General features: G+C 47.5%; 2 protein-coding genes across 3 annotated transcripts; one reads left to right on the top strand and one right to left on the bottom strand.

Moving 5' to 3' along the window:
• The first annotated feature begins 62,486 nt into the window (after positions 1 to 62,486).
• Positions 62,487 to 87,736, top strand: EGFL7 (EGF like domain multiple 7). Of its 2 annotated transcripts, XM_066580243.1 has the most exons (10): positions 62,487 to 62,707; positions 65,567 to 65,625; positions 72,401 to 72,531; positions 75,633 to 75,755; positions 77,145 to 77,251; positions 78,176 to 78,271; positions 79,852 to 80,028; positions 81,318 to 81,382; positions 83,245 to 83,404; positions 87,038 to 87,736. In XM_066580243.1, the coding sequence occupies exons 3-10, from the start codon at positions 72,452 to 72,454 to the stop codon at positions 87,058 to 87,060; spliced, it is 831 nt and encodes a 276-aa protein (XP_066436340.1). In that variant the 5' UTR covers positions 62,487 to 62,707; positions 65,567 to 65,625; positions 72,401 to 72,451; the 3' UTR covers positions 87,061 to 87,736. The 2 variants fall into 2 exon arrangements, with proteins under 2 accessions (XP_066436340.1, XP_066436341.1); XM_066580244.1 differs by lacking the exons at positions 62,487 to 62,707; positions 65,567 to 65,625 and adding an exon at positions 68,607 to 68,751.
• Positions 87,737 to 88,613: 877 nt separating this feature from the next.
• Positions 88,614 to 121,698, bottom strand: AGPAT2 (1-acylglycerol-3-phosphate O-acyltransferase 2). Its single transcript, XM_066580246.1, has 6 exons — positions 121,138 to 121,698; positions 102,473 to 102,606; positions 94,606 to 94,781; positions 94,325 to 94,420; positions 93,401 to 93,473; positions 88,614 to 92,021 (listed from the first exon to the last, which is right to left on the bottom strand). Exons 1-6 carry the CDS (start codon positions 121,323 to 121,325, stop codon positions 91,858 to 91,860), a joined length of 831 nt encoding a protein of 276 aa, XP_066436343.1. The 5' UTR covers positions 121,326 to 121,698; the 3' UTR covers positions 88,614 to 91,857.
• Between the last annotated feature and the right edge of the window lie 22,481 nt (positions 121,699 to 144,179).

Raw genomic sequence — 144,179 nt, 5'->3', positions numbered from 1 at the left:
TGTGCAGTATATATATATATATATATATATATATATATACACACACACACATACACAGAACAGGAGGAGGAGTACTGTGCAGTGTGTATTCTCAAATATATAACAGGAGAAGTGGTACTGTACAGTGTGTGTATATATATATATATAATATTATATATATATATATACTGCACAGTACCACTTCTCCTGTTATATATTTGAGAATACACACTGCACAGTACTCCTCCTCCTGTTCTGTGTATGTGTGTGTGTATATATATATATATATATATATATATATATATACTGCACAGTACCACTTCTCCTGATATATATATATATATATATATATACATACACATACTGCACAGTACCACTTCTCATTATATATATATAAACTGCACAGCACCACTTCTCCTGTTATATATATGAGAATGCACACTGCACAGTACCACTTCTCCTGTTATATATATGAGAATGCACACTGCACAGTAGCACTTGTATAGCTTGGTTCCCCTACCCCCTGTGTTTTTTTCTGTAGCCTGTACCATTTACAAAGGTTTTGATGGCAGTGTCCAAGCGCTTTGTTGAGATGTAATCTTAAGAATTTCTATTCTGTATCCTAATTGAGCCTCTTTTGACTGTAACTGTACAAGAGATAAATTAGTAATACTGTCTGCAGACTAGTTCGCAATACAGAGGTTACACTGCCCCCTACTGGGTGATCTCTGTAGTAACAGTTGCTGTTGATGCTTGAGTATTCCAGAAAGTTGTCTTTACAAAATAAATTGTCATCAAATGACCTAAAAGAACACAAAGCTCTGCGCTGATTTATTTGTAATACTGCATTTGTTTCTAAATACTGAATTATGCAACTTTCTAAGTAAGGTCATTAACATTTGCTTGTTATATTTAGAGATGAGCGAGCACGCTCGTTTAAGGCTGATGCTCGAGAGAGCATCGGTCTTTTCGAGTAACTGCTTACTCGTTTGAGCACCATGCAGGGGGGGGGGGGGGGGGTGGCAGGGGAAGGGGGGGCCGCGGGGAGCAGAGGGGGGGGGGAGAGCACATGGTCTGAACTGGTGTCTATGTTCTGTCCAATGCGTGTTGCGCCCAAGATTCACTGATACAATTGGCATATGACGATCTGATTGAGGCCTTAGAGATACCTGCAGAGACGGAATAATGTTGTACAGGGCAGATCATAGAGGGGGAAGCATCCAAGTGTTCAGGGAGGGCAGATCACATAAGCTGCAGATAGGGAGCCATTCTGCAGGGGGACAGATCACACAGGTTAAAGGCCCATTTACGCGCAAGGATTATCGCTTAAACAGACGACCGACTGAATGAATTGACAACTTTTTTGCATAAAATCATCTCTATTTCCCTCATTAGCTAAAGTAAACTTTAGTAGAAGTAGAACTAGTTGTTTGCTCAGGTGGGCTAGTGTTTATGTAAGAGATTATCTGGCCGACAGGATGCCATTTGTCTACCTCCAGCAGAGTAAGCAATGCAAGGCATACACAATGAGTATATTGTTTATTCCCCTCAAGTCGTCAAGCTTCTCAAAAGATTGAACGATTTCCATTCAAACAGAACCAATTTTGTACTGCCTGATGACTAGTTTTATGTCGGCTAAAAACCAGCGCTAAACGAGAAGTGCTCGAATAGTTCACGATGCCCGCGTTTACATGTAACCATTATCGTGAATTTTGAGCAGAATTGGTTGCATGTAAATGGGCCTTAAGACCAAGGGCTGTCAGAGTCCACAACTAACTGGACTCGGGCAGCCTGTGGACCCATAGTAGTCAGTGTGCCAAAACACAACTATCTTTCCACACGGACACACGTGTCATGTGAAAAATAGCATGGCACCCACTATTCTAATGCAGTTTGTGGATTAGACTCGCCTATTCAAGAAGAGCAAACAATAAACGTAAATATGCTTAACCCTTTGCAATCCAATTTTGGATTCAGGGTTTCCTACGGGACTTTCTGTTTCTGCCATTATACAATGGCGCCATCTGCTGGCTAGAATCAGTACTGTGGTATGTGACATGTTGGAGAGGTCCCCCGACAACAGAGCGGCCAGTAATCTACAGTAAGAATACCCTGCCGGATGTCTTCCTACATCGGAGCTGTACAGCCTTCAATCAGAATGTTTTCAGACGTCAGACAGTGGATTGGAAAGGGTTAATATTAGACAATGTGTAAGACCATAAAGTAAATAACTAGCAGATAACTCTACAGAAAATTAGTTTCTTTACATTTTGTACAGTCATCTGCACTGGGAGGGTTACATATGAAGTAATGGCCTGGCCAAGGGCAAAGTGTAACTGGTAGGAAAGGGAAAGTAAGGGTAAGGGAACCTTCTCTTGTGGAGGTGAAAACTAAGGTGCTATAGTTGTGTCTGAAGAACTTTTAAGGTTAATTTCTCGTTGATTAAATACCAATGTATCCGTCTCTTTACGTTTGAAGTGTAAGAAAGCCTTCCGCCACGATTGGGGGATGGTTTGTTTAGTTGCTAGGAAGTGATTTCCGTGAATCTGAGGAAATATCCGCAATGCGTTTATTCTAAGGGGCTTCCCATTAGTTTTTGTGCATGTTGCAACCAGTTACAGAATAGATCTGTCATCTTTTAACTTGAGGGCAGGACCAACAGATATGGATCATATCAGCAATGGATGGACATCCAAGAAAGCAAAAAGGATTTCCAAACACCGCATGAGCGATTGGAACTAAATATCAGCGCAACAGGACTTTAAAAGAGGTCACTAGCATTAGTGTCTTATGGGCACCTTTACTGGTCGATTCCCAGATCTGAGGCCAATCCTCATCAACAAGGATGTTTCCTAGGTCTGCCTCACGGTGAGAGATATGAGGGGCTGCTGATAAGACTTTGGCTTTGTGTTCTTTTTTGTTTCTATGGTAACGAATGTTACATCACATGAAAGCTTTATGTGTCTAATATATGTTTTCAAAATTTTGTGTTTGTAGCTTATGGCAACAGTGATCTCGGCACGCGGGAAAACAAATGGCGGAGTCTAAGGCGATATTCACAGCAAATGAGAGCAGAGAAGTGATAAAATTATTGTTTCTGCAAGAAAAATCCACAAAGGATATTCATGGTGATATGTGGCAGACATTGGGGGATCAATGCCCTTCATAGTGTACAGTTTAAGAACTGGGTCGCCAAATTTAAAATGGGCCACTTCAGCACCAATGATGAGGAACGTCCTGGACGACCGAGAGAGGTGGTTGTTCCGGAGATCGCCGATGCTGCGCACAACCTCATACTGGGGAATCGGCCAATTTCAGCTGCAGGAATAGCAGACATCATGGGGATTTCTGGTGAACGTGTTTGTGTCATTATCCATGAAGAAGCTATCTGCAAAGTGGGTCCCCAAATGTCTGACAACAGATCAGAAAAGCATCAAGTGAAAACTTCCCGGTCAGTTTGTCAGCATTTCCGGACTGATGAGAACTTCCTGGATGGACTGGTCACTACGGATGAGACCTGGATTTATTTGTATGACCCTGAAACCAAGGAGCAGTCAGAAGAGTGGAGGCACAGTGGTTCTCAGCCACTAAGGTGATGGCGTCTGTGTTCTGGGATAAGGAGGGCGTGCTGCTAGTGGACGACCTTCACAATGGTTCCACCATCAATGCAAGGTATTACATTGAACTTTTGGACCAGTTGAAAGCAGCTCTGAAGGCCAAAAGGCGCGGCAAGCTGTCCAAAGGAATCTTGTTCCTGCAAGACAACGCCTCCGCTCAGACTGCACAAGTGGCCATGGCAAAACTGGTGGAGCTAGGCCTCCAGCTGGTTGACCGCCCATCTTATTCACCAGATCTAGCTCCCTCTGACTATCATCTGTTTCCAAACCTGATGAAACACCTCAAGGGGACCAAATTTCACACCATTTCTGATGCCATGGCTGCTACGGATGACTGGTTTGAGGCACAACCGAAATCCTTCTTTTTGCAAGGCTTACAGAACTTGGAATCCCGATGTAAGAAGTGTGTTAGCATCAGTGGGGAGGATGTGGAATAAATGGAAAGTTTCATCTTCCTATCTCGTTTCTTTCTGGGTAAAGCCAAAGACTTATCAGCAGCCCCTCGTATATGTCAGTTGTACATGTTAGGAGGAGTGGAGAAGTCCGGAATATACTTGTTAGATAGGGCCTCTAGCGTGTGGCTATTTGAAGCAGAAGGTTTCAGAGAGTGTTCGAGTCAATGGAGAGTTGGTGTGCTTAAGAAGACAAGATGTAAAAAGTGTTTGAGTTGTTAATATCGAAAAAAGCTCAGAGGAAGGTTAATCATAGATTTTCTGAAGGGTGGGGAAGGAGGTGGTATATTTTGGTGAGACCTCTGTCTAAGCTTGGAAGGTTTGGCAGAGTCATTGCCAGGGAAAACCAAGGATTTCACTGGAGGTACAAATGAAGAGTGATTAGGCCACCTAAATATTTGAGTCCCAGACATTGAGAGTGTCTCGTCATAGGGTTAGTAATAAGGGGTCTGTATATCGGAGGGGTCTGCAAGATGGAGTCAATAGCGAGAGGATAGACCTTAGGGGCCTCAAAAGAGAGATTTTAAATGAAGAAGGGCCAGTTCAGCTATCTGGGCTGTTTGGTAATATTTTTAAAAAATTGAAACGCCCAGACCTCCTTCCAGTCTGCATAGGGTAGAGAGTGAGACCCTTCGAATAAAGTCCTTCCAGATGAAGCAATGGGACATTTGTCGAAATGTTTTCAGGATGTTTCCTGGGATCTGAACTGGAAGAGCTCTAAAAAAAGTTTTGAAATTTGGGAAGAAATGTCATTTTTTTTAATGAGTTCACACTTTCTTTCCATGAAATTTGGTAGGGACTCCAACTCTCCAGGAGTAGCTTGGACTTGCACAGGAGAGGAGGGTAATTCTGAGAATATAGTCATATATAACAATGAAACAAACACCTAGGTAATCTAATGATCTGGATAATCACCGAAAAGGGAAATTCAATTGAAACTGAGAGATGTGAGATTAAAGGCTCTTGACTTGGCATTGTTAATTGTTGGACCTGAGAGCAATCCAGATCTGTACTGTTCTGCCAGTAAATTGGGAATAGAGGCGTGATGAGAGGACATCAATAGTAGAATATCATCTGCAAACATACAGTTCTTATCTGATTTTGTGTTCAATAGTGTCAGTAAGAGAGACTGCTTGGAAATTAGTCACTGATGGATGTGCTTTAGCCGTCGCCTCTAACTATGAAACTTTCCTTTCAAGTTCTGTCGTGCTGCACGTTCCCTTTTATGTCAAGCTGCTAGTTGAATAAAGAAGCCCCGGAGCACCACCTTGTGGGCTTCCCACGAAGATATAGGGGAAGAAACTGAAGGCCATTTATTGCAAAATAGTCATCTATTTGTGTTTTCAAAGACGATAAAACCTCAGGGATTGCAGGAAGGGAATCATAGAATGGTAGAGTTGGGAGAGACCTCCAGGGTCATCGGGTCCAACCCCCTGCTCAATGCAGGATTTACTAAATCATCCCAGACAGATATTTGTCCAGTGCTTGTTTGAAGACTTCCATTGAAGGAGAACTCACCACCTCCTGTGGCAACCTGTTCCACTCATTAATCACCATTGTGCAAATGAGAATAGGGATGATCCCTCTGCACTGTGACAGCCCTTCAGATATTTGTAGACTGCGATTAAGTCTCCTCTCAGCCTTCTCTTCTGCAAGCTAAACATTCCTAGATCTTTTAACCATTCCTCATAGGACATGATTTGCAGACTGCTCACCATCTTGGTAACTCTTCCCTAAATTTGCTCCAGTTTGTCATTGTTTTTTTAAATTGAAATGCAAAAAACTGGATACAGTATTCCAGATGAGGTCTGACTAAGGAAGAGTAGAGGGGGATAATGACCTCATGTGATCTGGACTCTATGCGTCTCTTAATACATCCCAGAATTGTGTTTGCCTTTTTTTGCTGCTGCATCACATTGTTGACTCATGTTCAGTCTATGATCTATTAGTATACCCAAGTCTTTTTCACATGTTCTGATGCTCAGCCCAATTCCTCGCATTCTGTATGTGCTTTTTTTTATTTTTGTTGCCCCGATGTAGGACTTTGCATTTCTCCTTGTTACATACCATTCTGTTAGTCGCCGCCCACTGTTAAAGCTTTTCTAGATCTTTTTGCATCCTCTCTCTCTTCCCTGGTGTTAGTTATCCCTCCTAGCTTTGTGTCAACTGCAAATTTGATCAGTTTGCCTTCAATTCCCTCCTCTAGATCATTTATAAAAATGTTGTACGACATTTATGTCGGCCCAGAGCCTTGTGGTACCTGACTTGCCACATTTCTCCAATTGGATGTGCAGCCATTTATGACCACTCTTTGAGTACGATCACTCAGCCAGTTGTGAATTCACCTAACAGTTGCTTTGTCAATCCCATATTTGGTAATTTTTTTCAATACGTATGGTATGATATACTTTGTCAAATGCTTTACTAAAATCAAGATACACTATTCTGTCATAGAAGCAAATTAGATTTGTCTGGCATGACTTGTTTATTACAAACCCATGACGGCTCTGGTGAATTATTCCATTCTCATCAAAGTACTTGCATACATGTTGTTTAATAAATTGTTCAAAGATCTTTCCAGTATAGAAGTCAGGCTCACAGGCCTGTAGTTTCCTGTGTCCGCCCTCTTCCCTTTTTTAAGGTTAGGACAACATTTGCCCTTTTCCAGTCTTCTGGGTCTTCTCCTGTTCTTTCAAAGATTATAGTGAGTGGTTCAGCAATTACCTCTGCTGCTTCCTTTAGTATCCTAGATTCTAATTAATCTGGACCTGGAGACTTCAATTCATTTTTCCCTCACCATCTCTCTACTTATAGCCTGAATTTGTTTATTGTTCCAATAACACAGGTAGGATCAATTGATGTTACATCTACTTTCTGAAAGAAAACGGATACAAATGGGAAATGAAAAGTTCGGCCTTCTCAACATCATTTTTAACCAATTGACCATTTTCATGCTGTAAACATCCTATAGCATCTTTGACTTTTCGTTTGCTTTTGAGATACCCCCGAAATCCTTTTAAGTGCTTTTAGCCTCTGTTACAAGCCTCAATTTATATTTAGCTTTAGCTAATCTTTGATTGAAGGCATCATATACGGAGGTTACCTGTGGGAGAGCTGTTTTCTGCATCCTCCAATTTATTGTGAAGAAACTTCATTTCTTCATTGAGTCGCTCTATCTCTTTCAAGTGGGACTCTAAAAAGGTAGTAGCATTGTCCATGCGCTCTTCCAGAGCCAGTGTTTGTTGGTCAGGTCCCGGAATGTGTTAGTCGATAATATCAGCTGAGGTTTTAGATCATTTTCTTTGTCGTAGCATTTGTTTTTAGATAGAAATGTTTCCAAGTGGGGGGCAGTTGTACTTTCTAGTGGGTTAGGGCTCCCTGGTGTTGGTCTAAGATGGGGGGATGATCCAGAGGATACGAATGTGAAGAGTCGTCCAAAAAGACTGGTGTAGGCAGCATTTTAGGTGATCCTTTAGCTGTGAACCTTGGCTGTGTTTTTCCAATTTAACCCCTTAGTGACCATCCCTTAGTGTTTTTTTATATCCTGGCTTGCTGGACTTTAATCCTCGGGGACGTAAATACATGTTCCCTATGGGGATTAAAACCCTGTGGACGTGACCGCTTCATGCTGCCAGCTCCCAGAGGTAGCCGACAACCTGGAGCTGTCATTTACGGAATGCCAGCGATCGTATGAAACTCAATGAAAGGTAAATAAAAGTTAAAGATTCAGCTGCCCTGATGGATCGGATAAAACTAGCTGTTATATCGTGTCCAACCACTAGATGGTAGCAGAGTGTGAGTGCTGCCAAATTATACTTTTACATGCAAAGTCACCTCTCCGAAAAAATTAGGGCACAAGTCCCTTATTGTGTATATTATGTAACAGTTCAAGTATTCAAGTGATTTATTCTCTGGGACAGTAAGAATTAAAGCACAATTTATAGTGGAGAACAATTGGGCTATTACTGATGGGGTGGGCAGGTAAGTATTCTTTAAGCTGGCATTCGCCGGATTCTGATTGGGCCAAGGAAAGACAACTGGGGGTCCCTTTTTATAGGTGTTCTTGGTGTTAGTAAAAATGAGCGCACTCCTTAACTACAGCGCTCTCCCTTCTTTGTATTGTTTGTTATTTACGCTGCTCAGTGGTGTTTTTTGTATTTGTAGGGCCCGAATGCCGCAGCGTGCGAGGGGTCTGCGAATCCTCCACTGCCCACCCTTGCAGGAACACCTCCCGATAAGGGCTAACTCCCGAACTGTGAAGGGAGCAGGTTTCCCAATCAGCTTGAGCTTCCCTCGGCTGCTTTCTGACAGGGCAGGCTGGCCCTGATGTCAGGGATATCAAGGCGGGAAGTGGTCTCTGGCAGAAGCAGTGGACCGCTACATCCAGTGGCACAGCGGGCTGGGTGCAGCCACAATGAAAGTGGGCTGGGTGTCGTTCCACCACTGGGGGACCCCACACAGTCCAGCTAGTACCACGGCCTACGCAGTCGGTGGCACCACACGTGTGTTCCTGGGCTGTGGGCTGCAGCTAGGCCTCAGGCCCCGTGGAGGATCCAGAGGCTGTGTGATTAAACACAGTGAACATCCATATCCATAGATGACATGCTGTTCGATTTCCAGTCCGCCCTGCAAGTGATTTCCATGCTGGAAGATTCTGCAGTGTGTGGATGGGATTTGTTCTGTAATCTGCTGTAAATATTCTGTTCCCAAATCCACACGGAAAAATTGCAGCATTTCCGGTCTTTGTGGAAACTTTATGGCGCCTCAAGTGACCCAATAACAGAATGGATTTGCTTTGTATGCAGGTTGCAGTCTCGTTTTTTATGTATAAATGCTGCCACCTTCTGGCCACCCTTGGTATAGTTAATAACGGATCGATCATGCTTTATGTGGGGTTGAAGGGAACCTGTCCGGTGCTGTGAGACCCATAACCTCAGGTTATAGACTTATAGCACAAGGGCTGCTGAGTCCAAAGATGTGGCTGTCATATGCGCCTGCCTCTACGCTGTCCACCCAGGACATCGCTGCTCAGTGCATGCATTGGACACCTTTCGTCATCTGTGCATGCACTCACACTGTCCTATGCGTATGCACAGATCCATAGATGAGTCCAATGCAGCTTCCGGGGCGGACAGAGAGAGAAAGGGAGACAACTTAGCATCATTCCTGGACTTAGCGGCCCCTAAAGTTTTGGGGCTCATAGACCCGACAGGTTCCCTTTAACACTTTTCTGTATAAAAGTCTTCTGTTGCCAGATGGATACCATCGGTAAGTTACTGTTGACAGATCTCGTTCTCCTCATGCCTCTCTCCAATAGTACATGCACATGATGACCTCTGAATGTGACTGGCCGATGTGTCCTACCTGCTAGGGGTCTACATCTTTTTTGGTTCCCTGCGAACAGTAAAAAGAACTGAAAGTAACGGAATACATCAAAGTAATGTTACTGCGACTTTTGCTACCCAAGGAGTCAATGTCCGTGTCAGTCAGACAGTGCTGGAGTGCCACATGTGACATTGGAGTGACTATTCACACCACTGCATTCATTCATCTATAACTCCATATTTTAGTGGATTTCTCATTATGCCTCTCATTTCATCTGGGGATTTTCCGAGGACAGATGATCATTTTAAAGGGGCCCCTGCAGTGAAAACACATTTTTCCAATCCTGCCCCCCTCACCTGATTGGCTGTCACACTCGGGAGTTCTCCTCTGTGCACTGCAGCCACTTCCCTGCAGTGCAGCCTCCTGTCTGATACTTATGAGACACCATCTTGATGCTGAGATTTTTTTTTTTGAAGGACCATTTATTGAAAAAGCAGGAAACCTAAGAATCCACATCTGAAGATAGATGCTACACTGAAACAACATTGCACAAATAAATGGTTACTTGTAGAGATGAGCGAGTATACTCGCTAAAGGCAATTGCTGGAGCGAGCATTGCCTTTAGCGAGTATCTCCCCCGCTCGAGACTGAAGCTTCGGGTGCCGGAGCGGGGGTCCGGTGAGTAGCAGCAGTCAGGTGGAGGGAGCAGGGGGAGAGAGGGAGAGAGAGATCTCCCCTCCGTTCCGCCTCGCTCTCCCCCGCAGCTCCGTGCCCACTGCCGGCACCTGAACCTTCCGACTCGAGTGGGGAGATACTCACTAAAGGCAATGCTCACTCGAGCAATTGCCTTTAGCGAGTATACTCGCTCATCTATAGTTACTTGTCATACAACATACCCGTTTCCATTTTGTTTTATTACAAACTGCAAAACCAGGGAAAGAAGATTCCCAACCAGGATAAACAAGGGCAAAAACATAGTCAAATGGAAATAAACAGTGCAACTAAAAAAAGTAGGATTGATATGAACCCACAAAGCAGTATCTCACTCACCAAGTAAGCAGACGTCTCTTCCACCATTGCCGGTAAATCCGCCCACCATCCCCATACTTCATCGAACTTATCAGGATAACCCAAAGTCAAGTCTGTAAGTTTTATACGAGGGCACCGCGCTATTGACCACCCGCAGCCAGGCAGCTGTATTCGTCCACTTAGGATGTCTCTAATTTTAGCAAAATTATTTATTTTTAGCATAAAAAACAGGTTTGTACAAGGTGCGGGTGGCCACATTCCCTGGTATAGCCCTGGTCGCCGCTCCCCCTGAGGACACCGTAAGGCGAAACATGTCAGGGTGGCTATAAGTTAGACTTTTAATAGGCTTCTGGTGGTGCTGACCTACTCATTTCTACATAGGCTTCTGGGAGTTGGCCATCTATGTTTGTATGCAGAGGCGTAACTATAGAGGATGCAGGGGATGCGGTTGCACCCGGGCCCAGGAGCCTTAGGGGGCCCATAAGGCCTCTCTTCTCCATATAGGGATCCCAGTACTATGAATAAAGCATTATAGTTGGGGACCCTGTTACAGGTTTTGCATTGGGGCCCGGGAGCTTCAAGTTACGCCTCTGTTTGTATGTATATGCACAATCACACATACAATACTGATTGATGACTGTTGGTCCCACTATATCGCTACCATCATCCGCCCCTTTATTTTATAATATATTTTTGGATGTTGTCCCGGTCTATCTTTGAATAATTAAGCATTTACATTTTAGGGGATATTACCTCCGGGTAAGTTTTACCTTTGGGAATTAGAATTATGTTTATATAACCCGGAGTATTCCTGGGGCAATCTTATAATATAATCCCTGGGATATCACTCACCAGTCCGAAGAGGCAGACCTGTATGATTCTTGGAGCCCCTAAATGAGACTCCATGAATTTAAGTATGTCTCTCCAGTAGTCTTATAAAACATCATTCTCCCCAAACAGATGTATGTCTGTGCGCAGTGGTCAAGCATGGAGGGCAGTTCACTGAGGAGGTAGACCCATAGAGTATAAACAGGAAGGGGTATAATACATTCTATGGATAGCTTTGACTTGAACTAATGTATTTTAGGCACTGACCAGAGGGAGCCAGAGCCATTAACATGTCCCCACCCTCCTCGGAGCCCAGATATGGAATATCTGGCATCCATTTCTTTGGGGGTTTTCTCCCATAATGGGGCAAAGGGTCATGTTAAGTGGCTGTAGACCCAGAGAGCGGCTTCATTAAATGGTACATCTGGCCAAGACCTTCCAGAAGAGTTAGAGAGGGGCGATCAGGCCACACGACTGGGTCCTGACAGCATGGCGCAGCTGGTAATAGCTAAAATACAAGTTTACCGGTATGTTAAAGCCTAGCTGCGAAATGTACAGAAGATACCCTCATAATATTTGGAAGAGTAGTAACGCCATGAAGTCTCCTGAATGCTGATTCTGTAAAGTGCTGAGGTTGGGCAAGTGCGGATTACACCATAAGAGAATATTTGGAGACCATTTAGCCTCTTCCGCAGGAAACCGATGGGGAGCGGTGGACAATACCTTAAGAGTCACTATCATAGGTGCAGATGGGAGAATTGTGGAAGTAGGACCACTCAACAGTAGCCCCCTCTAACTCTGCGCTCCAAGCCAGTCGCTGGGTCATTGTCACTCAAAGTTAACCAACTGCCAGCTTACACCAGCTGGTTGGCTAAGTAGCAGTAGTAGAAATGAAGATGGGCAAGCTCCCCCCCCCCCCTCCCACCCTTCATTTAATGAGGAGGCAGATCGTTTCAGTTTTAAGTCTCGGAAGGAGGCTTCTGAAAATATGAAGCACTGTCCTACGAAGGGCAAGGGACTAGAGATGAGCGAACGTATTTGGATAAGCACTACTCGTCCGAGTAATGTGCTTTATCCGAGTATCGTTGTGCTCGTCTTGAAAGATTCAGGGAGCGCCGCGGAGCGGGGAGCTGCAGGGGAGAGCCGGGAGGAACGGAGGGGAGATCTTTCTCTCCTTCTCTCCCGCCCGCTCTCCCCTGCTCCCCGCCGCAACTCACCTGTCAGCAGCGGCGCTCCCCGAATCTTTCAAGACGAGCGGCGAGATACTCGGATAAAGCACATTACTTGGACGAGTAATGCTTATCCGAGTACGTTCGCTCATCTCTACAAAGGGACCCAAATCAGAGAGTTATAAAAAGCATACAGGAATTTAGGCATTAGTTTCATTTTCAATAAATTAACCCGGCTTACCAGAGATTTAAAAAAAAAGGAGACCGAGCGCACTGCTAACGCCGCAGCCCACTCTAAGAGGGCAGCAAAGTTAAGGTTGTAAAAAGCGGAAATCTGCCTGGTTACCCATGTACCCAAATAGGTTGTCATCCTCACTCAGTGCTCCATCGAGATAAGCCATACTACTCTGGGATGGCGTTGGAAAAGAAATATCATCCAGGTAGGTAGGAGGAAAAATAGAAATACTGCAGAACGTTGAAGTCCCCTGTAATTAAACAGAGGTTGGCACCGTGAAGCTACTGATATTCATAGTAGGCAGATATATATGAAACATTAATCAGAAAGCCATCATTAGAGGGGCAGCTCCCTCAGAAGCACCTCAGGACGGGATAAAGGCCACCCAAGAGGCCCATTGAGGAGCGTCACATAAATATTGCAGTAGCCAAATTAGAAATTAATGCTGTTTGGCCAGGTAATCGCCTCCTCCGCTTCTCAAAGAACTAAGAACAGTTGTCTTTGAGGATAAAGCACAGCATAAGTGAAGTTTCTATGAAACGTAGCAATCTTTTTGCTACTGCAAATGTCCAGTGAGAAGTCTGGGAATATCAGACTTTCCGCCGCTCAGCTTTCAGAGGCCATTATATTCAAGGACTTTATCTCTATCTTGGTAATTCAGCCATTTGGCAATAAATGTACATGGAGGAACTCCCGGTGGTGCGGCTCAAGCTGGAATGTGGTGGGCCCGCTGGACACATGGGAGGCGAGGAGGAGACAGAACCATAGGAAGCTGTTACGATCGTGTGGGCAGGCAAAGCACGGGACCAACATGATCGTGACCAAAGGGGACGCACACGGGTATCACCAGGGTCACACGAGACTCACACCGGTTTCAGGCAACTGACCCTGTGCTACAAGGAGGAATGAGAGTGGCCCTACCTGAGCGGGGACATTGCCCCAATAAGGGCAGCCCAGCGGTCTTCGGATCTGGGCCCTAGCTGATCCTAGGAGCCACGGCCCAGAACAGGATGCATTCACATGCCACATGACAGACCCAGAATACACTGCATACAACATGCAACCACTAGTAACAGATTGGAAGCTGAATATAAATACCAGGTATTAGTTGACATTTTGTACAAGATGTTGAAAGCTAGCAGGCCACTTCACGGCTCCTGGTTATACTGCTAGTCCTTACACTAACCAGGAGTCCAGCAGAACCGGACAGAGTTCACACAGAACGCTGCAACAGGACAGGACACAGATTGCAGGACACACAGCAAGCTGACACAAAACTGACAGAATTTAAACATGCAAACGGACATGAACCAAGTCACACTGCAAACCTTACGAGACAAGCATTCATGACTACACACCTTAGTGGCCATACAGACTGACCAGGAGCTGGGTTTATATGTGAGCACAGATCCAGGGGATTGGCTAGCAGAAAGTACCACACCCAGCCAGCTCAATCATTAACCCTGAGAGTGCTGTGCTGCTGGAATCACAATAGTACAACATGTCTCAGCAGCACACATAACAGAAGCGATTCCAATAAATTTCAGGGGTTTTCCCCCTCCTCCATCTCCAGCGGGTCTGTAAGAATACTGAGATTGTTTTCCCGCTGGATGCAGAAAGGTGAGCAATTTATTACCCCATGTAAGAGCGCCCGTACTCTTTAGCTTGACTCTTACCGAGACATGATATCACAGTGCCTCATCCAACTGCCTCTACATCATAGCCACCAATTGCAAGGGTCCACAGTCTCCTCTTGCCGGGTCTCCCCCTGCCAGTACGTGAGATGTTACAATCGTGCATCGTAACTCTCCTAAACTGTGCATTTAAACCTACAATGTGGAATTACACGGCAGTACATAACCGATCATTTTATTATTTGGGATGTGCTTTCATAGTTTAGCCACTAGATGTCAGTAAAACCCCTTCTGCATCAGGTAAGAAATTCTGCAACTGTGAAGATGGAGCAATGCCTCTGCAGCACCACCTACTGGAAGGCAGCATTCCTGCAAGTCAACATCAGACCTTTTAACAACCCTTGTAACAATGACTGGGAATTATGAGCCAAAGCCAACTATGCATATACAAGACTATTTTGGGGCGATTGTCCCTCATGTGTGCAGTCGGTTGCTGGATTGGCTAGGGAGATGTCTATAGACGTGGTTCAGGAAGGGGTATCGTTCTCCTCAAGGAGAGCACCTAGCAGGTGTAAGGAGACTTATAAGGCCATCATGGATTACAGACTGGATAGAAACATTTCTCAAAGCATTTCTCACCTACCTCCAGTTGACTCAAATGGTGAGTGATGCATCCATTGTGGTAGGCACTGCAGACCCGTCCTCTAGATCTGTGGGGGTTCCACTGGTTTATGCCCATGAATCAGATGTTTTTGCCATAAATTGCTTCCTATTTCAGATTTAATGGAGTGTTTCCATCTTAGCCAAACATGGTTGATATGGGTGTGCCGCTCAATACAAGGTGGCTGAGTAATCAGATGCTTGAGCTAATGGAATTAGCCGAGCTCGGCTAAACTACACTGTATCCGTAATCCCATAGAAGTCAATGGAGGTTACACAAACAGTGTAGTGTAGTTAGGTATGGTGTTGCCAAAACTCGGAAGCCAGTGAAACAATGAAGCTTGCAGTGCGAGGCTGTTGGCGTAATTGGAATTGATGGGGATAAATGTTTGCGCAGATCCACATAACGATCCATGACAGTATTCCGACTCTTGGCCTCCAATTTCTGCTGCGGATTATGTGGCAGATCGGAAAAATCTGAAGAGGATCTGCCAGTTTGATTGCTTTGTGGATGAGGCCCTTACAGCGGCACCCCGGCCTGGTAATGCGTCTCCAGGTTTGCACCAGCCCTGTCTGCAGGCATTACGTTGCTGTCAGAGACGTGATACGGTAGCGATTAGCCCCTGGGACGTTATCGTGTTTGACATGGCCTGGACCAAGGGCGTAACTATAGAGGGTGCAGGGGATGCGGTTGCACCCGGGCCCAGGAGTGTTAGGGGGCCCATAAGGCCTCTCTTCTCCATGTAGGGAACCCAGTACTATGAATAAAGCATTATAGTTGGGGGCCACATTCCAGGTTTTGCATTGGGGCCCAGGAGCTTCAAGTTACGCCTCTGGCCTGGACAGAAATGGAAGGTAAGTCGATTACAAATGGTTTACAATTTCATAACATTAACCCTTTAATGACAATTTATATAACCTTGAGATAAAACACTTAATTTGATCATTAAAACAAAAAAAAAACCTTTTTGGTTGGAGGGAAAAAATAGTCTGTAGATGATCATGTAGTACAAACCTCAAACAGTAGGGGGAGCAGCATTAACACGAGGTCAGTGCATGAATCTGCACATCTCTCGGCTGTCGCAGAATTGGCAGTCTTGTTTCCACTGATTATTTTTAGTGGCGGTCCACCGGGAATCCGCAGTTACAGTTTAATATTAGATTTGTGTAGAAATAAAGGGTTTCCAAGAGCCGGAGATTAACATCTTCTGCTACAATTGATTTTCCCTGAGAGATGGAAAACTGTCTGAATATAAAATGCGCAATAATTACCACCGTCAGATCAGACAAGATGAAGATTTATGTGGCGGTCTGTGTGCTGAGCGTACGGAAACTGGGGAGAGGAAGCAGTCTTCACCGACACACGCGTGTTCTGAGGGGGGATCTGTATGTAGAGGAACACGGGGGAAGTAAGGCCGTGTTCAGATGGGTGAGCCCGAGTTGCATCGGAGGTTGTTCTATACTCGTGGGCAGTGGACATTGCATTCTGGTTGATTCCGTGATTGTGGCTAGAACTGGACAATCTGTGATATATCAGCCCGTGTGAACAAAAAACGTTCATGTGAAGAGCCTTATTGGCTATAATGTTTGTGAATCCTGGTATGTAGTAGTTAGTATCTACCAAAAGTAGTCCAAGGGAGGACAACTGGTGACCTGCAAATGGGTCACAGGCACCAAAGGCTCATTGGCAGTGGTCACACGGGGCGGAAAATCTCGGGATGGCACGAAAATACCGCAAGATTTCCACGGCAGAAATGCCGCTTCAAAACTTGTACAGTCCCGCGTGGGTTTGAATCGGCTTCGACGCCTGCATTCCGCTGCGGCCATCTTTCTCCATAGAAAGAAGAAAGGCCTCAGTGGAGACGGTGATAAAATTGACATGCCGCGGCTTTGAATTCCGCGCAGCATGTCCGTTTCATCGCGGCTTTGATACAAACAGCTGCCTAACAGCAGCGCCCTCAGCAGGATAATGTGCTGCACTGCAGGAACTGCTCAGGGACAGGACAAAGAGATGACGGTGGTGACTTCTCCTTCCAGATCACATCCGATCGAGAGAAACAATCGGATCCACAGAGACCGCACCGAGCGACTGCCAGGATCTGCTGCAGACCCTTCTGGGCCCCGAGGGGCCAGAGGAGGCCTTATGCTAGGTGGTGGTTATACTGTTCCAGCTGATCGGTGTATAGATATAGATGAGGTGGCTGCAGGCTCGGGGGGGGATTATATTAGGCGTTCCTCTGCGGTGCGTTATAACGGATGATCCGCTCTTCATTAGAGACTGGCGAGTGTTTGCGATAAGAGATTCTCATTTCTTTCCCGGCTGCGCTGACATTCTGCAGAGCGGCGACCGGTTGCTGATAAGACATGTCATCTCTTCTGTTTAATGAGTGGGCTCTGTGCCGTATGAATAGAGAGACGTACAATCCTCCATGTCTTCCAGCCGTTGTATACATAGCGTCTAGTGATCGCTATCAATGGCCTGTGGTGTCTTGTAGAAACCATGCGGCGGCGCTACTCTCCGGTCTGGTTTGCAGTTTTTTAAAATTATAGAAAAGCGGTGTCGGCTGCGCTATTCTCACCCACGCAAGTGGTGGAAACGAGAGGAAATCTACTTAAATTGAGATTTTATTGCTCCCCATGTGAGCAGAAGAAGCCGATGGTTCCACCCAAATCCTATGGATCAGATTTCAGACGTAAGTCCGGGACATAGTAAAAGATGCAATGTGGACACCCCCAGTATGGAAACTGAGAGACCGAATGGCATGCAATGAAATATGTCACATGTTACGGATTTATTCTCCCCTGGTGATATAGGGAATACTTAAATGGGGTTTCTGTGACTTAAAAAAAAGACAAAAACCGAATACTCCCCTATCCCAGCCACTCCTGTCCAGCGTGGCAGCCCCGATGCCCACTGGACAGAACCCTTACGAATCGGCGGGCGGTCATGTGCCGTTCATTGTGCATGTGATCACTATGGCCATAGAAGAATCATTGCTGAAGCCTGTGAGCGGCTGAGCGGTCATTGCACAATGAACGGCATGTGACCGCCCGCTGCTTCTTTCGGGTTCTGTGCGGTGGGCATCAAGGTTGCAGCGCTGGCTGAGATAGGCAACTATTCAATTTTTGGCTAAAAAAAAAAGTTAAAATGGCTTAAAGCCCTGAAAACTCCTTAATGGCCATTCCTTCTGGTTCTTCTGACCAATCACAGGTGATAACCTTTCTCTAAGTGTCGTCTTTTGTCTGAGGCCGAGACGTTCCCTTTGAGTCCCTTAGAGGCACGTGAAGTCCTGCTCCTGCAGAGTAAACGCAGACAATATGCCGCATAATGAAGAAATTAAACTCTCACTATTAGCGCTTTTCATCAAAGCAAATGCGGGTTAATTAAATAGAACACTTGTCGCCTTTCAATTAGCGGCTTATTAATGGCGAGTAATCAGATTCTTTCAATATCCAGCCAATGCCTCACAAAGGAAGAGCGATGCGCACAATAGAGATGAGAGGGACGTTGCTGCCCCCGCAGCCTCCGAGGCTTTATCCCCCCCAGGGTAACCCATGAGTGTCTGGCACAATCCATGCAATCTGACTGCAGACATGCAAAGCTTAATTTACCTGAGATGGACCTCATTGCATATGTACAGCATTTATTACGCCCCCATAGAGAACAATAGGGTTCTATTACACATAATACGAGGTAAAATACAACATGCTGCTTTTTTTCTGCATATTTGTGCACCAAAGGGGGTGGCGCAGACGCACGCGCAATACACAAGGAGATGTGTGACGCACCGCATAATCCCGCAGGAAAGAGAACACTTCTGGAACCAGTTGGCCATTTCAATCTTTGTTTGCCGTGGGCTAGTGAACACGCCTTGCGGGCGCAAAACCTACAGTAAAATATGCTGACGCACGTGCAAAAAAAAGCATTGTTCATTTCTCAAAAACACAGCACTGAGGCGTGTGCACATACATTTATGTGAAGCCAGCATTAAAACGTAATAGAATTTCTGGACTGCCATTGTCCACACCCCTCCCGCTAAACTCCACCCACTTTTTTTAAAGTTGCGAGAGTTAAGGAAAGTCACAAATTATAGTACTAATATGGCGTGTGCCGAACCTACGACTCTTCTGCTTGATGATTCCCATATGCTCCAGGATTGCTGCACCTTCCACGCCGTTACAGGAGGGTCTTCGGCCCCCTGTACTCCCCGTGTATATACCACTGCTGTATACCTCAAGCCCTTATTATGGCTCCATGCAAGCCCAGAGGTGCGCAAAGCTCTAGGAGCGTGTTGGCCATCTGGTACCACCATGGGCCTCTGATATCACATAAACACTTTTTGGCTGCAGCAGGCCAATGTATAGTCGCCAGGCTCCTGCCCTCGGGGTCTGTTACACCAAACGATTAGCGTTTGAACTAGCGAATGACGTCCGAGTTCGCTCGTTTAGACCGGCACATACATCGCTGGCTCGTTCAAACAAGAAATGGTTTAGTCATTCATATTCGCTGTATAAGTGAATGAGAACGGCTGAACGATCGGTATTTAAACCGGACGATAAGCGAATGAGCCGACGATGATTGTTCTGCCTGCAGAGAATGAACAAAAAACACCGATTTATCGTCAGCGTGCGTTTAGACCGAATGACTTGTTTATTTTCGTACTTTTGAAGGATAATCGTTCCATCCGAAAGGCCTTCAGGGGCGCCGGAGCCTTCACCGCCTTCATCTACTGTGCAGGGCAGAGAGATTCTAGAACTCTTCTAGTCTGTTACATTGTGACTCCGGGCGGATCGATGCTCCTCCACCTCCTCGCTCCTCCACCTCCTCCGCTCCGTGTTCGCACTTTGTACAATGATTTCGTTTTGTCCTTGCAGCCTGATTTGCATAATTGACGCTGAGATCTGCTGACACAAAGTGGATATAACGCAACAAGCGCGAATGAGACCTCGTGCATCTTGTAACCGCGTGGTATACCTGCTGCAGGCCGGCGGCAGGAACCGATATTTATCCGATAAAGGGATTCGCTGGCTGATTGACGAGCTCCGATCACAGGGGTCAGGATTAAGGTTCGGAGCCTCCCGGCGCAGACCCCACAAGTAATGGCCTACTGCACACTTCAGCCCTGGAAGATTTCTCTCCACATGCGGGAAGCTGGACAGAACCCACAATAGTCAACAGGGTCGGACCGGCACCATCCTGGTTTGATATTTGCTGGATCCAGTGCTTCAGGTTGCTCAGTTCCGAGGACAGAAGCGAAAGACGCGACCCAATGATGGCGGCGCGGACCCAGATTGTTTTATGGAAAATTGTAGATTTTGTTTAACACTTTTCCATGTGGAATAAAAGGACTGACTGGGTCGCCGTCTTCTGCCAAGTTGTCAAATCCATTCTGTCCATCCATTTCCAGCTTATACCTGTGGGAAGGCCGGGTGCCCATATTTCTTACCCTACGGCTTCCATAGGGGTTGTTATACATTTTTCTTCAGCTGAGTGACATTTGTAGTAGTTTGGGTGATGAAGGAAAGGGATCCCTGTATAGCTGGGCAGACAGCTGATGGTGAACGCCACGTAGCTGGGTGACAACTCGCTGGTCATATAGTCGTGCTCACATTGGTAGTCACTCAGCTTTCCTAGTCACACATTTAATAAACAGCATTGGTAGCAGCGTGATGGACGACCACAGCGGCTGAGCAGAGGTTCCCTGTGATTAGTGGATTTCTCTGTACAATAGCCGCTTCAGATCCAGGGATGTCTTACAGGAAGGAGAGGATGTCTGGAAGTAATCACTTTTATCTCTGGGTCTCGGGTTAATGTCTCCCGCACTCCGGGATCACTTAGTGCACCTCACATTAGAACATAACAGCCAGATCAGACCTGGTGTCCATCACTTCTGGTGACAACCACAGCCTATTACAGCTGTAATACTCTAGCATCCCTGATATACAGTGCAATTCGAAAGTCTTTAGACCCTTTCACTTTTTTACATTTTGTTATGTTGTAGCCTCGCGTAATTAAAAAAAAAATGTTTCCTCCATCATTCTGCACTCAATACCCCCCATAACGATGAAGTGACAACTTGTGAGAAACCTTTTTACATTTTTTAAAAAAACTAAAAACTGACGTTTGGCATTGACATAAGTATTCACACCCCGTACTCAGTACTTAGTTGAAGCACCTGGTGATTCCAGCCTCCAGTCTTCTTGGTATGATGCCACAAGGTTTGCACTCCTGGATTTGGGGATTTTCTGCCATTCTTCTCTGCAGATCCTCTCAAGCTGTCAGGTTGGATGGGGGCCGTCTGTGGACGGCCATTTTCAGGTCTCTCCAGAGATGTTCAATTAGATTCATGTCAGGGCTCTGGCTAGGCCACTCAAGGACATTCACGGAGTTGGCCAAAGTCCCTTCTGCGTTGTCTTGGCTTAGGGCCATTATCTTGTTGGAAGGTGACCCTTCTGCCCGGTCCGAGGGTCCTTATGCTGTGGATCAGGTTTTCATTATTTCTCTGCTTTGGTCGATTCAGCTTTCCATCAACCGTGACCGGTCTCCCCATCCCCAAGCATGATGCTGCCACCACCTCGGATGGTATTGGGCAGGTGATGAGCGGTGCCTGGTTTCCTCCAGACAGAATGTGTAGAATTGAGGCCAAAAAGTTCAGTTTTGGATTCATCGAACCAGACAATCTTGTTTCTCACAGCCAAAGAGCCTTTAGCTGTTTTTATTTTGCAAATTTCATGTGTCTTTTACTGAGGAGGCTTCTTTCTGGCCGCTCCGCCATAAAGCCCAGATTGGTGGAGGCTGCAGTGATGGTTGACCTTCTAGAAGTATCTGTACACAGGATCTTCGGAGCTCAGCCAGAGTAACCATTGGGTTCTTGGTCACCTCTCTTACCAAGGCCCTTCTTCGCCGATGACTTAGGGCTCACTCCCACGGGCTTATGTCACCTATGTGTTACATGGTACTAATAGCCCATTGATTTCTATTAGGCCACTCACACGTGTGAAAAAAAATGCCTCATGTCCTATTTTGGTTCACATAACTGATGTCAATGCAAAATGTTAGTTTCTTATTTTCAAAAAATGTATAAAGATTTCTACCATTCTGTTGTCACGTCGTCATTATAGGGTGCTGAGTGCAGAATGATGCGGGAAAACTTGATTTTTTTTTTTAATTTGCAGAAAGTCACAATGTAACAAAATGTAAAAAAAAGTGAAAGGGTCTGAAGACTTTCTGAATGCACTGTTATTATATTGTGAACAGACATCTGCACGCCTTATACTACTGTAGCGTAACGCAGCAAGCCGCCCAGGAACATTTGATACCTTGGCGAGTAAGGAGACGTGTTATGAATACAGGTTTGGGGCTAGCAGTAAGAGAAAAACCCTGACATGCTCAAGGAAGAAAAACATATTACTCTGTTTTCCCCAAAATAAGACCTATCACAAAAATAAGCCCTACCCTGATATTTCAGGATTTTTAAGGAGGCTTAAAATGTAAGCCCTATCCCAAAAATAAGGCCTAGCTGCATTACATAAAAAAAAAAAAGATAACATTACCTAGCAGGCTCGGTCCTGGTCCCTCCCGCTACTCTCTGGAGCTCCAACATTCTTCCTGCAGTCCTCCGCTGCCCACAGGGATGCATTAAAAGAGGTATAGGGGCGAAGGACGAGAACATTATCCTTCCATTATATAAGGCACTTGTCAGGCCTAACATGGAATACTGCGTACAATTCTGGACACCAGTGCTCAGGAAAGATGTTACGGTATTGGAGGGGGTTCAAAGAAGGGAAACTAAACTAATACATGGAATGATTGGACTGGAATACCCAGAGAGGCACCAAAATTGGGATTATTTACTCTAGAAAAAAGATGGTTAAGAGGCGACCAAATAACTCTGTATAAGTACATGAGGGGACGATACAAGGATCTCTCAGGATCTGTTTACACCCAGGACTGCGACGGTAACAAGAGGGCATCCACTACGTTTAGAGGAAAGCAGGTTTCATCACCAACATAGAAAGGGGTTCTTTACTGTAAGAGCAGTTAGACTGTGGAACTCTCTGCCTCAGGAGGTGCTGATGGCAAAATCCATAGAGGAGTTTAAAAAGGGACTTGATGTCTTTCAGGAGAGGAAGGATATTATAGGCTATAAATCTAAGGTTATTTGTTAATCCGGGTATACAGGCAGGTAGGAACTATTAGGGATTGATCCAGGGAACACTCTGATTGCCATTAGGGAGTCGGGAAGGAATTTTTTCCCAAAAGGGCTAATTGGCTTCTGCTCTTAGGGTTTTTTGCCTTCCTCTGGATCAACAAAACAGGAGGCTAGACAGGCTGGACTAGATGGACATTGTCTTCATTCAGCCTTACGAACTATGTTACTATGTTACTTCCTGGTTACCTGATTTATAAATCCCGCCTCCAGGAAGCGATGGCTCTGATTGGTTCTCGAGTACTGCTCAGCCAATCAATGCTCAATGAACCAATGCGATGGCTGTGATTGGTTCTCAAGCACTGCTCAGCTAATTAATGCAGCACTGGATGAACCAATCACAGCCCTCGCTTTGTGGAGGCAGGATATATAAATTGGCCAATCAATGCCACGGCTCAGGGACGTGGACCGAGCCTGCTAGGCAAGTATAATAAGACGTCCCCTGAAAATAAGACCTAGTACCTCTTTTGGGACAAAAATAATATGACAGGATCTTATTTTTAGGGAAACACAGTATTAACAAGAACCAGGTACAGATTACAGCCTGTTGAAACTCCTTACTGACTGCAATCCTCCTCGCAGTCTATGCAGATAGTAACTGCTATTTCTCAAATAAACTCTTTGTTAACAATGAATATCAGATTTTCAGGATTCTATGTCACGCGGTAAATGCAAAATCACACAAGTTTCCCAAAATGTCTTAGTACCCTTCGGACGCCTTTCGAATAGTTCCCACATGATTAGATCAAACCATATGAACTTGCATTATTCACAATTCTGCTGCTCTTCGTGTAGTATGCGTGCACACAACAATCGCCGGAGACCGTTCTCTCTTAGCTCCAGAAGATGGTACCATTGGCAGAGGGAAATTTGTGTTAATCCTCTGTAAGCTCAAGCTGGTTGGGGAGCTCAACCCATTCCCCACCTTTCAGGGTGGTCACCAAAAGCTCCCAGAATCATGAAGGCAGCTTCCCTTGTGTAGTGGCACCAGTTCTCAGACATGGTACCTGAGCAGGTAATACTCCACAGCAATGCCAGGAAGTCCAAGAACAGTACTTCACCTTGTCCTACATGAGCAGTGAGAATGGTCCAGAACCACAACCAGCCTCCTTTTATATTTTCCCAGATAGTCTACTTGAACCTTCCAGCAGATTTCATTTGGTGCATAGATTAAGTCTGCGTCTTTACTTTTATTGAAGGAAGTCACTATTTTTATGTTGAAGCATCAGTGTCAGATGTAAAAGATGGCATTTGTTGGCATGTTGTAGCGATGAAAGCGGACTCGCTGAATTTGGTGGTGAAAACGTGGTTTTGCTAATGGAGAGTAGTAGTGGTGTTGAACATTAGTGATTTGCATAGCAACAGTGCCACCTATTGTTGACTTTTTTACCCCAAAATTTATTTTCCCGTAAATAGCTAGAACATCATCTGAGGTGGCCATTGTCGGAATTTCATCTCACCTGGAGCAGCAGAGCATCTTCCAGAGGCCTCTGAGTTGGGGAAGTTTCGCTAGCCCTGTATATCTTGTTTGTGGTTGTCACAGCCCCGTCCCCTGTTACTTACATCACTGAGAGAATATATAAGTTTGTTTAATTATATATGATAAATCATGTTTAAGTTTTCCCTTCGTGGCTCCGCTTTACACGGGGTCTGCATTCTGTTTTTGGCGGTCACGGTTTCGTTGTATGTGCGATGCGTACATATCTCTCCACATTTCTTTGTTGCTGCTTGTGCGTTGATGTCTAAGTTAATAATAATAATAATAATAATCTTTATTTGTATAGCGCCAACATATTCCGCAGCGCTTACATAGACAGGGGGAATACAGAAATACAAACATTACAGAACCACGGTTACATATAGTAATCAGTTGATGGAAACAATAGGGGTGAGGGTCCTGCTCCAACGAGCTCACATACTACAAGTAATGGGGTGATACAGAGGGTAAAGGGGCTGGAGATGTGCACGGTATGGCGAGGTGGAGATGTGCACGGTATGGCGAAGTGTGAGGGATGCTATACACATAGACAATGGTCAGACATTTAGCCGTGTGACGGCTGAAACAGTATGATTGAAGGAGCGGTTTATGATGGCTAGCAGTGATTGCAGTCAGTAGGTCAGGGAGCATGTTATCAGGCGGAGTACAGAGAGGTTTGTTTAGGGAATGCGGTATGCCTCCCTGAAGAGGTGCGTTTTTAGAGCACGCCTGAAGTTCTGCGAGTCCTGGATTGCTCGGGTAGCCTTTGGTAGTGCGTTCCAGAGGACCGGTGCTGCTCTGGAGAAGTCTTGGAGGCGGGAATGAGAAGTTCGAATTAAAGGGGCGCTCAGTCTGGTTTCATTAGCAGAGCGGAGAGCCCGGGCAGGGTGATGGATTGAGATAAGGGAGGCGATATAGGGGGGCGCTGCACTGTGGAGGGCTTTGTGGATGAAGGTAGCGAGTTTGAATTGAATTCTGTATTTAATGGGCAGCCAGTGCAGTAACTGGCACAGGGCAGAGGCGTCCGAGTAGCGGCTGGACAGGAAGATGAGCCTGGCTGCCGCATTCAGGATGGACTGGAGAGGGTAGAGTCTGGTGCAGGGGAGGCCGATCAGCAACGAGTTGCAGTAATCAAGCCGGGAGTGGATGAGGGCGACAATAAGCGTTTTTAACGTCTCCACAGTGAGAAAAGAGCGGATTCTTGCGGTTTCCTTAATGTATCTATGAGGCGGTTGAGGGTCGTACCGGGCGAGTGGTATTGATGTCTATAAAGTGAGAGGTTAAGTGGTGCACAGTTCATGGATTTCTATAATCGTTAATGAGGCTGCAGGTTCCTCTCTTCTGTAAATGATCCCCCTTAATTATACGAGGCTGGTGATTTGTGATGAGCCCCCTCTAGACAAGTTGCTGCCCCCTTGCCCATTTGTCATTGTCCATAGGTCTTACTCCACATTCCAGGGCTCCAGGGTTAAGAGAGCAGCCCCTTACACGCATTACTTCCATCTTTTTACCTAATTTAAACCATTCGCCCCTCAGCTGCCATCCTGTCGCAATTCCCTGTAAGGTCCCTTGTTGTTGAGGTTTGCAGTTGAGCATCACAAAACTGCAATGAATTGTTACACTGAGGGTCAATGTATGCGATTTCATTACTCCGTGTTCTCCATGTACTTTGATGGTGAAGTGCAGAAACACCTCAACTTTTGAGCTGTGCATCCTCAAGAATAAGGCAGTTTGAAAGTTCATCTCTCCTGTGAACACAAGGAGTATTCCGCGGAATTAAGAGCAAAGACACTGTGTGCATATATGACATTGCTTATCCTGTACTGATCCTGAGTTACATGCTGTATTATATTCCAGAGCTGCACTCACTATTCTGCTGGTGGAGTCACTGTGTACATACATTACTTATCCTGTACTGATCCTGAGTTACAGCCTGTATTATACTCCAGAGCTGCACTCACTATTCTGCTGGTGGAGTCACTATGTACATACATTACTTATCCTGTACTGATCCTGAGTTCCATCCTGTATTATACCCCAGAGCTGCACTCACTATTCTGCTGGTGGAGTCACTGTGTACATACATTACTTATCCTGTACTGATCCTGAGTTCCATCCTGTATTATACCCCAGAGCTGCACTCACTATTCTGCTGGTGGAGTCACAGTGTACATACATTACTTATCCTGTACTGATCCTGAGTTACATCCTGTATTATACTCCAGAGCTGCACTCACTATTCTGCTGGTGGAGTCACTGTGTACATACATTACTTATCCTGTACTGATCCTGAGTTCCATCCTGTATTATACTCCAGAGCTGCACTCACTATTCTGCTGGTGGAGTCACTGTGTACATACATTACTTATCCTGTACTGCTCCTGAGTTCCATCCTGTATTATACTCCAGAGCTGCACTCACTATTCTTCTATGTGCTTTGTACTTTTACACTGGCCAGTAATTCCTTTGAACATTTGGATTGCTGGCTGTGGGGTCCTTAAAAGAAAATAATCTGTGTATCTTTCAAATTTCCATTAACTGCATGTCACAACTACTCTCTACTAATGCCCAGTGTCAGTCCTCACTATTGTCCTTGCATTCTTTTCATGGCTCAGAGCTGTAGGTTTTGCAGTTCCAAAGCATTTCGGCAGTACAAAGAAAGGCAACTACAAATGAATCCATGATAAATCCTTCCTCCTGTGATGGTCATTTGTAATGATGTTCTGACGTACGGGGGATATTTAATCATCTGTCAGTGAAATCCTTCTTGTGCGGGAAGTGAGATGATTTCTCGGAAGTGTGAGGTAATGTATAATGTATCCGGTGTGTGAGCTTCACCATCTATTGTGTTATGATTTCAAGTAGTGCTTCTTCTAGTTGTTTGAAGAACCCCTTCCCACCCCCCTCCCTTCTCCCCAATCATGAGATCTCCAGGAAGTTGCAAGAGATCTTGAGTCATCTTCGAGTATCAAACGTTATGCTCTGCCATTCTTTTTACGGTCCTTTAACACGGGCCGTTTATCGGGCGCAAACGTTGCTATGATGATTGGTGCTCGTTACATCTGTCCGAGTATTTGGCCTGTGCAAAGGGACTGTTAGTTCTATGTTGTTTTGGTAAAACTGGATGATAACCAATATGGCCGCCATTAATGCATTGCACACTAGTTGTCCTTTTGGGTGTGTTATTACTCTGCTGACTGATGATCTAGGAGAACTACTACCTGGATATCATCCATCCTTGTAATGCACCATCCTGTGCTATCCAACTGAGAGACAGGATGAGATCTCATCGCCACTGAATTACCTCTGGCAAAACATTTTTGTGGTCAGAGATACAGCATAGAGCAGATGAGTTATCATACTGAAGGGTAATTTCAAGTTGCAGCGTCCCAGAAGAATGGACTGAACCTCAGCCCAGGGTTCTTGCATAAGTGGAAAATATGAAAGGTCTGAAGGATGTTAAGAGAGATGTTCTCTTCCCAATAATTGTATTTATTTATTTTAAACTTCATAAAAATTCAGAACTTGACTTGTCATAATGTTGCCATCCTATAGGTGGTGCTGCATCGCCTTCCATGTGCAGGTTGAAGGAGAGATAAAACACATCATAAACCTGTCATATTCCTGAGCTCAGTGGACTGATTAAGTACAGTAGAACCTCAACTAACGTCATAAATGCGTCCGGAAGCAGTGGACTTTAGTAGAAATCAATGTTAGTTGAGGACATTATTTCCATAGGAATTAATGTAAATCCAATTAATTGGTTCTAGACGTTCCAAAAAAACACACCAAACCCCATTTCATAGAGAATAACTCTGGTCTTTAATACCAAAAACAATATTAATACTGAATGCATATAAAACACAACTAAAGAATAAATTAACATTGCAGGGACATCATTATAGCAGTACGTATCACTGTGTTATCTGCAGCGTGGAGATGGGTAGTGCAAGCGGCACCCTGTACGTCTGCAGCATGGAGATGGGTAGTGTAAGCGGCACCCTGTACGTCTGCAGCGTGGAGATGGGTAGTGTAAGCGGCACCCTGTACGTCTGCAGCGTGGAGATGGGTAGTGTAAGCGGCACCCTGTACGTCTGCAGCGTGGAGACGGGTACTGTAAGCGGCACCCTGTACGCCTGCAGCGTGGAGACGGGTACTGTAAGTGGCACCCTGTACGCCTGCAGCGTGGAGACGGGTACTGTAAGCGGCACCCCGTAGATTTGCAGCGTGGAGACGGGTACTAAAAGCGGCACCCTGTAGATCTGCAGCGTGGAGATGGGTAGTGTAAGCGGCATCCTGTACGTCTGCAGTGTGGAGACGGGTACTGTAAGCGGCACCCCGTAGATCTGCAGCGTGGAGACGGGTACTAAAAGCGGCACCCTGTAGATCTGCAGCATGGAGATGGGTACTGTAAGCTGCACCCTATAGATCATAGCGTGGAGACGGGTACTGTAAGCAGCACCCTGTAGATCTGCAGCGTGGAGACGGGTACTGTAAGCGGCACCCTGTAGACCTGCAGCGTGGAGACTGGTACTGTAAGCGGCACCCTGTAGATCTGCAGCGTGGAGACGGGTACCGTAAGCGGCACCCTGTAGATCTGCAGCGTGGAGACGGGTACCGTAAGCGGCACCCTGTAGATCTGCAGCGTGGAGACGGGTACTGTAAGCGGCACCCTGTAGATCTGCAGCGTGGAGACGGGTACTGTAAGCGGCACCCTGTAGATCTGCAGCGTGGAGACGGGTACCGTAAGCGGCACCCTGTAGATCTGCAGCGTGGAGACGGGTACAGTAAGCGGCACCCTGTAGATCTGCAGCGTGGAGACGGGTACAGTAAGCGGCACCCTGTAGATCTGCAGCGTGGAGACGGGTACTGTAAGCGGCACCCTGTACATCTGCAGCGTGGAGACGGGTACTGTAAGCGGCACCCTGTACATCTGCAGCGTGGAGACGGGTACTGTAAGTTTTCATACAGGGCTCCCCTAGTTATTAGTTATTTAGTAGCAGCAATATTTAAGAATCTATCCCTGTGTCTGATCAGCCGCTGTTACTTCTACCCCCCCTCCATCCCCATAGGACTGACAAGTCCTTGTAATAAAGCGTCTGCTTTACATCAGGCCATTGCAGTAAGCGCCAAAAACAACCACTTCTTACCAATCCATCACTGCTTACTAACAGGGGAGAGCATCGATGACATGTGTAACACAGACCCGATTTCATCACCCACCTCAATTACCAGACAAAATGGTTGAAGACCTGCAGACGCTGCACAAATACGACTTATTAAAAGCTGGATGATATCCAATATGGCCGCCTCAGTTCTCGTACGACCCCAGTATTTCCCATAGCAGGCAGGTTTTCACGTAGACAGTTGCTTGTAAGCAAAACACATCCCACAAAAAACCCCCTCTGGACTGATGGCCGCTGCTAAGTGTTCACACGCATTGTACGTCGTCGGAATGGCGCTGACCTATGTGCGCCTCCTGTGTCATACTAACTGCAAGGCTCTGCCATGTGCATGGTCCTTTATACTAATGCATTATAACAAACCCTCATCTGTGTGAACAAGACTCGGTCAGGAAGGGTTTTCAGCCTCGGGGTGTCGAGGAGGAATGAATACAGAGTGCTTCATAGTTGCAGAACCGTCTATTATGTATCGATGCGTCATTTACATAAGACGAGAAACTGTTACATTTCTGTTCAGTTGTAGCCATAGCCGTATTCCCATTTATCACACAGATGTGGCGCCCCCGTTTGGCCAGATTGACTGCACCCCCCGCACTGCCGGTCTTTGCTACCCGCTAGACAAGCGGAACTCATTAAGTGTTCCACATGTGCGTGATTTGTCACTCTGCGTTCGCTCACATCTCATATTTGCTTTCCCTTCCATCATAATTAACCTTTTTAGTCACAACAAGCTGCTTACATTAAAGTGAAGCTTTCCGGATCTGCGGGGGATTCCCCTGGGGGGACACCGTATTTCATTCCACGGCTCCGCTGTACGTGAAAGCTGTTGATTGTTTGTCGAACACCATAAGCTTCTGTAAAACAACATTCTGTAAGCAGCAGTGACTGGGTCTGTGCTGCGGGGGACGCTGCGGCGCCTTGTAGAACACAGCTTCAGAGATCGGTGGCTGTCTAGGGCTGTGGAGGGGGATCCGATCCGTATTCATCGTGTTTGTTAAACATTAGCGTTAGCTGTAATATAAAGTAGGTGGCCATTCTTATCAACCACAGGATGCCTGCAGCAGGGAACTGCTAAATTACACTCACATTAGGGGCTGTTAGTGAGGGCAAGGCAGTGATAAACGGATATGCTGCAAATGGTCCAGCTGGCCGCACGTGACCTGGGCATGCCAACCCACGACAGCCAATGACTGCACAGTTCTGCCAGTTAATTGTACTGCCATTGGCTGCTGTGGGTTGGCATGGCCTGGATTGACTGGCCAAGTGCTCACTGGAGTTTCAACAAACTTGTGTACTAGCGAGCAAAAGTGCAAATTGCTCTAGTGACCCCAAAAGTCTTTTTTTAATTTTTTTTAGAACTTACTTCATTGTAGAAGCTGATCAAAATGATCATGTCAGACGAATCTGATCAGCTTCTACGATGAAGTAAGCTCTAGGCTGGACCTGGGAGAGTCTATTGATCTCGTATATCTGGACTTCTCTAAAGCATTTGACACCGTGCCGCATAATAGGCTAATATATATATAACATGAGGCAGCTCGGATTGGGTGAAAACGTGTGTATCTGGGTGAGCAACTGGCTCAGAGATAGAAAGCAGAGGGTGGTAATGAATGGTTCATACTCTGATTGGGCCACCGTCGCTAGCGGGGGGCCACGGGGTTCAGTATTGGGCCCCATTCTGTTCAATATATTTATCAACGACCTGATAGAGGGGCTGCACAGTAATATATCAATATTTGCAGATGATATGAAATTCTACAAGGCAATTAATACAACGGAGGACAATGTGCGGCTACAAAAGGACCGAGATAAGCTGGGGGCTTGGGTTGAAAAATGGCAAATTAAGTTCAATGTTGATAAATGTAAGGTTATGCACATTGGCAGGAGAAACCGATGTCACCAATATACACTAAATGGGGTACTGCTAGGGAAAGTGATATGGAAAAAGACCTGGGGGTACTAGTGGACTGTAGACTTAACTTGAGCAATCAATGCCAGTCAGCTGCTGCAAAAGCTAATAAAGTCTTGGGGTGCATTAAAAGAAGCCTGTACCTGTTTTATAAGGATGGAATAAAGGAGTGCTTTTACACCAAGACAAGTCTGCTGCGGATCTTCTTTATGTTTTGGTTAAAAGAAGCATAGGGGCGAGGGACGAGGACATTATCCTTCCACTATATAAGGCACTTGTCAGGCCTCACATGGAATACTGCGTACAGTTCTGGACACCGGTGCTCAGGAAAGATGTTACAGTGCTGGAGGGGGTTCAAAGAAGGACAACTAAACTAATACATGGAATGACGGGAGTGGAATACCCAGAGAGGCCTCAAAACTGGGATTATTTACTCTGAAAAAAGACGGCTAAGGGGCGACCAAATAACTCTGTATAAATACATGAGGGGACAATACAAGGATCTCTGCCATGATCTGTTTATACCCAGGACTATGACAATAACAAGAGGGCATCCGCTACGTCTAGAGGAAAGCAGGTTTCATCACTAACATAGAAAGGGATTCTTTACTGTAAGAGCAGTGAGACTGTGGAACTCTCTGCCTGAGGACGTGGTGATGGCAAAATCCATAGAGGAGTTTAAGAGGGACTAGATGTCTTTCTAGAGTGCTGTGATATTACAGGATATAGACATTAGGTGACCAGCGGGTTGTTGATCCGGGTCTTGGAGTTAGGTAGAACTTAAACATTGATCCAGAGATTATTCAGACTGCTATTATGGAGTCAACTGAGCTAAATTGGCTTCTGCCTTGTTGGTTTTTTTTTTGCCTTCCTCTCTTTCCACAAGGAAGGGGGTAGAAACAGGCTGAATTAGATGGACATGGTCTTCATTCAGCCTAACATACTGTGTTGTGCTGAAAAATCCCTTTAAAGTGTTGGCCACTAGGGGTCTCCCTTCTTTATCAGTGGCTCTCCACTGCCTGTTGTTAAATGAAGTCCCTCTTGCGTAACAGGGCTAACATGACAAGAAGTGGAGGGGGTGACTCATGCTGCCCATAGAAGTCTATGGAGAGAAAAAAGGGAAGAGAAGTAAAGACTCATGTAACTGTCTCCCTCAGGAAGGGTTTGACTTTTGACCTAGCATATGGGAGAATGCTAGTGTGTGTTTGTACATTACACATACATATAGTAGGTTTACTAAACATTTAGTCAGAATGCCTCATCATCAGAGGGGCGGGCATTCAGGTACTGCGTTCCTGCAGTTTGAATGAGAGACTGTGCAATGCAGCATTGGATGTAAGGCCAAGGAAGTCAGGGCAGTGAACTACTGGCAGAATGCTAGACTTGCTACAGGTGGATTGCAAACAGCAGAACAGAAAAAAGGGGAAGACCACCTGAAAATAAGAACTTAGTCATGAAACAGGGTGCAAACAGCAGCAAATGAGCGGGTAAGGAGAACCTGGGGTATGGTAGAAAACTTGTTGAAAACTCAGGTACGCTTTAATCCTTCATTGGACAAAAAGGAGATGTTGTAGTCAAGATGAACCATTTGTATTTTATGACTTTCTAAAAAGTGAAAAATAAAATGAAAATAAAAGCGACAACTTTTATCATATAAACCCCGCACACGATAGGATGACTCTGTGTTCAGAGGGCTCAAAAATGGACGATCAGGATTATTACGGGAATTCTAGGGTCAATCAGGAACATACTTCTTCACAGTAATCTTCGCCCTCCTGACTGTCCACCTCACGGCCAGAAGACGCTGCGATCGTTGAGAGAGAATATGGCCGAAAATATCTGTCTCCATCCACCTGTCATTAGGTGAGAGGTCTCGGAGCCCTTCACTAGGAGCTGTCAACTAGAGCTTACTGACAGGGTTAAAAAGCTTCATCTGCTGTCGGCTGCACAACAAGGACAGAAATGTTATATAGTTCCATTTGACATCTGAGCGGGAGATCATCTGTGTAATGCAGAGACTGTTAATGTGAGGTCAAAATGATTCCAAGATAATGCTTAACTAGGAAAGAGAGTCACTGTATGATAGGCTGCACTCTCAGTGATGTCACTGCTGCTCTCTAGTGAAGGAATAGGCTGTATTCTCAGTGATGTCACTGCTGCTCTCTAGTGAATGGATAGGCTGCATTCTTATTGATGTCATTGCTGCTCTCTAGTGAATGCATAGGCGGCATTCTCAGTGATGTCATTGCTGCTCTCTAGTGAATGCATAGGTGTCATTCTCAGTGATGTCACCGCTGCTCTCTAGTGAAGGAATAGGCTGCATTCTTAGTTATGTCATTGCTGCTCTCTAGTGAATGGATAGGCGGCATTCTCAGTGATGTCACCACCGCTCTCTAGTGAATGTATAGGTGGCATTCTCAGTGATGTCACCACTGCTTTTTAGTGAAGGGATAGGCTGCATTCTTAGTGGTGTCACTGCTGCTCTCTAGTGAATGTATAGGCAGCATTCTCAGTGATGTCACCGTTGCTCTCTAGTAAGTGGATAGGCTGCATTCTTAGTGATGTCACCGCCGCTCTCTAGTGAATGTATAGGTGGCATTCTCAGTGATGTCACCACTGCTTTTTAGTGAAGGGATAGGCTGCATTCTTAGTGATGTCACTGCTGCTCTCTAGTGAGTGGATAGGCTGCATTCTTAGTGATGTCACTGCTGCTCTCTAGTGAATGTATAGGCCGAATTCTCAGTGATGTCACCGCTGCTCTCTAGTGAATGGATAGGCTGCATTCTTAGTGATGTCACTGCTGCTCTCTAGTGAATGTATAGGCGATATTCTCAGTGATGTCACCGCTGTTCTCTAATGAAGAGACAGGCTGCATTTTAAGCCATTTTGCTTCAGGTTACAGACGTCATATTTTCCTCTCGTGCTGATCAGTTCCATGAATCATCAGTAGAAATAATATTCTGGACACCATGTGTATGAGACCCCGCAGTAACTCTTCCTGTCAATCCCCCCTGCAGTGACCGGGCTCTTGTTTGGTTTCCATTTACTGTTTCTACCCACTTATTGGAACATTTCACCTGTAGAGATGAGCGAGCGTACTCGGAAAAGCACTACTCGCTCGAGTAATTTGCTTTATCCGAGTATCGCTGTGCTCGTCCCTGAAGATTCGGGTGCCGGTACGGAGCGGGGAGCTGCAGGGGAGAGCGGGGAGGAACGGAGGGGAGATCTTTCTCTCCCTCTCTCCCGCCCGCTCTCCCCTGCTCCCCGCTGCGACTCACCTGTCAGCCGCAGCGGCACCCGAATCTTCAGGGACGAGCACAGCGATACTCGGATAAAGCAAATTACTCGAGCGAGTAGTGCTTTTCCGAGTACGCTTGCTCATCTCTATTCACCTGCTATCAGAGCTTGGCGGCCCTCAGGAGAGGAATGTTCTAGAAGAAGCCAACAGATATGTTTGTCAGGTAAACCTCTGTAAGCGCTCGGTGGATCATCCTCCGGAATATACCGATCACTACATTTCTCTGTACATTGTGGTGATAGGAACCCTTGCACTGGTTGCTTGAGCGCCCCCATAGGGACATGCGGGGAAAGATTGCTGCCACTAGTAGTTGTACTTTTACTGTCTTGTTGGAGTGGTTGGATGTCAGCCACTCTGAATGCTCCTCTTGCAGTCTCGGTTGTGCAGTCTACTATGAGCGCCAGACAGTCAAGCCATTGGAGGGAATGTGCTGCCGCTGATTACGCTGTGGCTGCTCTGGGTTACTACACAACGGTACTGGTGTATCTTGTCTCCACCGGAAGAATTGGTGGGGACATGGGTTGGCCTGGTTGAGTTGTAGGGGAGGGCTTGTGGATGCTGCTATCTCCCCTGCCGAAGACACTGCTGTCAGTGCCTCGCCTCCCATCTGCCATGTTGACCCCACATCACCCCGCTGCTGTTGTGAGTCTCCCATGTCAAACCCGCTGCTGTGCTCCCTGGGCTGCTGTGACTGTCAGCAGCTATCGCGTGTCTATCGGCTCTGCCCTGGCCCTGTCACTCTGCTACCCCCCCCTTTCCACCGCCATCCTCCGCATACAGCCCCACTGTCACTGTGTCCCCCACACCATGCCGTGTGACGGAGCCGTGCTCCCTCACTCTCCCCCGCTGTTCTCTTCCCCTCCGTGCTTCCGGCTGCGCTGTCAGCCTCCTCTTCAGGTGCCCACGCTCCCCTCTCAATCTTCCCTGGCGCTCTTGGCTCTCAGATGCCCCCGCTGTCAGTCTCCCCTCCGGCAACTGCGCTAAGACAGAGAGCAGGGCCGCCTTCTGGGGCACGGGGACGGCATGCAATATTGCCGGGAGGCCGGCAGCAACACAATTACAGCTGGGCCCATTGCAGAGAGGCCGGCGGGGAAGCTGCTTGAAGCTGAAACAGGAGGGTATCGCACAGACCAGCCAATCAGTAGCTGTGGGCATACCCTGTACCTCCCAAAGCACAATCCCAGGTCTCCACCCATTTTTGTGGTGGAGATAAGATACCCCAGTACCCTACACAAATGGTTTCTGCTCCTGTAGTCAGTTACAGTCCTTATATTGTGGACCAGATATGATTTTGCTGCACCGCCAGCAGCCGCGGTTGTAAGGCGGTATTGATGTGGTGTTATTGTACACGCTGCTGATAACCGCGCTGAGACGGAATCCCCGGATGGAAACTCGCAGGGCCATTCACTCCTATTGTGATACGGTCACCTCTTTGGCATCTGTTTTACGAGGTCACCCTTTGTTTCCATTATATTTGCAGTACAGAATGGCGCTGTGACATATTGTGTACAGTAATGCTCCGTGAAGGCTCCCTAACCCCGGAGGCGCAGCTCCTGCCCTCGCTGATGGTATTATCTACGTCCTGCCGTGCCCCTTGAGTGTGCCGCTGACATTACCCAAGCTCCCGCTGCTGCCGGCTCGGATTATGTCGTATTTCGGATCCGCTGCTGTTTTCTGTGTAATGAGGACCTCATTACCCCGGAGTCTGATAAAAGAGATGTCGGCCTGAGAAGTGATTCCCCGGCAGGGAGGACCTGATCCTCGGGGTCTGTGGTGGTCCACTGGGTCTTACGTGGAGTTAAATGGCTTCAGCGGATAATTAGGGCTTTTAGCTTTTCTAATGGTAAATCCCAGATATTAATCTATATCGCCCTTTGTAATTACCGCCGTGTTGAAGTGAGCTGCAGAGTTGTCTGGATGTTACAGGGAGGGGATTACCCGCTCCTCGTTATCTAAGAAGGGTTTACAGAGTGCTGCTGTATCTAAGCCTATCTTGTGTGATACTGTCTGCCAAGCCGCTGTATCTAATCATACCGTGTGATACTGTCTGCCGAGTTGATGTATCTAATCCTATCGTGTGATACTGTCTGCCGAGCTGCTGTATCCAATCCTATTGTGTATGATACTGATTTGAGGATTAGGTACACAATTTAGTAGACCGTATCACACATGAAAGGATTAAATACAATTGTGTGATACTGTCTGCTGAGCCGCTGTATCTAATCCTGTCATGTGTGATACCATCTGCTGAGCTGCTGTATCGAATCCTCTCATGTCTGATACTGTCTGCTGAGCTGTGTATCTAATCCTATCATGTGTGATACTGTCTGCTGAGCCGCTGTATCTAATCCTATCCTCTGTGATACTGTCTGCTGAGCCGCTGTATCTAATCCTCTCATGTGTAATACTGTCTGCTGAGCTCTGTATCTAATCCTCTCATGTGTAATACTGCCTGTTGAGCCGCTGTATCTAATCCCATCATGTGTGATACTGTCTGCTGAGCTGCAGTATCTAATCCTATCCTGTGTGATACTGTCTGCTGAGCCGCTGTATCTAATCCTCTCATGTGTAATACTGTCTGCTGAGCCGCTGTATCTAATCCTCTCATGTGTAATACTGTCTGCTGAGCCGCTGTATCTAATCCCATCATGTGTGATACTGTCTGCTGAGCTCTGTATCTAATCCTCTCATGTGTAATACTGCCTGTTGAGCCGCTGTATCTAATCCCATCATGTGTGATACTGTCTGCTGAGCTGCTGTATCTAATCCTGTCATGTGATACTGTCTGCTGAGCTGCGTATCTAATCCTATCATGTGTAATACTGTCTACTGAGCTGCTGTATCTCATCCTGTTTTGTGTGATACTGTCTGCTGAGCTGCTGTATCTAATCCCATCCTGTGTGATACTGTCTGCTGAGCTGTGTATCTAATCCTATCCTGTTTGATACTCTCTACTGAGCTATGTATCTAATCCTATCATGTGTTATACTGTCTGCTGAGCCCCTGTATCTAATCTTATCATGTGTGATACTGTCTGCTGAGCCACTGTATCTAATCCTATCATGTGTGATACTGTCTGCTGAGCCGCTGTATCTAATCCTATCATGTGTGATACTGTCTGCTGAGCCGCTGTATCTAATCCTATCATGTGTGATACTGTCTGCTGAGCCGCTGTATCTAATCCTGTCATGTGTGATACTGTCTGCTGAGCCCCTGTATCTAATCCTATCATGTGTGATACTGTCTGCTGAGCCGCTGTATCTAATTCTATCGTGTGATACTGTCTGCTGAGCCCCTGTATCTAATCCTATCATGTGTGATACTGTCTGCTGAGCCGCTGTATCTATTCCTGTGATGTGTGATACTGTCTGCTGAGCCGCTGTATCTAATCTTATCATGTGTGATACTATTATGTGTGATACTGTCTGCTGAGCCCCTGTATCTAATCCTATCATGTGTGATACTGTCTGCTGAGCCCCTGTATCTAATCCTATCCTGTGTGATACTGTCTGCTGAGCCCCTGTATCTAATCCTATCCTGTGTGATACCGTCTGCTGAGCTGCTGTATCTAATCCTATTCTTGTGATACTGTCTGCTGAGGTGCTGTATCTAATGCTGTCATGTGTGATACTGTCTGCTGAGGCGCTGTATCTAATGCTGTCATGCAGAACCTCATTATAAAGCTGTATGTCCATGCCGGTGTGATCCGGTCCGGCTGGCGTCTTTCCATCTCCGACTCGTCATCTGAGAGAAGAATCCCCTCTATACTATAACCCATTGAAGACGATGCGTTCTTTTCACGTATGATTTCCCAGCATCTCGCAACGCACAGAAATATCCCTCCTGAACCTCACCAGTGGCGGACGCGCTACACACGGATTTGCACTTTTCCTCCTCTTGCTGTTATCGGGGTGACCACGTTTGGGGCCGTTGCTGGCGCTGATTACTATTGGGGACGCTCCTAACGGTCGGTACGATGGAATCGCTGTTCTCCGTCTTGTACTCTCCATAAAGCTCCGGTGTTGGCAGGAGTCGCAGACAGTATTGATGCCGTATCCCGCAGCGCACATCTCCAGTAATGCTGGGATACATCGGGGTGATGGTCGCGTATAGAGATCATATATTCCACTCAGTTTTTGGTACCTACAGAAAGTCTAGAGGTCTGCACTGGTAGTGCAGGGGTTAACTCCCCCTGATCCTGGAATGTTCTTTATTGTAACCAGCAGGAAATGAGATCTTTCCTATTGTTTGCAGCAGAGAGCATTATGGCCTGATCATAGGTAGTGGCCGCTGGTGATGTTAGGAGTGACCATGCCTGATGAGACTTGTAGTGCTACACCAGCCGAGCACTAACTGTTCCCTAAATCCTAGAAGGTGCCAAGTTGATCTGCTGATTAATGCCGGTGCCAAGTGCCCAGCGAGAGCCGCCATCTCTTCTCAGGCCTCGCATTGTGCCCTACCTTCAGGTCATCCATCCACTGGGTGTCGGACAATCATGATCTGTGGTCACACCGGCCCACCAGGAGGATTACGCACCTGTCAGCTCACCCACTTTTACCAGCAGTCACCCCATTTCATCCTCCTGTATAGTTGCTGGATAGGGGGTGCATCCACATAAGAATGATCCATTATCTAGCAGATTACCCCTTAGTGACTGCCAATATGCCTTTTGATGGCCCATCTAGGCGGTCTATGTATGAAAACAGATCGTGGGTGATATCCCTTAATACAACGCGGGCGCCAGCTGTTTTTTACAGATGACACCCAGCGGCAACAGCGGCTGATCGGAGCTGTTACCCCTTTAAATGCCCTGAACAATGTCCCAAATTGTTGTCCTCTCTGGGGCCTAGAAAAAAGGGTAAAGATAAGAACAATAAAGTTTTACTAACTGTAACTATTTAAAAAAAACAAAAAAAAAACAAAACCTTTTGCCATATTTGTAATAAAAGAATCTAAATAAGAAAGCAAAAATACATATTTGGTATCGCTGCGTCCGTAAAAGTACAATCTATCAAAGTAACACATTATCTACCTCGCACGACTAATGCTGTCAGAAAAAAAAAAATAACACCAGAAATGCATTTTTTTTGATCACCCTGTCTCCAACAAAAAAAACGCAATAAAAAGCGATCAAAAAATCATATGTGTTCCAAAATGATACCAACACAAACTACAGGACGTCCCGCAAAAAACGAGCCCTCGCGCAACTGTGATGACAAAAAAATAAAAAAGCTATTCCGCGTAGAAGATGGCGGCAGAAAATAATTAAAAAAATTAAACAGGTCTGAAAAAAATTCAAGTAGTACAGCAAAAAAAAAAAAAACTTTATATGTTTGTTATTGTAGCAATCGTACGGACCATTTTTGTTGCAGTTTGTGCGCCGTAGAAACAAGATGCACCGAAAGATAGCAACATTGAAAACTACAACTTGTCCTGCAAAAAACAAGCCCTCATACAGCATCGTGGATAAATAAAGGAGTTATGATTTTTTTTTAAACGGGGGAGGAAAAAATGAGAATGGAAAAAAAATAGCAAAAAGCTTGGTCACTAAGGCCCTCTGTTCATGAGAATAGGTCATCAATAGTAAATGTCTGGAATACACCTTGAATATATTTAGCAACACTCTACAAGTCACAACCCTTGAAAAGACCTCTCTATGTGTCTCCCATGATTTGCTGCTTGTGCATCTCCTTGTTAAGAGCTCTCTTAGGATACACCTCTGAATTGAAGTACTGCCTGATGGTTGCCCTGCCGTGGAGTATAGCTGGTTGGGCATATGATATCTAGGTAAACAAGATATAGCAGACTATGCAGGTATTATCAGTCTTTATGTGTATGGGGACAGTCCAAGTGCCTGGGCAGTCTTCAGGGAACCCAAGAATTGGATGGTTGGGTTTATAAGTATCTTGATTTTGAGAGATGAGCAGCACCAGCGTGATCCTCAGACAAGACTACTGTAAGGCCTTCAGCATGGTGGGTCACGACATGGTAGCAGACAGCAGTGCGGAGGGATGTAGTCGCCTTGGAACGACTCCCAGCAAGACGTAATATCTGTGTGTCATTCTCTTAGGACGAGCCGCCCACCTCTGCTCTGACACATGACTGCTATTACAGGGGGCTCCATCCAGATCTTCTGGACCCCCGCTATTACCAGATAGCTGTGCAGACTCCTCACAGAAGATGCTGACTCCAAGTCCTGTAATCACTGGGGGGTTCAGGGTGAAATGCTTAGTTCCTTCTACCTACATCTTGAGTTTCTCGTCTCCTTCACCAGGCGTTCTTTTTAGAACATGCGCTGAAGATGGACATTTTGTGGATTTCTCAGCTTTTTCTGCAGTTCTGTCGTCGTAACCCCTGACACCAAGCTGCCATCACCACCGTTCTACACACTAATCCCCGGGATACACATCCTCACCTTCTCCATAGTATTACAGCAGCCGAGACTCATCACATCCAAGACTTACACTTTGCAGACAAGCAGCTCACATATAAGTCATGTGCATGGAGTTAATACAGATACCTGTAAGAAAGCCCTGGTCTAATGATGAACGTGTAGGCGGCTTTATTATCTGCAGCTTTTAGCTTAAAAAACTTCATATTCCTACTTTCTTTTTTAAAAATGTCTGAACATCTTACAGATACACAGCCGTGTCACTGTGTACATACATTACCGTTACATTGTCTATTATACTCCAGAGCTGCACTCACTATTCTGCTGGTGGAGTCACTGTGTACATACATTACTTATCCTGTACTGACCCTGAGTTACATCCTGTATTATACTCCAGAGCTGCACTCAATATTCTGCTGGTGGAGTCACTGTATACATACATTACTTATCCTGTACTGATCCTGAGTTACATCCTGTATTATACCCCAGAGCTGCACTCACTATTCTGCTGGTGGAGTCACTGTGTACATACATTACTTATCCTGTACTGATCCTGAGTTCCATCCTGTATTATACCCCAGAGCTGCACTCACTATTCTGCTGGTGGAGTCACTGTGTACATACATTACCTATCCTGTACTGACCCGCAGTTACAGCCTGTATTATACTCCAGAGCTGCACTCACTATTCTGCTGGTGTAGTCACTGTGTACATACATTACTTATCCTGTACTGATCCTGAGTTACATCCTGTATTATACCCCAGAGCTGCACTCACTATTCTGCTGGTGGAGTCACTGTGTACATAGATTACTTATCCTGTACTGATCCTGAGTTACATCCTGTATTATACCCCAGAGCTGCACTCACTATTCTGCTGGTGGAGTCACTGTGTACATAGATTACTTATCCTGTACTGATCCTGAGTTACATCCTGTATTATACTCCAGAGCTGCACTCACTATTCTGCTGGTGGAGTCACTGTGTACATACATTACTTATCCTGTACTGATCCTGAGTTACATCCTGTATTATACTCCAGAGCTGCACTCACTATTCTGCTGGTGGAGTCACTGTGTAAATACATTACTTATCCTGTACTGATCCTGAGTTCCATCCTGTATTATACCCCAGAGCTGCGCTCACTATTCTGCTGGTGGAGTCACTGTGTACATAAATTACTTATCCTGTACTGATCCCGAGTTACATGCTGTATTATACTCCAGAGCTGCGCTCACTATTCTGCTGGTGGAGTCACTGTGTACATAGATTACTTATCCTGTACTGATCCCAAGTTACATGCTGTATTATACTCCAGAGCTGCACTCACTATTCTGCTGGTGGAGTCACTGTGTACATACATTACTTATCCTGTACTGTTCCTCAGTTACATCCTGTATTATACTCCAGAGCTGCACTCACTGTTCTGCAGTCACTGTGTAGATACATTACTTATCCTTTATTATACTTTAGAGCTGCGCTCACTATGCTGCTGCTGCAGTCACTGTATATGTACATTACTAATCCTCTACTGATCCTGAGTTACATCTTGTATTGTACTCCAGAGCTGCGCTCACTATTCTGCTGCTGCAGTCACTGTATACATACTACTAGGGGAAATCTCTGCTCTAGTGTCTAGCTGGATCTTCCCAGTCCGGTCACTAGTTGGGAGAACAAGGTTTTCTGTGGCTGGCGAGGATTTCCAGAGGACTTTCTGTGGAGCTGCAGACGCTGAACGAGGACGTTTCAAAGTGAAGAACAATTCGGTTCGTCTTGCAAGAAGCTGGCGGAAGTTTCTGGAGTTTCCCTACTGTGGCTTCCTTCGTCTTACATTTCAGCGCTGCTTCCCATGTAGCGTCTCTTGTACCTGCCTGCCTATTACATATGGGTTTCAGGTCGTTCGGGCCGGACATTGCTATCTTGTGTAATCTGTGATATTGTATCTTGCAGCAGGTGAATGTAGCTGCAGTGTGGAAGGCTGTATGACTACATGGGTAGTGTCCGCCGGGGTACCCACAGTCTGGAAGGCTATATCACTAGATGTGTAGTGTCCGCAGGGTATCCGCAGTGTAAAAGACTGTATGACTACATGTGTAGTGTCTGCGGTGTGGAAGGCTGTATGACTACATGTGTAGTGTCCGCGGTGTGGAAGGCTGTATGACTACATGTGTAGTGTCCGCAGGGTATCCGCAGTGTGGAAGGCTGTATGACTACATGTGTAGTGTCCGCAGGGTATCCGCAGTGTGGAAGGCTGTATGACTAGATGTGTAATGTCCGCGGTGTGGAAGGCTGTATGACTACATGTGTAGTGTCCGTAGGGTATCCGCGGTGTGGAAGGCTGTATGACTACATGTGTAGTGTCGGTAGGGCGTCCTCATCACACCATGGGGGGAGCAGCTCGCATGTAAACGCTCTGCTAGGGAGTTGCTGGTTGAGAAGTTTCCAAGGCTTACAAGACAGATACACTGACTGCAGGGAAGATGTGCGATTACCTTGTTCACCAGTAGGGGGCTCTAGTGTTCACGTTTCATTATCAGATATATGGACTGTGTCTATTACCTGTATATGGAGAACCATAGGGATGCAATATATAACCTACTGTCCTCAGAGCCGTGAGCTGGAGGATCAGATCTGCTTCCCTGGTGCAGCGATGGCTTAGTATAATGTTACATTTACTCGTGACGACACCGCTGGCTGCTGGCGCTCGTGCAAAGCGTTTGGAAAGACAGATCACCGCTTCACATTCTGTGAGCCGGGACCTTTTACACGCAGCGAGAAATAAGCGATCATTTTATGCTGGTTTAAAGCGAGCAACAAACGAAGAGTTAACGATGTTTTGCATTTAAATGTAACAATTATCGCGCATTTTTGTTCGTTTAAACACATTTTGCGCGATTATCGTCCCGTGTAAATGGCCCTTCAGTGTGCGGTTTATGTACCTGCAGTCTCATGTAACACCACACATAACGCGGTCATTACGAGGTGCGGAGCGCCGTTTGCACTAGCGTTTATTCGACGGATCCTGGAAGTAAAATGGATTGCTCTCTTCTTTTTAGTCCGTCATTGACTTCAGTAGAACAGAAACGGGACGCGACGGTCGCCATAAACAGAAACGGGACGCGACGGTCGCCATAAACAGAAACGGGACGCGACTGTCGCCATAAGCAGAAACGGGACTCGACGGTCGCCATAAACAGAAACGGGACGCGACGGTCGCCATAAACAGAAACGGGACGCGACGGTCGCCATAAACAGAAACGGGACGCGACGGTCGCCATAAACCTCCAACCTGTTGGATTTCGGGCTGCAAGTCACACCCGACTTTGTCATCGCAGACACAACGCATGCCGCACACGACCGACTCGCCTGCGAGCTACAACCATGGCGCTACAGCAGGTCACAAAAATGATTTGGTCACATAACTTTTCTGAGATTTGAAGGCGTGTGACCAAAGTCGCTGGGGCTTTGGCCTAAATGAAATAACGCGGCGCAGTCACAGATGTAGCAGTGCTCAACTAGTCTCTGAACCAGGGCCGTAACTAAAGGCTCAGGGGCCGTGATGCAAAAGGTGAGCTGGGGCCCCCCCTCTATCTGTTTCTGTACCCGTACCCATACCTAAACCATGCTGCACAGAGGTATAACTTGAAGCTCCTGGGCCCCAATGCAAAACTTGTAACAGGGCCCCCAACTATAATGCTTTATTGATAGTACTGGGCTCCCTATATAGAGAGGAGAGGCCTTATGGGGCCCCTAAGGCTCCTGGGCCCGGGTGCAACCGCATCCCTGCATCCTCTATAGTTACGTCCCTGCTCTGAACTGTTTCTTTTCAGCTCTTAATGGAAATCTATACACAAGATCTCATGCTGAGTGACGCAGTGACCTCTGCCTGTGTGATGTGTCCTGAAGACCCCTGTTGGGTCCATGCGCTGAGCCCCCCGTATCAGTCTGCCCTTCAGGTTTGTCGCACCGCCGCGCCAAGTCCTCTCCGCTGCTGGCAAGAGACATTACTCTATGTTGCAGATTGCTCCAATAAACGTATCTTTTGCCTTTCTGGCACTTCCTTTTCCATCTCCTCATCCTCCGTCTTGTCCGTGTATTTCAGCAGGAGTTCAGTGATTTCTGGGTGAAGACTTCGCACCGACAGATTCCTCCTTCCTCTTAGTGACAGGAACTGACCATTTATTACTGGTGTGAGGCAGGAATCTGTCATTGGGGTGCCGCGTCCGGAAATCTGTTCCTCTAGATTATCCCAGCTTCCTCCCGCAGTCCTTGTAGCGGTCGGAGCTGCGGTGCGGAGGGACATCCTGAGGTGATGAGTCTCCTGCCATTAATACATCAATATAGCCGTCTCCGGCACCCAGAGGGGGCTCGCATTATTAGGAAATGACTGCAGTCCCCTAATATGCAGTATGGCGATATCTGATAATAGAGCAGGATGGTGGAGGAAAATTTACATATTATGTGATTGCCGCTCATGCGATTTTTATACTGCAGTGACGCTTCCATTATTGGACTTCTAGTTGGTAGACGACATTGGGGGATTTAAATGGAAATCCCATAATATTTTGTAATTACCAACTTACACTGATTGGCCACTTTACTAGAGACCCCCAGCTAGTAGCGCATTGGACCCTCAGAAACGCAGCAGTTCGTCGTGGCATCCATCCACACTTATTAGAGGATCCAAGATGCATCAAGAAAACATTCCCAACACTATTACACCACCAACCTGACAGGCCGGGTCATTAATTCTTGCTACTTGCGCCAAATTCTGCCCCTTCCAGTAGCACAGTGCAACAGAAATCTGGAGTCATCTAATCGGGGGATGTTTTTCCGCTGCTCAGTGATACAATTTTTACGTTCTTTTTACCCCTGGAGTCTCGTCTTTCTGTTTCTCTTAGACATAATGGCTCTGGAACTGATAGTCGGCTGTTATAGTCCATCTGTACTAAAGGAACGGCGAGTTGTGTGTTCAGACACGTTGGTTGGAGCACTAGCCTTATACTTGGCTGCTGCTGACTATGTAGCACCTGTTGGTCAGAACGATTCCTGACATTCTCCTCTGACCCCTATTGGTCATGAGTTATTTCTATACACAGGATCCACTTTTGTTGGATGTTTTTCCTCAATCACACCATTCTCGGTATACTCTCTTACAGGAGAAAACCCTATGCGGCTGTCAGTGAAATCCTGGCCTTGGCGAGTCTAGCACCGATGACCCTCGTTGGAGGTCACGCAGATCGCTAGATTTTCCCATCTGATGTGGATTCACACTGAAACTGATCCACGGAAAACTTATCCCGTGATTTTAGGCTTCACTCCGGGGTCACGGGGAGAATTTCCATACAGGGAAGCTCCAATCGTGAGATGGCTGGTGTCTCCAATAGAGTAGCGATGGTCTCCTGTATAGAAATGTGCAATCTTTTGGGCTTTCCTATATAGATAGAAAAAGGTATACTGATGGAGGCCAGGACAACGTCTTTGCCCCCCCTCGGGTGAATGGAGTCCTATGAATACGGTAATCCTAGGAGCTGATCCTGGCGCATGCATTGAACGTAGGGCCTGGTGCGGTCTGCACAGAGCCATAGGGTGGCCTCATACTGCATTCTGCAGCGTCTGGTTACTGTCACACTTATCTATAGGTCCCCATTCACCCCGCAGAGGCCAAAAAAGCCTCTGTCAGGTTGGTATATGTTCTCTAACTATAGGGAATAGTAATGTCTGCTGCCTTACTCCATACAGAGAAATCCAGTAAAAAAAAAGTATCGTTTTTACAAGTTTGGCGTAACGGGCGACGGACTGCTGCACGAAAGCCTCCTGGCAGGAGAGACATTCTTCCCTGCACTCCTGCTACAAATGCCCCAATTCTATATAAATAGTGGTGACCTCACATGTCCGCAGCCGCTCGCCGTTTCTCGTATTTCCACTTGTGAATCAGTTATTTTCTGCTGATACTCAGGCGGTCGGGGCCTTTTTGTCATTTGGGGGTTAATAGTTTTATTTGTGCCATGAAACCGACAATTCCTTTCCAGCAGAAGCCAGGCTGCTCAGGAAGGCCCCCTCGTACTCGGTGACAAAGGGCGGAAGTGTGGCCTGTGATAGCGCCATTATCTCTGCTCCGCACTCGCAGCTTTCTGATGACGGCTCCTTTTTTCTCTCTGTGCCGGGCAGGAAACACTCATCTCCGTTTTTCTTTTTCTCTTCCTGAGGGATCCCAATTAGTAACAGGCTGTATATAGAGCCTGCGGAGTGGGATACATGTATGAGGGGTCCTGCGCTATCACGCGTGGAAAAGGTTTGTACAGGGCGCTTGCAGGAGCCCTATAAATGTGCACTTTTGGCCATAAAGGTGTAAAGCTCACAGCAACATGAGCCGACAAATACTGCCCCCCTCTACCAACCAGCATGGTTGTGGTATTGCACAGAACCCCCAAAATGAAACCCCATTAAAATCTGCATCCAAGTACAAAACACTGCAAGATTATATAATGTGGAGGATCTCACACTCGGCATATCCTATAGATTATATACTGTGGAGAATCTAACACTCAGTGTACCCCTATAGATTATATACTGTGGAGGATCTCACACTCAGCACACCCTATAGATTATATACTGTGGAGGATCTCACTCACTGCATGCGGTATAGATTGTATACTGTGGGGGATCTCACACTCGTTACACCCTATAGATTATACAATGTGGAGGATCTCACACTCGGTACACCCTATAGATTATATACTGGGGAGGATCTCACTGCAGACCCTATAGATTATATACTTTGGAGGATCTCACACTCCGTACAACCTATAGATTATATACTGTTGAGGATCTCACACTCGGTACACACTATAGGTTATATAATTTGGAGAATCTCACACTTGGTACACCCTATAGATTATATAATGTGGAGAATCTCACACTCGGTGCACCCTAAAGATTATATACTGTGGGGGATCTCACACTCGGTGCACCCTATAGATTATATACTGTGGGGGATCTCACACTTGGTACACCCTATAGATTATATACTGTACAGAATCTCACACTCGGTACACTATATAGATTATATACTGTGGGGGATCTCACACTCGGTACACTGTATATATTATATACTGTGGGGATCTCACACTCGGTACACTGTATAGATTATATACTGTGGGGATCTCACACTCGGTACACCCTATAGATTATATACTGTGGGGGATCTCACACTTGGTACACACTATAGGTTATATAATGTGGAGAATCTCACACTCGGTACACCCTAAAAATTATATACTGTGGAAGATCTCACACTCGGTACACCCTATAGATTATATAATGTGGAGAATCTCACACTCGGTACACACTATAGGTTATATAATTTGGAGAATCTCACACTTGGTACACCCTAAAAATTATATACTGTGGAAGATCTCACACTCGGTACACCCTATAGATTATATAATGTGGAGAATCTCACACTCGGTGCACCCTAAAGATTATATACTGTGGGGGATCTCACACTCGGTGCACCCTATAGATTATATACTGTAGGGTATCTCACACTTGGTACACCCTATAGATTATATACTTTGGGGGATCTCACACTCGGTGCACCCTATAGATTATATACTGTGGAGAATCTCACACTCAGTACATCCTATAGATTTCAGGCATTTATCCATGCCTGAAAGAGCTGCGGAATAAGTTGGCGCTATACAAATAAAGATTATTATTATACTATATTATATACTATGGGGGATCTCACACTCAGTACACCCTATAGATTATATAATGTGGAGAATCTCACACTCGGTACACCATATAGATTATATAATGTGGAGAATCTCGCACTCGGTACACCCTATAGATTATATACTTTGGGGGATTTCACACTCGGTACACCCCATAGATTATATACTGTGGAGGATCTCACACTCGGTACACACTATAGGTTATATAATTTGGAGAATCTCACACTCGGTGCACCCTAAAGATTATATACTGTGGGGGATGTCACACTCGGTGCACCCTATAGATTATATACTGTGGGGGATCTCACACTCGGTACACCCTATAGATTATATACTGTAGGGGATCTCACACTCGGTACACTGTATAGATTATATACTGTGGGGGATCTCACACTCGGTACACTGTATAGATTATATACTGTGGGGGATCTCACACTCGGTACACTGTATAGATTATATACTGTGGGGGATCTCACACTCGGTACACCCTATAGGTTATATAATGTGGAGAATCTCACACTCGGAACACCCTATAGATTATATACTGTGGGGAATCTCACATTCGGTACACCCTATAGATTATATACTTTTGGGGATCTCACACTCGGTGCACCCTATAGATTATATGCTGTGGGGGATTTCACACTCGGAAAACCCTATAGATTATATACTTTGGGGGGATTTCACACTCTGTACACCCTATAGATTATATACTGTGGAGGATCTCACACTCGGTACACACTATAGGTTATATAATTTGGAGAATCTCACACTTGGTACGCCCTAAAAATTATATACTGTGGAAGATCTCACACTCGGTACACCCTATAGATTATATAATGTGGAGAATCTCACACTCGGTGCACCCTATAGATTATATAATGTGGAGAATCTCACACTCGGTGCACCCTAAAGATTATATACTGTGGGGGATCTCACACTCGGTGCACCCTATAGATTATATACTGTAGGGGATCTCACACTCGGTACACCCTATAGATTATATACTTTGGGGGATCTCACACTCGGTACACCCTATAGATTATATACTTTGGGGGATCTCACACTCTGTGCACCCTATAGATTATATGCTGTGGGGATTTCACACTCGGTACACCCTATAGATTATAAACTGTGGAGGATTTCACACACTGCATGCGGTATAGATTATATACTGTGGAGAATCTCACACTCAGTACATCCTATAGATTTCAGGCATTTATCCATGCCTGAAAGAGCTGCGGAATAAGTTGGCGCTATGCAAATAAAGATTATTATTATACTATATTATATACTGTGGGGGATCTCACACTCAGTACACCATATAGATTATATAATGTGGAGAATCTCACACTCGGTACACCCCATAGATTATATAATGTGGAGGATCTCACACTCGGTACACCCTATAGATTATATACTGTGGAGAATCTCGCACACTGCATGCGGTATAGATTATATACTGTGAAGAATCTCACACTCAGTACATCCTATAGATTATATACTTTGGGGGATTTCACACTCGGTACACCCTATAGATTATATACTGTGGAGGAGCTCACACTCGGTACACCCTATAGATTATATACTGTGGAGAATCTCACACTCAGTACATCCTATAGATTATATACTGTGGGGGATCTCACACTCGGTACACCCTAGAGGTTATATACTAAACGCTGCGCAATAAGTTGGCGCTATACAAATAAAGATTATTATTATTATTACTATGGAGGATCTCACACTCGGTACACCCTATAGATTATATACTGTGGAGGAGCTCACACTCTGTACACCCTATAGATTATATACTGTGGAGGATCTCACACTCGGTACACCTTATAGATTACATACTGTGGGGGATCTCACACTCGGTACACGCTATAGATTATATACTGTGGGGGATCTCATACTTGGCACACCCTATAGATTATATATGGTGGGGGAGCTCACACTCGGTACACCCCTATAGATTACATACTGTGGAGGATATCACACTAGGTGCACCCTATAGATTATATACCGTGGGGTACCTCACACTTGGTACACCCTATAGATTATATGCTGTGGAGGATCTCACACTCTGTGCACCCTATAGATTATATATTGGGGGGGATCTCACACTCGGCGCACCCTATAGATTATATACTGTGGAGGATCTTACAGCACACCCTATAAGATTAAACACTGCGGAGAATCTCACACTCAGTACACCCTATAGGTTATATACTGTGTAGGATCTCACTGCACACCCTATAGATTATATACTGTGGAGGATCTTACTGCACACCCTATAAGATTAAACACTGCGGAGAATCTCGCACTCGGTACACCCTATAGGTTATATACTGTGTAGGATCTCACTGCACACCATATAGATTATATACTTTGGAGGATCTCACACTCAGTACAACCTTTAGGATGTGGGGATCACTTCAGCCACAAATCTGTGCTAAAATCTGCTTGTGTTATGTGTGGAATTGCATCAGATTTCACCTCATTAATTGCATAGGGTGAAGTCCAGCCTTTCTGCACAAAGAGGAGAGCGCTGCGGATATTTTCGGCTACATATGGTTGAGATTTTGAAAAACCGGTTCAGGCAGTATTCTTATGTGAGTTCCGACCGCTTGCGATATGGACAGGAACTCGCACAGGATAAGAACCCATTCATTTGCAGGGGTTCAGGTATGCAAGCGATTCTTCACTTGGACTGATTGGCCGAGCTTGAAAAAAATCGCAGAATGTCCCATTTTTGTGCTAGTCTCTTATAAGGACAGGGCTTGCAATGTGCGGTGTCCTGTACACGGACGGGGTGTCCATGCGATGTGAGCTGCACCAGAGAATGTTCCTCTTAACCATGTAATATGGCTCGGCTTCAGACTTGATACCACATATCCGCCACATCTGGACACCTTGTTGGGGCTTCCCCAGATACACGCAGATCATGCTGGAGCCGCCTGTTACTGATTTACTACTCTTTTCTTACCACTCTGTATATAAAACATATAGAATCAGTAGTGTGAGTGGTAAAAAAAAGTGGTAACGTTTCAGGACACTCATAGTATCGGGCAGGTTTCCCCCAAAATTAACCATTATCGGCTATTCACAAGATAGGTGACAAGTGTCTGATCAGAACGGCGGTCCTGTGTGGAGCGATGCTTGAGCCTACATCGTGCCGCTTAATTCACAGTTTATGGGACTGACTGTGACTACACTGGGAATAAGGGGTTCTGGATGCAGCCATTGTAGTGAGACATCTGATAAGCGATGACTCCCAGCGGACCCCGAGCCCCCCCATACTGCGTGTTCCCCACTCACCACCTCACTGACATCCTCTGGAACTTCCTCCCTTACAAGTGTCAGATATCAAAGAGCTTCATCGCCCGTCTTAAGATTTCACATCAGGAAAGTCCAAAAAATACGGGGATGTGTTCATATAATACAAACCACACGGTTTATAGGGAGCAACGCCTTCACCTCAGAGAACATGAAACAAAGTGGCGGAGAATAGTAGATCTAGAGCAGTCCTTTCTGTTACAGTGTGGCGCCCATGTAATAATGCCATTCTGTAACCATGCGCCATATAATATCTGTATCTGCTCTCACAATGAGTTTGTTGTTGTTTTCGGTTACTTTTCAGTTCTTACTATGGTAGTAACATTCGGTTTCCATACGATACTATACTTTCCATACAGAAGAGATGGGGCCACATAGCAAAAACTGAAATGGGCCCCACATTATGGTGCATGGTTTTGCCACTTAGAAGATTTGTTCACATTCCATGTCCTTTAACCTCTTGGTGACACCTGAAGTACATGGTACATTGGATGTGCATAGGTTTTCTATGGAGTAGGGTTGAGAACAGAGCCCGCTGCATATGTGGGGAGTGTTGGCTGTCTTTGACAAATGACACCCGGCCAGAACAGCTGGGATTGGAAATAACTCCAGTCCTGGCCATTAATGTCCGTTAGGACTACGGCATTTAAATGGCTTGGCAGAGGGAGATGACGCCCTCCATCTCTCAAATGGCCCCCCAATGAGACCATGGGATACCATTTTGGTGTTATAGAAGCCCGAGTCCTTGTGAAGCTGCCATGGAGGTTTGCCTATTAAGTCCTGCAAAAATACAATATACAAATACTGATATATTGCAGAATATTGGATTATAGATCAGACGATCGCGAGTTTAAAAACCCTATGGGGGCTTAAAACAATTAAAAATAAGATGCGTTTTTTGTTTCCATCTGGCTGCTTAGTTGTGGAAAGCTAAGCTTAAAGAAAATGGAAGAAAACGGATAACTTTCCTTTCTTTCTTAACTTTCTTCATTGACAGCAATGTTAAAAAAACGGATCCTTTTTGGTTGCAGTTTCTGAACGGAAATCCAAAGCACAGCAGTCTGCAAAAAATGGAATGGCATCGGAAAACTGATAAGCACATTGAAACTGAAGGTGTTCGGGTTCATTGCATGTCTGTGGGCACAAAAACAGAAGCATTTTCTTTACTTTCAGCTGTTCCCCTAACGAGACAGCTAGAACGACACAAAAAAACACTAATGTGAACATAGTCTAATAAAGTTTTTTCTTTTTTATTATTATTACAAAAGAATTACATGTTTGGTAAAAAATCCTTTCGGGATCGGTCATCAGTGGCGCAGGACCTCCGGCAATCATCTGTTCATCGGGCCGATGCACTCATGCATCGAGCCGTTTTCTGCAGGAAGCAGACAGCTCTATTCTCACTGCAGTTTCTAGACTTGATATTGCAGGCACATTTTCCATTGAAATGAATGGGAACTTGGCCTGTAATACCTAGTCTGACCACTGCAGTGGGAACGGAGCTGTCTGCTTTCTGCAGAAAACAGCTCACTGCCTGAGCACACAAGCCAGGCGAACAGCTGACCGGATGCCCTAGGGAGGTAGACCGTCACTAATCTACTGTTAATAGCCTATCCCGAAGAGAGCCCATCAGTAGGTTTCAACTGGACAACCGCTTTATGTAGCTATACAACTTTTCATGGTACGATATGATTGTGCTTCATCCATTTAAGATGATAGAACCCGTGCACGAGAACCCCCCCATCAGAATTCTCCAGGATTTGACACCTCGGGTGCAGCTGCCGTCTTTGGATGTAACGACCTGAGCATCTTCCAACCACTTTTAACCACATACTAATGAGATGTTATATACCCATATATGATGCCACGTTACCTCTGCCTAGACTCAGCTCACTTGACTGGCAGAGCATGTGAGGGTAATAATGGCGCAATACTTGGACATGTATTACCACATTTCTCTGGCGCTGTGAGGTGACCCCTGAGCTTCGGATGGACGCTGGTTTCTTTGGCCGGGTCCTTTCTTCTCACCTTATCCCATTATTTTTCTTCAGCTTTGTTGAGGAGATGTCACAGGTTGTGGTTACTGACAGGAAGCGTAAAGTCGAGAAGTCGTCAGGAAATCTGCAACGCAAGGCCGGGTCAAAGGTCATGAGAAGACTGGAGTAGTGAACAGGAAACAATCGCAGATCTCTGGAATACGAATCTTGTGACTGTATGAAGAACATCCGGACCGCGCAGTCATGCAGATATTCGGTTCCTGCTGGCAGACTGAAAACCCAACCTGATGACATCCTGCTGAAAGAGCTGCAGGACTGGTTCAGTGTATCAGAGCTCTGTCTAGTAACAAACCTACTGATGGTTGAGTTTAGGACTAGAGATGAGCGAGCATACTCGCTAAGGACAATTACTCGATCGAGCATTGTCCTTAGCGAGTATCTCCCCGCTCGGAAGAAAAGGTTCGGCTGCCGGCGCAGGTGACAGGTGAGTTGCGGCAGTCAGCAGGGGGGAGAGAGGGAGAGAGAGATCTCCCCTCCATTCCTCCCCACTCTCCCCCGCCGCTCCCTGCCCGCCGCCGGCAGCCGAATCTTTTCTTCCGAGCGGGCAGGTACTCGCTAAGGGCAATATTCGATCGACTAATTGTCCTTAGCGAGTATGCTCGCTCATCTCTATTTAGGACCAGACCATACAAATATCTATGGCACTATGCAATCCCTTTAAGCAGCAGTTCAATCCCCACCATACCGCCGCTATAAGTACACTATCAATTCAAAAGCATTTGGACCCCCTATCAGTAGAATGAATCGGATTGTATCAGGTCACAAGTCCTCAGCCATGCTGCCTAAGATGTAGACCCTTGGAGGTGTCGGCCATAGTTTGGGATGGGAACTGCAGGCTGTTGGATACACGGGTTATGCTGCCGCTCACAGGTTGTCCATCATGAAGCACAATGCATCGGACCGTCTACAGTGGTGCAGGGAGCGTCGTCATGGGGCAGTTGAGCAACGCAAGAATGTTCTCTGGGGTGATGAATCACACAACTTTATCCTCAAATCAGATGGACGTACCTGGTGTGGATAATAGAATAATAATCTTTACTTGTATAGCGCCAACTTATTCCGCAGCGCTTAAGAAGCCTGGGGAATACCTCTCCCCTGAGTGTGTTGTGGCAACAGTTTATGGTGGAGGTTCTGTTATGGTCGGGGAATGTTGTACGTGGCATGGTCCTGGTATGTTCGTTGTAGTAGTAAGACTCATGAACACGGAGGTGGACCTTGATATCCTAGACAATAATAAGCTGCCAACAATGTGGCAATGCTCTAGGAAAGGTCGGCCATACTTCCAACAAGACAACGCATCTTGTCACAAATTCAACGCTGTTTTAGGATGTGGATGTTGGTCTTGCTGCACAGAGTCCCAACCTGAACCCCACTGAACATCTTTGGGACTAACTGGAACGTCAGGTCAAGAAATATAAACAGTGCCCATCTTCTTTGAGAGAACTCGCCAGACATTTGCTGGATGAATGGAGGGAAACACTAGCTAAAGGGCTCATGGCCGTATGCGTAAAATGCTGCTGGTCTCCCACGACGTTTTACACATACATCACCCATATGCTTTGCCGCCAGAGACAGAGTATGGCACTGGCATGCCCGGGAATCTGACATCACGGACGTGCACAGTGTGATTTTTTATTTTTAAATTCCCTGCTCTCTTCAGAGCGGGCATGTGTATCGAAGTGCTGCCCGCACGCAATGTATTGAGTATGGACAGCGTAGCATACGCAGTCCATAGTAGGGCTGCATATCATACGCATAGAAATATACCATGCTGCAACCTATTTCTCTTGCGTATGGATACACTGTGTCCACATGCTGGTGTGCATGGAACAATCCTTGGACTTTCATTGCCTCCATTAACCACATATAATGCGTGCGTACAACGCATGTGTAATACATGGTGAAAAACCGCCTGTGGGCATGAGCCCAAAGTGTATCAGAAGTTCATAGAAATTACGCCACAGAGAGTATCCAGTGTCATTAGGGCCAAAGGAGCCCCACTAGGTATTAACATATGGAAATATATACTTATGATTCCTACTCAGGGGTTCAATTACTTTTGGTTCGAAGCACTGGCATAACTATAGGGGATGCAGGGGATGTGGTTGCACCCGGGCCCAGGGTGCCTTAGGGGGCCCATAAGGCCTCTCTTCTCCATATAGAGAGCCTAGTACTATGAATAAAGCATTATAGTTGGGGGCCCTGTTACAGGTTTTGCACTGGGGCCCAGGTGCTTCAAGTTACACCTCTGGTTCGAAGAGTGTATTCTGTTAGGCCGCCTGCAGACGGGCGGAAATCCCGCGGCGGGATTTCCGCCACTAAAAGCCTGCATAGGAGTGCATTACAATACGCACTCCTATGCAGACGGCCGCGCACAGAAACGTCACTCACCCGGCCGGCGGCTCCGGTCCGCGCATGCGCCGGCTGCTGGCACATGAAAGAGCCGAGGCCGCCGGGCGCGGGTGAGTACGCGCTCCTGCCTGCAGGTGCTGCGGTCGGGTCCCGCGGCGAGAATTCTCGCCGCCGGATCCGACCCGCCCGTCTGCAGGCGGCCTTACTCAAAGGGGTTTTGTAATTTAGATTTTTTTATCCCCTAGCATATGACCACTAGGGGTCTAGCTGCTGGGTCCCATCCCAAAAAGGACACCCCCTGCCCTAATGTCCAATGCAAATGGGTCAGTGCTGCACATGCTCAACGACCGTTCTACTCACTTCTATGAAACAGTTGGAGACCAACACGGCCTATCCTATAGAAGTGAATGTAGCGGCAGTTGAATATTCACACTGCCGCGCCATTTATATGGGGCATTCGGGTGTGCCAGTCTCAGGATTGCTGGGGGCCCCAGCGGTCGTCCCCTCAGGGATCAGACATTTATCCCCCATAGCCATTATATATGTGAGGGCTCCTGTGAAGGCAGAGGCTGCGGCACCATTGTGACCAGAGCCTTCCTCTCCGGTTATTAGAGGGGGCTATAGCCAGTATCACTCAGCTCTGCAGGGCATTGATCACGGGGCACCTGCAGATGGCGCCCGCTCAACCGTCTGTGAATTGTTCTCTCTCGTGCCATTCCATCCTCGTCGCCCGTGGCAATGCTAGGTCGTCCCTTCACACTGACCTTGCTCCGCTCACATGTATGATATATAATGTATCGTACACTCCACCCCAGGCTCCAGTATTGGGCGAGGGGGTGATAGCGTGAGTCGCCCCACGTGACTCCTGAACCCGCGTTCTGTATTCTAACACAATGGCCGCCGCCCCATTCAAGCTCCATTAGGAATTTGTATTCTTTAAGGAATTCTAAGTAAAAGGTCATTCTCTCATCCCTTCCAAAAATGTGCGTTTCCGTTTGACGCACGTCCGTTTTCCTGCCAGAAAGAGATTTTCATTGTTCTGCGAAGCGCCGACCAACATCTTTCTGCTGCACTCACTTCCTGTTTCCTGTCCGAGAGGAAGTACAGATTTGTGACCCATGTGAACCTCAGAGGGAGCTGGAGGCTCTGCAGAGTGCGACGATCTGCAGGGTTATCCTGAATCTGCAGCGTTGGTTCCTCGAAGACTTGTGAATGTCGCTGATGGGGATTGTTGAGGGTTTATCAGGGACAATGGGGGAGCAGACACTATTTTGGGTCGAGGCTTCTAATAAACAAAGGCTTTCCCTTTCCGTTTCCTGAAACGTTACACAAAAAGGAGTCGGTTGGGAATGCGGCAGCGGGATCTCGGAGGGAGCCATGTTCATTTATCAGGAGGGGGGGGGGGGGATCTATCAGCAGGAAATTAAAATGTTCCAAGTAAATACGGAGAAACGTTCCCCGAGATTCCGTGACTCCCCGATACGGTGTATCTGTCCTCGTACGGCGCTGGATATGGTTTCCCATCACAAATGCATATTGTAAGCAGATTTTGGAGGGCGTTTGGTGCAGAATCTGCACCAAAATACGTGCTGAAATCCGCCATGTGAAGATGCCTTAATTAAAAACCCTTTTTAATGGGGGAGTCCGCACGCAGAATCCTTGACGCAGAAACGGGGCTTCATCCATGTCCAGAAGTGAAGGGGCAGGTCACTCCGTTTATATCTGTGCTGCACATTCCCATTGGACGTGGAATTGGCGCAGATCCTGTATCATATCCGCTGTAAAAACCCACCGTGTGCTAGTATGATGCGGAGCTGCTGTATCTACGGCCACTCTCACACAAACATATGTAAAAACGCGGCATTGTTTTCTGCATCGTTTTACGGTGTACAGAGCTGCGTTTGTGTTTTTTGCGTGCGTCCGCCTACGTATTTTGCGCAGTAACAATGCAGTCAAAGCAAGCTGATGGTGCCAGCACGTTTTTTCCCCCTCCCTATGGGCTCATTCACACGAGCGCATGCGTAAACCGCTGTCTAAACTTTGCAGCATTTACGTATTGTTCAATTTTCCCTGCGTATGATGGCGTATATGTGTTCTTTTGCACGCGTGTACATGTGTATGAACTGCTTATGTTACGCGCAAAAAAAAAGAGAAAAAGAAAGAAAAAAACTGAAGCAGAGAAAACCGCCTAGAATGATGGTCTTCCTGGTTTTGTTTAACTTCATTATATATTTTTTTTCTATCAACATGCGTGAAAAACGCACCTGCTCCGCCTGTACTTCGTATGAATCGCACATTGTACGCACCCATAGAGAACAACAGGGCTCTTATGTGCGTAATACGTGATAAAATAGAGCATGCTGCCATTTTCCTTACACACGTGACATACGCAATGACTATACGCAAGTGTGAATGGATCAATGCAAATCCATTTACTTTCATTGAATCTATTCGCTGCGTATTACACGCCCTATATGTGCGGACGTGATACGCTGTAAATATCCGCTATGGCATAGCAATCTGCATGAAAAGCGCAGTATTACCACATACGATCGCGCAGTTACTCATGCTGCGGTTTTTCATTGAACGTAAATGGATTTTCATTGATCCATTCACACTTGTGTTTAGTCGTTGCGTATGTTACGCGCATCAGGAAAATTGAAGCATGCTCTATTACTGCGTTTTTTTATGCACCCCATCCGTTTCAGTGGGTGATGTACTGCGTGAAATATGTGCCGCAGCGCCATAAATAGAACACGCGGCGTGTTATTTTGTATGCGTTAAATACGCTAAGCAAAAACGCTAGGCTCCACTGAAATAAATGGTGGTTTAGTGCTGCGTATTTCACGTGCGTGTAAGGGCTCATTCACACGCGTGTAAGGGCTCATTCACACGGGCATATGCGTAAAATGCTGCGGAAACATTGCAGTGTTTAAACTGCGTATTGTTCAATTTTCCTTGTGTATGAACACGCATGTAGTTTTTTTTCGCACGTATGTTACGCCCCCCCAAAAAAATACAAAACACAAGCCGGGAAAACAGCCTAGAATGAAGTACTGACGGTTTATTTTTTTTTATTTGCTTGCAAGGTTCCAACAACATGCGTAAAAAAAAAACGCAACTGCTGCGCTAGTACTTACGTATGCATTGCGTATTATATAGAGAGAACAATAGGACTCTTACGTGCATAATACGCGATAGAATAGAGCATGCCATGATTTTTCTTACGCACGTGATATACCCAAGTGTGAATGGATCAGTGCAAATCCATTTACTCTCACTGACTCGATTCACCATGTATTACATGTGCGCAATATGCAACGTAAAAAAGTCCGTGTGAATGAGTCCTAAATATACACTTGTGTGATACGCCCGGAGTCTACTATGTGGTTTCATGTGTGATACTGTCTGCTGATGTGTATCTAATCCTAGCCTATATGATACAGTCTCCGGTATCCACACATCATGTGTGTTATATCTCATCACATGATATTGTAGCACCTGGCAGCTGCTCTGTATCCTCATATAATGGAGGCCGGTGAGGACAGGCGAGCGCTGAGGGTACCATCAATCATCTGTGAATGCGGCTGGCCATAGTCAGTCGGTGGTTCTTTGGAGTAGTAACAGACACATTGGGGGCCGCGTACTGGGGGGATCAAAGGGTTTAATAGAAGCAAGCCGATATACGTAATGTATTGCGAGTATCATTAATGGCTTTCGTGTCTGTAGCATGGATTATATATATATATATATATATATATATATATATACACTCAGACGCCTCCAGAAACACTGAGTATAGGGAAGGAAGTCCTAAGACAGATTGCATATTGCACTACTCCTTGGACCCGGCCGCCGGTTAGATGGCGTCTTGCGCAGAAATCCTTTAAGCGCCCCGTCTTCTGCACAACCGCTATAGAAGGAGAGAAGTTCCAGCCAACGCCGCCGGCACACGAGGTTTATTCATTGTGCATTAAAGATGAAAAATGTATTGATGTACAAATAGTTTTCCCATTTATATATATCGCTCTTCTACAGACCTGCCCATCTTGCCCCAATATCCTCTCTCCCCGCCCTCCAGCATATCTTTCCTCTCCTATATTATTTCTTCCCTCCAATCATCTGCTCCCCTCCAGTATGGTATCTATTCCTCTCCTGTATCATCTCTCCTCCACCTCTAATATCGCCAGTATCATCCACCCCCTGCATTATCTCTCCCCCTCAGTGTAGACTCACACCACCATATATATCTCCCCTCCATAGTATATATATAAGTCTCCCCTTAGGCTGGTTTCACATGACTTAGAAACTCGCCCCAGATTTAAGTGTTGCGAGACGCACAAATCTCACACGAATACGAAACAAATATTTTTCTGGCATCGCACCACGATGCAATACGGGAGGCAGATGGCATCATGCCCTATCTTTAGGCATGCCCTTGCATTGCCCATTGTTCTCACTGGGGCTGGCGGCAGCGACGCACCGTGTGCTTGGTGCACGCGAGGCGATGCAAGGTCTCCCCATTGAAAATGATCGCTACTTCCCCGAAGTGATACGAGAGGTGTTTGATACAAAACATCCGTGGGGGAAAAAAAAAAAAAAAAAAAAATCACACTCATCCGTGTGAAATTAGCCCTAGGCCGCTTTCACGCGGCTGAGAATCTTGCGCAAATATGAACCCCATTCCTTTAAATGGAGCCATATACACGAGCGATGTGGCATGTCCTATTTCTTCGTGTTCCTCGGAACAGATCGCCCATTGATTTCAGTTGCACCCTGAATTCATCACATAGCTCTCGCTGGTCATGTGACCTGCCTGTGACTACCATGCAAGGTTTCCCACTGAAGTCAATGGGAAACCCTTCCGATCCTCTGGTGCGTGGGGATCAGAATTTCACAGATGCGATGCCAGGCGTTTTTGCTTGAAAATTGACTTTCATCTGCGGGTAAATTGCACGTTCACGAGTGCAATTTGGGGAGAGCTTCTCAGCCCGCTATCACGCTCGGCCATATATAGGTAGCCTAAGAATGGTTTCCTGTATCTGGTTTCATCAAGGTCCCGCAAGGGCTGTCACTCAGCTTTACAGAACCCCTGAATGACAAACCAGCCCTCTATGGGACGTGCCAGTGTTGTGGCCCAGGGGCCTCTATGGGACGTGCCAGTGTTGTGGCCCGGGGGCCTCTATGGGACGTGCCAGTGTTGTGGCCCAGGGGCCTCTATGGGACGTGCCAGTGTTTGTAGCCCGGGGGCCTCTATGGGACGTGCCAGTGTTGTGGCCCAGGGGCCTCTATGGGACGTGCCAGTGTTGTGGCCCAGGGGCCTCTATGGGACATGCCAGTGTTGTGGCCCGGGGGCCTCTATGGGACGTGCCAGTGTTGTGGCCTTGGACCCGTATGGCCGACACTTCCTTGAAATCCCACTCTTTAAACAAACACAATCCATGCGTCCCAACACGGAGGAGAATCTCATCAGGACTTCGGCCACTCAAGTGTTTGTTCTACCAGAAAAGCTTTATCAGCCCCAAACACACACAGGATTTCCTCTCCCGAAGTGTCCAGCCCAATCCTGATTTATACAGGAAGAGGGGCATAAAAAGATCCCTTTCGGACATTTAAAGTAACACGACTGAGGCTTTAAAGCAGTTCCAGGGCGGGATAAGAGTAAACCTCAAGGTTCTCCAAAGAAGCATCTTCTCCTTCCAAGATGAACAAGTCCAAGGAACCTCAGACTGCGGCTAAGGAGCCTGGAGTGCCATGGGGGCTGCCACCACCCGGCCATCACCCACCCGGCCATCACCCACCCGGCCATCACCCTCCTCTCCCTTCAGGTAACATCGCCTCTTATTGTCCTTTACTGCACTTTTATGGATCACTAAAACCCATCAGCTGCTTCTGTAAATCCTCCTCAGTGCTGATTTGTTTTCTTAAGTGCCTGAGGAGCCTTTAGTGCAGCATCCACACCGCAGTCTTCAGATGACGGCTCTAATTCAATTACTCGCAAGCAAAAGATTTAATTAAAAGACTCCCTCTCTGCAGGGAAGATGTGATGACTTTTATTTAATTGTCTTATTCTTTTCGGAAGATTTCTTTGGCGCTTTTTATTTTTTTGTGTTATTTTTAAACATTTTTTTCTCATCCAAGAAAAAGTGAGATGGAGGTGGAATAAGGCTGCGTTCACACGTCACTGGCTGGCTGCAGAGGTTGTCAGGGATTTTAGTGCAGATCTCGTCCTTTCAATTGAACTCAGATCGAAGGGATGAAATCTGCAGCAAATCAGCGGTGTGTGAACCCACCTGGCGTTCCCCCTCACCCGCCTGGCGTTCCCCCTCGCCCACCTGTAAGCTTTAATCTTAAACCTGTGGTTAGGGAATTTTCTATAAGCTTGATGAATTATACCGTGTTTCCCCGAAAATAAGACAGTGTCTTATATTAATTTTTGTTCAAAAAGGTTTAACTTTTTTACATGTATAGCTGCCTGGACACTATTTAAATTGACTTTTTAATTAACTGTTAGCAGGGCTTAATTTTGGAGTAGGGCTTATATTTCAAGCATCCTCAAAAAGCCTGAAAAATCATTTTGCATCCTCAAAAATTCAGGAAAATCATGCTATGTCTTATTTTCAGGGAAACAGGGTATATGACCTTATAACGTGATCTTACACATCCGCACAATGTTCAGTATGTATGTATGATATTTACATAGCAATCATTGTATATATATATATATATATATATATATATATATATATGACATCACCCGACACACGGGGCGCTGCAGCTATAGCTACATGGCGACTTTGGCCGTGCAACCTGGAGATCACGGTGTCACATTGTGACGTCACATCTAATGATCGTCAGACCAATAATCCTAGACGTTTGGGTTTTTGGTCATCAGTCACATACATCGTTGTCATCGTAGACCGTATATCTGGTCGCGTGTGACTGCATTTTGCCTGCGATCTAGCTGCTGCTCAAGAGCCAAATCGCAGTTGTGAAACAGTCACGCGGCAGCCAGTTGTACAAATGTTTTTGGTCATATGACGCAATTCGCAGTTTAGCCGTACAAACGGCTCGCAGGCAAGTTGTAGTCGCATGTGACTTGCATTGAAGTCTATGATGGCAAAAATCACATGTGACCTGCGACCAAGACCCAAACAGTTTGGGATTTTTATTTTTTTTTTGCATCTGTCACATTAGATCGCAGGTTGCATTGTGACCCCATTGTGACAATCATTGGATGCGATGTCTGCAGACTTCATGTGACATGACTAAAGTCGCCCTGTGGCGCTCCATCAGAAGTCGGCCTTCTTTAGTGTATACAATACCGTGTAATGAACGCCCCTTCAGATTGGCGTAAGGTGATGCAAGCCGTCATGTTTTTGACACAATGATAAAAATCGGATGGCTTTTTTCACAGCTCAGAATTATCTCAGGTCGGAGAGATAATATCTCAGGGGGAAAACCTCGGCGCCATTTCAGGGTGAGATAATATCCCGGAGCGCCGCGCTCGAGGGGCTCATAAAGCTGCGGGGTAAAAGTGAGCGGAGATCTTATCTCACCACAGAACATCGGGGCTCAGAGTTATTGTCTCAGGACTTACTGGTTTGTTTCTCCTTCGGCCTCGGACTTCTTCTTCCTCCTTGCGAGTGCGAAACTTTAATACCTCTTTATTGGGTGTAAATCCTGGAATGTTTTTGTTTGGTTCTCCTCTCGGCATTCCCGCATTATCCCAGGAGAGCCGACTCAGCTCTAATGTGGGATTATATAGGAAAGCCTTCCCTAATTGAATCCATATCTAGAGCCCTGCGCAGGCCGCTTTAATTAATGTCTCTACCCACAGAGGTCTCCACTGAACTGTGACTTTCCACCTGGTCATGAAATACTCTGCGGGTTTATGGGGTTAAGTAAACGGCGCAGGGAGGACTTTACATAATGTAAAGTGAACGTACGAGATGCTTCTAATGATGTGCGCAGGTCGTATGTTACACTGCAGGACCAGCCCAAACTTACAGAAGATGAGAGACGGACTCCAAGGGGGGCCAAAAAAATAATAACCTTCCCCTCATCCAACTTAGAAGAGTGAATGCTAAAGAGGTTGCAGAAGAAGGAAAAATTTGGCTGCTCTCTTCCAGAAATGGCGTCATCATAGTCGCAGGCTTAGGTGAATAGAGCTGAGCTGCACTACCCAACACAGCCTTGAACCAAGGTGGCGCTGTTTCTGAAAGAGAGGAGCCATATTTTCTAATCTCCTACAACCCCTGTAAATATGTCATACACAATGCTCCTACTGTGCTGGTACACAGCATGATATGTTGTATGACTGTACAGCCACAGACTGGCATTGAGGTGACATCTCTGCCTCCATAGAAGTCAATGCAGATTTTCAGCAGCATTTCCATTGACTTGCGTGGAGTGTAACATGTTACCATCGTCGTATGTCACAGGTGGAGTGGTGGAATCGGGATTACTGACCTGCATTGACCCCCAAGTCCCCATACATATTCTTCTACAGGCCAACAACTATGAGGACACCCCATTAGTACATGGATTTTAACCCTTTCTCTGTACTGGAGCCGCGTTGCTCATGCCGTCTCTATAAATACTCTTTTATAAATAGGATTTAGTATGCAGTGCTATTTTCCCAGACTCGGAGCTTGTGTAACGTCTTCTCCTTTCCTCCCCGGCAGTCACATGAGAAGGAGCCGGACCTGGCATGATGAGCAGAACATTCCCGGGAAAATCCTAGGTGAGTGATTATTGCAGACCTGGAGCCTAGATGGTTGGGAACGTGATGAGCGACAGATGTGTGAAGGTGGAGAGCGCAGAACGAGTCTGACGTCTACATCACAGGCCGAGATGAGCTATGTGTCTCCGAATGCAGAATAATGGCTGCTAGGACAGGTTACGGTCATCATGGCCGCCCCTCTCCCCTTCTTCTCTCTGATAGGAAACGGCCGCTCAGCAATGATTTACTTACCATCTGTGCCCCAGGGCCCGCTACATTACCTACCCATCTGATCCTCCAGTTTGGGCCCTGTTTTTCACCATCCAGGATGGCTGCTACCAGTTGACTTTGGGGTTTAGATAGTCTGGAGATTCTGTAGCCCATCTTGAATGACCAAAAACAGGACCCAAAACCAGCAGATCAGAAGAACAACGCAGGTAACATCCCCCACTCCTCCTCCGGTCCCGGGACAATGTTTTGTGCTGAAACTGGTGGGACACTTTAAAATCCCCGACCGTTGCTGGTATGAAGTCCGCAGCTGTGACCGTGTCATTTACTGTAGCGGGTGGATACATTGGCGCAGGCCTTTTATCTCACAGATACATTCCTGACTTGTTACTTTGTTGCAACATTGTTGCTGCGGCGGGAAGGAACTCTGTGCAGATAATGGGGCAACCATGAGGCAGCATGTGGAATGTGCGGCGTTCTCTGCTCCTGCCGCACCATAGAGCTCATTCACACGGCCGAAGCGTATTTCAGCCTTTCTTGCAGTTTTTTTCTTGCGCTCGTAGGTCCTGCATATTTATGCTTGCAAAAAAACTGCAAGAAAGCCCATTCATTTCCTTCGCAAATACCCACGTACCATGCATCCTCCCTGCGTATTTACCCATGTACCATGCATCCTCCCTGCGTATTTACCCACGTACCATGCATCCTCCCTGCGTATTTACCCACGTACCATGCATCCTCCCTGCGTATTTACCCACGTACCATGCATCCTCCCTGCGTATTTACCCACGTACCATGCATCCTCCCTGCGTATTTACCCACGTACCATGCATCCTCCCTGCGTATTTACCCATGTACCATGCATCCTCCCTGCGTATTTACCCATGTACCATGCATCCTCCCTGCGTATTTACCCATGTACCATGCATCCTCCCTGCGTATTTACCCATGTACCATGCATCCTCCCTGCGTATTTACCCATGTACCATGCATCCTCCCTGCGTATTTACCCATGTACCATGCATCCTCCCTGCGTATTTACCCATGTATCATGCATCCTCCCTGCGTATTTACCCATGTATCATGCATCCTCCCTGCGTATTTACCCATGTATCATGCATCCTCCCTGCGTATTTGCCCATGTACCATGCATCCTCCCTGCATATTTGCGCAGTCCCATTCACTTTAATGGCCTGTTTCGGCGCACAGTACAGACCAAAATAGGACACGCTGCATTTTTTTTCACGCGATTGAAAACCACATGAAAAATATGCATTTGTGTAAACCTGTTGAAATTAATGCGTTCCATTCACTCAATATTCCGTGTGATATGGTGCGTATTACGCCCGTGTGAATGGGCCCTGCAGCTGTATTTAGGCGTACAATTTAAAATCACATTGAAACGGCACCTGGAAAAGCGCCCGGTGTTACTGGGATTGTCACTGCGGTACCGAGCGCAACTGCACCGACAACCGCGCCGCCTGAACACACGCTACAACTATTGGCAGGCCTTGGCTTCCGTAAATTCCTGCGGATCCAGGAGCCCTCCTGCCAGCCCTGGGCTGTCCAGATCTCTGCAGGGAGTGTTCTCATTCTACTCGGAGAACTACAAGCCCCAGCATCATCTGCAATCCACGGCCCTCCAGACTCGGTGAGAATAGTAGCTTCAACTTCTAAAAAAAAATAAAAAGTGTATCATGCAGATTGTAGTGAGAAACCGCTAAAAACTTGGTTGCTTTTCTGATTTCACTAGAGATCTGCAGAGCATCGCTCTGTCCCCTTTACCTGCTGACACATGCATAGGGATATATCCTGCAGATTATTACACAACTGACCTCCTTAGAGAGCTGCAGAGCATCGCTCTGTCCCCTCTACCTCATGACAGTAATATACGCTGCAGATTATTACACCACTGCCCTCTTTAGAGGGCTGCAGAACATTACTCTGTCCCCTCTATCTCCTGATACATAGTGATATACTCTGCAGAATATTACACCACTGCCCTCTCTAGAGGGCTGCAGAACATTACTCTGTCCCCTCTATCTCCTGATACATAGCAATATACTCTGCAGATTATTACATCATTGACCTCTCTAGAGAGCTGCAGAACATCACCATCCTCTCTACCTCCTGACGGTGATATATCTGCAGATTATTACACCACTTACCAGTTTAGAGGTCTGCAAAACATCGCTCTGTCCCCTCCACCACTTGATTGATACAGTGATATATCTTGCAGATTACTTCACCAGTGACCTTTCTTGAGATCTGCAGAGCATTGCTCTGTGCCCTCTTCCTCCTGACAGATACATAGTGATATACTCTGCAGATTATTACACCACTACCCTCTCTAGAGGTCTGCAGAACTAATGTAATCTCTGTCCCCTCCGCCCCTTGATTGATACAGTGACATATCTTGGAGATTATTACACCAGTGACCTCTCTTGGAGATCTGCAGAGCATTGCTCTGTGCCCTCTACCTCCTGACGGATGCATTGTGGTATACCCTGCAGATTATTACACCACTGACCTCTCTGAAGGACATTGCTGTGTACATAGCCTCCACAACTACCATATATGTGTCCCGTATCCAGGATAGTCCATAGCTGCAGGCTGCAGCGCTCGGCTTCCTCTGCTCGGTGTCCTTGGAGGAGGGCGTCCAGGTGATCACATCTCTATGATGTCATGTAAATCCTGGGCCCCCATCCAATGGGGAAAAGGGAGGAGGAGGGGGGCATTCCCTCTGGCACGTGGGGGAGGGGGTCCCAAGAACTCCCTGTCACTTTCCCACCACAGATCAATGTATAGTTCACTCCATGGATTAAATGCAACCAACAGCCCAAAGGCATTTACCATCTGCAGGTCCATCGAGCCCACCTGGATGGTTGTGGTCGGTGGGCACCAGAGCTGGGAGTAACAGTGAGTACAATCTCTTATAGCCTGCAGCTCGCCCGATCCCGGCAGTGCAGGAGTTAAACACATGATTGGTGCACTTGTACTGAATGTCCCAAGTATAGCAACCCAGTGGATTGTGGGAAGTGTAGTCCACTGGGCCTTGTAGTCCTCCAGGAACTATAAACATATGGCTTGTTTTTCCCCCTTATGTTTCCTGTTTGCGCTGATCTCCACCTTGTGGATTTGGGGATTATTAACCCTATGATCGCTGACGATCTCACGCACTCCGATATTCTGTGCAACTAAAACCATGAAAAGACAAGGAAAAAGTTCTGTGCTGCACTTTAAACTTTGCTACATCTGTGCCTTCTGATAACTCTGCGGGCTCTCCTGAGCTCTGATGATGTGTGCACCCCCTGCACATCACCCTGGGGTCTTGTAGTAATATTAGGGCGACCCTCTAGTTCAGTCTCCTCTCTGCCCCTGCGCCGCATTGCACCGTGATTGCATCCATTGGGGGGATTGATGTGACTGTGATTGCTGTGTCTTATTGCACTCCCCTGGGAGGTACATCCAACTAGATTGAGGTTGTCCAGGTTCTGCCCCCGTGTGATAGAAGCTGGAGGGGTGGAAAGATCACACTGAACCGATGAATGGAGTGGAGGGACCTTTAAGATTAATGTGTTTGTATTAATTGTGCGAACATAATTACAATTTTGGAGCGATCAGTTGGACACATCGTGTCATTAGACTCTGTTACTATATTCTTCTGAAGGGGGTGGGGGGCAGGATTCTGTAACCTAACGGGATGAGGGGAATCTGCTGCCCCCTTATAAAATTGTATACAGCTCCCCAAGTATCCACCGCCACCTGCTGGTTGTTAGGGGTATTGCATCTCTGGACCGTCACAGGTAAATTGTGAACCATTGTTTTCTGTAAACTGTGATGTGAAATGTGGCTGCAGGGTCAGGTGACATCAGGCTGGCCATTATATGACTTGTATCCTGTATATATATCACCAGTTTCCCCCCTCTGCGTATCTCTCTATATACTGCACAGGTAGAATACAGCAGACTCTTTACTGGAATTCTCTCTCCCTCAGAAGCAGCATATAGGATGCTATAGAGATATACTGAGCAGTATTGATGTGAATAGCATTGTGGTGAGATAGTAAACCCACTATTAGCTGCAGCCGTCTGTGTCTTTCACCTGGCTCATCTACCTCCCTCCCCCCCTCTTCTTTCCATAGACTTCTATGTAACTTGCATGTAATCTGATCTGTCAATCAATTTAGCTGCATTACGGATAAACTTTTTAAATCCCCTCCACATGCCACTGCAAGTGTTCTGGGGGCGGGGCTTCCTCCAGAAGCCTGCACTCTCTCTAATGATTACCAGCTGTAGAGGTCTCCTGGTTGGACACTACAGCTGTCAATCAAAGCTGCTGAGTAACTCTTTGAACAGAGAGGGAGAGCACTCTACCCCTAGAGAACTTATAACAGTGCAAGGAGAGTACTTTATGAGGAAGCCCCGCCCCTAGAGCACTTACAGCGGGGTGCTGAGAGGACTTTAGGAGGAGGCCTCGCCCCTAGAGCACTTACAGCGGGGTGCTGAGAGGACTTTAGGAGGAGGCCCCGCCCCTAGAGCACTTACAGCGGGGTGCGGAGAGGACTTTAGGAGGAGGCCCCGCCCCTAGAGCACTTACAGCGGGGTGCGGAGAGGACTTTGGGAGGAGGCCCCGCCCCTAGAGCACTTACAGCGGGGTGCGGAGAGGACTTTAGGAGGAGGCCCCGCCCCTAGCGCACTTACAGCGGGGTGCGGAGAGGACTTTAGGAGGAGGCCCCGCCCCTAGCGCACTTACAGCAGTGCTACATTCCTATAGCATTTTGATGGCTACATTAATTGCACATCAAAAAGTTCTCCTGAAAACGGCCTATTTTACCTTATTTCCACGTGTTGTGGTTCTCCGCTGATCAGCTTCTACAAGTCAAGTATATTGATATCATGTGTTTCATCCGTAGAAGCAGATTGGCCGAAAACGCATTGCAAAACCGCGGCTTCTCTCCATAAAATGCATGCTGTTTCCAGGAGTGTTTGTGATGTACAATTAGCATGCAGATAGCAGCACCATGCAGGGACACAGAGAGGCTCACCTGGGCCTATAGGAACTAGTACCGAGTTTACCTGAAAATAAGACAGGGTCTTATATTTTTGCTCCAAAATATGTGTTTTTTACACGTATAGCTGTCTGGACACTATTTAAAAATCATGCTAGGGCTTATTTTCAGGGAAGGTGGGTAATCCTCCTCCAACTTCATGGGGTATTGTGGTGCCAACGCTGCAAGCCCCAAAAAGATGACTGAGAATTCTCCCACTGAGATAGAAGCCTCCGCTCATGCACGGGGCTTGGACCATGTTATTTGGGGGTCTCCAGCGCTTGGGGTCACTTATACATTCCTGAAAATCTCCTGTGCAACTTTTATAGGAAGTGTTTGTGATGGAATGTGTTGATAAACTCTACTGAGCCGCTGTATCTAATCCTATCCTGTGTGATACTGTCTGCTGAGCCGCTGTATCTAATCCTGTCCTGTGTGATACTGTCTGCTGAGCCGCTGTATCTAATCCTGTCCTGTGTGATACTGTCTGCTGAGCCGCTGTATCTAATCCTGTCCTGTGTGATACTGTCTGCTGAGCCGCTGTATCTAATCCTGTCCTGTGTGATACTGTCTGCTGAGCCGCTGTATCTAATCCTGTCTTGTGTGATACCGTCTGCTGAGCCGCTGTATCTAATCCTGTCCTGTGTGATACTGTCTGCTGAGCCGCTGTATCTAATCCTGTCCTGTGTGATACTGTTTGCTGAGCCGCTGTATCTAATCCTGTTCTGTGTGATACTGTCTGCTGAGCCGCTGTATCTAATCCTGTCCTGTGTGATACTGTCTGCTGAGCCGCTGTATCTAATCCTGTCCTGTGTGATACTGTCTGCTGAGCCGCTGTATCTAATCCTGTCCTGTGTGATACTGTCTGCTGAGCCGCTGTATCTAATCCTGTCCTGTGTGATATCGTCTGCTGAGCCGCTGTATCTAATCCTATCCTGTGTGATACTGCCTGCTGAGCTGCTGTATCTAACCCTATCCTGTGTGATACTGCCTGCTGAGCTGCTGTATCTAACCCTATCCTGTGTGATACTGCCTGCTGAGCTGCTGTATCTAACCCTATCCTGTGTGATACTGCCTGCTGAGCTGCTGTATCTAACCCTATCCTGTGTGATACTGTCTGCTGAGCCGCTGTATCTAATCCTATCATGTGTGATACCGTCTGCTGAGCCGCTGTATCTAATCCTATCATGTGTGATACCGTCTGCTGAGCCGCTGTATCTAATCCTATCATGTGTGATACCGTCTGCTGAGCCGCTGTATCTAATCCTATCATGTGTGATACCGTCTGCTGAGCCGCTGTATCTAATCCTATCATGTGTGATACCGTCTGTAGCCCCCTTGCTGCTCCTGGGTGGTCTCGGCCTTGCAGTAATGAGGACACGGAGTGGCGCCCCCTTCCTCTGCCTGTGTCCCCCTCCTTCACCCCCGGTATTATTACACACGTGCTCCTGTTTAGTGCGCACGTCTCGGAGGTACATGTAATTCCAGCGCTGACGGCTCGTGTGCTTTGTGTTTCAGGGATTTCCTGCAGCGCCGCTGACTCTCGCAGGGGGACACGAGAAGGGGACAATGTGGGGGGCCGGCTGCTGGGTCACGGGCTGCCTGCTGATCCTGGAGGCGACCGCTGCAGATGTCTTGTACCGCTCCGGGTAAGACCCTCTTCTTGTGTTTGCACTTCATCTTATGGTGGTCTCCTTCTCATATGGGGGGCTTCATCTACCACACCTATGACTGGCCCATCACACATGGAGGGCTTCAGTCTATCCAATCACCGGTGACTGAAGATTCGGGATGCGTTACAGAGAGATACTGCTGTGCGGGGGAAGGGAACTGACAACCACTATGTACATCTCCCCTCGATGGTCGTCCTGAGGGGCCGCAGCATACTAACACTGACACTGCTTCTCCATCTGTCAGGCTGCACTGCATGCTGGGGGTTGTAGTTCTACAACATTTCTTGGAGTTTGGAGAAGCCACTTTATCTCTCATTGCGGAGGTTTAATGAGTGCAATTACCAGTAAGGAAGGATCTGATAACGGCTCACAGCAGCGGATAATGAAGAATGACGGATGGAAAAGGGGCGGCGTAATTCAATTATTATCTGATCGCTCATCTGGTAATTAGCGATATCAGAAGCGCATGTTCTAACGTGACGACTCTGTGGCGTTGTTAACGGCTGCAGGCAGGTTAATCAGTACAGCCTGCACCCCCTGCGTTGTCGAGACCCCAAAACTATGCACATCATGCTGTCCTGTTTATCTCCACCCACTGTGGGAGGGGCCAGCATGTAATAACCATATAATAGCCACTACTTTTCCCAATATTCAGCTTGCCCCTCCATTACTGATTCCGTCCGTCTTCTCCGGAGTCTGAGCTGTTTCTTCCCTCAGTCCGGGGGTGACATGTGGTTTCCATTACACGTAACACATATAGATGTCACCTCAGCTGCCCTGCTGGGAGGCGAGGGGTTAATCCTCTCCATTATAATTAATCGTCAAGCTTATATAAATCTGCAGTGATTACAGTGGGTGCCCCCCATCACTGCAGACTGTAAGGGGGGAGATAGCAGCAGCGATATGGAACGGAGAGGGGGTCCACATTCCGATGGGGGGGATTGTACTTGGCGCAGAATGTAGTCCAGCTCGGAGCGAGTGACAGGAGAGATGGGGGCTGTGAAGGGGGCTTATACGAAATCTCCATTCTTAAAAAAGTGCGATTGGACAGGACTGTAAAAGGAACCATACGTGTACGGCGGATCACGCAGAGGGGAAGCTCGCGGTCAGGTCCTCGCTGGGAATATTTGCGGTCACGTTGTCTAACAGCCAATATTAATGCACCTCCACAATACATCACGATATTGTATAATGTACGGAGCCTGGTCCGTGGTATATATCTTCCCCCATATATTATCTGTATATATACTGCGCACAGCTGGTCCATGGTATACATCTCTCCCCCGTATATATTCTGTACGGAGCCTGGTCCGTAGTATATATCTTCCTCCGTATATATACTGGGGAAGCTATTCCCCCTATGCATTATCTGTATGTGTGTGTGTATATATATATATATATCACATACAGTCCACAGCCTGGTCTGTGGTATATCTTTCCCCTATGTGTTATCTGTATATATTTATGTGTGTGTATGTATGATATGGTTATATATTACGGTCCACAGCCTGGCCCGTGGTATATCCCCCCTATGTGTTATCTAAAAATATACTATACACAGCCTGGTCCGTGGTATATTCCCCCCCCCCCCCCCCCCTATGCGTTATCTGAAGATATACTATACACAGCCTGGTCCGTGGTATATCCCCCCTATGCGTTATACGAAGATATACCGTCCACAGCCTGGCCCGTGGTATATTCCCCCCCCCCCTATGCGTTATCCGAAGATATACTATACACAGCCTGGTCCGTGGTATTTCCCCCCCCCCCTGCCATGCGTTATCTGAAGATATACTATACACAGCCTGGTCCGTGGTATATCTTTCCCCTATATGTTATCTGTATATATGATATGATATGATATATATATTACGGTCCACAGCCTGGCCCGTGGTATATCTCCCCTATGCGTTATCTGTATATATACCATCCACAGCCTGGCCCGTGGTATATTCCCCCCCCCCCCCCATGCGTTATCTGCATATATACCATCCACAGCCTGGTCCGTGGTATAACCCCCATATACTACCTCTGTGTATATTTATTATATCCCTTCCACCTATTTTCTCTGCCAGGAAATCTTCCCCCGTTTCAGTTTACATTAGAATACAGAGAGCGGTATTAAAGCGAATGAACTGGGGCACCTCGCGGCGCAGGAACCTGTGGCGTCTTATCGTCTGCGCCGTGTTCTCAGGTTATCACTAATTACACATCGCCGCTGATTAGTTACAGGCAATTGAAATTATGAGACGGACTCCGCTGCTAAATTCAATCAGTTATTTTTTGGGTCCCCGGGAGCCTCTGATGAGACGGAAGACAAGCTGATTGTGTTTTCTGTGAGGTGATACAGAGGTCTACAACCTGCGGCGCTCATGAAACCGCAACTACCAGGTGGGCTGGGCCTGCTGGGAGTCGTAGTCCAACGTGAGGTCACATTTAATGATAGTTGATACATATAACTTCGAGTGGAATAAAGAGGCGCTCAAAGATTTACTAGAAGAAATCAGGAAACAGCAAATCGCTTCCCCATCTGTTATTGTAGCGCAGTGTCTCCGCAGGCGCCGCTCGCTGGGTCACAAGTGTCGCCTTTGTGCTTTGGTCCCACCTAATTATCAATGAAATGCACCTTGTGTGAGAAGGACAGGGAGAATGATCCCTACATACAGATGTAGCAGAGCTGCGCACAGAAATAAGAGTATTTACAATGTAGTCAACTGCGCTATCCTGTCCGAAGCGCACGCCGGAGACCTGTGACAGCGGAGGCCGGTGCTTTCAGCTTCGCTCTTCTAATTAGTAACAGAAGACTATGGCTGCCGTTTTTGGCAATCCAGATGCAACCTGGGGGCGGCGAGGCTGGACGCACACGGACGAGCTTACCTGGAACACGGTGACAAGGACGCCAGTGGGACTGGAGCCTCACACATAGTTATGTTCTAATAAACCATGAAGGAATCAACAAGCCCATTTGTTAGAGCGCCATCTAGCAGTTTATTGATCGCCTCAGTCGTTATAGTCACGATCCGCTTCTTATATGAAGGATTTCACTGATAACTTACGATTTTCTTCTCTTTTTCCAGGAGGCGGATTTGTTCATCCAGTGGCCAAACCGGATTGGTGCCGGTGACGCAGTCGTACGCTCAGCCGGTACACAAGCCGTTGATCACCATGTGCGAAGGGCAGAGAGTGTGCAGCACATACAGGTCAGTGAGCGTTTAATGGGCATGGCGAAAATGACCGGGCGTTAACATGCGCAAAGTCATATGTTGCCCCAGAAATGGATTCCGTCAGTAGACGAGGATTGGGGGGTCTTTTCACACCAGCGTTTTTCTGCCCATATGCTGTCCGTGTTTATAGCTAACTGAACACAGGCAGAATACAGATGCCTTAACCTCTTCACGACAGCAGTTTACGTTGCTGCTGTCAGGTTTCTATGCAGCAGCGATGTCAATTTATCCACTGTGGCGGGCTGCAATCGCCAGAAGAGTAGGTGCCAAAACACCCGAAACAGGCTATTGCTGAGAGCCGGTTGGGCGCTGACATCGGGACTTGATTGCTTCATCCCTGACAGCCAATCACAGCTCTGTATACTACAAACTTTCCCAGCATGTCTCGCCTTCTGTCTCTTGCCTCGCCTATAAGTCTGAGATCAGAGGAGAGAGAACATCTAAACCCCTTCTATTACTCACCTCTACTACCGTGTTTCCCCGAAAATAAGACAGTGTCTTATATTAATTTTTGTTCAAAAAGTTTTAACTTTTTTACATGTATAGCTGCCTGGACACTATTTATATTGACTTTTTAAATTAATTGTTAGCAGGCCTTAATTTTGGAGTAGGGCTTATATTTCAAGCATCCTCAAAAATTCTGGAAAATCATGCTATGTCTTATTTTCAAGGAAACAGGGTATTTAGTTGATACAGGTGATTTATAGAGTAGGGCTTATTTTTTTAACAATTTATCTAGAAATGCATTTATAAGGGTTCGTTCACATGTAGCAGATTTTGGTGCGGATCCACAGCTGGTTCCACCCTTTCCAATGTAGGGGTGAAGTCTTTTGCGGATTTACATCAAAATCTACGTAAAAATTAACACCAGTGGTGTAATGTGGAATTTGTCGCAATTTTCCACAGGAGAGAATCCGCAACAATTCCGCTACATGTGAACATAAATTAGTTTTACATCAATTAATCATCAATACCATGTATATACATTAAAAAATATACCGCTAAATGAAAATGAACAACAATATAACATGCTTTTCTGACTATAAGATGCAGTTTTCAGGAAGATAAAATCTTGCTGATAAGCATCTGCGCCTTATTGCCTAGAGGCAGGGGGGTCTGACAGATCCAGAGATCCCTGACCCCTGCCTTAATGATGCGGCAGTGCGTTGATACATCAGGAGAACTCTGCAGCTAAACATACAGCGGCTGCACAGTCCTCCCCCTCCCTGCCGGATCAGTCCAGCTAACACTGGCGATCACTCACATGCCGGAGGAATGTCGCCCATTTTGCTGTCCCTGCACCTAGTATTTACATGCATCGGGTCACTAGCGGAGGATTCACTTTGTGTATTTTTTCGCCCGTAGAACGACATACAAGATTTCCTACAGACAAGTGTCTAAGAAGACGTCGCTGCCGCTGTACACGTGCTGCCCGGGCTGGGGGAGGACGGATGCAAACAGCTGCAACAAAGGTAGCGCTGTTCAGTTGTCATATGTAGGTGCAGAGCCCCACAGCCGCGGCGTACAAACTTTGGCGCTGTAACATGAGATGCTTAAGGGCATGGCGTCACAGTAATAACATAAAGAGGCACAGATAACAAACCGAGGGCAAATCCTATAACCCCCTGGGACAATAATCCGGCACATCTGTCTGTACAAAATTGGGATCACATTTCCATTGCAGTATCGTATAACGCCGATTGGTCATGTCTCCGTTATCTCCCATCATGCACAGCTTCCTGCGTCTGTCACCAGTTATCTGCGTAGTTCAGGGCTGGTATGTTTGCCGCAGGCCGTCGGCGTCCATAATGTGTCACATTGTGTCATGGCCAATTACATACAGCTCCTCGGAAATGGCTACAAAGTGTCTCGGTCATAAAACTTTCTTTGATGTTGAGCAGACCGAAGTGGATGATTATAGCATAGAATTTGCGGTAAAACATCCCAACCCGGGAAGCAGGGTTCCCAGGAAGATTAGGGAGTGGTGGGGGGAAACATTTGGCTTTCAGAGCTTGGTGTGAAAATGAAAAATAATCTGATGTTACTGTCGCAATTGTTGTGACCTAGTCACTATTCATTGAGACCTTCTAACGGACAGGTCTCCGAGCCAAGAGATTCTGCAGCAGCTGAATACATGTTCTGTCCGTTGATGAGAAGCGCTGTACTGATCATCTGCCAGATAGAAGAGTAGTAACAGTGACACCTAGAGGCCAGTTATTGAGAAAAATATATCCAATAGAGGGGAATGAAGGGAGAAAGGTCTACAATAGACCAGAACCTGTAACTCCTGGTTTATCAGCTACCCCTGTGTGATTAGTTATGGACTACTGGGGGGCCATCTGCAACGCTCATCATTACTGTTTGTACTCATTTTCCACTTGTCTTTTCTCCCTTAGTGTCTTGTCCGCTTCCATGCCTGAACGGAGGAACATGTGTCGGCTACAACAGGTGTCAGTGCACCGAGGGCTGGAGGGGAAATCGCTGCCAGATAGGTAGGACCCCAAAGTGACCGCTGCACCCATCACATCACATGCTCTATGGCTGCAAACCAAAACACTCAACACGTCACCTGTACATAGGCCCCAAATCTGGGGCAATTTCACAAGCCCCTTGCATCCGCTTTTTGCCTTTTCAAAAGTAAAAAAAAAATGTTTTTTTTTTGTTTTTTGCATAGGTCATGTTCGCAAGTTGTTTTTTTTCCCTTTTCCACTTCTTTTTTTAAAGGGGCGGGGCTACCTGACAAATTTACTATTATTTATGGCAAAAGCTGGCATAAATTACAGCGCAAATCTGTGACAGCTCACAGCGGATCTGAATTTATTTGTCTGGTGTAAGGGGTGGGCCGAGACGTGACAAAGTTCTCGCATCCTCGCCAGTCTTGGTATTTGCACCCCCGTGACTGGGATCTTAGGGTGGCCTTCACAGAACGATAGTCAGGTGTGTCAGTGCCCAAAGGTTGTCCCAAGGCTTGTCGCTCCTGTACTTTTACACAGAAGCAATAGTCCGTCAGTACATGCGAGGCGGGGCGCGCTGGATACCTCTCGTGGCCTCCCACCAGCATACATTGTGACCAGGCAGTCGCTCAAAGATGAACGGGCGCCTGTTTACAAGAAGCCCCTCAATGGTCACTTCGCTGGAATAAAGCAACTAAAGACTGAGCGACTTCTGGCTGTCGGCTCTGTTTACACGGACCAACGCTTAACATTGCTCATTTGAATTATTTTTTGGGCGATAGTTGTCCCGTATAAAGCCACTTTTACATGTGACCCGTCAGGGGACAATCACAGTAGATAAACCGCCGCAGATCATGCTGTGTGAAGTTTTTCCATAGCGTTGCTATGGAAAGCGCAGCGCCGGAGTCCACGAACTGAGAATCATAGCGATTCTCTGCTCGCGGGATCTAAATCGCAGCATGCCGCGATTCTCCGTGGTGAGCCTGTTAGATAAGCTCACCGCTGAGACCTGTCAGCGCTCCCTGCTGAGACCTGTCAGCGCTCCCCTCTTGTCCCCCGTGGTGGAATATCGCTAGCAATATTCCGTCTCGGATGTGGATAGGGGGCCTAAATCAGTGTTTCCCAAACTCCAGTCCTCACGAACCCCAACAGGTCATGGTTTCAGGATATCCTATAGAGAGGTCACCTGTGGTAATGTCTGAGGCACCGACAATAATTACATCACCTGTGCAATACTGAGGAGATCCTGAAAACATGACCTGTTGGGGTCCCGGAGGACTGGAGTTGGGGAACACTGGTGTAAATTGTTCTGCGGTGCGGATTTTAAGTATGGATTTCACCTTTTCAAATGAGGGAGTGAAATCCACACTAAATCCACCGCAGACGTCCTATTTGTGCATGAAGTTAGAACTTTGGGCGAAGTTTACTAAGCCCAGCATTTCTGACACCAAGCTTCGTGCAATATACCTGGGCACCGGGCACAAGAGGAGGAGCAGGCCCCTTCATGTTTTGAGTGCCTCTCCGTGCGCCTTCTCAGAAATGAACACCCGTTTTGGCTTTTCTTGTAAGTTTTTCTCCAGCAGTTCAGATGGATTTGCTTAATAACTCTGTTATTTCAGATGTCAACGAGTGTGAGAGCGGACGGCTCCGGTGCTCCCAGCGCTGCATCAACACCTCCGGACGCTTTCGATGCGACTGCTATGAAGGATTCCGCCTTTCTGATGATGGGAAGTCGTGTCATAAAGTGGAAAGGACCTCAGCTGTTCCCCCAACACCGTCCTCCGTGAACCGAACAGGTCAGTTAAGTGCCACCTTGTGGGTGAAGCAGGGAAATACATTAGTTGCATCTGTCCCTTTCAAGTGTGTAAATAGGCCTCCTGTATATAAAAAGGTGCAGTCAGAAAATGTCGCTATTACTCTGCGGCATTACGGAGACGGATTTATCACTAACCACAAAGATACACGTTTTTGATCATCTTTGGCGCGTCTCCTCTGCTGTGTAGGTTGTGGATTATTAGGATGCTTTACATGTACAGAGTCTCTCTTTATTCTGCAGCCTCAATGCATAATAATGTCTCCGAACTGGAGCAAACCTGTCTATTTCCAGAGCCAACGTGAAGTTTCTAGGTCATAGCATCGCACCGGGGTGAGAGGAGATGATGGGAGTTGTACTGCAGTCAGAGCGCCGTGTGCACTTACCGCACAATATCCCGGAGACCTGCGAGGTTGGTGGCTGTACATTATTACTTTTGGTACGCGCTGTGACACATCAAACTCGTACCGTGAGTAATAATGCGCGGCTGCCGACGCAACCATCGAAGACACGGAGGATTTACAAACGGGATCATCCTGCGGCACCAACGATCTTCTCTTGTACACAGAACTGTCACTTATACACAATGCAGCGTGATCAAAACTTGTCACCCGGTACTGAACGGCCCGTGTCTGTAAGAATAGGAAATGTATCCCTGCAGGAATAGACAGATAGTGCAGGAGGAGGCTGGGAAAGTTGTAAGGTTGACCTAAGGGGGCTTCACCCAGCTTTGGAGGAAAAAAAAGGTCGGGTTGGATAAAATGGTTTCATCATGGAGGAGAGCAAAAACTTTACTTCTTTAGGAAATATTTCTTCTATTTCACCGTTTCTGACTCAGCAACAGAATGCGCACCGCATCAATTGTCAAACTTTCTAGTATCCCGAGTGGCAAATCTGCCTGGTTGTTCTGCAATAAGAGAGACCGGTGGGAAAGCTGGGTGACAACTCCTCGGGCCGCTATAACGGTAGAGATACCATACACTACTGATTGGCCATCACCAATCATGTGCTCCTTGCCTCTCCATTATAGAGCAGGTATAGTGAGTGCATTGGTGGTCCTAACATTACCAATGCAGTGTGGGATGAGGTAGACTGAAGACTGCGTTGGACAGCTGAAAACGGGGGTGTTGGCACGAAGATTAACAGGTTTTATAGCCGCCTCCTTCAGGACCAGGACAAAATATGGCCCCGAAAGCAGAGGGTCACTTTAACAAAGGACTGTCAGTCACTGATGATACTTTTGTAGCATTTAACTCTTTTGTCCCATTTTAGGAGAAACAGAAACCATGAGGCAAGAAATGCAAGAACTTAGGAGCAAGATCGCGGCTCTAGAGCAGGTGAGAACGGTGTCCGCTCTGTGCCATCTGGTGTCCATTAACCCCTTCAGTGGCAGGCTTATTACCATGTCATGTCTCACAGAGCAGGTTTTTTTAAAATGAGTCAACAATGCAATTTAATCTCACAAGTAGTTATTAAGGAGGGCGACAATCACACTGCAACGTGTTTTGTAATGAAAGAATACATCATAACAATTTTGGAAAATAATTTCCAATTTTTGGAGAAAGGAAATTTTCTGGGCGTGCCACTAAAGGGGTTAACAAGGGGGGGGGGGGGCGACAAGTGACTGCAGGACTCCTGTGACAGTTATCAGGATGAATTTACTCTGCATGTTTATCATGTAAAGTTCTCTAGTATATCCATTAAACTTCTCATCATCCCTCAGTCATTCCGTGGATTCTTGTATCCCCGTATAGACTATGGTGTGAATTTCATGACGGTTTGGCCACGAAAATTTACAGATTCCACATAAAATCCCCAGAAAAATCTGCATGTGAACCGGTGCGTAGTTGTTAGTTTTGTGGCTAAAGCGACTGCCGGTATTGATTATGCTGGAGCTGGTGGAATGTTCTATTAACATTTCGCCATACACTGCAGTACAAATTGACTATTTCTCCAGCAGGAGGCAGTGGTCGCTCCAGGTTCGGTGCCATCTGGAGAGTGGCTTGGGTTTGCCTTTTAGCGCCACAGAACAAAAGTTTACGTCCTGGCCGTATGGTACCTAATGCAATACGAAGTAAACTTACAGCCTGAGCCCACCCCATCCTGCAGCAGGAGTCGGCTGTGACTTGACAGCCATCCATCCATCCACTGCAACAGCGGGGATCCGGGAGAACACAGCTCCTCGCTGTTAACCCCTTACATGCTGTGATCAATGTAAATTGCAGCATGTAAAGCGTTCACAGAGGAAGCGTGCTCCCTCCACAACATCATAAGTCATCCAATATGTAATCGCGGAGGGCCAATATATTGCCAAGGCAATCAGACGCCAGAGAATTGTGTCCAGGCCTGCCATGGTCTGTAATTGCTATTGTAAGCAATAATGCACTGCAGTACAGAAGTGCTTCAATGTATCATCATAGCTTTTCTGACTCAAGTCCCCTATAGGTACGTAAAAGTAAAAAAAAAAAAGCCCCCTTTCTTGTGCGCATTTTGTATATAAAGTTAAAAATACCCCAAAAACCCAACATCTTTGGTATTATCGTATCCAGAACGACCTGTACAATACATTGAACCCACCATTTATTGTGCATTGCAAAAACTGGGAAAAAAATGATTTTGTTCATTTTGCCTCCCCAAAAAAACTGCAATAAAAATAATCAAAAATGCACGCCCATAGGGGACCAATGAAAACTATAGATCATCACACACACACTCAGAGCTCGGTCCCTGAAAGAACAAAAAAAAAAAAAGTTATGGGACTTTGAATGCGACAATGCAAAAAAATAATACATTTCCCCCCCAAAAATAGAAGGGATTTTATTGTTATAATGCAGTGGCGAAATTTTTTTTTTTTTTTTTGAAGACCGGAGGAAAAAAAAATCCAAAGTAAAAGTTTTACAACACATTATATGTACCCCAAAAATTGTACCAATAAAAAAAATACATTCTGCCACATAAAAAACAAGTCCTTTATACGGCCGTGCAGACAGATGGATCTTGAAAAGTGGAGATCAAAAATGTCCCCCAAATCATCGTGGCCCTAGGTCCAAAATAGGCAGCGACCTTAAAGGGGTTAAAATAGCCCCAGTGATGAATGACTGATCCACAATCCAACAACCTGACTACGTGACGGCAGACGCACGCGGCGCTCCGATTGTTTCCTCGGAGGTCACTGAGTTCGCGTGTTTTCTCTCTACAGAAACTGCAGTTAGTTTGGGCTCCATTTCAGAGTCTGACGCCCGCGGCCCCGGAGGACCACCTGAGCCCCGTCACCTTCCTGACACATTCCTTCCAGCAACTTGACAGGATCGACTCATTGAGTGAGCAGATCTCCTTCTTGGAGGAGCGTCTGGAGACATGTAAGTGTGGCCCCTGTGATCTCCGTACATAGAGGTGATGGAGCTGCGGGACGCGCCTAATCCTATAGAATTCGCTCCCCCAGAGCCGTCATGTTGTAGAAGTGGCCATTTATGCATTTCACCCATATATTCTGGAACAAAACAAACTGCTTTTAGAGACAACCTCACTTTACAACTGCTGCAAAACGTATTTACTGACATTCATCACCTTCCATAAACATAATTCCAAACCGGATGGCTTGAGTTTGCATTTGCTGGACTTCATCACTCACGGGGGGCTCTGCACAATCACAGCGACCCCCGCAGGATCCTCCTAGTAATTGCTGGAAGTTGTTAATGCCCAATGGTGATAAAAATATAATAGCGAGGCTCGTGCGTTGCATCTCCCATTGTCTTCAGCGGGGCCGGCGGCAGCATCACACCACATGCTGGCAGAGCGCGGTGCAAGGTTTCCCCATTTGAAAACCATGGGAGACTCTGTGACTGCTACTTCCCCGAAATGATGCCAGGGGGGTTTGATATTAAAAGATGCCTCATATCAGCTGCAAAATCGCACGTTGGCGACCGTGATACCAGAGTGTAAATCACGGCCTGATATCGCACTCGCCGATGTGAAATTAGCCTAACTCTTCCAGGCACTCATCAGCACCAGCGGGCATATAACTAACGACTTAAGGGTTCTGGTGCAAGGGTTCATCTTTGGGCCGCTCTTCTCAATGTGACTTCACAGCTGACACCCTAAAAATATATTTGTCATATGTCAGCCATTATTGCATGACAGGCTTATATATAATGGAGGAGGAGTCCGCGCCGTTGTTTCCACTGCAAAAAATGTGTCGTGGCCTCTTTTACACGGATGACAGATATCGCCGCAAGAAAAACCACAGCGATATCACAAGTTTGTGTCACTACAGAGTCACACATGGCGAGACTTTGTAGTGCTCTGTTGGCTGGATTTTCGGGGGTTGAGGGGAGGGTGGGCTGGAAATATACCCTACCTGAAAAATAAGCCATATCTGCATTAAAAAAAACAAAAAACATCACCTTAAAGCCGCTGTTAGGTCCAACACTTCTGTCAGCTCTTCCTGGATTGGAGGTTCAAAATCCCCGCCTCCAGGAAGCACTGACTGACTGGTTCTTGAGCGCTGCGGCTCAGCCAATCACAGCCAGAGCTTCCTGGAGGCGGGGATTTTGAACCTCCAATCCAGGAAGAGCTGACAGAAGACTTCAAAGAAATGTGGGGACCTGTGAGGAGAAATACAGCGAACCTGACAGCGACTTATTTTAGGGCTTTTAAGTAGGACTCCCTACTGTAAAAATTGCTTTGCACCGCATGAAACCGCATTTTTATGCGATGCAGCAGAAAGGAAGGCTCCACAGGGAAACATGTACAATATAGGTCAACTGCAGCACACCCATAGGATAAATCCAATCCAATAATGGTGTTCAGCTGTACTTACAGCGAGGAGTATATAGATGCACCAGCCCAGCAAGGTCCAGGACAAAACCCAATAGTCATCAAAATGGTAAAGAGTTTCGGCCGCTGCTTTCACAGCTTGAAAAAGGCCAAAGCAGTGGCCGAAACGTCGCTGGTCTTCTTTTATGGAGGAATAAAGTTTAGCAAATTTTTCTATATTCCATCTGATGCTGCCTGCTCTACTCTTTACCATAGGGAAACATGGACTACAAAACCTCGCAAATTGCGGCAATATTTAGCAACCCACAATTTTTTGGGGCAATGTAGCAGCCGACAAAACATCACTAATGTGAAGGAACTAGTGATGAGCGAGCATACTCGCTAAGGGCAATTGCTCGATTTGAGCATTGCCTTTAGCGAGTACCTGCCGGCTGCGGGGAGGGACAGAGGGGAGTTCTCTCTCTCTCCCCCCCCCCCCCCTCCCCCCTGCTGACTGCCGCAACTCACCTGTCACCCGCTCCGGCAGCCGAACCTTTTCTCCCGAGCGGGGAGATACTCGCTAAGGACAATGCTCGATCGAGCAATTGTCCTTAGCAAGTATGCTCGCTCATCTCTAGAAAGAACCCATTGGAAAGCCTGGGCTTCACATACATGTGACTTGTAGCGCGGTCGCATCGTGAGAAAAATCGCACGATTGTATCACCCGTGTAAAATTGGCCTTATACTCATACATAGGAAAAATTCACCCTTTGTGCCCGTTCACATTATTAATGGTCACGTGTGAGAGCGGGACTCGTAACGTGCGGGGTCTCGCTCACGGACGGGATGTAGATGTGCTGACCGGTGCGAGTTACACAAGAGCATCTCGGATGCAGCTTACCCCTGGTCGTGTAAATACAGCCTTGCGGTTGGTTTCTCCCTGAACATCGGTAATTACGCCTCATGTCGGCGTTCAGTTCACCAACGGCTGGAGAGCATCTGGCCGGGTGTGACATCACAACTGTCCGGGTGTGACATCACAACTGGCTGCAGCGTCGGCGCAGCAGAAACGTTTGTTTGCTTAGTAATTAAGTTTGGTCTTTACAGTTGACACTATCCAGTCTTCTCCCCCGTCGGCGCGTTTATCTCGGCCTCACAGACAGTTTTACTACTAGTCTTCCGCCTGAACATTACGTTGAGGTTTCTGCGCTTATTAGGACGGCGTCCAATAATCAGGAATCACAATCTGTCCTTGATCTTAATCCAAATCTCGTTGTGGCTAACGAAGCATCTGACTCTGAGAGGAGGGAAGGGCGACACACCGCAGGTTTACAGATCCCGTTAGATGGGACAATTATTGAATATTTTCCCAACAGCGATCTCTGTGGGCCATAAACTATAAAGTCCTGGAACACATCACATCTACACTACCTCCCCTCCCGAGGAGCGGCACACTGCTTATCACCTGCAGCGGTACTATTAGACTGAGCCTGGGTTATTACCCGTTATACAAGAGCTACAGTCAGACCTAATCCACGCTGACGGCAGGGCCCACCGGCAAGTAACTTTACACTTTAGGGCACGAGGGTCAGTTTCTTTAACCCCTTAATGACGCGGCCATTTTTCTTTTTCCATTTTCGGTTCCCCCCCCCCCCCCCCATTAAAAAAAAGGGGGGGGGGCTGTATCAAGAAATATACAGCCACAACAAGAGGTATACAAGTATACAGCCACCACTAGGAGAAGCCCCCTATATACAGCCACCACTAGCGGGAAGGGGATTCCCTCTGCCACCACTAGGGGAAGCCCCTGTATCAAGATATATACAGCCAACACTAGGAGACCCCACCACCTATACAAATATACAGCGACCACTAGGGGGAGCCCTTGTATCAAGATAAATATACAGCCACCACTAGGAGGAGCCTCCTGTATACAAATATACAGGCCCCACAACCTATACAAACATACAGCTACCACTAGGGGGAGCTCCTGTATCATGATATATACAGCCACCACTAGGAGGAGCCCCCTAGATACATACTTAAAGCCCCCCCACTAGGGCTCACTACATAAAATTCCAGTTACCTGCAGCCATTCTGTAGTGCATCTTTTTTTTCATACACGTGTATTAAGGGAAAGCAGTGAATGTTGCAGCCCCCACTGTAGGGCTCCCTCAGGACATTGTGGCCCTTCCCCCCCTTTTTAATGCATTGGCATTTTTTTTTTCTCGTTTTAGGCTCCTGCAAGAATGAAGTCTAACATGCGAATAACAGGAAACATCAGGGATGGAGGCGAGCGGGCCGGATGCGTCGCCACCAGTCAGCGCCGCTATCTCACATAACCGCGCAGTACAAACCTCACCGACCACGGCAGGAAGAGGATAATGCCGGACATTGACCACACATGACAACGGCCGGGTCACGCTGCGGGCTCTTGTGTGCGCCGGACGCATGTGATATGTTGTAAAGATGTATAAATAATCCACTAAGTCCATTTTTATAATATCATCATGCAGGAAGATAGCGGTGCTGCATGCAGCTACTGCTGGCGGCCCCCGTGACAGAAGCTTCTTGGGGTCTTCTAATGAACTGGTGGGGGAGGCCGTCTAACTGCTGTAGCTGCTCTGGCCAGAAGATGGACGTTACTCGTTAATTAGAACAAAGGAATACCAAAAATGATAAAAAAAATCCTCAAACTGTTGCTTGATTTCACCTAAAGTAATTGTGAGAGGCGAGCAGGAAAAAGGGAAATATCCCGACCGCAGCCGAATCTACAAGGGAGCACACAAATCTAAATAATAGAGGGCGACGATTAGATTCGCGCCCAGGAGGCGATTACAGTCACATCATTTCTTGATTTTATGTCAGTTTTCCACGGTACTGGATCCAGTTTGTATTTTTTGACCAATCTGTTTGAATAAAGTATCTGCACCACGTGAGGTCGTGATCCTTTCCCTTTAAAACCAATGAATGGGCGGAGCCATGACAGAATTGACACAAGGGATAGCTTAAAGAGTCAATGGGGAGGAGTTATAAAAGCTCTTCTCCAATTCCAACAAAACATCCTAGTGCATCAGAAAAAGTAAGGGTTGCTGCAGCGTATTGCTGGAGTGGATATCTGTTCACATCAGAGACCCAGGTAGGAGCGTGCGGCAAAAATGCAAAAAAAATACAAATGCACATCACAGGTAAGACAACCCGATTATAGTCTATGGGATCCGTCAGGCATTGTTGGTGGCTGCTCTATGATGAAGCACAACCGTAGAGATGAGCAGCGCCTTATGGCCACTTAACACAGGACAGCTGTCCCACTGACTATCACTCCAGTGCTCGCACCCAGCAACCATAGTCGTTCGGAGAATGGAGGAGGAGCAACAGTTTACACCGGTAAGTAGTCACTGGGTCTTCAGGGCAGATCAAGAGCCTCGTGTGGCGCAGAGTGTTAAGGCAGCAGAGACGCAGTCCTAAGCTCCCGCTCATAACCTGAAGGTTGCTGGTTCAACGGTTCAGGTAGCCGGCTCGAGGTTGACTTAGCCTCCCATCCTTCCGAGGTCGGTAAAATGAGAACCCAGCTTGCTGGGGGGTAAAGATGACTGGGGAAGGCAAGGCAAACCACAAAAACAGTCTGCCAAGAAAATGCCACGATGTGACGTCACCCGAGGCGTCGGTCCCATGCTTGCACCAGTCAACTTTACCTACATTTAGGTGAGCTAAAAACCAGGCGGTGGCCATGTGTACACAGGCAGCTATAACCGCCCCGTGTAAAATGTACCTTTAACCCTTTGTTGCATTAAATGACCACAAACACAGGACGGCATTTGGTTTGTCTTTAATGAAGGCACTCTGGTTTTCTGAACATAAAGCAACCAACAAGTCACAGATTCCACTAACACACAGGAAACCGCATGATCGGGACGACTACGCTGTCATTGGTAATAAGAGTCAGTGACATCATATGCAAACTGTCGTTACAAACAGGACCTCCAACCTCGTCTACATTCTGCACCCTGCATAGGGATACAATAGTGAATCCTTAGTTAACGAGGGTCGGAGGATTTACTTTGGGAGTTTGGCGCAGCAGCCTGAGTGAGAACTAGAGATGAGCGAACGTACTCGTTTAGGGCGATTTCGCAATCACTGCTCGGGACCCCCGGCGATCAGTTGTCATGAGGACAGATGTCAGTGCTGACCGTTCAGTCCCCACTGCAGCAGCCCGGGCTGGTATGACAGGCACAGCTCCCACTGAGATCAATGCAATATGTACAGAACTGACAGCTAGGTCAATATCAGCCGATCACCGGGGCTCCTGAATGGCTGACCCCCACCCATCAGCTATGGATGTCAGATTCTGAAGATAATAGAAGGTCATCGATAGTCAAGTTCCAGAAAACCCCGTCAGGGTACGTTCACACCCAGTGGAATAAGTGCAGATTTTCTGCAACAATCAACAAAATCAACACAATTGGTGCGGATTTTGACGCAGATCCACAGCAGTCTTAAATTGAAAGGGTTAAATCTGGTGCAGATTTTGATGCGGATTTTAGTGCACTTCCGCACCACTACATATGGAGGTACCCATAAGGTGGAAACCAGTGAAGACATTATTACCGTAGACGCTTCCATGACCATCCCTCTCATCTAATCCCTGTAGTCCGAGCTCTGTAGGTTTACCGCAATACCTTCCCCTGCACAGCAGGCATCCGGCGTCCGTGGAGCGAGCAGCATCACAAGATTATTCTGCATGTGCAAACAGTGTTGTGTACTCACAGGTGATCAGGTGGGTTATGGCCACTATTGGATGATCTTGTTCCCAAAGTCTTCACATGAGGCGCTCGCTCACTCGCCTCTCCTATTTCTTTATCCTTTCACCTAATGGGGTTTATAAAAATATATACAACTTGTGCAGAAACCCGGCAGTTCACAAGCATGGAAGAGATCATGTGCACATGGCTGCAATAGGACACCAATAGGTGTGTTCACATGGGACGTAAAAGACTGTGAATGCAGAGACTCCACATCAAAGTCATATGGATGCCATTTACCAAATCTGCTCCATATGGTGCAGAAAAGTTCCGCACAAAATTGAACAATACCTCTGCAGTGCCACCTAGTGGAAGGCAGCATTCCTACAAGTCAATGTTACAAGGCTTGTATAAAGAGTCTAACAATGACTGGGAATTGAAAGCCAAGCCAGAATCCATACACAGACAGCTGTTTCGGGGTTTTTGTCCCTCATCAGTAGGTTTCTGGTTTGGCTAGTGAGGCCTGTGACGTGGCTCATGAAAGGGTCTCTTTTCTCCTTAGAGAGCACCTAGATGGTGAGTGAGTGATGAGACTTAAAAGGCCATTCATGCTCCGCTGGGTAAAATGCAAATAAGGGAGATTGAACAATACCTCTGCAGTGCCACCTATTTGACTTGCAGGAATGCTGGCTTCCATGTTAGACTCTTTATACAAGCCTCGTAACAATGACTGGGAATTGCTATGGACTCTGGCTTGGCTTTCAATTCCCAGTCATTGCTACAAGGCTTGTATAAAGAGTCTAACATTGACTTGCAGGAATGCCGCTTTCCAATAGGTTGGGCTGCAGAGGGAGTCTTCTGACTCCCTCATTGCATATTACCCAGAGGAGCATGAATGGCCTTAAAAAAAGTCTCCTCACTCACCTTTTAGGTGCTCTCCCTAATGGGAAAAGACAGCGTTCCAGGCGCAGAATTGAATATGCACACACAAATTTACGTGACTACCTGCTCCATCCACCTGAACTTGCTTCTTTCTGCATCAAGCACACAGATTTCTGTAGACCCCGTTCAGAGGAGCAGGACAATTTCTGCAACCAATCTGCCCGCTGTGAATATATCCCAAGTGCGCCAATGTGATCGTCTGCCATTTATCAACCCACATAGGTGCAGATCTCCCTTTAGGATCGGAATGTTGTAACAACTTTGGCATCAAATGTACAAAAATCCATATATACAATGTGTATGAAATGACTTGTGAACAGTGGATAACATACGTAGCCTTCATATAATAATCCTAGAATCAACGCAGCCTGTAATTAAACGATACATAACATACAGCATCATTCTGTAATTAATAAATTAAGCCGAAGACGATCTGTCATGGGGGCCCGGACCCCCCCCCCCCCCCAACCCCGAGACCACCTGCCTGATCCAGAGACGGCCCCTCCCTGTATCGCTGGTGCCCACACCTCGCAATCATTAGTAATTCAACAATCATATTGTGGAATCAGCTGTCACACAAGACAATACTTGGAGGACTGAGGACGACCGTAGCAGATAATAGGGGGAATGTATGAACCTTTAACAACCTGCATCCCAAGAGTGGAATATACTGGATTTCTGGTTATATTGGGGACGGACTGACCCGAGTCAAGCGGCTTCATTCATCTGTTTAGTGCAAACCTGCAGGAGCCCCCCAGCGGGAACATTTGATCAGCAGTTGTGCCCCCATGACAGAGTTTCTTTTAGAACTGTAAGAAGAAAAAAAAAATCTTTAAAGTTGATGCCTGGAGCCCCCCCACGCCGCTCAGTGCTTGTAATTGTGCCCCTAAATGTAAATTTTACATTATGAGGCTAAATACTGCTCATCTTACAAATGAATGCGGCCGGCATCATACAGACCTTGCTGCGGTCTACCATCATGGATCGCTCAACTTTCAGGCATCAACTAAGTTTGGCACCACCGGGTCTTGAACTCCTCTGTAAAGGTGACTTTTGGCCACTTGTGCAAGAACTTGGTCCAGTCCCAAAAATACTCCAGAGTAAAACAATACTAACCTTTCCTAAATAGATACAGACGTACAGTAAAGTCCCAGTGAACATTTTACCTGCGTACAAGAACAGTTCCGTGTTCAAGGACGTCACCTCAGTGAACATTTGAGATTGTGACGTTTCCAAAATTCTCCAACATAAAGCAGTGAAGCAGCTTGCTTTTTTCTTGTGCCTTGCAAGTTGAGAGTAGCAGCAGGGGACATTGTGCATAAGACCTCGATTCTTAGTTCTGGGCTGGTTGGGTCTCAAGTCTATCAATGGATCTATTTGCTCGAAGCGTTCTGTTTGATGGGGGTGTACGGTTTACCCGAGAGTCTGAAGAAGACCCGTCTCATCTCGTGGAAGCATCGGTCCGTCAGGTCGGCGATATCCGCTTCCTTCACTCCTGAGATGTCGATTTTTGGAAGGATTTCTACTTTGATTATTCCTAAAAAATTAGGGAAATAAGTAAAAGATTTAAAAAAAAAAAAACTCATAGGAGGAGAAGAGGGGAAGAATTAGGCACCAAGATGGGGAGGGAGCCTCCCAGACTTTGGACTACATAAAGCAGGAGCTGGTAATACAATGGATGCAGAGAAGCCATCATAGGGTCCATCTACAATGGGGAAGTGGGGAATCATTGCTCACCAAGCGCATCGGAATTCTCTTCTTACAGCCTCCATTCAGAGTAATGAGGCAGTCATTAAGAGATTCTTAGGCAAATTAATTGTCGTTCAGTTTTGCACAATCCAAGGATCAACTAAATGCTAATCGTTCTGTGTAAAAGGACCCTTAGGTACAGGTGGGTTTGGGCGAAGTCCAAGTGCAGTAACCTGGCTGACAACTCTGTGAATAACACTGCACCAGGCGATAAGAAACCAGACTGTAATGGCCCCCTGATCCAGCAGAACAACAGGCTGGTCTTCAAAGTATATTGACACCTCTACACTTCAATTTTGCTGCTGTAGAGCCTGTGTAACTCCTTCATATAGCTGGTTGTCTTGCTGCTTCTCATAGATCCAACAGCACACCGCTCTTAGCTGTGTCGGATCACTGCTGACCTTCTCTTTGGGGTTAGAAATAGTAGCCTGGAGGGTAGGAGGTTGTACACAGCAGGTCAGAGGGTGGGAATGAGGGCATTCAAGGCTTCAGGAAGGACAGATCACACAAGCTATAGGGAGGAAAGTGCACACACAAGGTGGTCTGCAAGGGGAGCGTAGATCATATAGGCCTCACATCCAGCATGTATTACTGGGAGGGACAGATGAGTACAGTCCGAAACTAGGAGCAGGTTGCAAACTATATCAGGGGGTATGAAAATAAATGAAGGAATGGCGATTGCAGCCCAAAACTTAGTGCAACTTTTTTAACTGAAGGTCACCACTATGGGCAGCACAAGTAACCATCTAGACCTCAACTCAAACTAGATTTCAGAAACTGAATCTCACATATAGCATTTATGACCCGGATGGGTCCTGTGTGCAGCGAGAGGACTGTTAAATATTCTTACAGCATTTCATTCTCCATGGGGATAATGGTGACATTTACTATAGGATAAGTGACTGTGGTGCCAGCAGGTGGCAGTCATCATCCTCCTCCCGTCCCCCATGGCTGCACTACACAACCTCTGGATCATCCCGGATCTGCTCCAGTTTGCCTTCACCGAGCGCGAGACAAATCTCTGCAGGTTCCTCCATCCTCACAATGCAATCACGTCCCACAAGCGGCAGAAAGCAGATAATCCATCCTCATATAAGACTGATCTAGAAAGCTCATGCCGCCCACTAAACAGGCTTAAAAGCTAAATTTCAGTTTCTATTTACATACCGCCCGAGAATAAACTCTTCTTCCTGTCGTAGAAGCTGGTGTAGGAGGAATAGACCACCGGGATGATGGGGACCTGGGAAAGCAAAGACATCATTTGCTGTCAGACTGACCCAAGGAAGACGTAAGGGGTCAGATCTTCAGGCACAGCCTAAAAGTGCATGTTACAGTGTGCCAGGAAAGTCGTATCACCTGTGTATCTAATCCTATCATGTGTGATACTCTCTGCTAAACCACTGAATATAATCTGCTGAGCCAGCATATCTAAGCCCATCATGTGTGATACTGTTTGCAGAGCTGCTGTATCTAAGCCCATCATACAACACGGCCTTGAAGAACCGTGCAGTACTACACTACCAAGCATGGATTGTTACTGAATTGCATTAAAAAGTTTACTAGTCCTCTCCATTTCTATGAAAACTGCATGACAACTAATATGGCTGCCTCTGTCTTAAAGGGGTTACCCAGCCCCCTCAAAAAAAAGAAAAAAAGTTTTAAAACTGCTCAGAGTGACAGCAACACTTTAAATAAAGCCACCCTCGACTCAGCTGAACCTTTGCAGCTGATATGCAATCGTCCTCTGAACGCCACTTCCTGCTGCAGCAATGGGGCGACATGTGGACACGTGACCACTGCCGCTAACCGTTGGAGAAAGTGAGCAAGTAGGCTGGTGCCCAGTGGAATGAAGGCAGACCGGGATCTGGCGAGAAGAGTGCGGCTTAATATTTTTTAGGGCTGCAACAGTGTTTTCTCACCCAGCTCTCCCAGAAACATAACGATGAACAAGCGGGGTGTGCCTCCGGATCGTGGTGATGGACATAGATGGGCAGGCCTTCACTGCCCCTGTGCTGCCTGCCCGGCTACGTCCAGCGCCCCGCTATCTCCATATATCCCTTCCAGTCACTGTGATCGTCGCCAGGTAATTACCTTCGCCTGAAGAGCGAGATGAAAAGCTCCTTTCTTGAACGGCAGCAGATCGCCGCTGTTATTTCGGGTCCCTTCAGGATACACCCAGACCTTCAACTAGAGGAGGAAGAGACAACGGAGGATGAGGAGATCACGCTGGAGATGTCTGGTCATTTAATCAGCGTCACGTGTAATGAGGATCTGTGCCGCCGCAGTTCATGCTCCCGCAGGGAGAACAGGCAAATCGCACGCTCAGCATTTTCTAAAGCCGTACGGAGCCCATTAACTCAGGCAGTGCTTACATTGTCATCCGTCATGGCCCGCGCTACCCCAGCCATGATTGACTTGGCATCACGGGTTTGCTTCCTGTTGATGTAAATGACCCCTCCGAGATAGGTGATCAGGCCCACAGATCCGGCGAACATTAACTCTCGCTTGGCGATTTGCACGCAGCGATCCGGCAGGATTTCCATCAAACCTACAGGAGACATAATAAAGAAAGATACAGAATCCATAATCGTCCAGGTAATACATAGAATCTAATCATGGGGGCGCTATGTAGAAAGAGTAGAATCTATAAGCTATAGTTTAATTGACTATAATGGGGTTTGATTGGCATCCGCCCCGCTCGCTGGCATTTGTGCAGGAGGCTCTGAACACAACCTCAGGCACAGATGTGAACACAGCATTACTTTATATCACCAAGTGTTGGGTTAGTTTGTATCTCATTTAACCCCTTAAGGCAGATATGTGCAGGGATTCTATGGTGCAGGCTCAGGCCGCAGCAGCCGCGACCAGAGATACCTCCAATTGTGGCAATTCGGACAGTGGCATTTCATTGTCCCAATAGGGTTTGAAGTGTTCCAAATGGCCCTCCTGCAATGAGACTGCAGGGTATCATTTGGCTATCATGGCAGTCTGTGGCCCTGTGAAGGCTCCCAGGGCAGCTATGTATTTTTGTCTATTAAGCCCTATCTGTAGCCTTTGGTGGCACATCTTAATAGGATGCCTGCAGAAATACAAAATACTGCAATACTGACATATTGCAGCATATTTTATAAGTCATCAAATGAGCACAACTTCAGGTTCCTTTAAAAGAACTTAAAATAAAACCAAAAGGAAATTTACTGAATTATTACAAGAGATACAAAAATATTTTCAAAAAGTTAAAAATATGGAAAAAGGGTTTATTAATAAACCCCCCCCCCAAAAAACCACATCTTGGTTGGTCAAAAGACAGAGAAAGAATTACAAGTTTTTTTTTAAACTAGTACAAAACAAATAAATTTGGTAGGGTCATAATCGTACCGACATGCAGAATACTTTTTGCCACAGTATCTATGCTGTAAAACAATAACTCCCCATCCATCCCCCTTTGCCCACTTTAAACAGACGCTGAGAAAGCATTTGATCACATAGCCTGGCCCCTCTATTCTAAGGTACATTGGTCTGGGCCCAGCCATAAGGACCTGGATACAAGCCCCATATCAGAACCCCACGGCCTCCACTAGAGTAAATGGAATCTTATCACCTCCATTCCTCATAGGGAATGGCACTTGACAAGGGCTGCCCACCATCTCCCCTACTTTTGGTCTTATCTCAAGAGCCCATGTTGAGAAGCATTAGAGCCAACCCCAACATCGCGGGTCCCCAGACCGACAAACAAGATATCAAAATAGCCGCATATGCAGATGACCTTCTGTTCTTCATAATGAATCTGACAAGGAGTTTCTTCTGTCTAACAGAGGAGTTTAGGAAATTCCAGATAATCTCAAACTTCAAAATAAATTTCCAGAAATTAGAAGCGCTAAATATTTCCCTCCCTCAAAGACTACAACGCTCCCCCTCCGCTTCATTCCAGTTGAAGTGGTCCCAAGATGCCATTAAATATTTAGGAGCGTGGATCCCTGGGAACCTTGATGAACTCTACACATATAGTTTTAGCGCTTTACTCAGGAACATCCAGGGGGACCTAACCCAATAGTCTAAGGGCCTATACACGTGGTTCGGAGGATGCGCGATATATACAATGAATCTTCTAGCGCGTATCCTATACCTCTACCAAACCCTATCAAGATCCCGAGCTGCTTCTTCAACTCCATTTCATCAGACGTGATCAAATTCATTTGGGCTAAGAAACCTGCTCGACTTTCGCAAACCATCATTTGTTTCCCCCGAAATCTCAGGGAGGGGTGGGCCTACCAGATATTCAGGGCTCCTGTCAGGCCTCAATACTACAAAGACTTGTAGATTAGTGTAGACATGAAACAGTAGGTTGCTATCGAATACACCTTTACCCCGACTCTCCTAAACCTCCTCCCTTGGGGGTCCACATTAAGAACACTCCCAACGATAGCACCTATTCTCTTACTTTGCAGGACACTGCTCTCCAAAGAGACTTTAGCACCCTCACCTGCCTTTCCAATATTGGGCAATCTGCAATTTCCCACCGGGATCTTCTCTGGATCTTTCTAAATTTGGCGCCGTGCAGTACATTTCTTGTCGGATTCCGTATTGATGTCCAGGGCTGGTCTGATAGAGTCATCGGACCTTGTCCTCCTGGGTTTTGGAGATCAATACAAAGTAGTTCATTTTTTGGGATCCCTTCCCTCAGCACGAGGCTTCTGTAGACCACTCTCAACATTCGAGAAAGCTTATCTAGGACAAGGTCCCACTCAGCACCCACCATCACCGACATAGGCTCTGCTGATTTCTCAGCCTCAGGGCTACGAACCCCCTATCTGATCAAATGAGAGAGGGAGTTTGCTCGCACCTTCTCCACAGCCCAGATGGACAGAATACTAGAGTTTACACATGGATCCTCCATCGCAAATCCACTCTTCCTCGCCCCCATTGTGCTGGCGTTGCGGCTCAGAGAAAGGAACCCAATTGCACATTTTCTGGGAATGTCCACTAACATGCAATTACTGCAAGTGGGTACACGCTACCATCGGGAAGACGCTACATCCTAGAAACTCTGACGTTATATTTATTCCACCTCTTGGACCTACCCTTATGCACGTACCACAAATCCATACTCCGTCACCTCATAAATGCAGCACGAGCGTGTATTCCTGCTCTCCCTCAGTGGCCCAATGGGTAGGTAGGGTGGAGGAGATCCAATGGATGGAGGAACTCACAGCCGCTCTACAGGATAATGGCAGCAAACTCGGCCCCCCTGGGTTAGCTTCCAGAGTGCACCGCAATACCGAGCAATAATGGGTTCTGGTTAGGGTTGGTAGAAGGAAGAGAAGTCGATACAGAGAGACGAGAACTGAGGCGAGCCCCATGGACGCTCCTCATATTGAAGTGGTGATCAGACACAAGCCTGGAACCCCCGCCCCGCTTTTTTTTTCTGTTGATTGATATTTACACTCTTTCGTTTTCCCTCTCGCCCCACTTCACCAAATTCAGTCTCTTGTAAGACGGCCTCCTCCGTTCTTTCTGCTTACCACCCTTCTTTAAGCATTTATCATGTGTGGTTTTGTTCACAGAGGTTGTTGGGAACTTTTCTGTTTATTCCAAGCATACAGGTTAGTCCTTCGGGCACACCGGGAGTTAACGACAAACCTGATGGTTTAACCACGGACTACGGTCAGGGGGGTCAGGGGCCAAGCAGAGCGCTAGACCTCCACACTCGTTAAGATCAAAGACTGTCAGGCTGTTAATCAAAGTACAATATGTGTTTTATCGTCGGCTTCCAATGGGGGAATTTTTTTTTTTGTGTTATATACTTGAAAAAGTTTAAATACAGAATTAAAACAAAACAAAAAAAACACAAACAAAAAAACACAATAACTCCCCAAAGATAGTGGGATGGCATTTTTTTTCACTCCACTTAGAATTTTTTTTTTAGTACATTAAATCGAACCACTGAAAAATACAACTCATCCCTTTAAAAAAAAACACGCCCTCAGACATCGAAGGAGTTAAGCCACGCCCCTGTCCAGCTAAGACACGCCCTTTCAACACTAAGCTACCCCTTTTGTTGAGCGAGGCGCAGTGGATTGTTCGTTTTGGTATGTGCCACATTTTGTTGCATGTTGCACAATCACATTAGTAAATCTGCTCCAATGTGACGATGAAGGTAAAATGTATCAACCCAGCTGACTGGACCGGATACATATGGGATATATTAGGTTTGGCTGTGAGCAATGTTTTCATATATTGACAGCAAGCAGAGGCCTTGACAACTGAAACAGCAAGTCTATAAGAACATTACATTATGACCGGACGACTCCAGAAATCTTCTGTGCTGCTGCGGACTTGGCTCCTCCTACTTGCCTGTGTCAGAGTATTTATCTGGCCGCCCTTTGTTCTGCCTCAGCAGGGGATCATTGATGATGACGACTCCTCCAGCAGTGAAGGGGTTACCGATAAGAAGTCGCCGTATTATTAGCCGTACTTAATGTTGCTTTAATGAGTTCTGCCGGAGCCATTAGCGATCTAACGAACCGGCCGCTCTGATTAGAGCGCGAGACGATCTCTCCGCCGCAGGATTGTTCTGATTAACTGCAACAGCTCCGAGGAAGATTCTCTCCACGACGGCGAGACCCCCAAAGTCCGAACACAAGCTTGTCATATAGTCCAAGCATCACACATGTATATCACCGCGGACTGACAGCGGCGCAGAAAAAATGGCCACCGTCGCCTCTGTCCGCCGCGGTCTCCACCTCAGGACCAGCCCGCCGCTTTTCTTAGATGATCCTCCTTCAGGACTAGTTTCCCACTGCCGGATTACCGGGCGTTCTGGATTAGCGCATCAAAACCATCGTATACATAGCCACATATCACCCTCACCTTCCATCTGATAAAATGGCGCATTCTGCAGCAAGACAAAAAAAAAAAAACCTACAAAATCTACCGGGAAAAAAATAAAAAAATAGTTATTTTTTTCCTTCTTAATAAAAACAAAACACCTTTCAAGACGCCGGGAAGAAGAATCAATACGTTCTTAGCGGAGCGGCTGAGATTAGCAGCCGCGGCGCACTCCAGAGACGGAGTCAGTTTAATCACCTGGACAGTTAATAACTGAAGCGTTGGTCGCAGCTGATTCATCGCAGTCTAATAAAGCAGGGGGGGGGGGGGGGGTGCAATAATGTATCTGCCAAGTACGCGAGGGGAAGGCGCGCGCAATTATTGGACCAGGGAATAGGGGACGATTTTTCAAGGCCTGCAGCTTTAAATGAAGAAACCGGACACTGAAGACTCCAGATGTGCGGAGAAAACACTTCCTTTTTAGAGAGGAATAGAGTCAGCTCCACGCGGCCTGCGCTATTGTTTTTAAAGATGTGCAGATGGAGATGTTTTTGCATGTTTTCTGTCCTTGACATTGCGTTTTTGGCATTTTGGGGGATTTTTTCAGCTTTAAAATAAAGTTGTATTTTAGATGTTGAGTGGGGGCGCTGTTACATGGCAGTCTATGGAAAATTGCTGGTGGTCAGAAGAGGTACTGCAAGTTCTAAACTATTACGCCTCATATAAACCCCCCAATTTATGCTTTGGATAACTAACACCAGCCACACTTACGGCACGGTCTCCAGAAGGGTTTCCTTGCTGGTTTTACACAGATTCTGCGTGTTACCCGTGTCCCATCGTGCAACAGGCTTATACAACAAAGATTCTGAAGTCTGCATCACAGAACAAAAAAGCATCCAGTCACTAATTTGATGCGAGTTTCTGTAGCAAATACGCACATTGAAATGGGACGACCGCCGTCCAACACGCAGATTTTTTAAAATAAATTTCCTGTGAAATTTGCATCAGTGTTTCCTGACACGGATTTCTGCTGTGTGAACGTAACCTTTTGGATACATCCGCACGGGGTGGGAATGGAGCGGGTATTCTGCGTGGAATTCACAGTATAAGCCACTGTATATACTCCAGTGTATACGGCATGTGGAGGAGAGGGTGTGGAAAGATTCAGCATCAGATCGGCAGCAGCGTAGACCTGCGATACGGATTTTAAATTCGCACTGTGTCAATTTATGCTGCCGATTTGTAGTGCGGGTCCCACTCTTCTAACGAGCGGGGGGGGGGGGGGGGGGGGGAAATCCGTATTAAAAGTTGCACCAATCGATGCGAAGTTTGTGCTGTGAAAAATCCACAGCAAATCTACAATGTGTGAACGCAGCCTTACAGAGCGCTGCGATGTGCGACAAAGTCGTGACTGTGCTGAAGGTCACCAGTCACACATCTCATTGAGAAGCTCTCCGGTCAGCTTTTCTCCAGCCTGAAATGGCTGATAACTGGGAGCAATACATTGTATTCAGCTGTATTGCACAGACTACAAGCGTCGTGTCACAACAAGGCCGCCCTCACGCAGGTGCTTTATACCACTATTATTAGCACGACACTTTCAGCGCCACGCTCATCGCGGTACTACCCTCCCATTGTTTCTAATGGGACCGCTCACACAGGCGCAGACCGCTGCGGTGCACTTCTATTTTGGGGCGTTTCAGTGTTTTTAAATGCTGTGCGTTGCCCATTGAAATGAATGCGCAGAGTTTTCAGCGCTGCTGAAGACACGGCACAACTTGGTGCAGCATTTTTGACCACGCTAAACGTCCAAGAAATACTCACCTAGCGGGCGCCGTCCGGGTCCCTCCCGCTGCTCCCCGGGGTTCCTGCAGGCTTGCTTGCAGTTGTCAGCGCCGACAGAACATCTCTTGCTGGTAACGGAGATTGAAAACTCTGCCTCCAGCAAGAGATTGCAGCGATTGGCTGAACCAGCGTTTGAGAGCCAATCATATCCAGCGCTTGATGAACCAATCACAGCCTGCCAGGGGAGTATTTTTTCAAGCAACCTTGGCTGCGTTTGAACCAAACCGCTGGCAAAACGGACGTCAGCGCTGCTGAAACCGCAGTAAACGCAGCGTTGAAAAACACAGGATTTTTGCAAACGCCTGCGGGAGGGAGGCGGAGCCTGCAGGCTCTGAGCATAGGAAAAACCCTCGGCAAATCCGCAGCGGCCAATGCCATCCCTAAGCGGTGCAGACTTGTCCACATTTATAATCTGCTGCGGGATTTAACCCTTGTGTTTCAGGATAAACAGACTTGCTGCAGATTTAGAATCCACAGCATTTTACAAAAACGCTGCGGATTAATGGCGATCATTTTCTGCGTCGCGTGAAGGAGGTTTTAGGTCTCCTTCATATGGGCGACACTGCATCGCTGCGAGAAAATCGCAGTGATATCGCATCGCTGCACTGTATGATATCGCTGCGATTTTCTCGCAGCAATACCACGATTTAGTAGCGCTACAAAGTCACATGTAACGCCACAAAATCACGCGACTTTGTAGCATCTGCTACTGTCAAAGTTGCATCGCATCGCATGCAAACCGCGTTTTCGTGCAATGCGATGCAACAGAGAGGAAGGCTCCATAGAGAAATATGGGCTACAAAACCTCATGTATCGCGGGCATATCGCCGGACCTGCGAGGTTTGTGTGTCATTTTGTAGCATGCTACAAAACATCTCATGTGTGAAGGAACCCATAGGAAAGCATGGGCTTCTCATACATGCGATTTGTAGCATCGTAGCAATGCTACAAAATCGCGCGACTTTGTCGCCCGTGTGAAGGAGGCCTTAGGGATTTCCATGGTGCAGTATATTAACTTCTGTGGCGGACCGGCTGCGAGTTTCCCCCCATTAAATTCAATGGCAAAGTCAAAAAACCTGCACAAAAGTGAATTGGCGCAGCCGACTCGCCATCGATCCACCTCAAAATACGCAGATTTTGGAAGCATTGACTTTTCTTTTTGCATAATCTGCAAGAAAACCGGCACCAACATCCAGATGTTACCGCTGCCGATTGTCCTGCAGTGTTAGTAACGTGTGAGCGGACTCTAAGCCGCGTTCACAGTTAGTGTTGTCAGAAACCTCTCCAGCATGTCCCATATCGCAGTATTGGCTCTAGCCAGCAGATGGCGCCATTGTATAATGGCAGAAAGAGAAAGCCCACTAGGAAACCCTGAATCCACAACATTGGGTTTCGCAGCCAACGTCACCCCTTTAAATAAACAGGTAAAATCTGCTGTGGATTCATGGTACATACCATGCCAAAATCCAGACAAATGGCGCAGATCCGCACCAAAATACGCTACGTGTGAAAGCACCCTTACAAGTACAGGCCGGAAGGAGGGGCTGCGCACTTCTGCCACCTTACCCATCATGTCCAGGACGCTCTGGTGATTGGAGACGATGACGCACGGTCCATCAATCCGAAAGTTTTCCAAACCTTTGACCTCATACCGCAGGCCGAACACGTATTTCATGGTGCGCACAAACGCCCGGATTATCCTAAAGGAAGAGAAACAAACAAGATCTGAGCGGTCTGCGTTCTATCGTACACGAAATGTATCAGATAAAAATGTGGCGCAAATGTATCCTGCAATAAAACGCCAACTCTCTGATGATATATCACCGCCACCCCGAACATCCTTATAACTACAAGCACCGCTCGCTGCTCATCTCCCCCGCGAGCCACAAACAAGACTCACCCATTTACACCTCATTATTCCCCAGCGCAATCTGCGCCATTTTTTACCTTCCAATTAATTTAACCAGAATCTCCGGCGCCGTTCATACAGCGCAGCTTATTCTGTGGAATATAACGGACATGTCAGTTCTTGAGTCGGGTCACCGCATGGGGCTAAACCCACCAGCATAATCATGGCAGATTTTCCAGCGTACAGTATATATTTGCCACTGAGTTGCTGTGTGTACAAAACCGAAAATGGTAAATCTCATCTCATCCCATGTAATGATACTGTAAATGTACCCAGGAGCTCCGTCTGATGCAGTGAAGAATCCACGGGGTGTAATAATACACTTATTACATGACATGGAAGCAGCTTCTGCTGCCACCTGGTGGTCAGTGCTGGTTCACCAACAAGATGATGCTCATCACAAGTTGTGAACGGCCCGACAGAGGTGGCCACAAGCTTTTATGCCTTGGTAGCCACATTCAACTCAAACATGAAAGAGACATTTTAAGGGTAGCGCCACACGGCGACTCTGGGAGACACCGCTAAAGATCGCACTATGATGTACGGGAATGCTGTCATTGGCATTCTCAAGAAACCTTAACCTGATTGCAACATAACCACCGAGCAGCGGACCCCAGCGATCAGCTACTGGTGACCTATGCTGAGGATCGGTCCCTGGAAAATCCCTTTAACACTTCCCAGATGTATTCTCAAAAATGTATAAGCGCAATACTGGTCCGATTTTCTTGGACTGATATCCAATACGCTGCTGTAAATACACAAGAGCCTTCATCCAACCGCACTACACCATAATTAGTCATTTCCGTCATCCTTCCCCCTCCATCGTCTCCAGAACACTTCAGATCAGCGGACGTCGCATCTTCTGAGATTCCGTTCCCTCCAGCTGTAATGTTCCGATCTGCGCCGATGGTTCCCCTACACCCCGCTGCACCTCGAGACCCCCACTGCACCTCAAGACCCCCGCTGCACCTCGAGACCCCCACTTCTGGCGCTCTCTGGCACTTATATCCCCCTACCCAGGAGTAAATGGAAAAGGAGGAATCCGAACACGACCCCCCTGAACTGGAGAGAGAACCGGAAAGGCAAAGCTGGATGGAGTAACCCCATTATGGTACCTAAAGGCTTGTGAGGCCATCATGGAGCCATGGGGGCAGGAAGAGGTAATGCAACATCATGGCCCTAAGAGAAGGCAAGAAGATAAACCAGCAGTGAAACACATTTTGAAGCAAGAGGCGTCTTCTTCGGTAATGCTACAGTGTGTCCAGCAGGGGGTGGGATGGGGCAGACATTTACTTGTATTTTTTTGGGGGGGGGGTACCTTGTTGCCTCAAAATGCGTTTTAGTGCTGATTTATGTAATAAGAGGAGGTGTACTTTTCCTTCTCGCCTCCTGCTCCCCTTACTGGAAGGCTGCGCCGTTCACCAGTCCTCACCGGAGAGGTTTGTATCCGCCATGGATAGTATTTTATGGGCTCCGGAAGGTAAGTGATCAGATACAGACAGTAATGGCAGGAAGCACAGGGCTCTCCTCTTCTCAAGTCCTTTCCAGTTGGATGCCGGCCATGAGAGCGCTCGTCTCTGGCGGCATCTTGTAGAGCTTTACAATGCATAAACCATTTCCAGAAAACCTCCTTAACATTTACTTTTGTCCTTCGTTATAAGGCTCTCTCACCCCCTCTAGGGCAGGTTGGGGGTGCCCAGGTCTAGGTCCGAGCTGTCAGGCCACCTCCGGCCACCTACCTGCCCCTCTCCGCCAGCTTTAGGGCGTCTCGTGTGGAAATCCTGACGCGTTTCGTGTCATTCTCACAATCCCTGAAGCACCGGCTCTGAGCTCTCCCACGGAATTGCATAAAGCCTGGAACGTTAATTGCCTTCCAAATAATTTCCTTCACGCTGTGTAAATTTGCAGACACTCGGCAGAAGGATGTTTGCCCAATTACTTTCAGTAAATGACCATTAAATATTTCATCTTTTTCTCCCTCCGAACTGTGAAGACGAGAAAGTGAGAAAGTTGTATTTCTCCAGCAATTTGTCACTTGACAGGATATTTTCTGTTTCGGCAATAACGTCACGCGGACATCTAACGAGCGTCCTCCTAGACCCGCCGGTCGTCGCTTGGATGAGCAAACAAGAGCGACAAACGTTACTCCGCCAAACAAAAAATCGTTACGTTTTTTACATTCGCCGTATAAGTCAATGAGAATGACTGAATGAGCGAACAATTAGTAACACTGTATAGAAGGCCGAAAAAAGACTAATGTCCATCCAGTTCAGCCTGCGGACGCATCGCCCTCATTGGTTTCTATGGGAGCTCTACACCTTTACAGGCACGTCCGGCTCAGACACCTGGTCCGCTGCAAAGTCCAGGGCTGAGATCAGGTGATCGCCGGGGGTCCCAAGCAGTAAACCTCCCCTCCGATCAACTACTGAGGACCTACCCCGAGGTAAGTCATCAGTATTAAAGGAGATGTCCCGAGGCAGCAAGTGGGTCTATACACTTCTGCATGGCCATAATAATGCACTTTGTAATGTACATTGTGCATTAATTATGAGCCATACAGAAGTTATAAAAAGTTTTATACTTACCTGCTCCGTTGCTGGCGTCCTCGTCTCCATGGTGCCGACTAATTTTCGCCCTCCGATGGCCAAATTAGCCGCGCTTGCGCAGTCCGGGTCTTCTCCTCTTCTCTATGGGGCTCCGTGTAGCTCCATGTAGCTCCGCCCCGTCACGTGCCGATTCCAGCCAATCAGGAGGCTGGAATCGGCAATGGACCGCACAGAAGCCCTGCGGTCCATGAAGACAGAGGATCCCGGCGGCCATCTTCAGCAGGTGAGTATGAAGACGCCGGACCGCCGGGATTCAGGTAAGCGCTGTGCTGTTTGTTTTTTTAACCCCTGCATCGGGGTTGTCTCGCGCCGAACGGGGGGGGGGGGTTTAAAAAAAAAAAAACCCGTTTCGGCGCGGGACATCTCCTTTAAATGGAGATAAATGCCAGGAATGCCCCTTTAATGTGTTATTTGGATCTTATTTGGCCAGGAACGTCATCCGTTTTTACCGTATAATCCTCCTGTCGCACCCGCTGTGGGGTGGGCACCAGTGCCCAGCTCTGACCAATATGGCAGCAAGGCGTTATAGACTCAGTCAGGGGCGTAACTATAGAGGATGGGGGCCCACAAGGCCTCTCTTCTCCATATAGGGAGCCCAGTACTATGAATAAAGCATTATAGTTGGGGGCCCTGTTACAGGTTTTGCCTTAGGGCCCAGGAGCTTCAAGTTATGTCTCTGTGCAGCATGGTTTAGGTATGGGTACGGGTACAGATACAGATAGAGGGGGGGCCCAGCTCACATTTTGTATCAGGGCCCCTGAGCCTTTAGTTACGCCCCAGGACTCAGTCACCACATTAGTTGGGAACTCAACAGAATGACATAGGCTACACAGAGGCACACAGGTATAATTGTACCGCGGGCGCTCAGAAGAACGTTAGGATGTCGTATAAGGGGGTAAGATTTCCACCAAACAGCGGTCAGGGGATGGCGAACGCTAGCGAGAGGTACCGTCTGTCTAGCGAGTGATGAAGGATGTCCAAGGGGGCTAGTGGACATGCGCTCCTACTGCTGTGCATTAACGCAACCCTCCAGTTTTAGGACAAGGATCTGTCCCGAGATCAGAGGGGGCTTATTACCTCTGCTTGTTTCTCTTCCGCTGATCCGCTGTTTTAAAGTCCCATTTTTGGCTATCCAAGATGGCCAACGCAATCTTCATACTACCAATGCAATGCCGCTGGTGATATACCCCTCCAGAACTCAATCTCAAAATCATAGGGTCGCTATAAAAAAAAAATTGCTGCAACCCTGAGAGCTATAACACCACTATCCACTGACTGCAAGCAGAGATCTAGGAAACAGCGAGAACACATTGCAGAATTTCGCATTCTACAACAATGAAGCTTTATTACAAGGCAGCCGGGACGCCCAATCAATAACAATGAACTCCGGAGAATCAAAGCGTTATTTGCCTTTCCCAAATCAATCATCACCAGAGAATGGAGACTTGGAGCCGACAACCGCGGAGAAGTGCATTGTGGGATCACGGGTCACGAAGTAACCGGAACCGATAAGATGCTGATAGCGGAGGGGGCGATTACTTATTAACGGGTCCGGTAGAATCAGTATGTAAAGCAGCTGCTCCAACAAACTGATCGCACATCCATGAGGGTCCGGTAACAGAGACCCCCCGAGGATGGCAAGGATCGCGCCGACGTGGCGGTAAAGTATTTTTATCCGTTTCTAGGAAAGCTGGGTGACAAACTTTAGTCCGGAACGGCGACTTTTACAACAACACATCCCCTTCTCTTGTACTGCTGCACCGAATAATCAGGAGTGTAGGAAAGCTGGGTAACTTATAATTCGGGACCCTCCACACGGGTGAAACTTGGCCGCAGGACGCAGCGTAACACGGAAAATTCAGCACCAAAACCCGCAAGACCCTGATGCGGAATTGAAAACGGCTCAACTCCAAATTCCAAATCCGTATGTAGACGTTTGGACTTTGGCGCAGTTTCCACAGCGTGGCCGCATGTTGCTGTACGTCCGTGCAAAAGGCAGCCGTTAATCCCCAGCTGAACGCTCTTGTTTCGTTTGGATGACCCCCATCATCCCGTCGCACGCAGCTTCAGTGTTGTAAAATGTGAATATTCTAACGGGCACAGAGGGCGCGGGTAAGTTGCGGAGTCAGCACAGCGAGGGTCACGTGACCAGCGCCACTAATTATACAGTGCTGCGGGATAGATGAGCAGATCGTTAATATTCCACTGCTTATCTCCGGCCTCGGCGGCTCCTGAAGTGTCTGCCCGGACTTTAGACCTTTCTGGTTCTCTCTCCGTCGCTCCGCTCTCTTCGCCTTCAGGCGGCGTTTAATCTATGGACGCCCACGGCCGTGCAGTAAAAGATTCAGGAGGCCCAAGATGCTATTAAGATGCAGAGCGACGGCGAGGGCTCAGCACGTGCAAAGAGGAGCAAGAATAAAGGCGCGAGACGAAGCGGCAGGAGCCGTAACCGCGCACAAGTAGTAAAGACATGAGACCGTATCAGGGCTGCGATCCCTGGACGTCCGGCGGTTCTAAAGAAGTGCCGTACGGATATTTTCTACGAACACCAACACGGGGACCGCACTGCAGTTATTGGAAACCGGGTTAACTCCCATATAGCCGGGCCACGAGAAATACTAGCAATAATACGGCGCAAGATAATAATAAACTTTATTTGTATAGCGCCATCATATTCCGCAGCGCTTACATAGACGGAGGATACAGAAAGACAAAAGTACAAACATTACAGAACCACGGTTACATAGTAATCAATTGATGGAAACAATAGGGGTGCGGGTCCTGCCCCAACGAGCTTACATACTACAAGTAATGGGGGGATACAGAGGGTAAAGGGGCTGGAGATGTGCACAGTATGGCGAGGTGGAGAGTGAGGGATGCTATACACATAGACAATGGTCAGACATTTAGCCGTGTGACGGCAGAAACAGTATGACTACAGGAGCGGTTTATGATGGCTAGCAGGGATTGCAGTCAGTAGGTCAGGGAGCATGTTATCAGGCGGAGTACAGAGAGGTTTGTTTAGGGAATGTGGTATGCCTCCCTGAAGAGGTGTGTTTTTAGAGCACGCCTGAAGTTCTGCGAGTCCTGGATTGCTCGGGTAGCCATTGGTAGTGCGTTCCAGAGGACTGGTGCTGCTCTGGAGAAGTCTTGGAGGCAGGAATGAGAAGTTCGAATTAAAGGGGCGCTCAGTCTGGTTTCATTAGCAGAGTGGAGAGCCCGGGCTGGTTGATGGATTGAGATGAGGGAGGCGATATAGGGGGGCGCTGCGCTGTGGAGAGCTTTGTGAATAAAGGTGGTGAGTTTAAATTGAATTCTGTATTTAACGGGCAGCCAGTGCAGTGACCGGCACAGGGCAGAGGCAGCCGAGCGTGGCGTAAGCGTAGCCAATCATCATAAGAGTGGCGGTTAAGGGGCTGCCAAAGCTATCGCAGGAGCCACAGCTGTTGGCAACCACTTTGCAGCCTTGATAGACATTACACAGCTCCACCCTGATTGGGACAGGTGTGGTGAAGGAGAGCAGGGGGTGATGGGTAACGTTATAAAGAGTTTTCTGTTGTATTTTTAGTACAGTATATAATGCATTGCCATGTGGTTCAGCCACACCAAGATGGCCGCGCCGCCTCTCCGACTTCATGATGCTAGTCTTATAAACTACACGCTGCACTGATTGGTTAGAACTGCTCACATGATCAGTGCTGGCCAAACAGTGTGCATTAGTTAGCTAGAGAATTGCCGAGGCCGTTCTGGACAGCGAGATCCCAAACCAGCGAATCGGAAGGATGTTGGCAGAAAAAAGAAAACTGTAGAAAGTAATACACCCCATCGACGGATACAGAAACAACTTCTAGCACTTGGAAGCGAGAAGAGCTGCTCAGGAACAGGTTAAATGGGTTTGTCTGAATGAGTCCTCAGGGTCAAACAGCCGGAGCCCGCGGCACCACGAGGCGCAGCGCCACCATCCAGTGAGGAGGAAGCGGTTTCTTTACATAGCCGAATGGCATAATAAGTGTCGCTGATCATGTGATCAGAGCAGAGGATCCCGTATCGCCACCGCTCCAAATAACGTCTATTATTATGAGGATTGTTACTAAGGAGAAGTTCGTAACTCATAAAAACCCCCCGACCCAGCAGGGCGCCCCCATAATGGTGCGCAGGACTACCAGGGCGCAGTGTTACCCTTCAGGAGTCTGGGAAAGCTGAGTGACACGTCCTGCAGGAGCGGCGATACTGACCCCTCCGGACGACAAGGGCCTTTCCTACAGATAGCGGACCGTTCACAACCGGCTGAACATTTTATTCTGCGGCGCAATATTCATTCTACACAGACAAGACACGGCAGAGCCCTACGGAACGTGGCGGATCCCTGGGAGGTCACACACGTCACCTGCAGGGCCACCCGGGAAGCAGCGTGTTCTGCTGCACATCCTCCGGCAAATACACATCTCATAAGCCATAGGCAAATCTGCGACAGGTCAACATACCATTAGCATGTTGTATAGTCACACGCATGCCATGAGAGGAGCAGAACACGAGAGCTCTAGTAAGAAGACCATTGTCTAACCAGCAACTCCCAAACATCACTGATTGATATGAATTCCGAACCACGTGACAATTTATTTATTTTACATGGGCCTCTACCCCTTTCCTGCTACTGTATATGCCGCCCGCATGAACGCGCCCGCATGGAGCCTTCACACAAGTGGAATATTTCTGCAACACATGGAGAATTCTGCACCAAAATCTGCATGTATAGACACCGGTTAGGAAGCGGAAATCCACATTGGCAGATTAGGCTGCGTACCGTGCGAATATCCTACTTGTGTGAAAGGTCCCCAAGTGCCGCATACGTGGGTGGAATTATTCCACCAGGGCACACTGCAAGACCGCTTCATCTGCCGCTCTGGAATTAGTCGCCAAAATCTGCAGGGCTAATTCTGGATTTTGAAGCAGATTTCAGCCATTTTCAATTCTGCATCAAAATCCGCAGGTAGCCCTTCAGATTGTGGTGCAGATTGGTGGCCAATCGCATCCTTAGGGCCTCGTCACACATGTGGAATATCTCTGCAATAGGCACTATGTTCAGTTCTGCATCAAACGCTGAAGGGAGGCAGCAGATTTTGGTTCAGAATTTACCCCGTTTTGTGGTGTGCAGAACAGGTTAACTCCACCCGTGCGAACGTGCCCTCATGCCACATCACAGTTCTGAGCTCCACGGGGGGAAAAAAGAGCTTCACACTGTCCGACGATTGTCTCGTGACGCCAGTGTGCGTAAACCTCGCTGTTACTTATTGCCAAAGAGTATTGATCTTACGTTTAATTGGTCCGCGAATAAAGACCGCTGGAGCCCGACGCACAACTGAGAATATAAGGCCCCCAATGTATAGTGCAATCTCCCTTCTGCTTTATCCCCTTCTTGAGCGGAGATCCCCCGGTCCTGCGCACAATGACGGTGGCCCTCCCCGTTTCTGCAGTTTTTGGTACATTCACATGTAGTGGAATTGGGGGAAGATGTTCCGCAACAGAAAATGTGAACCAAAATTTGCAGCAAATTCCGCATCAAAATCCAGACTATTGTTGCGGCTTTTGCGGTGGATCTGCAGCAAACAGCGCGTCAAAATCTACACCATTTCCACTCCATGCGAACGTACCCTTGTGCCGCCTTCACAGCGCAGAAAATTTCCGCAACACATCTGCAGGGTTTTTGAAAAATGCTGTAGATTCTAAATCCGCCACATGTCTACGGATGCCGCAGTACTCAATCATATACGAGGGTTACACCCCGCAGGAGATCCGCAATTAAGAAGAATCAGGAACGGATCTGGTGCCTATTTGCCGTGTTTTCCACTGCGTAGCGCCACCAGCGATTACGCTACGTGTGAAGCTACATAACCAAAGGGACTGGACTGCAGATGACCGTGGAGGCTCGCCATCGGTCATGCGCAACCTAGTTTTTTTCTTTAATATTTGTATTTCCTGCGCCGTCGCTAAGCAATGACACGGGTACCCACAACCCATATGCAAGGTTTATTGTCTATGGACTGCGGGTCAGACAGCCTGTATTGACTTTAACGAGGCAGTCCATGCGGAATCCACGGCACAATATAGCACAGTGCGATTTTTTCCTCCATTTGAGGGATACGCAATTCGTATCTGCGATTGTGAGCGAAAAAGCGAAACACGCATTTCAATGGCCGCATTTGCAGTGGATTCTGCAATTGGAATCCACCCGCGTGAGCTCGGCCATAGAGTTCTACCATGAATTCTCCATGGGACTGAGATCAAGAAAGTAGCTTTCATCTAAGAGCGTCACCATTGTTAGAAGTACACAAGAGCGCGTTACCATAGAAAGAGCAGCGTTGTACTGTTACTTACCGCGGCGAGGTCCTGCGGGCAACATGCAATTGTGGAATGTAGCACATCTTGTAGAACAACCTCTGCGTGTCGGGCGGCGTTCATCATTCCTGATATGCAATGAACGCAGTCAACCCCATCGTATGTCACGGTCTGCTGTCTACGGCAAACACTGCTTATTTCGCGGTGGTCCATTGGGGCCAAAAGTAAATCAGCTTTCATCTGGATCAAGTATTCTCCAGTCCACGATTCCTGTCCGTGGAGCCGCTGCCAACGCGGTAACAGTACAATAACAAGTCGTCACTCCTAACGATGGCAACTCTTTCAGGCCGAGGCAACTCTTGAAGGCCGGGAGTTCTGATCGCAGTCCCATTCAGAACTTATGGCAGAGAGAACTGAAAGGTTACACGTGGCGGACTGTCTGCAGTGGGAAAAAACTGCAGCAAATCCATTCAAAATGCATACTTTAGGGTGCAGATTTTGATGCTCGTTTGCAGTGGAAAAGTTAGACTAAAACTGCAAAAAGCGAATCTACCCAAAATTACGAGTCTACTGCAGACCGCCATTGTGTGCGGGACCAGGGGATCTCAGCGCGACCCAAAATCCTGTGAATTCCATATGAAAATGGATCCAGGAGGTGATACAGCAAAAGGGAGATTGCACTAAATATTACGGGTGCAATGTTCTTTGTAGGCCCAATGCACACGGGCGTATTTGCATTAAAGATCCTGTAGCGGGCTCCGCCTCCGGATTCTGCAGCAAATACTGCCCATAAACATGCTATGGAAAATCACTTTTCCATGTCCACGAGCGGAAAATCAACTGTGATTTTCCGCTTGCAGAGGGGAAAAAAAAAAAATTGCAGCACGTTCTATTCCAGCGCAGCTTCCGCGCGGACGGCTTCCATTGATGTCAATGAAAGCCATCCGATCTGCGACCTTCCACAATCATCGTTGCGGAAAGGTTGAGGAACCGCCTAGCGTCCACGTGGCATAATCTGTACTACGCGTGTGCGCCAGCACATCCACATTACAGATTATGAAGAATCCGGAGATGGAACACAGGGGTCACTGGTCGAGGATACGACCCATCCGTGTCCAGGCGGCCTTAGGGCTTACCCCGAGGTCTGCAGGGTGCGCACAGAGCTCTGATGTATTCAGCAATGGACCATGTAAACACAAAGTAAGACAAATACTCGTTGGCAATACATTTTGTTCAGAAAAACGGCCAAAGAAAAAAGGCCCACGGGAAAAAAAGTTTAAAGAGGTTTAATAACAATAAGGCCGCTGCAGACGGGTGAGTCGGACCCGACCCAAGCGCCCGCAGAGAGCGGCGTGTACTGCGCAGACCAGAGCCGGCGGCGGGTGAGTGACGTTTCTGTGCGGGGCTCGCGGTCTGTTTGCCGCGCGAGATTTCGCGCGGCCGTCTGCATAGGATTGCGTTTGTTAGCACAATCCTATTCAGGCTTGCAGTGGCGGAAATCCCGCGGGAAATCCCACCGCGGAATTTCCGCTCGTGTGCAGGAGCCCTAAGTGAGTTTTTTTTTGTTCATCATTTGTTTTATATGAATAATCGTTGGCTCGTTCACTTATCGTTCAGGTTAAACCCCGATCGTTCAGTCGTTCTCAGGCACTTATACCGCAAGATTGAAGGATTCCTGTTTGAACGCGCCAATCATGTATCTGCTGTATGAACAGGCTGTCCGAGAGCGAATGAGTTAGCGGTGACGTCACTCGCTTCTTCAAACAAGAATCGGCTGGCTACAAGGACCCTAACCCCACAGATAAGACGGTGATAACGGAGTACAGATAGCGGTGGTACGCTCTGGATCACACCGCCTGCCTGCGTTTCCCTGGGCTCAGCATGTGCCACCGTGTGCCGTCTGCGCCCAATACATGATGAGACCGGAAGATAATGACAGACTGGCACAAACATGTTTGCAAAGCATGGGTCCTCATAATGTTTGCCCTAGGTCAATCCAAAAATCCCAATCACGTGATCATCCATACCTTACACCACAAACATCACAGAGCTTTAACTTTGTGGTGCTGCAAAAACATGTGGGCAATCATAGCCGTGGGCATTTTTCTGCCAAACTGTTATGCACCGACTCCATAAGGGCCCGACATTCTGTAGTGGGCGCTAGGCTTACAGCCCAGCACCATGCAGCTGGAAAGAACACCAGAATCGGCAGACGTCCCCGATGTAATAAGGGGTATATCAGTAAGTTATGAAACCGATATGTAGTTTAAAAAGGACATGCTTTTCCTTCATACATCGTTGCCATTACATATCCACGTAAAAAAAAAACAAAAAAAACAAACCACAGATGACGCGTTTCAACTCTTCCACAGAGCCGTGATCTCATGGTACTGGGTTTGTGGAGCTAATGGCTGTAACCCAACGGCCGCCGGCCTGCCCCCCCCCCCCCAACACAACGGCCGCCGGCCTGCCCCCCCCCCCCAACACAACGGCCGCCGGCCTGCCCCCCCCCCCCCCAACACAACGGCCGCCGGCCTGCCCCCCCCCCCCCCCAACACAACGGCCGCCGGCCTGCCCCCCCCCCCCCCAACACAACGGCCGCCGGCCTGCCCCCCCCCCCCCCAACACAACGGCCGCCGGCCTGCCCCCCCCCCCCCCAACACAACGGCCGCCGGCCTGCCCCCCCCCCCCCCCAACACAACGGCCGCCGGCCTGCCCCCCCCCCCCCCCAACACAACGGCCGCCGGCCTGCCCCCCCCCCCCCCAACACAACGGCCGCCGGCCTGCCCCCCCCCCCCCCCAACACAACGGCCGCCGGCCTGCCCCCCCCCCCCCCCAACACAACGGCCGCCGGCCTGCCCCCCCCCCCCCAACACAACGGCCGCCGGCCTGCCCCCCCCCCCCCCAACACAACGGCCGCCGGCCTGCCCCCCCCCCCAACACAACGGCCGCCGGCCTGCCCCCCCCCCCAACACAACGGCCGCCGGCCTGCCCCCCCCCCCCAACACAACGGCCGCCGGCCTGCCCCCCCCCCCAACACAACGGCCGCCGGCCTGCCCCCCCCCCCCAACACAACGGCCGCCGGCCTGCCCCCCCCCCCAACACAACGGCCGCCGGCCTGCCCCCCCCCCCCAACACAACGGCCGCCGGCCTGCCCCCCCCCCCAACACAACGGCCGCCGGCCTGCCCCCCCCCAACACAACGGCCGCCGGCCTGCCCCCCCCCCAACACAACGGCCGCCGGCCTGTCCCCCCCCCCCCCCCCAACACAACGGCCGCCGGCCTGCCCCCCCCCCCCCCAACACAACGGCCGCCGGCCTGCCCCCCCCCCAACACAACGGCCGCCGGCCTGCCCCCCCCAACACAACGGCTGCCGGCCTGCCCCCCCCCCCCCAACACAACGGCCGCCGGCCTGCCCCCCCTAACACAACGGCTGCCGGCCTGCCCCCGCCAACACAACGGCCGCCGGCCTGCCCCCGCCAACACAACGGCCGCCGGCCTGCCCCCGCCAACACAACGGCCGCCGGCCTGCCCCCTCCAACCCTCCATAAAGTGACAACGTGTAAGTAACGACCCGCAGGGTTCTCGTGCGCCCATGGCGCTGCCGTGTGTACGAGGCCGAAGTGGTAAGGAGAGCAATGAGGAGATTCTCTGGGTAGGACGCTATAGTGATCACCGAAGAGAAATACAAAACGAATCGTCTCCCGCCAGAGTCCGGGGAAAGAATACTGAATCACACATACTGGGCCTCAGTTATCACCGCGCAGGAGACATATATAAGCACGCTCACAATGACACAGTCCTGACTAAAGATATTAGTCATCAAGTCGTAGGTCGCTGTGCCCCGGGTGGAATTAGTCGCGGGACACAGCGCATTCACAGGTCTTTAAATAATACAGATTCTATATAGTGTTTTTAGCTGCGGATTTCATTCTGTGCAAAGTTTTGAGAATTTTTTTTTTTTTTTGTGCAGACTTTAAATGCGGAAATCACATCTCCCGTACGTGAGAAATCCACAACAAGAATTGTGTTTTAGTGTACAAAGACACCAAAACAAGGATGTATAAATTTGGTACCACCCGAATTATGCTGACGCAGACAACAGGCCTATCACATTACTTATTCTCTATGTTGAACACTCTAAAACTGAAACCCAAAAGGCAAGGGTGGAAATTTTCCCCAATCCCCCCTAAAAAAAAAATAAAAAAATAATAATTTATAAAAGTTGGACAAAACATTATACACTTGAACCATGGAATTAAAAATACAACTCATCCCGCAAACAACAAGCCATCGTACCGCTACGAGACAGAAAAGGTATAAAGCTATGGCTCTAGGAATACAACAATGAAGAAGCAGAAAAATTGATTGGCCATTGGGGCCAAAAACGGGCTGATTATTAAGGGGTTAATGTGTTGCAGACGTACGCTCTTTGTACATAGGGGACACTGTATGTAAAGCCCCATAGATCCCTGCCAGACGGGCCCAGACAGAGTCATCGGTTAGATTCTGTCACCGACTAATTACCTCTTCCTCGTCAACCACGTACGGCCGGGCAGGCGGACACTTCCGATCATCGCGCATTCATACACCGATTAGTCAGCGACAGTCACATTTGTAGCTTCCTTATTACAGCAGAGACGAGACAGAAATGATAAAAGCAAGTCTGAGTCTGCGAGTATGCGTCTGCGTATTAAGCACGTTTTCCAACCACGCAAAATATGCAGTACACATCTAATACGTATTTGCCGCGAATGGTAAATCCCCATGGCCTATATTGGTGCATACTACGCACCAAAATAGGACACGCTGCGCTTTTTTTTTTCACATGCGGGAAAAACTGAGGTGTGAGTGTCAATAGAAATCAATGGGCTTTTAGCACCACAAAATACATGGCCGACATACATGAGCCCTAAGAGAGGGAAGTCCTGGTGCAAAGTGCCCCACCCCGTTTGGCAAACAATGGAATATCAAAAATGTTATTAATTATTGCCCCATGTTCCTGTTCACCATTATAAAAAGTGAAAACCTGATTGTGTTACCCCACACCTCCGGCAGCTCACTTGTCAGCTTTACTGTGTAGACTGGGTCATGGTCAGCAGAGTGTTATCTCAAAATCTAAAAGACCGGGGAAAACTTGCTGATTGGCGGGGGTCTAATCACTGAGAAATCCACTAATGCTGAGAATGGAAGTACTGTGTCCCTCTCTCATCACTGCAGGGTCACCTCTCCCACCCGCAGTGACATAAGGCTGAATGGAGTGCTAACCACACAGAAACCTTGCCCAGACTGGCATGCAGCTCGCAGCCATGGGCCCGGTCCTGGCATTAGGGGAGAGACACACAGCATTGGCTGGCCACTAGGAGACTGTCTCTCAGCCTCACCTCGATACTGAATAGGTCTGGTCAAGCCACATTTATAGCCAGCTTGTCCATATGGCCCGTGGGCCCCAGGTTGGACATCCTTGGTGTAAAGAGACGACCCCCTATTATGGTAACATGCAGCTGTCAATTTCACTAGACATTTCCATGAGGAATAACAGAGGAACAGCACAATTCACAATTGGAAAGACGTCAGAACTGTATTGATTGGAGAACATACAGGTGTTTCCGTATAGCCCTGCTGTACTGCCAGAGGCCCATAGGAGGCAGGATTGCAACACTATACAGTCACGATATAGCCATGTATGCAGCTCCCCTGCCACTCCCTGGTCTCTGCAGAAAAGGACTCGGCTCTTTTCCTGGATTATTGGGTATTTTTGTGAAAAAAAAAAAAAAAAAAAAAAGAATCACATAAAAAAAAAAAACAAAACAAAAAACAACCCACCAAAACCAATGACAAAACCGAGTGTGAGTGAGGCCCAATGAGGGGGGGGGAGGGGGGGGGGGGGGGGGGACAAATTACCTGAAAGCGCTGCGGAATAATAAACAAATAAATAAAGGAGCGTGACCAAAATCGTACTCGCCAGTGTGATTACGGGATTGTGGGAACTCAAGGCATGTTCACATCTCCTTTAGGCCAGAATCACACGGCGGATGCGATGTTGGGCAGAGAAATTTGGCCCAATATCACGCTTGCCAACGTGCGCTTTACATGTGGATGTAAGGAGTTTTTCATTCAAAAACACCTCGCGTCACGTCTAAACCGGCAGTCCTTAGGCGCGAGTTTCACGCACGCTAGACGATCGCAAGTGTTGCCTATTGTTTTCAAAAGGAACCATCACATCAGACGGCATGCGATGTCTTTAAAGGTCCCATTGAAGCAATGGCCGAGGCGCTCCGAGGGAACGCCAAAAGGTAGAGCGTGCGATAGAAAATGGAGGTCATATTCATGCATCTCGCAATGCGCAAACCTCGCACTCATGTATCCCTAGGGCACTTCCACACAAGCAGAATGTTTCCACAATACGCACCACAAGCCGCACGGCTATATGTGGATTTTGATGCGGAACGGTCCACAGAGTTAAGCCATTTTCAATCAGAGTCGGCACAGAGGTACGTGGATTTTGGTACAGAGTTTTCAGTGCCTTATGGGGTGTATTACAGAAATATTCCGTCCGCGTTGTTAAGAGCCTCCAACGCAGATCCAGCATAATATCCTGGATGAAATACCGCAACATACTGCACTAATTCATCCGAGAAAATGTCAAGTGGCGCGCTGGAAGGAGCCTATAAGCAAACAGAGTATGTCCGGCGCCATTCATGGCCGGCATATGTCGGATCTAGGACTTCAGCGCCATCATAGGAATGCTGATGATAAGGGGGCTGCGAGAAGCATTCGGGTAAGGGGCGCCTTCAGCCTCTGGAGACAGCAAGCAGAGATCTTGAGGCTTCCTACGGCCGTTCGCAGTTTTGGCCCACGCAGCATTTTCTCTGACCACAACTGTGTGTAGTCACAGGGTTTGGGTTTTTTTGTAAAACAAACGCAGGAAGACCTCGTGGATTTCACGTGTAGATATGCAGTGAACACGCACGTGTCATATGTCGTCACATGATCCCCTTGACTTTAATGGGCCATTCCAGTCCGTAACAATAGGGACCAAAATAGGGAACACAAAAGGTTATTTTCACGCATGTCTGTATATCCCAATGCAAATCCACAGAGCGGCGGCGTGGGCGTCGCGTGGCGCCGTTATCTGTGGATTGTTTATACGGTCTTTACTGTCACTTTAAATTCTGTTTAATAGAAATGTTTTGTTTTCAGAACCGTACCCTCCGGGCGCTGGGTGGGGCAACCTGTGACTGGAGCAGCGCGCCAAAACTCCTCGCTGCCCTGGTAACCGGGGTATGGAATAAAATGGTAGGAAGGGGTCCGCCCCCTGGCAGAGAGAAGCCGCAATAAAGTTCATCCTAAGTTGATAATGGATGTGGGGTGGATTACTTCCCACGGTGAGGAGAACCGGTTACCGAGAGCCGTAGACAAAACGGTGGCTACAAGGTCGTTGGTGGGTTGGGCGGTTGACGTGGACGGCAGGTTGCCCGTGGAGGACTCTGTATCTCTGGATCCAGATAGGTGTTGTAGTCTCGGGGGGCTATCGGCCAATGCCGATGGTGGGGCGCAGGACTCTGTTGTAGCCCCCGTTTCAGATTTTCAACTTCATCACTTTAAGGCCTCATCCTCATGGGTGTATTTGTGCTCCGTATTACGCATGTATTTATTACATGCCAGATACGGAGGGCAATAAGCCTGTCTGAATGAGGCTTAACAGTGGTGAAGAGTCGAAACAAAGTGTGTATATATTATATATACATATATATATATATATACATATATATATATATATATATACACACACATACACACATATACATACATATACATACACAAAAAGCAAAAAGGCACAAAGCTTTCCGCTGGTAGACGGTCATTCCATGTTACCGCGAGGCCGCTTCACACGGACATACTTGTATACAACACAACCCCCTGATTTCAATGGGTTTCTACTAACTTCTATATTTCGCTCGCACAAGAAAATTTTTTTAATAAAGGGTACATCTATTTTACTGCACGTCTGCCAACCAAAGGTCCCCATAGAAGCCAATAGTAGGTGCGTAAAATACGTGAGATGTGCGAAACTGCTCATTAGACGAATTGGCCATTTCGATTGGTGCATCAGTGTGCCGCACACGAATGAATATGCCCTGCGGGTAGAAAAAGTGCGGTGAAACACGCTGGCATACACGCAAAAAAGTCTTGTTCATGGCGCAAAAACATTGTGCTGAGGCACACACAACTGCGCATGCGTCCGTGTGAAGCCGGCCTAAAGCTGAATGCCCACGGACAGATTATTGCTGCGGAATTCATGGCTAGACGTTCCCCACCGCGAATACCACAGTAATGTCCGGCCATAGTGATGCCGTGGTTAACGATTCTTCCCCGCCCACGAGCGGAAATCAAGTACGATTTTCCGCTTGCAGGGAGAATCGCAGCATGTTCTATTCTGTGCAAAATAAAAAAATTGCGCGGACGGCTTCCATCGCAGCCAGTGGGCACTGCGGACGTATCGCGGCAATCCGGATCACAGCCTAGCACCGGTGTGTCATGCGCTGCACTGCACATGCATGCTTACCAGGTAAGACCCTCGTGGCGGATCCGGACAGGCGAGTATAGGGTCTCTGGGGGGCACCGGGTCTGATTCCGCTACTCGGCGGCATCAGTGGGAAATACTGTAAAAGGCTACCTGCAGACGAGCGGGTCGGATCCGGCAGCGAGAATTCTCGCCGCGGGACCCGACCCGAGAGCCTGCAGGGACGAGCGCGTACTCACCCGCGTCTGGCGGCCCCGGCTCTTTCATGTGCCAGCTGCAGCGCAGCCGGCGCATGCGCAGACCAAAGCCGGCGGCCGGGTGAGTGCGTGCCCCGCACAAAAATAGGACATGCCGCGGTTTGTTTGCCGCGCGATATTTCGCGCGGCCAAACCGCAGCCGTCTGCATAGGAATGCGTATTGTAATGCACTCCTATGCAAACTTTCAGTGGCGGAAATCCCGCGGGACTTCCGCCCGTGTGCAGGCAGCCTAAGGGAGCGTTTACACCCTGCTGATTTGCTGTAAACTTTGTCGCAGATTTTCGTGAAGATCTGCAACGCATCAGCAACATGTAAATGCGCCCTCGGGGCCTTTGGCAGTCAGGTGATTTCTGACAACGGCGCTAAACATGTAAACTGATTCACCTATAGATGGCGCCTTTTTAAAATGTAACAAAGTTTGTACAGCGCCACACAGTGGCGCAATTATCGTGAAGTGCCAATTTTCATGTAAATCGCAACCCGTTTTCCGTCTCCTGCATTGACTGTTGATCTAATATCACGCGCTCAGTCACACGTCTCGTCCTTCCATTAAAACACAACCGCTCGTACAATAAATATCAGCGCTTACGGCTCACCTCATATTGTCCACCGTCCGGCCTCCATTCTTCAGCAGGCACACGGGCGCTGCCAGCGTAGACAGGGTGACGCACAGGATGCAGTAGGAGATGATTTTAAAGTGAAATTTAAAGGTGCTGCTTATTTGCATAAGGAGAAAGGGGACAAAAATGACCATCGTGTACAAGAAAACCCACCACAAGTCCATCCTGGGGCTCGGACCCCAAAGACAAGGGGTGCAGGGAGTCAGAAGAGGGAGCAGGCAGGGAACTCCGGCATGTGGTGGAGCTGGAGGGACAAGGTGGGAGGAGAGATGGAAACCAGCAGCAGGTAGGCAGGAAAGGTGGGCTCACCTCTTACAGGCGCAGCAGATTTGGGGGTCTGCAGAGAAGGCAGTGAAGGGTACAAAGTCTTTAGGAGAGTAAGTTGCAGCGAGGGGCGCAGACTGGAGGGTCAGCAGCAGCCAGGTGAGGGTTAGGGTGGCTCACAGGGGTCCTGCTCTCACCTCCAGGGGGTGCAAGAAATCAGACACATGAAAGTAAAAGTTGTGACTGCTGAGATCAGGAAGAAGCATGAAGAGGAGGGGAAAGGGCAGAGCCTGGGAGGAGCTGTCTAATGAGAGGGAGCTGTCACACAGGGGAGTGTCAGAGGAGTCCAGATCACAGGGCTGGGGTCTCGTGGGACAAGAAACTGCAGCAGGGGAGCAGTCTAACGAAAGAGTATGTAGTCTCATAAGAGAGAGGCTGGGAGCAGTCTAATAAGAGAGGGCGCAATATTATAGAGAGCATGTAGTCTAATAAGAGAGGCTGGGAGCAGTCTAATAAGTGAGGGCGCAATATTCTAGAGTGCATATAGTCATAAGAGAGAGGCTGGGTGCAGTCTAGTAGGAGAGGGTGCAATATTATAGAGAGCATGCAATCTAATAAGAGAGAGGCTGGGAGCAGTCTAATAGGAGAGGGTGCAATATTCTAGAGTGCATGCAGTCTAATAAGAGAGGCTGGGAGCAGTCTAATAGGAGAGGGTGCAATATTCTAGAGCACATGTAGACTCAGAGGCTGGAAGCAGTCTAGTGAGAGTGTAATATAATTCTAGAGGGCGTGCAGTTTAATAAGAGAGTGCAATATAATTATAGGCAGCATGCAGTCTGGGGGGATATAAATCGGGGGGCAGTCTAAGGAGAGGACATGCGGCGTCAGGAGTGACAGAAGGTGACCGCCTGTCTACTGTAACCTTCATGGGAGGTGACTTCAGGAATGAGGAAGACTATCTGGCACTGGTGCTGCCACCGGACACCGAGGACATATCTGCATGTTGGGGACGTCCCCGCAGCGGCACTAGTGCTACATATGAGGGTACAGGTCACAGTCACCAGGATTATAACCGCCCCACAACACTATTTATACGGCCGCCTCTGAATGTCGCTTCCTGACGGAATTTTATTGCATATTTTTACATAGTTATAAAGTAAGAAACTAAACCCTGAGTGTAAGGATGTCTTCAAGGAGCCTCCTAGACGGCGCCAAAAGCCTCCGCTCCCCGTGACCGTTACTGCATATTGAGGAAGGGATTTTCTGCTAGATAACCCCCCCCACCATCACCCCAATATTTTGTCTAAAAGTCTGCTTAGACCGCCATCTGTCTGTCAGCCCTCCGCGGCGTGCGGCGTCTTACAGCATGGCGTCACAGAGCCAAAGCTTAGCAACTATGGTGTTTGATCCATAGCGACTGGCCGCATTGGCGTGTTGTCCCCCGCGACTGGCTGCGTAGTGACGAGACTATAGAAACTGCAGCAGAAAAAAATGCGTCAAAATTAGAGATGAGTAATTACTCGATCGAGCACCGCGATTTTCGAGTACTTCAGTACTCGGGTGAAAAGATGCAGGGGGCGCCGGGGGGAGGCGTGGCGGAGCGGGGGGTAACGGGGGAGCCCTCTCTCTCTCTCCCTCTCCCACTCCCCACTGCAACCCCCCACTCACCCACGGCGCCCCCCGAATCTTTTCGCCCAAGTACGGAAGTACTCGAAAATCGCGGTGCTCGGGCGGAAAAGGGGCGTGGCCGAGTAGGTTCGCTCATCTCTAGTCAAAATGTTAAAATCACGACTTTTAATAACACCATTTTTCATCTGGTTTTGACAGCACAATCAAAAGAGTCGCATGCAAAATGCCACAACGCTTCCGCATAAAAAACCCGCAGTATGTCCACAGCTGATTTTAGTAGCTAAATCGCTTCCCCTCACCTAGGAATACGTGGCGCGGTCAGCGCACCCCGGCACAGGCCTCTAGTGAGAAGCAAGCTAGTCAGGTGATGCGGAAGTGGAATCTGGGGGCCTGTCCGGGGTGCACTAGCAGCGCCATACACTGCAACGTGAGTGGAAGCGATGTAGCTGCTAAAATAAGCTGCGGATACACAGCTGATTTCTGGTCAATATCCATTACACACCGAAGGTACCACCAATTTTGCCACGTGTTTTTTATGTGGAAACGTTGCGGAATTTGCCGCAGAGTTCTCCCCAGCACCTCTGTGAACGTACCCTATAGGCCTTAGCTAGATGACTGCGCAATTGATGCACCCGTGAGAATAAATTGAGACGCCATTTGCGTACAACTTGGGACGTGTAATACCCGGTGTTAAAAGCCCATTGATTTCTATCGGGCCACTCACACCTCTTGTTTTTTTTCACGCGGGTGAAAAATAACGTGGCATGTCCTATTTTGGTGTATAATATGCACCAATATAAGTTATGGGGATCTAACGTACACAGTAAATATGCGTGTACATGTGTACTTGCTGTGTACTGCAAAGTTTACACAAATACAAAACCCACAGGACCCATTCGCGCCTGTAAGCCCTAATGCACTAATAAGATCGGGGCAGAGTAGCTTGGCTATTTCCGTAAGTCCTGACCACCCCAGTCCCTGGATTCAGCTGGCCTGGGGGTCAGGGACGCCAGAAGTAGAGATAGGTGCAGGTCCGAGACCATAGCACATCCAAGTCTCAGATGGGAATACCACTTTAGTGGCACGCCCGGAAAATCTCCGGGGCTTGCTGCACTGACCATGCAGTTAAACTCCGGAAGATTTCCGTGGACAGCTCTAGTGCTGAAATGCTAGGCAGGGCACACAGTTATAGTGCCACTGTACACGTTTGCCACTTCGAATTAGCTCAGGAAAATCTCCGGGGCTTGCTGCGCTGACATGGTACTAATAAACCTGCCACTGAAGGGGTTAATCTGTCGTGTGGCTACTATTAGCAAACCAGTTCCCCTAGCACATCCTGGTGCCATCTCTTCCTCAGGAGAGCGACGCACACAGACCTGACTGACCACACGATGTAAAAGAGAGCATAACTCATCAGCCCAGGCGGCCATCTTGTCCTTCTATTGCTTGTGATGACCACGGGCCGGCGGCAGGCGCTTTCAGCGGTGGCATCCTTCTTTATAATGGTCCTAAGATGATGCCTCTTCAATCACAAAAAGAAAGCCAAGTCGTATCAAACAACTGAAATTGTGCTGAACTCAGGCAACTTATATAGAAATCCGTAAGGTGAAAGAAAGGATATTGAGGTTTTTATCATCTCTAACCGTCATGGTGTCAGGCGCAATAACAAACTGACGGCCGGACTGTGGAGTGGTAGTCGGAAATGCTACTGCACACTGCACTGCCCATGCCTGCCATATATATATATATATATATATATATATATATATATATATATATATATATATATATATATATATATGTACACTGTGTGTGTCTACTATACTGAGAAAAAACCACAATAAAACAGGATAAAAAGTGCCGACATTTTCATGTTTTATTTAAGTTGGTTTCTGAAAAAAGAAAAAGTAAAATAAGAGTGAAAAAAAGCAAGAACCTGAGCCTCAGGCGGGAATCGAACTTGCTAACGCCTGCGCCCAGGAACATGGCCTTAAGGCCGCTTTCACACGGACTTCAAAATTGCACGATTTTCTTGTGATGTAACAGCGCTACAAATCGCATGTACATGAAGCTCATGCCTTCCTCTGGGTCCTTCACATTAGATGTCTTGTCTGATGCTATCTTGCGAGAAAAAAAATCGCAGCATGCTCTGTACAGCCGCAACTTGTGATTTTTTTTTGGTAGCCCGTGTTTTCCTATGAAGCCTTTCTTTGTGTTGCATCGCATAGCACAAAACAGCGTTTTTTTTGTGCGGTGCAATGCAACTTTAACAGTGGAAAGTCCTATTGTTTCCCCTAAAATAAGCCCCAGCTGCATTATAAAAAAACATCAACTAACAGGCGCTGTCCGCTCCACCACACTTCTCCTCCTCCGCCGCGCTTGTTTGCAGTCTTCAGCCGACGCTTCCTAGTTAGGGGGTTCATAAATCCCGCCTAGTACGACAAAATCGATATATCACCACGAGAAAACGCAGCGATATCGCACAGAAATCGCGGGGACACAGCTGCGATATCACTGCAATTTTCTCGCTGCGATATCGCTGTCGCCCGTGTGAAAGAGGCCTGACTGTTGTGCTACATTTGATCGCACCTTCTGGGGGCAGCCTTAGAAAATATAAGTCCAGAAAATAGTGTTCTGACTATACAGATAGTCCCCGACTTGTGAACATTCGATTTACGAACTTCACAAGATGCGAACAATCTGTCCTGCACAGTATGATGTCATGCTATGGCGTTACATCATACTGTGCAGGCACCGGAGAGGCTTCTTGATAGGCACTCTGCATAGGCAGCCCTAGGACCTTTCAGAAGGCCCCAGGCTGCCTAGCAACTGCACAGCGTCCTGCGATCTGACCCGCGATCTGACCGGCACCCGGCGGCAGCAGTTCCGACGAGCCGCGCCATAGGGGACCATCTGTACATGACACTCAAGGCTCACTGGGGATTCCTCAGTAGAAGCGGATTCACACAATACTTTTCAGGAAGCACCACAATTTTTGTGGCAGTTTCCAATTAGTTTTTTGAGTGAAAACAACTGGTGGATCAAAAGATGTTGGAACTATAAAAGAAGGACTTCTACTTCCTGCAGAATACATGTCTGGCCTAGTACACTCTTTGTCAAAGACAATCGCGCCCCTAGAAGCAGTTGTCGTTCTGCTGCAAAATTCGTCCTGCGGTTCCATCTCAGCAGATCTGTAAATGCTGAGAGTTGTGGTGATTAGATGAATGGTCTTGTCACCGAAGGCCCTAGAACTGGTTCCCCCCTTGGCCTGTAAGAGGCTCTCGGAGACTCCTTGTGTGTAGTGACCTCTTCTTCCGCTTGTGTAGACCTTGTTGGCCACTAGACGCCTCTATGACGCAGAGAAGAGATGTCACCCTGTTACCAGAGCCTGAGAGGAGGCGCATTATTGGGATGCGAAAAGCTGGATGGTTGTATTGATGAATTGTCCCCCACCGGCCATTCTGATCAGACTGTTAGGAGGTGTTGGGACAAGTGGATGTGTGAGGGCACAAAAGGTGACCGGGCTCAGGACCCCCCTGATAGACCACCAGTAGAGAGGAGAGTCTGACCAGGCTGTTAGGAGGTATTGGGACCAGTGGATGTGTGAGGGCACAAAAGGTGACTGGGCTGAGGATTTCCCAACAGACCACCAGTAGAGCTGTCTCATTGGTGAAGAATGGAAGAGGAAAAGAGGTTCCCTAACGTGCGTGCATCTGTGATGAGAAAAGAGTGAGCCCCGAGAGAGCGTGAGCCAGAAGTAAGTGCAATTTCCAAGGCCCAACGCAGAGGTACTTTCTGACCTCTTTTCCTACGCGGCCGTCCTGAGTTATTGGATCACCGCGTAGAGCTACTCTTCTTCATTCGTCACACCCGGCCGTCCTAAAGTCTGGGATCACGGGGTGGAGGTACTATTACTCAAGTCTGTTTAATACCTGCACTTCAAGAACTGTCAATTGTGCCTTATGTTATTCTGAAGTTATTCAAGTAAAGTTCTTTCAGGCCCTGACTGTTCCCAAGGACTTGAGGTACACCAATTCTGTTAGCGTCTCCATTTATTTAACGCAGAGGGTCATACTGGTGGGTAACAGAACGGTGGCATCACCCGTGACATCTGCTATCCCTGTTCTCCAGTTTATTGGCATCCCTATCCTAGGGGAGTCCGGAAGAGGCCCAGCACTGCCCTGCCCAAGGCTATGTGCTTCCCTCCAGGAGGGGTGTTGTAAGTGCCGCCATGACAAGCCAGCATCTTGTCCTCCCAGCTCCTTAACGTACGCCCTGTGTCCGGGGTTGCCCTATGGGATGCTGCAACTTCCAAGAGGCAGCAGGATTATGCCTGGCCACACACACAAGGGGGTCACAGGAAAGTCCCCACAACATTGTCATACTTCCATGGCTGCCCGGTTGCCAGATTTATCACCAGTAGTTACAGCAAATGTGGAGTGATATGCTACAGGATACCATACAGAACCAGTACACCTCCATGCCCCCGCGTATCACATCATGTATCCAAGCTAGAGGCGGTACAACAGGGTACTAGAGCCTCCATGCCCACGTGTATCACATCTTGTATCCAAGCTAGAGGCGGTACAACAGGGTACTAGAACCTCCATGCCCACCCGTATCACATCTTGTATCCAAGCTAGAGGCGGTACAACAGGGTACTAGAACCTCCATGCCCACCCGTATCACATCTTGTATCCAAGCTAGAGGCGGTACAACGGGGTACTAGAGCCTCCATGCCCACCCGTGTCACATCTTGTATCCAAGCTAGAAGCGGTACAACAGGGTACTAGAGCCTCCATGCCCACCCGTGTCACATCTTGTATCCAAGCTAGAGGCGGTACAACAAGTTACTAGAACCTTTATGCCTGCCTGTTTCACATCTTGTATCCAAGCTAGAGGCGGTACAAAACAGTACTAGAGCCTCCATGCCCGCCCATATGACATCTTGTATCCAAGCTAGAGCTATATGACTCCATTCAAAAGAATGGGGTTCATATTTGCGTGAGTTTCTCGGGCCGTGTGAAACCGGCCTTACAGTGGGAAAAATCCACAGCAGAAAATCGTTATGCTGCACGTTTTTTTTAAACCCACAGCATGTTTTGTCATAGAAAAGTGACGGAGCTACACGCAGAATTCATTCACTACAATGCACTGAATGAATCTTGTGGTCAAAATCCACACCAAAATCTGCAAATGGATTTCGGTGCAGATTTATCCTAAATAAGCCCTGATCAAACCCTAAGGGCTCCTGCACACTTGCGTTTTTCTTGCGCGTTTTTTTTCACGCGATTGTCAATGGGACTTTCTAGGGTTAAAAACGCATTGCATAAAAATTGCGAAGCACAAACTTGCGTTGCGTTTTTAACATTAGAAATTCCCATTGACAATCGCATTAAAAAAACGCAGCGATATGGCGTGAAAAAAACACGCAAGAAAAACGGAAGTGTGCAGGAGCCCTAAGGCCTCATTCACACGGACGTAAGTACACTCCGCATTATGCGCAGAAAGAATAGAACTCATTGATTTCAATGAGTTTATTCCCATTGGTGTATTTTTCATTCCTTTTTCAGCCGTGTGAATAAAAAAAACCTGCATTTTAGTTACAATTATGGACCAAAATAGTCCATTGAAGTCAAAGGGAATGCGCAAATACGCAGTGAATATGCATGATATGTGTGTATTCACTGCGTATTTGCACATACGTATAGTCAATTGGCCCTGCTTGCTTTTTTAATACAGCAATTACTCACGCAAAAAAATGCAGCCAGGGCCAGATATGTACAGAATAATCACAGACCAAAATCTTTATACATCCATGTGAATGAGCCCTTATTGTAATAATTGAGAGATAAGGTAGGAAACTGGGGACTAAGTTTTGCATCCCGTTTTGCATTATGCATCTTTTAGCTACCAAAAGCGAAGGTAGTCATACACACTAGGTACATGGAGGATTCCTGATTCTCTCCTGACAGCAGATTCTGGGAAGACAAGCATCAGGCAGTTGGATTTCCTTTGGAGAGATAAGCCACTGCCGGAGGAGTCTGGAGGAGGTTGGAAAGAGGGGTCTGGAGAAGGAGGTAGGACAAAGGGGTCTAGAGGAGGTAGAACAGAGGGGTCTAGAGGAGGGAGGACAGAGGAGTCTGGAGGAGGTAGGGCACAGGGGTCTGAAGGAGGTAGGATAGAGGAGCCTGGAGAAGGTAGGACTGAGGGGTCAAGATGAGGTAAGACAGGAGTCTGGAGGGGGTAGGACAGAGGGATCTGAAGGAGGAGGTAGGACAAAGGGGTCTAGAGGAGGGAGGTAGGACAGAGGTGTCTGAAGGAGGTAGGACAGAGGAGTCTGGAGGAGGTAGGGCAGAGGGGTCTGGAGGATGTAGGATAGAGGAGTCAGTATTAGAGTATCTTGATGCCACCAGCAATTCACATGGGCGCATTGTCAAGATGTATTACGCAATTGTATTTCACGTTCATAGCACGCCGTGGATGGAGGCAATGAAAATCAATGGACTTTCATTCTTCAATTCACACCTGCGGTCGGACACTGTGTATCGATACCCAAGAGAAATAAATCGCAGCATGCTCTATTTCTCCACGTATCATACCTTGAACAGGCTGCATATAAAAAACTGTCCATAAGCATGCAATGTGTTAATCGCAGCCAGTATGCGGTCTCTGCCAGCAGAGCAGATGGGCTGTAAGGCCTCAGTCACACGGGTAGTTCTTATTGGTACCGGCTTGAGGTACATGTGACTTTGGGTTTGCTTTGTATTGCATTTTTTCGGAGGTGAACAAAAAATAAAAACAGCAATTCTGAGGTTAGTTTTTATATTATTTTTACAGCGTCCGCCATGCGAGATAAATATCAAAATATTTCCATTGTCTGTGTCGTTACGAATTCGGTAATACCAATTATCTGTTGCTTTAGAAAAAAAAATATCTATTTAAAACAAGTTTTTTGTAGGGAAAAATGCATTTTTTTTATTAGACTTTTTTTCTTTAAATTAAACCTTATTGAATTTATTTGACACTATTATTTAGTCACTGAAGAGGACTCGAAGATGTGTCAGTTCGATCACTAGGATAGTACACTGCATTACTTATGTAGTGCAATCTACTAAGCCTAGGTCAGCAGCCTATTAGGCTCTGCAGGAGGCGGGGCCTAATAGGCTGAGTTAGGCATGCAGGACTTTGTCAGGCTTCTGACTGTCATGAGAACCCATTGGTACTTTTCAATCATATTGTAGGGTATTGATGGGTGACAGAAGGAGCCACTTCCCTTAAAGGGGTTGTCCCGCGGCAGCAAGTGGGTCTATACACTTCTGTATGGCCATAATAATGCACTTTTTAATGTACATTGTGCATTAATTATGAGCCATACAGAAGTTATAAAAAGTTTTTCACTTACCTGCTCCGCTGCTGGCGTCCTCGTCTCCATGGTTGCCGTCTAATTTTCGCCGTCTAAAATGGCCTAATGGCCAAATTAGACGCGCTTGCGCAGTCCAGGTCTTCTCCTGTTCTCTATGGGGCTCCGTGTAGCTCCGTGTAGCTCCGCCCCATCACGTGCCGATTCCAGCCAATCAGGAGGCTGGAATCGGCAATGGACCGCACAGAAGAGCTGCGGTCCACGGAGGTAGAGGATCCCGGCGGCCATCTTCACCGGTAAGTATAGAAGTCACCGGAGCGCCGGGATTCAGGTAAGCACTGTGCTGTTCTTTTTTTCAGTCCCTGCATCGGGGTTGTCTCGCGCCGAACGGGGGGGGTTGAAAAAAAAAAAAAAACGTTTCGGCGCGGGTCAACCCCTTTAATCTATTTAAATTCTATTGATTGTGACATGTAAGGAGTTAAATTGCCAGGATCTGAGGTTTTTCTCCACTACTGGCGTTTAGAGCAGGAACCTGGCTGTCATTAGGCAGTTAAGCCACATCCTTAAAAAGATCTATGTGCAGGTCTAAAGTCCGCTAATGAGGTCAAGGAAAGTGTTACATCATCTATGTTATTGCAAGAAGGGTGTAACAGCTCCATGCATTCTGAACTTCAGAACTGCTGTATATACTACGGTATGTGTATGTGCATAGGAGGTTAGGCGTATATCTTGATGCAATGGTGTGAGAACTCATCTGCCCCGACAAGGCAACCTCTTCAGATGATACCCTGAATGTACAGACCACCTCTCTTGGCTAATCCATTTATAGTGGGCATATTATGGGTCAATAGGTGCGTGATCCCATAATGCCATCAAATAATAGTTATTAGGGGTTTACAGCTTCCTACCTTTACTGTAACAGCGAGACCCAATATAAATAATGAAACAGATGCTAAATATTGCTGAAATATCTAATGTGTGACGACCCTGCCTGTTGCCTGAAAGCATCAATAAAGCCCACGTAATCCCGCATAATACGTCCTTGAAATAGCCTTCAGAGATCCCGGATAATCCTAAAATACTCAGTGGTGTCCAAACTGGAGAAGCAAAACACACAAATTTTGGCTCCCAGTAAAGGGCCCTTATACATGGAGTCATTATTGTTCAAACAATTGTTGCACTGTGCAGATTTGCACTATAATTGTTCAGTGTGAACACGGCCAACAATTGAATGCCGAACGAGAATTCGTTCGCTTCTCATTCGGCGTCCATTTTATGTAGCCATAAAAATAATCGTTCGCTCGTTGTTCCGTGTGAATAGGGATCGTCTAGTCGTTCGTATTCAAAGGTACTGGAAATGTGAACAATTGTGATGGGTCATGAGGTGCGTCCAAAAGTGCTAAAATGCCGCAAAATTGAGCAGACCGCTCGAAAATCGCGGCATTAAAAATGCCACATTTGACCGCATGTATGCAAGACCCCAATGAAAAAAAAGGAGCGTTTTACCACGATTACCGTGGCTTTCAAAACATTTGTGTGAGAGTGGCCCAAAGGCTCCCCCCATGTTTTTCGGTTTCTTGTCCTCCAGTGAGTCTGAGCCTGGTCATCTTGTCCTCTGGTGAGTCTGAACCCCGTCATCTTGTCCTCTGGTGAGTCTAAGCCCGGTCATCTTGTCCTCCGGGGAGTCTGAGCCTGGTCATCTTGTCCTCCGGGGAGTCTGAGCCCGGTCATCTTGTCCTCCGGGGAGTCTGAGCCTGGTCATCTTCTCCTCTGGTGAGTCTGAACCCCGTCATCTTGTCCTCCGGTGAGTCTAAGCCCGGTCATCTTGTCCTCCGGGGAGTCTGAGCCTGGTCATCTTGTCCTCCGGGGAGTCTGAGCCCGGTCATCTTGTCCTCCGGTGAGTCTAAGCCCGGTCATCTTGTCCTCCGGGGAGTCTGAGCCTGGTCATCTTGTCCTCCAGTGAGTCTGAGCCCAGCCATGTTGTCCTACAGTGATATATCGGGTCTTATACGATTCAGGACTTCTCTGTTTGTTACTCTCACTGTCCAGGGCATGCACAGCAGTTTTCGCCAGAATCACAGTTCTAACGCATCAACCCTCCTTCTATCAGCTTCCCTCGCAGTCCAGCTTTCACATCATACATGGCTATGGGGAAAACGGTGGTTTGCACTATCCTGGGTTTAGTTGCTGTGCTGATATCCCTACTTTTCCTGATTTTATCCATGTTTAGCATCGCGCTTAGCCCCAATGCTATCCTACGTTTTATCTCTGGTATAGATCCTCCAGCCTGGTCAATTTTTGAGCCAAAGAAGATGAAGCCTCGCCCGCATTCTATGACCTCATTGTCGCAGTTGTCCTAATTTTAGTCTTCTTTAAATTCAGGTAGAGGCCCATTTTTTCACTTTCAGTTTTAATCTTCCATATCAGTGGCTTCAGACCTGCTTCTGTTTCTGCAAGCAGAGTTGTGTCATCCTCATAAAGGAGATTGTTGATGTTTCTTCCACCTATTTTCACCCAATTTCCAATTTGTCTAGGTCCATTTTCTGCATGATCACTTCCGCATATAGGTTAAAGAAGAAGGAGGAGAGGATGCAGCCCTGTCGGACATATTTGCCGATCCCAAACCAATCTGTGTCCCTATACTGTGTTTTCACAGTGGCTGCTCCAGCTACCGAACAATAGCCCTCATTCTGCATGCAAGCAAGATCCATCTCCAAATTATACAGGAAAGACTGAGATCAGTAGTTGAAGTGGCGCTCCCTGATGCTCCGGCAGGATTCCAGGAAGGACGCAGCACCCACGACCATATTGCAAACCTGCGATGAAACGTTGCAAAAGCTTGAGAATACCAAAAGAATATCTACGTGTGCTTCATCGACTACATCAAGGCCTTTGACTGCGTCGACCTTGACAAGCTATGGCAGGCCCTACAAGAGCTGGGTGTATATTGGCACATCTAGTCAAGCTGATAAAAAAACAGAACAATACGTGAATGCAATTCTGAACAAAGTTGCAAACAATTTATCTGCCTGTATGAACAGGCTGCACGAGCCAACTCTGTCATCGTTCGCTTGTGCAAACGATTTATTACTCCATGTAGTAGCCTAATTCACTGCCCAATCTGCTTTCACAGATATAAGGAATCCGGTGGCCTTGAACATATGGTGATGATGACTCAGACAGCAGGCGATAGGTGACCAGATGACTATTTCTATAAGGCTGTGGTGGTACTAGTGTCACATGATGGCATGTATCATCAGTCCGTGGAAATACATGACTAGTCCTGCAGTGTAAAGCAAGGTGAAACGAGAGCAGTAGCCTGCTAACCCTCTGATGAGAAGAAGTGGATAATAGCCTACCTTAGCTTCCAATAGACTGCGCAGCCAACCTGGAGTCACTGATCATAGCTGGATTTATCCAGCTCTGTTTTAATACCCAAGTGAGCCCAGTGCACAGGTATTAAGAAGGGCTCCACGGTATTAGTGTATCTTGACGCCACCGGAAATAGTGGTGGAGTCAAGATACAGGAGCTTTGACAGTGAGGTAACGCCCCTTTTTCTGATTGGCTGCACGCCATTGTGCCTTAGTTCGGCCTCACAGGTCCTGCTTCTGGCCCCCTCTGACTGTAGCAGGGATGCCAGCAGCGCTCAAGTTGGCCTGAAACTCATGCACTCCGTTGCCTTGGGGCTGCTGTCACTCTCCCCCGACACCATAACACTGCGAGCGCCGGAGGAGGAGACGGCGGTGGGGGGAAACCCTGCTACCAACACTGTCCCAAATCACCAGGCAAACCCTGAGTCAGATACTAAGGCCTCGTCACCTGCTTCAACAGGCATGTGACTGCAAGACCTGGAAGTGAGTAGAAACTAGATCGGCAAAGAGTCATGCAATAAGTGAGGATAGCTTTTTATTATTTTTTTAACCTCCTCAATACTTTTCATCTGTATCCGCATCCTTAAGACATGGATAGAGTTTAAATTTGTGCTGTTGTCAGAGGGCCCGATGCAGATGCACCGTCTGCCCTAAGTGGCCCAGAGCGGGTGACCAGATCACTATTTCTGTGTGGTGGCACATGATGAAATGTATCATTGACAGTGGAAACAAATGACAAGACCTGCAGGGTAAAGCATGGGGAACGCTGAAGAGAAAAGGAGGATTTTAGACTATGCAGCTGACCTGCAGTCATTACTCATAGATGGATATATTCCTCTCCTATGATTCACAGTTGAGATCCAGTGGATCCCTCTAAAAACGGTGCAATGATACCCCAGTCCTGGTGAGGTCCGTGATGCCCGTGCACAGCTATTCTCACCTCACTGTTGACCCGTTTAGATGACGCCCTTTGATCTCTTGGAACAGAAGATAAGAGATCTAGAAGATTATGATAATCAATGATGATGGGTGTAACTCCGATCACGGCAATGATGATAAGGAGATGGACAAATCTTGGGAACGACATAATTAGTATTACCCGTCGGTTACAGGATGGGTAATAACCCGATCTGCTGTATATAAGAAATGAATCAGAACAGAATATAATAGGAGCCTCGTTCAGGAGTAGAAATCCTCTTGAAGATTAATTGCTTTTTAAGATTTACATCTTGAGCTCATTAGTCCTTCTATCCAGCAAAGGCTACAAGGATTCAAGATGTCTTGATCTCCGACACCGGACACCATATTGATAACATTTGATGCTCCTTAGTCCGGGGCAGCAGCGTTTGTATCGGGCCGCACCACCGACTCGCTGGATATAATATAGTCACATAAGGCCTCCTGTTCGGCTCCTTCAAGATGCACTTAAGGAGTAATATGTATTGCAACAAACTGTCCAAGAATTTCACACTCAGCTTTGTGACAGGATGTGAAATTTATTCCCCTGGTGAAGCAAGATCCTCGCACTGCCAAAGTCTCAAGTGTTCAGTCATTTGTGACTTTAAGGATCCTTAAGGCAGCCGCTGCAGCAAAGAATCCAGAATCAATTATGGGGGGGGGGGGGGGGGAGAGAGGGATAAGTTAAATTTCCGTAAATGCAAAAGATGAATCACTTATAAACATGGAAGGCGGAGGGGGGGGGGGGGGGATGGGGGGTTAGCTGAAGGGCTGATATCATAGTGCTACATACAAGTGGCAAGAGCCAGAGGTGATCAAAAGCACCAACATGTGAGATATCTGGTTCATTTGACAGGAGGGTATCCATTGACGTTGATGGAAGAGTGTTGTGGGCATGCCCTGTGATTCGTGCAGGGAGAGGAGGAGGTGAGATGTGCCCATCACCTATTGACTTCTGTGAGAGAGTGTTGTGGGGATGCTTTGTGATTTGTGCAAGGAGAGGAGCAGATGAGCTGTGACCAACTATTGACTTCTATGGAAGAGTGTTGAGGGCATGCTCTGTGGCCTGTGCAGGGGAGGGGGAGGTGACTTGTGTCCATCACCTATAGATTTCTATGGGAGACTGTTGTGGGCATAATCTGTGACCTGTATGGGGAACAGGAACAGTGACCCTCCCCTTTAGACTTCTATGGGAGAGTGTTGTGGGCGTGATCTGTGCAGGTTGGGGGAGGAAGTGAGCTGTGACATCTATTGTGAGTGGTGGATCCTGTGTTTACTATATATAATTGTTACGCGCAGTGTAATCCTGCCTGTGATCATAATGAGATGATGGCTGAGAAGTTTTCTCTACTTAACAGGAAGTGTCAGACTATTATTAGGCTTAGTGGTCAATGTGAGAACTGCAGGCTTTTAAGGTTTTTTATAAAATATAACATCAAAAATGAAAGAAAAACACCAAACATCCTTAAATATGTTTAATATAAAAACTTGAGTTATACAAGAAGTCACTCTTCCACTGGTCCACCCACAGATGTTTTCTTCGGATTATAGTGGCGTAAACCCTGACAATATTGTAAGTGACTGAGGCTGAGCTGCAATACCATACAAAGCCACAGACAAGAGTGGCACTGCTTCTTGGGATTAAAAGTAGAGTCTTCCCTCTAATCACAGGTAAAGGGTTAGGATGGTAAACAAAATACTGGAAGACCTTAAAGGGGTTGTATCAAGATCTAATATTACCCTTTATCCACAGGATAGGGGATGACTTTATGATTGGTGGAGGTCCGACTCTTTGGACCCCCAGCGACCCTGACTACGGGGGTCCTGATGTTCTCTGAATAAATGGAGTAGTAATCACGCATGCATGCTGCAACGCCATTTATTTCAATAACAGTGCCAGAAATTCTCTGGTTTCGGGACACTACAGGTGCTTGTTTTGCGCGCATGCAGTAAGTTAGCTGCGTGAATTCGCCCATGTGACCGAGCCCTAAGATAAAAGAACAATAGCTTTTAATTGGGTAAGGTAAGAAAGCTTTCTGCTATCATAATCAAGGTAAACTTTGCTGCATCTGTAGTCAGGAAGAATTTCTGCTACCCAAAGGAGTCAGTTCTGATATTATTTGGGGCAGCTGAGCCCCTGACCTTGGAGAGACTTCTGTCAAACTGGATATGACCATTAACCCTTTCCAATCCACTGTCTGACATCTAAAGACATTCTGATTGAAAGCTGTATAGCTTCGATGTCTGAAGATGTCCAGCAGGGTATTCTTACTGTAGATTACTGTCCGCTCTGTTATCGGGGGCCTCTCCAGCATGTTACATACTGCAGTACCTGCTCTAGCCAGCAGATGACGCCATTGTGAAATGGCAGAAAAAGAAAACCCCCTAGGAAACTCTGAATCCAAAATTGGATTGCGAAGGGTTCAATGCCTATAATTTTGGTTTAGGGGATAACTTTAGATCTTAGTACAAGCCCTTTAAACACAGTATAGGGATAACTTTATGATCAGCGGAGGTGTGACTGCTTCCATCTCTATCGATCCCATGAACAGAGTTCCCAATGGTGCCTATGTGAGTAGATCAGAGGTCGTGCGTGCAATCCACCACTGTATGCATTTCAGTAACTGCGCTGGAAATTGCGAAGCGCTCATACTTTACAATTTCTACATGCATTGGACTCAATGCATTCAGATGGCCAGCGTATTTACACGGGTAAATAAGGCCTCTTCCACACGAGCGTTTTATCGCAACTCCATGATAAAACGCAGGCCGAAAATCGCGACCATCTGAAGCATTGTATTCCAATGCATTTGTTCAGATGGGCGATCTTCCTGCTTTTACGGCTGCTTTTACACGACGCGAGAAAAGATAGAACTTGTCCTATCTTTTGTGGGAATACTTTGGCCGTTCCCATAGACTCCTATGAGAACTTATGAGAGCCGTCAGAAAAGGGAAGAGGGAGAGAGTTCAGCAGCGGCTCATGTTGCTAAAGTCCCTCCCCCTCCCCTAGCTGGCAGGTCCCATTGGCTGGGGAGGGAGTTTAGCACGACTAGTTCTGCTAAGCTCCCACCGCTCCCTTTGCTGGCAGCCAGCAAACGGCAGAGAGGATGATGGAGTGTAGCAGAGCTAAATTCTCTCCCCCCCCCCAACCAACGGTATTCTTGGCTGTGGCGTATATATGCTGCAGCCCAGCCGTCTGAATTTGGGAGAAATTGGGAGATTCAGCCGCGACTTGGTTGTGGTTGCCTCTCGTTAATGCAATTTTGGCCACGATGTGGGCGGCTGATAATCGCAGCGCCCGTGTGAAAGAGGCCTAAAGCCTAAGATGTCTTGCCTAAACCATAAGATGCCAGTTGATGGAATGACTCCTAGAACTCGCCAACACTATTGTCATCACCATCTGACATGCCATTGTCTTCTTCTGAGTCATCTTATAAAAGCTCATATTAGGAAACACAACAGGGAGGAGTCTTGATGGAGCGCTCTGTCTTCTCTTGACACTGTGCCGGCTGCAGACTTGTTTGCACCTGAATAAGATTGCTATGGAGCAGAATATAAAGTCTTCAGGAGGCGCACACACCCTACCTGCCTCAGGCGACAAAGGGATTTATTTTTCTGATTTATGAAATGTTTTAACCATGGACACTGAGAAGAGGAATGAAATCACATTATCAGTCCAAGCTCTTCCCGGAGCAGAGAGCAGGTCAATCCAATAGCAGGAGATGCCTCAGAGCTAGCAAAGACTTTCCCTTGGCAGCTTTCTAAAATTTGGCAAGAGCAGCGGAGGTCATACAAGTACTGGAAAAGTGAAGAGACTACAAAGTAACAACAATTATACACTAGAAGCATGAATCACTATATGTACCAGATGCATAATTTAAACCATGTATACATATATAATTATATACAGAAGATATCCAGGTTATATCAGCATGGTCCATATCACTATATACAGGAGATGTATAACTTATACCAGCTGGACATGGTACTGGTGTAATATGCCTCCACCAGAAGTAAGGGTAGAGACATGGGTTGGCCGGGCTGAGTTACAGGGGACGGGCAGGTCACTATCACAGCTGCGGATTGGCTGATGCCCCGCACATAGCTGCCGAGAGACACATGTACCGGCTCTCCCCGCAGACAGCTTACACATCTCCTCGCCCTCCTCCTCCTCCTGGTCCTTCTGCTGCCATCTCTGCTCCTGGCCCCACTGTCACTCAGTATTAGTGTATCTTGACGCCACCAGCAAGTGCTGGTGGCGTCAAGATTGACAGGGCGTTACGCCCCCTGTATGTGATTGGCTGTGTAGGTGGGAAGTCAGTAGGTTCTGCAACGGGGCAGTACATCTTCTTAGAAGGCATACTTGGGCCTCCGCTGCAGCCTGTGATGCAAGGGCCCAACAGAGTTACAGGACGGAAGCCCAGTAAAAGTTTGTTTCTGCGACCCCCACACCCCCACCCATTGCCGCATTTCACCTTCTGAACAAGGGCGCAGGAGGGATGGCACAGCGGCTTTCAAAAGGACTCTGACAGCCGGCTGGAGGGAGTGTTCACCAAGATGAATGAACAGATCCCTGTGATGCGTGGAACCTCAGCAGGATCCTCTGTGGCCTTGTCGGAACATGCCTTGTAACAATGCGCAGGGGAAGTGCCGTAATTGAGTACACAGGCGTCGGGCTGTTCGGAGAAGCCAGCCTAGTAGACTCACGCAATACACTGCCGCAAGTGCTCACGGAGACCTCGCCCTCTGGGCGACCGGGAGGAAGCCCCCACACAAGCAGCGCAGCGACCACCGGTAAGCGAGTCACAGGGGAAGCCTGTGCATTGCTTGTTGCCTTCCCGGGTGGATTAGGCTGAGGATTGCTTTTCTTCATACAGCTCATAATGTAAGGCTACATGGAAGCATTACCCTCACTCTAATCCACTTGTGCTGGCTACAAGCTATGCACACTGTGCAGATAGGAGCTTCGTACCTTGGCCCTATCGGGAGCTAGGGGTGTGACAGGGGCGTCCCCCCTGTCAAACTCCTACTTCCTGGTGGCATCAAGATACACTAATAGCCTGTCAGTTTCCCCACTAGGCTCCCATCTCACCTCCTGGCACAGCTGTACCGGACCCCGCAGGCACTCCCCTCCCCCCCCCTCATTAACCCGCAGGCATTTATACTTGCGATCATCTGGATATGATTCTTCCTCTCATTTATTTAGGCTAAATTCGTATCTACTATAGAGGTTTGTCCAGTAAATCAGCCCAGAACACTCTAACCTAAAAAAAGGGGGTGAAGTATTGGACCATACTATACAGTCAGTTTGATTATCACGAACCCCCTATATTTGGGACTGATCGCAGACATTACTGGAAGCTCTCTATTCTTTTCCATAGGATGTCTATTCTAAAAACAAAAATAAAATAGAGTTTGATATCTGAGACGAATCAATATTGTCTCGCACAGAATCTTCCCCATTGGAATATTGTGACACGCACGAGTATATTTGTTTCTTTTTTGTCCTTCTCATTTTTGATTTGTTCTAAGCTCGGTGTTTTCAATATATATTGTGAGACGGTGACCGGCAAGGTGCTGGAGGGCAGGTATGTGTCGCCTAGGATGCTCTCCTATGCTGCCTTGGGGAGCGCTTGGGCAGATACGTGCCACCGAGCAGCCTGGGCTCGGTGGAGGAAGCCGGCAGTATAGTGTTAGTAGCATTAAGCCACTAACACGTTGTAGTATGTAAGTGGCCCCAAGCCACATAATCTGGGCCGGCTTTTCCTGGAGTGACCAAAGTGAAGGGTGGGATGGTCACTCCCACGTACCAGGTGGGGCTGGTACCAGGCCATATAAAGCCTGGGCCTACAGGGCCTAGGGGAGAGCTGAGACCTTTGCAGGTCTGAGAGTCCTGGCTGGCTGTGTGCAGGAGCCATTTGTTTACCAGTACGTAGACAGGCACGCTACATGTATAGTAAGTGCTCGGACGAGCAGGATTTACGTTATGTTTGCCTGATGTTAAGGCCTGTATTTTGCTTTTGTTTGCTTGGAAATAAACCCAGGCAAAGCCTGGACTAAAGACTTTATCCTATGTGTCACTGTCTCTGACTGCTTATGCCCAGGTTGCTACCGATCCTAAACGCTAACCCCTCACATATGGTGTTTGGATGCGGGCAGCGGTCTTAAAGAGACATACACCAATTAATGGACATTTTGCTGCAGCAGCTGGAGAACCGTTGCTAAGGGCAACCGCCCAACTGAGATTGACGGGAGAGTGCTGTAACCCCCAGGTCCTGGGTGAAAGCTGCAGCGGCACAGCCATCAGATACTGCCAAGATGGAGGAACTGATAAAGCAGCTGGTACAAATGAACGTGCAGCAACAGCAAGCGTTGGCCCAGCAGCAACAAGTGGCGGCGACCCAGCAAAAGATCCATGAGGAGGCCATGAGAGCTCAGGCCGAGACTAATGCTCTCCTGGCGCAAAATGTGCAGAGGTCGTCTGGTTCGCTCCCCACCACCCGTACCGCGGTACAGGCGGCCCTACAAAAGATGATGGCCACCGATGACATCGAGGCCTATCTCGCGGTCTTTGACAGAGTTTCCGAGAGGGAGAAATTACCAGCGCCTCAGTGGGCAGAGGTAGTAGCGCCTTTCCTGACAGGAGAACCCCAAAAGGCCTACTTTGACCTCGGTGAGCAGGATGCCAAGGACTATATCAAGCTCAAAGGTGAGATCCTGGCACGCTTGGGCGTGGACACCCATGTGCGGGCCCGATGAGTACACGCCTGGACTTTCGCAGACGACCTACCAGCTCGCTCCCAGATGTACGACCTGCTCCACCTGGTGAGAAAGTGGCTGCAGCCGGAGGAGGCGTCCCCGGCGGAGATCGTACAAAAAGTGGTTCTGGACAAGTTCATCCGCTCGTTGCCCCCCGCAATTCAGCGCTGGGTGGGACAAGGGGGTCCCCAGGATGTGGGCGAACTCGTGAGCCTCGTCGAGAGGTATAAAGCCACGGAGGACTTACTGCAAGCCGTGCCTCCTCGACGTTCCAACCCCGGGAACAGCAAGTCGGCCGGAGCACCTGGTAAGACTGTTCCATATGTAAGGGGTGTCAAAAGTGTCCCCAGGGGAGGCGGCTCAGAGGGGGATCGTTTGGGGCAGAGGAGGAGCCCCAAATGGACATTCGGGTCCCGGGTAGAACCCCAAGGAGACCAGGCCCCCATACAATGTTGGCGCTGTCATGAGCCCGGACATCTTGCTGCCAACTGTGCCCTCACTGTGGAACCCATGGACTGTGACTCTGCCCGGCAGAGGTCGATGTTCGCACGGCCAGTATGTTCTGCAGAGACTGTGTCAGAGACTGATCGACCATTATGTCACCTAAAGGTGAATGACTTTGCGGTGACAGCTCTACTGGACTCAGGGAGCTTGGTTACGCTGGTGCACTCCAGCCTGGTCGATCCCACAACCTTCACCAGCCGTCGTATGGGGGTTGTTTGTGTGCATGGGGACACCAAGGAGTATCCTATTGCCCTTGTACGACTTGATACTCCGTGTGGACTTGCCACCCATGAGGTGGCCGTCGTAAAATCCTTAATGCACACCGTGATCCTCGGGAGAGACTTTCCCCTATTTTGGGACTTGTGGCGACACCGAGGGTCGTCTGCAAATAAGGTTCATGATAATGCAAATGTGTATGATGTGTGTCCAGAACCGTTTGACCCTGAGGGTACGGTTCCGGCAGTAGGGGTGACCCAAGAGAATGGGGATAACTTTCCCTTAACAGTATTGGCGGGTGAGACGGAGGTACAGGATGAAGTAGTTGCTATGCCTGACTTAGAGGTCTCACGTGCCAATTTCGGAACTGAGCAGCTCCGAGACCCCACCTTAGTAAAAGCCAGGGAAAATGTTGAAGTGATAAATGGAGAGCCTCAATTCCCAGGGGCTGATACTGTGTTTCCACACCTTGCAGTCAACCAAGAATTGTTGTATCAGGTTGACAAGGTCCGTGCGGAGGTTGTGGAACAGCTGGTGGTACCTCAGTCTTATCGGAGGATGGTCTTAGACCTGGCGCACAAGCATGTGCTGGGAGGTCATCTCGGGAGCGAAAAGACTAGGGAACGCATCCTTCAGCGTTTTTTCTGGCCGGGGGTACATGGTGATGTAAAACGTTACTGTGAGTCGTGCCCGGAGTGTCAAATAACAGCTCCTATGCCCCATTACCGGAGCCCCTTAGTGCCCTTGCCCATCATAGAGGTGCCGTTTGAGCGGATCGCTATGGACCTAGTTGGGCCCTTGGTAAAGTCTGCCCGGGGTCACCAACATATATTAGTGGTTGTAGACTATGCCACCCGTTACCCCGAAGCCGTTCCTTTACGCAATACGTCATCCAAGGGTATTGCAAAGGAACTACTTCACATGTTCTCCCGCACGGGCATACCAAAAGAGATCCTGACGGACCAAGGAACCCCCTTTATGTCAAAGGTCATGAAGGAATTGTGTAAGCTGCTGAATATTAAGCACTTACAGACGTCGGTGTACCACCCACAGACGGATGGTCTGGTTGAGAGATTTAATAAGACCCTAAAAAGCATGCTAAAAAAGGTAGTCAATAAGGATGGGAAGGACTGGGACTGTCTGCTGCCATATTTAATGTTCTCAATCCGTGAAGTCCCACAATCCTCCACTGGGTTCTCTCCCTTTGAATTAGTTTATGGTAGACATCCCCGAGGGCTCCTTGATGTAGCTAAGGAGACCTGGGAGCACGAGTCCACCCCCTACAGGAGTGTTATTGAACACATCTCCCTCATGCAAGATCGAATTGCGGCGGTCATGCCCATTGTTAGAGAACATTTACAGCAGGCTCAAGAAGCCCAAAGCCGGGTATATAACCAGTCCGCCAAGGTGAGAACCTTCAACCCTGGGGATCGGGTACTAGTGTTGGTGCCCACCCTAGAAAGTAAATTCCTAGCAAAATGGCAAGGGCCCTATGAAATAATTGAGAAAGTCGGAGAGGTAAATTATAAGGTATACCAGCCAGGTAGGCGGAAACCAGAACAGTTGTACCATGTAAACCTAATTAAGCCATGGAAGGACAGAGAAGCCCTGACTGCAGTGAGCACCCCCCATGGTGGGGTCCCAGAGGTGCGTGTATCAGGGTCCCTGTCCAAATCCCAACAACAAGAGTCGAGGGAATTTATACAACATATTTCAGATGTGTTCTCTGATATACCAGGGCGTACTGGTGTCATAAAACACGACATTATAACTGAACCAGGGGTAAAGGTTCAGTTGAAACCGTACAGGGTTCCAGTAACCCGCAGACGAGCCATCTCAGAGGAGGTCAAGAAAATGCTAGACCTGGGAGTAATTGAGGAGTCGAAAAGCGAATGGTCCAGCCCTATCGAGCTGATACCAAAACATGATGGCTCTCTGCGCTTCTGTAACGACT

The sequence above is a fragment of the Eleutherodactylus coqui genome, chromosome 10 (assembly GCF_035609145.1).
Source record: "Eleutherodactylus coqui strain aEleCoq1 chromosome 10, aEleCoq1.hap1, whole genome shotgun sequence".
NCBI classification, from domain to species: domain Eukaryota; kingdom Metazoa; phylum Chordata; class Amphibia; order Anura; family Eleutherodactylidae; genus Eleutherodactylus; species Eleutherodactylus coqui.
This window is presented reverse-complemented; position numbering and strand designations above follow the sequence as displayed.

What these genes read in the sequence shown, in the direction of transcription:
- EGFL7 (XM_066580243.1), top strand. Translation starts at nt 72,452, where the DNA reads ATGTGGGGGGCCGGCTGCTGGGTCACGGGCTGCCTGCTGATCCTGGAG. An exon ending in AGAGTGTGCAGCACATACAG is followed by an intron (nt 75,756 to 77,144) that starts GTCAGTGAGCGT and finishes TTTCGCCCGTAG; the next exon opens with AACGACATACAAGATTTCCT. An exon ending in GTCCTCCGTGAACCGAACAG is followed by an intron (nt 80,029 to 81,317) that starts GTCAGTTAAGTG and finishes GTCCCATTTTAG; the next exon opens with GAGAAACAGAAACCATGAGG.
- AGPAT2 (XM_066580246.1), bottom strand. Translation starts at nt 121,325, where the DNA reads ATGGACTTGTGGTGGGTTTTCTTGTACACGATGGTCATTTTTGTCCCC. An exon ending in CGGACGGTGGACAATATGAG is followed by an intron (nt 102,607 to 121,137) that starts GTGAGCCGTAAG and finishes CTCTTCCTTTAG; the next exon opens with GATAATCCGGGCGTTTGTGC. An exon ending in GGGCCATGACGGATGACAAT is followed by an intron (nt 94,421 to 94,605) that starts GTAAGCACTGCC and finishes TTCCTCCTCTAG; the next exon opens with TTGAAGGTCTGGGTGTATCC.